The sequence below is a fragment of the Magnolia sinica genome, chromosome 18 (assembly GCF_029962835.1).
Source record: "Magnolia sinica isolate HGM2019 chromosome 18, MsV1, whole genome shotgun sequence".
NCBI lineage: Eukaryota > Viridiplantae > Streptophyta > Magnoliopsida > Magnoliales > Magnoliaceae > Magnolia > Magnolia sinica.
In genome coordinates, this window is record NC_080590.1 from 44,136,492 (window position 1) to 44,280,670 (window position 144,179).

At 39.3% G+C, this 144,179-nt stretch overlaps 2 protein-coding genes across 4 annotated transcripts; both read right to left on the reverse strand.

Moving 5' to 3' along the window:
• Positions 1–6,753: 6,753 nt before the first annotated feature.
• Positions 6,754–88,698, reverse strand: LOC131233550 (aminopeptidase M1-like). Of its 3 annotated transcripts, XR_009165276.1 has the most exons (20): positions 88,364–88,698; positions 88,108–88,256; positions 84,566–84,668; positions 83,225–83,411; positions 83,051–83,144; positions 82,651–82,804; positions 81,791–81,895; positions 81,585–81,701; positions 58,443–58,556; positions 50,553–50,735; positions 45,196–45,523; positions 44,974–45,095; positions 44,793–44,890; positions 33,819–33,996; positions 33,617–33,731; positions 33,456–33,523; positions 33,286–33,363; positions 14,524–14,601; positions 13,346–13,583; positions 6,754–6,932 (listed from the first exon to the last, which is right to left on the reverse strand). XR_009165276.1 is itself a non-coding variant. In XM_058230306.1 (19 exons), exons 1-19 carry the CDS (start codon positions 88,667–88,669, stop codon positions 6,921–6,923), a joined length of 2,589 nt encoding a protein of 862 aa, XP_058086289.1. In that variant the 5' UTR covers positions 88,670–88,698; the 3' UTR covers positions 6,754–6,920. The 3 variants fall into 3 exon arrangements, 2 of the variants coding, with proteins under 2 accessions (XP_058086289.1, XP_058086288.1); XM_058230306.1 differs by lacking the exon at positions 13,346–13,583; XM_058230305.1 differs by lacking the exon at positions 6,754–6,932 and having other exon boundaries at positions 13,103–13,583.
• Positions 88,699–118,704: 30,006 nt separating this feature from the next.
• LOC131233577 ((S)-coclaurine N-methyltransferase-like) lies at positions 118,705–132,290 on the reverse strand. The gene is made up of 8 exons (XM_058230345.1): positions 132,055–132,290; positions 126,025–126,133; positions 121,440–121,664; positions 120,824–120,923; positions 120,623–120,733; positions 120,312–120,401; positions 119,135–119,193; positions 118,705–119,036 (listed from the first exon to the last, which is right to left on the reverse strand). Exons 1-8 carry the CDS (start codon positions 132,239–132,241, stop codon positions 118,841–118,843), a joined length of 1,077 nt encoding a protein of 358 aa, XP_058086328.1. The 5' UTR covers positions 132,242–132,290; the 3' UTR covers positions 118,705–118,840.
• Positions 132,291–144,179: the final 11,889 nt, after the last annotated feature.

The window sequence follows — 144,179 nt, forward strand, 5'->3', positions numbered from 1 at the left end:
GAATTGCTTATTCAACTGTCACCCAGATTATTCAACTCAGTAATACTACCTATTCAACTACAGTCTCAAAATCATTTCTTCCTAAAGACGACATGAGAACCAATCCATTTTCCGCCATTCAACTCAGTAATACTACCTATTCAACTACAGTCTCAAAATCATTTCTTCCTAAAGACAACATGTAACGCCCTGAAAATCGGGAGTCGAGCAAAAGCTCAACTCCCGAGTTCTAACGCATCACTTATACAACATAGATAATGATGTTTGAATGTTGTCCGTATTAGTGTATTAAACATGAGTGAGATCATACTAAAACAGCATATCATACTCCAGAGATAATTAAGTTAAGCAAGCGGAAGACTGAGATAAGTATATAATGTATAGGAGTGTTTCTCAATCCCCAGAGTATGAATATGTTACCAGGCTGAATATATACATATATGGTTCTAAAATTTACAAATTATCAAAGTGTAAATGTCCAACTAATCCATAAGTCCCTGTAATCTCGTCGAATCAGCACTGGGTCTACATAGACCCGTCTGAGAGCTGAACATAGAAAAATCCTTTCTCCCCGCCTACGAAGTCCAATTCCGCTGTATAGGGTTTGCCATCACCTGCATCTAAACCAGAATCTGGGTGGTGTTTTAAAATACCGTCCTAGGTGGAAATGAGTAAGCTAATTTAGTGGAACTACAAAGCAAAGGTTAACATGTTATCAATTCAGTCAAGCAGTAATGATAAAGCAATACAACAAGTATTCCTAGGTACTTTAATTAATGCAAGGATGATATGTGTTAATGATGCATGCCCTTGTCTACACTCCCTTTGCGACACCATCTCACGATCGCGGCATGCATCCCTTCCACTGTACTCAACTCCTACGCCAAAGGCACATGCAATGCGGTGCATGTATGTGATTAACCAAGTTCTTAATTAGATTTACTCATACAGCAGGTTTGGGAAGCTAAGCTACTTCCCTTTATATCATTTACCTAAACAATGATCCATATAGAGTCGTCAATCCTAGTTAATTACATACGATAGGCAAGTTCACGAGTTTATACTGTAGGTTGCTATGAGAGGCTCGTCACCTCAGCGTAGGCTTAATTTACGCTCAAGGTCACACCACCAACGCCCTACCAACTGGCAGTCTATTTTCGAAGGCTCGTCACCAACCCGACTGGAGACCACAGCCAGGTTGCGCCGGGGTAGGCTTATTTTATACTCGAGGTAGCTACGGAAAGGCTCGTCACCTTAGCGTAGTCTTAGGGTATGCTCGAGATCACTACGAGAGGCTTGTCACTTAATCGTAGGCCGATAGCTCGAATATAGTGTCTCATACCACCGTATTCGGCTCACGAATCTAGTTTGCTCACTGCACACTACGAGGAGGTTCGTCACCCAAGCGTAGGCCGATAGCTCGACCATGGTGTCCCATACGACCAAGCCCAGCTCATGAGTCTTAGCGGATTGTGGTACCAAGGTTAAATGGGCTTTTCACTGGTAAGTTGGTACCTTAGATTCAAGTAATAACGTCCATACATAGTGAACATACATTAGGCCAATCGGATTACTTGACAAGCTCGACTGGTACGAGCGTACATGGAATTGATCGACATAGAGTGCGTAAGCATTCCGCGTGACCTAACTACTGTCGACAAGCAACGCACGACTCGAATTCATCGAACGTGTCTTATGTGCCGTAATGACCTTAACCACTAATTCGAGAATCATTACTGATTGCCTGGACTACATTGTAGCCCCAATCACACTCCAAACAATAGCATCACATGTGATAGTCAAAGACGACATGTGACAACCAATCTAAATACAAATCTCATGTGAGCATTTCAACAAGCAAATAGTACATATGTTATTATACATAGGCATTTCATTCATAAATCACATAGTAGTAAGATAAGTTACATAAAGAAAACTGTAACTATAGATAGGGGAATCAAGAATCCTATCTCAACACCCTCATTAAATACATTATAACAAGCATTTTCTCATTCAGGCATTTTATCAAACACTTAGACTACACATATCACATATATGTAATAAATTAGTTAAAACACATATTATAGTAAATCCTTCCACATAGGAGTTGCCACACGTACAACAATCATGTATTCCAAAACAACAATCATGGCAAGCACAAATCATAATTCCATGTTCATACAAACATTTAAACAAACACATGGAATGCATTATTTTCAACATAGTTCATATATATGTGTAATACACAGAAACATCGTATCTAAGCATATGTGATAGCAATTAAGTCAGTCATAAATCATTAACTGATATTGAAACCCTTAAAAACCATAACCTAAACGTTTATAGTCCGCACCTTTCGCTGGTAAACCCGTACCGAGCTCAGTTTGAATACTACGTCTTTGTTTATGGCACAATGGCTACCTGAATCACCAAATAGGTTAGCTATTTCGTCGATTCATCTACTTGGATACCCAAAACAGATTAGGGTTAGGATTTCTTACCCATAAATGGATTCGAACTCGTCGGTGTAGCGACACCGGAGAAGGGATTCAGCCCGTGGAGTGGCAGGAACGAATCCCGACATCAAACCACAACTCTGTCACTTCTCTTCACTTTCTCCTTCTCTTTTCTCTCTTCTCTCTCCTAAGGTTAGGAAATTCGTATGGAATGAGAGAGGGGTGGGTTAAGGTCCTTATATAGGCCCAGAACTGACGCAAATGGCCCTAGGGCCATGGTATACTTAGATTATAGCCAAAAGTCGACTATTTCGGGCCAACGGAGCTCATCTAAAGGTCCATTATCTGCACACGGTCAGGGGCAAATTCCTTGACAATGGATCTAAGCTAGGTTAAGATTTCGGTTCGATTGGATTTGTGGATCGACTGTGGGAGACCAGTTTCAGTTCAACGGCTATCGTCGCTCGATCAGGGCCACAAGTACACTGACCTGTGTAGGAAAATTTTCCTGATCCAAGTTTGTAGTTGGGTCAGAATCTGACGGTTTGAAACCTTAAATTTAGCCTGCAAGCGAACAGCTCAAATCACTTAAGTTTAAGTTCATTTCCTAAAGATATTCGCGTTTCTCACACACTTCGCTCAGGGCCCAAGTTGTGCGTTTCGGGATACTATTTGGACTTGATTTCCGAGATGGTCGTCAAGCCCAGTAAGGCGGTCATAACCGTATAGTTTTGTGTTACTCAGATTTTTGAAGCGCGGTCCAGGTCCGATACAGAGTTTCACTGTGCTCCTGAGAGCAACTGGGTTTTGAGATTGATCATAGGTTTTTAGGTAATGTAGAGTTAGCGATTCTACTGGTTCTGGGTCTTGTAGTTCGTATAGAAAGTGGTTCAAGCCAAATCCATCGATTGTTTAGTTTAGTACTTAATTAAATTCCGCCTTAATTACGACAGAATAAGGTCCTAGGGTAGTTCTATGCTCATTTTTGGAACTTTTAGTTAGTATATTATTTTAATTATCTTTCTAGTAGTTCGTCATCAAGTCTACTTCATCTCTACCAAATTTCATTCGATTTCATGTTGTAAAAAAATTCTAAAAATTCTAAAAGCAGCAGCTGTCCAAACTAATAATTTTTGGATAGTTGTCACAACAACCTATATTTAACTATATTAAAAATTTTATTATATTTTTTACTTATTTTTATATGAAACTAGACTTATCAAGCTTCAATCTGTCTTTTGAATCACCTAAATCGGAGTTATATCGAGGGAGATATGACTTTTCCAAGTCGGACGAAAAACTGTAGAAAACGGGCCGCCTAGCCCGCTGGACGGCGAGGCCTCGCTGTTGCGGTGATGCCATCACCGCTCGCTGTCTTGTCTGGTGGTGGTTTCGCCACTCGATATTTGAAACAAGTCTATCTTTCAATTCGGAATGAGTTACGCGATGTGCAATATATGATTTTGGGGTAGGAGAAGCTGTTCTATCCAAATAACCTATTCATTTCGTGAGATTCCAAAAGATTAATGGCCAAAAACCCATTTTATTTATTTATTTACTATTTATAGTAAATTTTAGTTTAAGTATTGTTCTTCATCACTTAAACTTTAGGATTCATGTCTAATATGAAAGTACTTTGAAAAATTTGAAGAATATGGTAGTGAAAGGTGAGATTTTGAAGGAAATAGGTTAAAAAAGGGATTTTAAACTTTGGAATTGAGTTCTGAGAAGTTAATAAGGTGTTATGATCGACCCAGTGCCTAAGGATGTCTATCGCCAAGTTGGGAAAAATCCGGGACATTACACAACATGAGAACCAATCCATTTTCCCCCATCACTATACATGAATAGCTTGCTTCCGACCATGCAAGAATTTCACCAATGGATTATTATTTTCATTGCCTCTACCTCATTGCCAGTGGAAGACTACATATTTTCTTTATCTCATTCATATTGGAGTCCATGTTCTTCAATCATTCTTCCCTGCAAGAAATGAAATGGGAAGTTCCACTCTTAGTAGAGCTGGACAAAATCATGTCAATGCTAAAACAAGAATGCTTATTTTTTAAGTTTGTGCATACTGGCGTGTCGAAAATCCTTCCCGTTGAAAATCCAATGGTCAACAACCAACATGTCATCCTGAAAATGATACAAGCAGTTACAAAATATTAGACACAATCCCTTAATATTTGATCTCACAGAGAAGAAGATCATGTTTTGAAACTTGGATGAATTGATTGGAGAGTAATGCTATGGGGATGTGCCCTACTATTCGGATATGCGTCCTCTGCTCCACATGTATTTACCAAGGCAACGGCCGTGACATAAATACCTATGGGGCCTATGGTGATGTTTTTTGTGAAATCCACTCCGTTCATCGTCTGCAACAGATCATTGTAAGACATGATCCCAGAAATCAGGCCCATCTAAAACTTAAGTGCCACACCACAGGGAACAATGGGATGGGATGCACACCATTGAAATCTTTCTAGGATCCACCAAAGTCTTGGATAATGAAAATATTTGGTTTTTTACTTCATCCTCCATGTACTCACCTTATGAATGGGTTGGATGTCTTATAAACATCACAGTGGGTCCCTGGAAGATTTCAACTGTGGACGTCTCTATTCCTACATTTGTCTATGGTGTGGCCCACGTGAGTTTTGGCTCCGCATGATTTTTGGGCTTACCTCCAAAAATGTTCTTGGGTGGTGCACAGATTGGATGTCAAATACTCATCATGGTGGGCCCCATAGAGATTTATATTGTCTGCACTCAGAGGAGAGGACTTGTTGCTGCCGTACATTGAATCTCCTCCAAGAGCTCTTGATTTAAATTTTAGAGATCCTACAAAGTAGAAGTCATAAATTTGGAAAGTTTGACTTAGTCTTGGAAAACATTTTCCATATCCAGATTCTATGAAAAAAAATGCAACATCAAAAGGTGTTCAATTAATTTTCAAGAACTCCAAAGGGAAATAAGGTGACTGTTTGACTGATAATTTTTTTACACGTTCAGGTAAATCCATGGAAACTGTGCTGCAAACCAAACAACAGTTTTCTATATAGAATCCACTTTTCTTTTTTAATTTTGCATGTATTCCATGTTTGTTTTCCATATCCATATTTTACATTCAACAAAAGCAAACATGCCAAGGAATAGGAATGCAGAACAAAATTATTATGCCATTCAAGGAAGGTGTAAACTACTTGTAATAGAGCTATGTGGTCTAACCTGGAAATATTTAAGTGAGGCTGATTGCATGATGAATGTCCCAGCAGGGAACATGTAGTCCGTATACCAATCATTGTCATCAATAAGCTATAAGAGATACGTGCGAAGGAGGGCAATGAGATTAACATGTGGTATATCTTATCATAATAAGTTCGAATTGAGGGCAAGAACATGAAACATAGTAATTTCGTAAAAGAAAATGGGAATGAATGATGAAAAAATAATAATAATTTCAAATTCAAGATAAAAACTAAAATTCGGCAACATGGTGAAGTTCAAGCCTAGAGCTTGATCAATGACTTGAGAGCATACCTCATACTCGTAAGCCATGGTTTTATGGCATACATGTTCCACAGAAAGAAGGTTGTCATGGTTAATCCACTTGGATACCTTCTTTAGAAATAACTCTATCATCATGTGCTGTGAAAACAAACGTAGTACTCCTGGTTCAATCCACACGATTCAAACATTAAGCTTTGGTTTTAAGATGAGAGAAGATCATTTACATCTTGTACTATAATCTCAACATTTGATAGGTGAAGATTCCTAAGGGATGAATGTAGAAAGTTATTCAATATGACTTCTTCAATAGGATTCCCTAAATGTATTTAACATGCTTAGAGAATTTTCTCAACAATCATATCTTTTTGCACGAGTTCACAATAGAAGGTCCAGTCTGGGTGCCACCCTGAAATCGACCAAACTTACTTTTTGCAGGATCGCTCATATAAGGTCCTACAAGGGGCCCCTTGGATGGTTGATAGTGCACAGCTGGTTGTGGTCAGCCTAAGTGTACATGGACTTGATTTTATAGGGATGTATTGTCCGACTAAGAGAGTTGATTTTATGGAGACTGTATTGTCCAAATAAGATATTTGTAATACTATCAGCACGTGCAATTGCTACTATTATCATTCAAGAACAATTGTATGATGCAAACCATGCATAACAATATGACATACATATATAATACAAGCACATTTACAAACCGATCCATTTTAATACCACTTAAAGTCTTACTTGCACTGCTCCTCTATGAAGTCTTTCTGAGAGATCGAGTTGGTAACAGATCTAATACGGCAATTTTTATACTTCTGAGCAAAATGTAAAGTAAATGGTCTTTGTCCACAGCCAAGATCAAGGATAGCTTGACTATCTTGTATTTGTGCCCTTCCACAGAATAGATCGAGCATTGCAATCTCAGCCTCATCAAGTGTCAACGATTCATCCTTAAAGCAACAACTGCAAAAGTTTGCATGTAAAATCTGGTTTAGTTTAAGCGAAGGTTAGACAAAAAATAATAATAATAATAATAATAACAGAGCTTTTCTAAGCCCCCCATTCACACCATGCATGTGCCAACATGGCACATATTACAAGATTCAATTCATCCATCAAAATTACCACCATGTAGATGTCCTATCCCAGGAATCAGGTCAATCCAGAAATTAGGCGGGCCATGGTATAAAACTTGGCTGACAAGCCCACCTATTTCTAATACCATGACCAACCTGCAAAGTCGACGGGCTTTATTTCTGGTAGAGAACATCCAAGCGTTTGAACCCATATGGATGGCCTTTTATGTGAGCGCAATTAGTGAAGCTCCAAACTAATGAACATTATGGATTGAAATCAACCAAATTCATTGTTACTTTCTGCTTCCTGACTACAATGAGAACAGCTAGAAGCAAGTTTATCAATGACATTTCATGAAGTTTGAAATGAAATACAGATTTTAAGCAATAATATATGCTCATATTATTGCCGATTAATAGTAAACTTTATTACACAAATAATACAAATTCAAGTCCCATGAGTTTAAGCCAAAAATAAAATGTTCATTGACAAAGAAGAACCATCCTACTAAACAAAACAAATTTACCTAAAATTAGGCTTGATAATGGACTCGTTCGGTTAATTACTTTTTCTTTCTTTGAAGAGCAACAAATTTATTTTATTAAGAAACTGCTTGACAAAAGTCAAAGCAGCAAAGAATACACAAAAGGAAAACCCAATAAATTACATCCCAAGCATAGAATGAACATCAAGGATAATGACATGATTGACCCCGGATTTTCAATCTATAACATCCCTCTTTGATTTCCATGCTAGCTCTTCCCGAGGGCCATGCTTGTTGAGGAAACACCACCTGTTGTGCTCTCCCCATATGTTCCAAGGACTGCGAGCGAGATCAACCGCCACACCACTAACCTCCCCTTAGACATCAAAACACCATGCCACATCCAAAACAATTCTACTATTGAATGAGGCATCACCCAATTGACCTCAACAATCTTCAAAAAAGCGATCCTCACATGACACTCAAAGGAGCAATGGATGAATAAATGATCAATCGACTCTGCGTCACTCATGCATCAAAGACAAGTATTGGGAGGAATCATATATCTTTTCTGGAGGTTGTCTATGGACAGAATATGGTTCCCCTCGACCAACCAGGTGAAAGTTGCGACCTTGGGGGGAGCACTGTAGAACTAGAAAGCGTGGAAAAACTCGTTCCTCCTTGAATTCGCTGATTCCAGAATCATCATGTAGAAGGATTTAACTGTGAATATACCAGAGGGAGAGGCATGCCATATCATGTAGTCCTTATGAGCCAAAGATGGATGATAATATTGGAGCCGCTCTAAAAGGTTAGCATAGTCTTCCTCCTCCTTGTGAGAAAGGTTCCTTTGACAGTGGGACACCACACCCCTTTTTCCTCCACTGAGAGAGACAACTAGCCACAGGAACACTTTTAAGAGGAGAGAGAATTGCCAAAGAAGGAAAATCCAAAGTCAAAGGTCTCCCACCACACCACGAATCCTCCCAAAAACAATTCTACTTCCATCGCCAAGAGAAAAAGCCAAAGCTGGTTTGAACAAAGGAACTACCAATATGATAGTCTTCCAAATCCCTGAAACTCGATAATACAAAGACTGCTTAATCTCCCAACGTCCTATTGGACACCATACTAGGATGCAATAACTTTCCTCCAAAGCTTACCTTCTTTGGACTCAATCCTCCGTTGCCATTTTTTGAGAAGGGCCACATTCCACCATTGGTTAAGGATTTACATAGATCATCCCACTTGAGCAAATGGAATTTATGCTTACCTTCAGCCCCTTGCCACAAGAAATCTCTTGGCAACTTCTCTAACCTTATCCAAGACTGACTTCGAGCATTTGTACAAGAACATGAAGTATAGTGGGAGATTGGAAAGGGCTGACTTGGTGAGGGTAACTCAACCTGCCATCGATAGATGTGTGCTCTTCCATTTAGATAGCTTCCTCTCGAACCTTTCGATCACTCTGCTCCACAGATGTTTGGGGAGTTTACCTAGGCACAACGGGAGGCCTAAATAAGTAAGATGGGAAAGATCCAACACCACACTCAAGGGTGCAACTACCACTACAAATAAAAAAGGTGATAGTGATCGCCATGCCTTAAACCCCGCAATGATTGAAAGTAGCCTTTAGGAGAGCCATCAACCAAAACTGAAAAAGAAGCCAATGATACACACTCACATATTCAACAAAACCGCTTTTGCAACCCAATCTTCCCAACATATACTCAAGGAAACCCCAATCCACATGGTCGTACACCTTTTCAATGTCCACCTTGGATACCACTCCTTCCTTACTTTATTGTCTCGAGTCAATACATTCATGGGTGGGTAAAGCGCTATCCAGAATCTGTCTGTCCGCTACAAAGGTTCCTTGATTCTCGGACATGACCATAGAACTAATCTGAATCTAGATGCCAAAACCTTTAATAAAGTTTTATAGGGACTTTTGATTAGGCTAATGGGGCGAAAGTCTAACAATGATTCTTCTCCATTCTTGGGAATGATAGTTATAAAAGAGGCCCCCATACCTTTGGGCAGCCTACCTTTAACACAAAATTCTTGAACAAAATTAACTACATCATTTTTTAGTATATCCCAAAACACTTGATAAAAAGCCGACGGGAAACCATCGGACGCGTGGCCTTATCCCTACCCAAGCCATCAATGGCACATTTGATCTCTTTTCTAGCACCAACTTTTCAAGGGCCTCCATATCTGAAACCAATAGGCTTTGAAAAGGCAAATTGTCCAGTGAGGGCCTCCTCCATCCATCACTAGATAGGATGTTGGAGTAGAAATTCACATAGGCGAGCAAACTTGATCCTTCTCTTCTAGTCTTTGGCCTCCAACCACAATGCTGCTTATCCGGTTATTCCTTGCGATGCCATAAAAATAATAATAATAAAAATAATAATAATAATAATAATAAAAGAAGAAGAAGAACAAGAAGAAAATAGTGTTCTTGTTGCCTTCTTTTAAGTAGATAGCCCTTGACCTCTATCGCCACATGATCTCTTCTTCCTTGAGGAACTCAGAATCCTCGGTCAATAAGAGTACGCAGCCATTCCACTCTTCTTTAGAGAGGACACCCCCCTCCTTTTGTATATCTCGTGAATCTCATTATCAACGGATTCAACCTTTTCAGCCCTTTTGAAAAGGAACTCCTTTTTCCATATGTTGAGTTTTCCCTTGAGTAATTTGAGCTTTGAGATAGCCAAAACTCAGTTAAACTTGAGACATTAAAGGATTGCCACCAAGCTTGAATTGTGTCAGTAAAGCCTTTCAGTTCTAGCCACACAAGTTCAAAAAGGCATGGTGTAGGCCCTCAACTATCCTCTACCACTTCCAATAAGACAGGTTGATGGTCTAAAATGGATTTCGGAAGGCCTCGCAAAGATACCATTGGAAACTTGTCAACCCAGTCAGCAGATAACACGAAACTGTCTAGCCATTACTGGAAAACACGGGCCATAAGTAGTTGTCAATAGCCACCTAACTTAAGAGGATATTTCCCTGCACACAATCGACACCGAAAAACACCCAACATGTGCCTTCATAGCACCATATATCCTTATTCCAGGCTATAAGTACGCCCCTTGCTGAGCCTTCTGCATTCAAAGAAGCCCACCCCTTGTTTTTTATTCCCCACATGGAGTCGACTTTGTCGTCAAAAACCTCCAATTTAGTCTCTTGAACAAAGAGGATCTGAACCTTGTAACATTTACATAACTCTTTGATGTGGATTCTTTTTTCTCAGCTTCCTGGCTCCCTCACATTCCAACTGAGTATATTCATTGGATACCAGTTCTGAAGCCCCTCCCCCTCTTGCTGCCACTTAGTTTGCTTGAAGAATCATAATTAACAAATCTCTCCAAACTAAGTAACTCTCTCCAACCCCTTGGATATTTTGGCTTGGTCTTCTGCACTTCAACTTCTACAAAGTTTATAAAGGCATGGACATCCTCATCTTCTGTTCCAAAGGACGGACCTGTTGATTTGCCAACACATGCTAGCATGTCCCTGTACCAACTTAGCTCCTCCTTCATCATCAATTAAGAAGCATGGCATGACTGAGAGTTGATGTTTGTGAGGAAGGGGGCATCGCTACACCCTACCAGAAGCTTCCTCGTAGCTTGTAAAGGAGTGACGTCCAGGGCGTCATCACAGTAGCCTTCGCTAGTGACCTCGTCTGATGGGAAGGACTTACTAACTTTAAAGAACTTCTCTTAGACAATTGTGAACCCTTTCATCGGATTTGTCATCAACATGAGTTGATCTTCCCCACCTTTGGAGCTCAGGTTGGTAGACTCCTTTACCTCCAGAATAACTTGGCCAACATTTGACTTCCTAGGAAAGAAGCACAAGTCGGGAACATAAAAGTTAGGCCGGGGGGTGAGTAGTTGCAGTCAACCCATTGAAGAGATTGAGGGGATGATAATGATCAAGCTGAAGATCCACCATTAGATGTTGATGAAGTATTAGTACACACAGATGATGAAGAAGTGTATATGGAAGAAGGAGATGACTTGGATGATGATGGTGATGATGACGATGGTGGTGGTGATAAAATGCCACAATGGGAAATAAATCAATGTATATAGTAGCATAGCCATTTACCATTTACTATTATTTTGTTATAAATTATAATAGATCAATAATAAATAAATAGCTTCTTTATTTTGTTTACTTACTAAGTGTGCTAATGTTGATTGTTGATTGTACCGTTAATTGATATTTGTTAACTATATTGTCAAATGTTGATGACTTAATATTTAATTCATTGTTTAATTAGTTTTATTTTACTCAAATGTATTGGAAGGGCATATAAAATTATTTATCTATTAACTTACTTTCTTATATATATTTTTTTCATTTTTTTCTTATTTTCCCCCTATTTTTCTGAATTTTTAAATTTTTTTACTAATATATATATATATATATATATATATATGCGATCGCATATGCGTGTGCGCATATGCGATATGACAACATTGAGTGAGAGAGCTCTGACATGGAGGGAATCATGAGAACAAAGTTGGAGAACATGGACGCGTTGGGAAAGGTCCTAACCAATAATGGACGACCTCGGTTTGTGAAAATACCAATGATTGAATTCTTCGATTATTGGAATGTGACAAAAAGCCCAAAATTGAGGTAGAAATTTTGAAATTCCATAGTCGGTTGGATGTTTGATGACTTCATCGATTGGCTAAGCATGGTAGAAAATGTATTCGAGAACAAGAAAAATCGTAGACAATCGAAAGATTAAACTAGTAGCTATGAGGTTTTCCGGTCATGTGCTTGAATTTTCCACATCTTATTGGTGATGCCTGAATCACTCGAGGAGCTATTCTTCTTACGGCATGGGGGTGGGCTAGGAAGAAATGTAACAACTATGTAGAGATTAGTTCTCCTAGCTTCCTTATAGGCTATTTGGGGGGAAAAAATGGGAGACACTTCCGCAATGAATTCCTTAAGGTGGAGGAGGTATTCTTAAAGGCTCATCTTCTTGTGGTGGGGTGGGCCTCTTTCTTTTTGTCTTTGGTTGTAGCCTTTGCACCATCTAGGCGCTTCTTTAATAAAATCATTGTTAGTATCCAAAAACCAAAAAGTTTTATGCGCATTAGCATGGTGGGACGATCTCCAAGATGAATGAATCTGTGAAGGTAAGGAGAAAATAAATTATTAAGATAAGATGAAAAAATGTTTAAAGAAAAAAGTTCCTACCCGCAACTTATGCCTGTGACCTGACCTGTATCAAAGATGTCATAATCAACGTCAAGGGAACAAATCGGTAAATTAATACACCGACGAGTTCCATACATTGACATCACGGGCAGGGTATCGAGCGTATGAAGACCAAAAGATTTCAAGATATCTATGGTCTTAACACAGGCATCCAAAATGAACTGGCTTTCAAAGATATATTTAAGATTCCAATGCAAACATGCTTGCATTAAAAGCTGAATGGATAATTATTTGGAGACTTGGGAGATGATTTAGTGCCCCACAAGAATTATCATCATTGATGGGGCAGCATGCTTGGGCACTAAACATGCACAACAACTGTATAATAATGTTCTTTTATTATATTAGGAAAAGATTGTGCACACTCAGTATGCATAGAGGGTCACATACCCCTTAGGTTCTCACCATCTATAAATGGTGGGTGGGAATCTTAACATACAGTCCAAAATGTTTGATAATTCGAATTTTGAAATGTTAATAGATGCAGGCAAAGCATCTTTAGATGGTGGGAAATAAGATGCATGCCAATTCTTAGTGCATCTTGTACATATTTAAGTCGTACTTGCCATTCTAGTGAAGACCGCTGAAATGGAAAACAAAAGGCAACCCTCCTTCTAGTACTTCCGGTGTGCCAGCTCCTTAGCGACCTCTCCTAGGCATTTCTCACTCTTTATGCTCTGAACCCACTTGGCATTGATCCAGACCCGTTCGATGCTCTGCTTCAGAGTCCGAGCAATTGAGGGCTTCATTCGACTTGCAAAAAATTCCTCGACTTCCTCTGCCTTCTTGTTTGAACAGAACTGAGAACATTGGAAAGTAGGAAACCAATGAGGCTAATTTCTTATAAAGTTTTATGGGGGCCTAAAATGTGCATCTTTTTCAATATACATCGAAGAGAAATGCTCCAGTGCTCCCAGATGCATCGGTTCACTTGGACAGTCCAATCGATTAATTTGAATTGTCCATGAAGTCTAGAACATTTTTCATGGGCTACTAGGCAAAAATAGCACTGATTGGATGATCTGGTCCATCGCTGATATAGCCTTATTTTCTATACCCATCCTTTTTCCAAGTCATGTATGGGATGATTGTGATTGCCTAACAAAAGTGATTCTTTAGAATCATAAGCAATCCAAGATGGACCCTAACAAATGGATGGATCAGATTGTTGATTGGGCCTATTTTGTGAAAATGATCTTGACTGTCCACACTAAAGGCATTGATCTAATGGTTAGTATTGGTCAAATTGTGTGATGATTGCATGGTAGCCCATAAAAGGTTGTCAGACCTAATGAACAGTCTGAATCAACTAATCAGACTATGCAAGTGTCCTGATGCAATTAGGAGCAATGTAACTTATAGTGCTAGGAGAGCATTAGAGCATCTTTGTATATCAAACATGCCACATGATAGTTGGGAGTGCATCATCAGCCTGTTAATTGAGCTGGTAGAGGCACTGTAGTGTGTGTGAGTGATCCATGCTACGGTCCCTGGTTGTCTTACCTTGTAAACCTTCTAGTACTGAAAAAAAAGTTGGTACTGCATTCCCTTCCCCAACAACTTTTTCAAGTGAGATATAATATTCACCAAATATTATCTCATTCAAATAAATCATTGGGGATGCAACGACAAGGTTGGCATGTATCACCATGCCAGCTACAAAATGATATCCTCGCATGCTCTTCAATAAATACTGAATAGACAGAATAAGGAAGAAAGGAAATGAGTATGGTAACAAACCGGTGACACAATGGCACTGATGAAACGGGCTATCAGAAATCCAGAACCCCAAGTCTTGAGGATGTGATCCCAATTATCCTGCATCAAACCATGAATAGTAACCATTAGACCAATCAAAATATGATGGATGCATTTTGGAGGCCCCCTAGAATATGTAAAGAGAAAGAAGCAGCTGATTCATTTCCCCCTTTTCCCCTGTACTGTTGCATTAGTTCGAAGATTTAAAAAGTGAGTTTTGCTATCCGAATTTCCCTAGAAGTTGCTACATATCTAGGAAAGAAATATTGTCAAGTGCTTTCTAACATTGAGGGTGCATTTGGACGCACGACAAAATTGAGTTGCAATTAGTCTAATAAAATGGAAGCAACCAAATCATGATTTCCTTAGCATTCATTTTAAGGTTAACACAGCAAACTCCCATATCTTTGCTTTGAAGCTGGTTTTGGAAGAACAAAACTGTGATTAGAGGGCTACTTACTCTTTCATAATACAGGGAACCATCACTGTGTTTTGTTATTTCCTCTTCGTTAAACTAAATGTTTGAATTCAATTTGTATGTGCATACAAACTCAGTCTTATGTTACATTCAATGAAATCAAAACCATAATATAGTTAATTCAACGTAGGTTTCAGTTTTGTTCTCACCAATTGTGAAATGATATGAAAAGAAAAATCTTTAAAAAAAAAGCAGAAGAAAAGAGATGATGTGAAAAGAAAGAGATGGGTAAGAAAACAAATTGACTGTTCTTTTTTTTTTTTTTTTTTTGAATGACAACAATTTTTTATTTATTTATTTATTTTTTTATTTTTTTTAATCATTGATAAAAAGAAAAAGATACACCACCAAACAGCAAATGTATGATGAGAAATCATCTCTCTCAAACAAGCAACATACAGAAACTACACCCTAGACGTCGAAAACTGTGCTGAATTGGCCATCGAATTAAAGTGCATCCTGAATAGTAGAATTTAATACCATAGAAGATTGGAGAGAGATCCCTCTAAATTCAGAAAGGCATGGCCCAGATAACTATGTGTGTGTGATGGAGGGAGGGAGGGAGGGAGAGCCCGTGACGAGAGTGAAGGAAACAAGAAATGTTCTACATATTGTCACGACTCAAGACCATGTGATCAACGATAGAAGCATCTATTACGGCTCCACCAAAATTAACCACAAGCCCATGAGGAGAGTGAGATTCAATCACTTCCTATCGCATGCCATGTCAAGAAGAACCTAATCAACTTAGGCATCACCTAGAAGCAATGGAATAAGTAGGAGAGACTCCTACAAACAGCCTTGCAAAAAGGGCAATGTATGAGTAAATGATCCACCGATCAGCATCTAAAAGGCATAGAATGCAAATATTTGTGATCATTATTTGTTTCTCTAGAGGTTGTCGATACTCGATAGTACGCACTTCCCCTTTGCTCACTAACTAACCTGGGGCAATGGTATGACCAAATGAAATCTGTTGGCTCAAAAGATTTCCTAGGCCTAGGAGAGTGAATAGCTAAATAGAAAGATCTAACCACGTACCTACCTCACCTTTCTAGTCTCCAGATCGAACCATCCCTGTTGGATGTAGAGGGGGGTTAGTGCTGCAAAAGGTCCAACAAACTGTAACGTCCCGGAAAAATCCGTACAAAGACCCGAGTACCACCTCAGGTAGAAATCACTCGAGACCAAATCCTTTAGAAATTAGACGAGAATTAACTAAGTGCTAAACTAGATTACCTGTGAAATTAGCACTAATCACTTTAAATACGATCCGTAAGACCCAAAACAAGTAGAATCATTAACACTACTTTACCCTGGAATCTAGGATCAATCTCTAAACCCAATTGATCTCGGGAGCATCATGAAACTCTGTATCGGACCTGTACCGTGCGTTGAAAGTCCGATTGCTCCAAAACTATACGGTTATGACCGCATTATTGGACTTGACAACCACCTCGGAAATTAAGTCCTAATAGTACCCAGAAACGCACAACTTGAGCCCGAAGCGAACTGTGTGAGAAACGCGAATATCTTTAAGAAATGAACTAAAACTTAAGTGAATTGAGTCGTTCACTTGCAGGCCAAATCTAAGGATTCAGACCGTCGGAATCTAACCCAATTACACCCTCGGATCAGGGAAAATTTCCAACAAATGTTAGTGTACTTGTGGCCTTGATCGAATACCGGTGACCGTTGAACTGAAACTGGTCCTTCGCGGTCGACCTGTAAATCCGATCGGACCGAAAACTTAGCCTGGCCTAGATCCAATGTCAGGAAGCTTAAGTCCGACCGCATGCAGAAAAGGGGCCTCCAAATGTGCCTCGTTGAGCCGAAACAGCCGACTTTTGGCTATAACCTAAGTATACCATGGCCCTGGGGCCATTTACCTCAGTCCTGGGCCTATATAAAGACTTAAACCCTATCTCTCCCTTCACATACGAATTTGCAATCCTAGGAGAGAGAAGGAAAGAGAGAGAAAGTGGTAGAGAGTTCCTGAGATTCGATCCCATCGCTCCACGTACTTAACCACCCTGTCTGTATCGCTATTCCGGTGATTCTGACTCCGTTCTTAGGTAAGAAATCCTAAATCTAATCTGTTTTAGGGATTCAAGTAGAGTAAATGGTGAAGTAGCTAACATATTTCATGCTATAGGTTGCCGTTGTGCCGTAAGCGAGGACTTAGTGTTTAAATTGAGTTCGTTACGAGTCTACTGGCGAAAGGTGCGGACTATAAACGTTTAGGTTATGGTTTTCAAGGCTTTCAATGTCAGTTAATGATTTATGATTGACTTGATTGCTATCACGTATGCTTAGATACGATGTTTTTCGTATATTACACATATGTGTAACTATGTTGATCTTAATGCATTCCAAGTGTTTGTTGAAATGTCTGAATGTATATGAAATTATGATTTGTGCTTGCCATAACTATTAACCTAGAATACATGATTGTTGTATGTATGACAACTCCCTTGTGAAAGGATCTGCCATAATCTACGTTATAACTAATATATTACATGTATGTGTATATGTGTAGTCTAAGTATTTGATAAAATGCCTGAATGAGAAAATGTTGGCTGAAATGTGTTTAAGGAGGGTATTGAGATAGGATTCTCAATTACCTTATCTTTAGTTACAGTTTCCTTCATATAACCTATCTTACTACTACGTGCTTTATGGATGAAATGCTATGTATGATAACATGTGTGCTATGTGTTTGTCAAAATGCTCAAATGAGATTTATATTTGAATTGTTCGTCACATGCTGTTTGGACTATCATATATGAATGCCTAAAGTGTTTAAGTATGATTGGGACTATTGCATAGTCCAGGCAATCGGTAACAATTCCAGTTTAGTGGCCGAATTAGTTTCGCCACATAAGACACGTTCGATGAATCCGAGTCGTACGATGATTGTCGACAGTGGTACCTTGTCGATTAATTTAGCGTACGCTCGTACCAATCGAACTTGTCAAGTAACCCGATTGGCCTACTGTGTGTTTACCATGTATGGACACTACTGCTTGAACCTAAGGTACCTCTTTCCAATGTAAAGACCCGTCTCAACCATGGTACCACGATCCGCCAAGACTCATGAGACGGGCATAGTGGTATGGGACACCGTGGTCGAGCTGTCGGCCTACGCTGGGGCAACAAGCCTCCCCGTAGTGACCAATGAGCAACCCAAACTCGTGAGCCGAATACGGTGGTATGGGACACTGTATTCTAGCTGTCGGCCTCCATTGGCGCAGCCTGACTGTGGTCCCCAGTCGGGTCGGTGACGAGCCTTCAAAAATAGACTGCCAGTTGGTAGGGCGTTGGTGGAGTGACCTCGAGTATGAAATAGGCCTACCTCGACGTAGCCTGGCTGTGGTCCCTAGTCGGGTTGGTGACGAGCCTTTGAAAATAGACTGCCAGTTGGTAGGGCGTTGGTGGTAGTGAACTGAACTTGCCTATCGTATGTGACTGCTAGGATTGACAACCTTAGATGGATCAATGTTTGAGTATATGATATAAAGGGAGGTGCTTTAGCTTCCCAATCCTGCTGTATGAAAAGGCCTAAGTAAGAACTCGGTAATCACGATCATACATGCATTGCATGTGCTTTGGCGAGGAAGTGCACTGAGGAAGGGGTGCATGCCACGATCATAAGATGTTGTCGCAAGAGGGAGTGTAGGCAAGGGCATGCATCATTATCACATACCATCCTTGCATTAATAAGAGTACTTAGGACCTGATTGTTGTGTTGCTTTATCATTACTGCTTGACTAAATTGATAACATGTTAACTTTTGCTTTATAGCTCCACCGAGTTGATCACTCACTCCCACGTTACGGGACGGTGTTTTAAATACCAACCAGACCTTGTTTTAGTTTCAGATGATGGTGTTGTTTATGAAGTGGAGCTGGACTTTTATGATGATGAGGAGGGTTTCTCCTATATGCAGCTATCAGGTGAGTCTATGTAGACCATGTTCTGATCGACGGGGTTACAAGGATGATTAGACGCCATTACACTTGTTCTTTTGCACTTTTGGAACACCCATGTATATTCGTTTTGTTCATTTTTGGAGTATACATGTATATATTTAACCTGGTAACATGTCACACTGGAGACTTACAACAGTTTATATATTTTATATATGTATCACAGTTTTCTGCTTGCGTAATTTAACAGTCTCTGGAGTATGATATGCTGATTTGGTATAATCCCATTCATGTTTAATGCACTAATATAGACAACATTCAATCATCATTACCTATGTTGCATAAGTGATGCGTTGGAACTCGGGAGCTGAGCTTTTGCTCGACCCCCAATTTTCAGGGCGTTACACAAACCCAACTGATTTTCAACCATGGTTTTAAACACTTTAAAGTACATCAATACTAAATATGTCTGCTTAAGGAAGTAGATACACGTGGATCTAGAGTGATCATCAATAAAGAGCAACTGGTATCCAGATACGTCAAGTGTCAAGTTGGGCTGGTCCCCACCATCTCCTTGATATCAATGTTTTCCAAATTCCTGCAACTAGCGGGATCCCAGACCACGTGGTTGAATCAATGACCCTCTTCAAACATCGACTTTGTATATGAAAAGGGACAGATATATGGTGTCTCGGACGTTGGTGCCCGGAAAAGGCAAGTGACAACTAATGTTGGGAAAGACAAATATCTATGACATCAAGGGTCTCCAGGACATGTGATGGGGACATCTCATGCATACGCGCGTGCACGCGCGCCGCCTCACCTACGCACGTACGCACGGAGTAGGAGGGCCCCACCATCGATCTGTTTTGATGACGACGTCTAGGGAGGGTCTCCTACCTAGAAGACGAAGTTTGGTTCAAAAGATTGGGCCTGATAATCAAGAAAAGCCCATCATGGGATCTCATGATCGTGGCCCACTCGTCGGATTGATTTCATATTTTAGGTTTTGCTTATTGTTATTATTTAGAACATTGTGAACGCTTTAGATTTCTCTGTTTGGTTTTTATTTTAGTTTACTTCATCGCCAAGTAATAGGTTGCGCATATGGTGCGAGTTTTGGGGTACAGGATTTTCCCTATAAATAAGCACCCCTTATAGTTCTTTTGATTCATTGAAGTTAATAAAAAAATTCCTGCTTTATTTTTCTGTTCTCTTCGTGAGTTGTGGAAGACTTCAAAAGTGGGTGCGAAGCCTCCCTTTTCGAAGGGCTAACTACCGTGGTGCGAAGCCACATCAATCCCGATTCACCCCCATCCTCCATCATCTTTTTTTCCATCTTCCCCCACCGTCCGTACTTCAAATTCGTCCCTTTTGTTGCATCAGATTTCTTCATTACAGCAGGTTTCCAGATTTCGGCTCGCAGGCGAGCTGAAACTTCGGCGGAGCACCACACTCAGACCAGAGCTCGAATCGACGTCAGATTTGGGGGTTTTGCAGCCCAAGCCTGGCCGACCAAGGCCTAGGAATCCGTTTCTGGATTCCGTCCCCCACCACACGTGTGGCCAGCCTCAGGCGCACGTGCGCCCGCACCTGGCTCGCTGTCCACACGCAAGGATTGTCTCGGGTTCAGGTTTCCTCCTATTTTCCTCTCTTTTATACATGATTTCATAAATCCTGACCTAGATTACATTATCCCTAATTGATTTGCCCATTTTCTCATTCTAGGGTTCCTTGAATTGAGATTAGGGAATCCCTTGGATTAGGGACTGATTCTTATGCATGTATGGTTGATTTCTATTTCCCTTTGAGTATTGTTTAGTTTATAATTTTTATTGATCCAGCCCTAACGTGTGTAGGCCTGGATCCGTATAGATTCCCCTTTAATTGAATGTTTCGATTTTCATGTGGGATGTGGAATTTGTGTGATTGTTTCTGAATTGGTGTGATCTAAGCCTGAAATCTTGCATATCATATTTAAATTCACGTCCTGCATCAACATGGGCCTCTGGGATGGTTGATAACAATGAGCACCAAAGGTGAGGAGATTGTCAAGGATGTTTGAGATCAATGGTCTTAATAGATGGTCTCAAGAACAGTCGATCACTGCGAATGCATAGTCAAGAGGCAAGTTGGAGGTCTACAAGGCAAGAAGGGTGACCCAGGATGGGGGGCTCCACATTGGAATTAGGTCCCTTACAATGAAAGGAGTCCAACTCAGCGAAAAGGGAGCAATAGTGGCATCCTTTCGATCATTATAAATTCATATATGTTCCATCAATTTTACTTTTATATAAACATCAATTTTTCTCATGCACATGTAGCCCATTTGATGAGCAAACATGCCTAACTTTTAACCACAACAGACTCATGGTGGTCCCACATGAGAAGCGGTCAGAGAAATGACGAGCACTTGAATGGTATTCTACTTTTTTCCCTCCATGAAAGAGAAGCATGGATCTAGATGGTTACCTTCAAGAGAGACCGGGGGTTGCTACGAGGGGACAAATGTCCGTGTTTTAAAATAGGGAGAAGATTAAAATAGAAACAAAAGAAGGATTGGCTCATGAGAGTAGCCATCCAAAATTTTGTCCCAATGTATGCAAATGTTGCTGTAAGTGCTTATACTTAAAGCACATTTTAGTTTGTCAAATTTCGTAGTCCGGTTATGATCACAAGCTCGAATTGAAGACAAGCTATCAACTTGATCAAGCATTTGGAAAGAAGGCTCAACATCTCAAAGCAAGACTATTCATGATTTGAGGTTCAGAACACTTCGTATGAGTCAACCTATAGGTGGTATAAACCTAGTTTGACCATATGTTAAGTGTATTTCACTCATGCATATTTAGAATCATATTTTATGTTAAATACACTCAAGTTAGGCCAGCCCGAAGTCCGGTTCAGCCAACCTAACCATTTGGGCCAACCCTACAATATTTGGTCAAAAAGTCAGATCTGAAAAGAACCTTTTGCGGTAGGTTCGGCCAGCCCAAAGTGGTTTCGGTCAAGTTTCCAACAATGGAACGAAATCGGATTTTGGACCAGTTAGGCCAGCCGAATCTAGCGTTCGGCCAGCCAAACTTGGACTTAGGCCAACTGAAGTTTTGAAAGATTTTATACCGTGATATTCGAGTTCTAATTGGAACGTAATTTTTGAAGTTCAGTCAGCCGAACCGAATCTCGGGCCGGCCGAACTACTCAAATCCTTGGCTATAAATAGAGGCTTTCTCTTACTCTAAAAATAACGAAAATTCATAGTTTCATATTGTGTTGTAAAGAGAAATTCTTCAAGCCTCCTTAAGCTATTTGTGTTGTAATTCTTATTATTATTAGCTTATTCCATTCTCCTTCTCAATGTTTGCTTAAACTGTTTTGATAGAGTAATCCTTACTTTACCTTCAGAAAAAGGAGAATTGAATCTGCAGCAATAGGGTTTCATTTATTTCATTAAAAATCTATTAAATCCCTTTATATCTTTTTGGGTTGAACTCATACAACGACTTCATCAATATCCCAAGAAGAAGATCGCTGCATTCATGCTATAACTACGACTTTGACTCGCCAAATCGAAGATAAGTATTGTCTTTTAAATTATTTCAGTTTGGGTTTTTCTGAGATAGCCTGGAAATCTCAGTGAGTTTGTTTGTGGTGATCCCGTAAAATCACAAAGTGGGTTTGATTGTGATAGCCCGTGAAAATCGCAATAACTGTATAAGGTTGTTAAGGTGAACCTGGAAAACCTTGAAATAGTGAAAGCCAAAATTGCAAGAGTAGTAATTTTGGGAGTGAAGTAGGTTGCATTGAGGCACCGAAACACTATAACTCTTTTGTGCATTGTGGTGATTGAATATTATTATTTATGATATTATTGTGATTTACTTATTCTTTGCATTAGATTGATATTTTGATTTCAAAGACATCGTGACATAAGGTTGTCCTACCTAAATCTTTTAGGTGTAAGGTTATCCTACGAACTATTTGATATCAAGAATTCAATACTTTGCAAAATTGTATTCCATTGATTTATTATTTCGCATTATATTGAAATATTTGGCATTGTCCTATTCACCCAACTTTAGGACATCAATAGCTCATCCTTTCAAGTGGTATCAGAGTGAGGTTGCTCTTTTTGGGATTAACTTCCTAGAGCTAGATCCAAAGCTATTGGAATGTCAAATTTCGATAGTCTATCCATTTCCAGGCCACCACCCTATGATGGCTCGAACTATTCCTACTGGAAAGCTAGAATGAGGATTTTCCTCAAATCTATTGATGAAAGTGTGGCAAGCCACAATGACCCAATGGGTCCCTCCAATGTTGGAAGTAGTGGGTGAAAATGGAACCAAGTCCATGAAAGTACAAGTTTATAATCTATGGACTCCAGGTCAGAAAAGCGAAAGTAGTGCTAATACAAAAGCACTTAATGCTATTACTTGTACTTTATCACCAGACGAGTTCAAAAGAATCATCTCGTGTGATACAACAAAATAAGCTTGGGATATACTTGAAATGACACATGAAGGAACTAACATTGTTAAGAAATCTAAGATTCAAATCCGTACGATTTGAAAAAATCCATATGAAAGAAAACGAATCATTCATAGATTTCTTCACTAAACTAAATGACATTGTTAATTTTATGTAGGGTCTTCAAGAAAAATTCCCTGAAAGCAAGGTGTGCAAAAATCCTACGATCGCTTCCTGATAGGTTCAATTCTAAAGTCACTGTTATACAAGAATTGAGGGACACTGATACAATAAAGGTAGAAGAATTAGTGGGATCTCTACAAACCTATGAGCTAAATTTCAAAGCTCCCAAAAGTAAATCCATAGCCCTAAAATCCTCAAAATCCAAATCAAAAGACTCAGATAATGAAGAGAATGAGGATGACATGGCTGTGCTTGCTAAAAAGTTTTATAGAATTTTAAAAATAAAAATAGATTTGATTTTCAAAAACCAACTAACAAAAGAAAAGGAAATTGGAAATCTAAAACTAAAGACTCAATGTTTCAACTGTTCTGAATATGGGCATCTAGTTGCAAAATGTCCTAAGAAGGATAAATCTAAAAGAAAAGGCATGATCGCCACATGTGATGAATCGTCTGAATCTGAATCCGATTAAGAAACCTATGAATTAGATTAAGAAACTGAAAATGATCTAAAGGTGTTTATGACCTTAGCAAGACTTACTTCCTCAAATGAAGATGAAACTTCTGATTATGAAATGTTGGGAAGTGATGTTGAAAATGAAGAAGATCTTCAAGTAGGCTATGATGCCTTATATAAGAAAGTAGTAAGATTGCAACAAAATTAAAAATTCAAAAGGATAAATTTGCGGATTTAAAATTAGAATTTGAAGAATCTGTTTTGGAGAAATCACATTTTTCTGATTGTTTTGAGAAAACCAAACTTGAACTCAATCTAAAAAATTATGAAATTGAAGATCTCAAAACTGAAAATAAAAATTTACTATTAGAAATTACTTCTCTAAAAAATTCTAAAGAGACTTGGATATATACCAAAGGTGACCTGAGACTTGAAAAGCTACCATCTGCGTCTCGTCGAAGTAACAACAAATCCGGTTTGGGATATACCAAGAATTGTTCAGAAAAATCTAAAGATACAGCTCCTATATTTGTTAAAGGTAAATCTTATCAAACTCTAAAGAAGAAACTACTAAGGAAATAAAGAAAATGAAAAAATCTCATCAAAAACCTTTTTATCCAAAAACTAAGTCCAACTATCAAAGAAAAAATTATAATCCATCTGTAACAGATAAGATAGTGGACTTACTTAAAGAGCTTTGGAAGTTCAACTCTAGAACTATGAGAGTAAGTGAGAATAAGAAAAAAAATATTGCTCTCAAACTAATCATGCCATTAGAGATCCTCCTAAACCCAAAACCGGTTCCAAAAAATAAGTGTCTTGTTAGCCACACAGCTTTCAAAGCTAATAGCCATTCAAGATGGTATCTGGACAGTGAATGCTCTACACATATGACAAGTGATAAGGCGATACTTTCAGACATCAATCACATTGATGGAGGTTCAGTAACATTTGGAGATAGCAGTAACTGCAAAATCAGCGGAAGAGGTAATGTAAAACTTCCCAATCCTCCTGTTTTTAAAGATGTTTTATATGTTGAAGGTTTGAAACACAATTTGTTAAGCATATCTCAAATCTGTGATAATAATCAGTGTCGAATTTTCTGATCACGGATGTGAAATACTTAATAATCAAGGTCATATAATATTAAATGGTCGAAGAACCTCTGAAAATTGCTATATCATTGATGAATCATGTTCCTCGAGTCACTCTTGCTATATGGTCCAAACAGACGAAACTAAATTATGGCATCAACGTCTTGGACATGTAAACTTTGAAGATCTATACAAACTTAGCAAGAGAGATCATCTTCGAGGCTTACCCAAGTTAAAAAAATTGGAAAAGAAAGTATGTGGTGCCTGTCAAATAGGCAAACAAATCAGGAGTAGGCACAGGAAGGTAAACTCCTTAACCACATCTAGACCCCACGAATTACTCCATATGGACCTTGTTGGACCAACCCAAACAGAGTAGAGGAGGTAAAAAATACTTTCTAGTTGTAGTTGATGACTATACTAGATATTCATGGGTTGCCTTCTTAAGAGAAAAGTCAAATGCTTTTGACGAAGTCAAAAAGTTATTTAAATGCATCTAGATGGAAAAAGAACTGCCTGTGAAAAAGATAAGTGATCATGGAACAAAATTTCAAAATAACAATTTTGAGAAGTTTTGTGATGACCATGGAATATTACATGAATTTTCTGCTCCTAAAACTCCTCACCAAAATGGTATAGCTGAAAGGAAAAACAGGGTTCTACAAGAAATGGGGACTATTATGCTTAATAATAAAAAATTAGCAAAACATTTATGGGCTGAAGCTATCAACACTGCTTGTTATATTATTAATTGATTATATGTAAGAGCAGGTTTAAATAAAACGGCTTATGAACTCTGGTTTAATAAAAATCCATCAATAAAATATTTTCATACTTTCGGAAGCAAATTCTTCATTTTACGAGATAGGGAACATCTGGGAAAATTTGAAGCAAAAAGTGATGAAGGTATTTTTCTAGGGTACGCTCTAAACAGTAGAGCATATCATGTCCTAAATAAAAGGACCGGAGTAATACAAGAATCCATAAATGTCGTAATTGATGATCAAACTATCACTCCAGCTAATAAACACGATGATGAGGTTATTATATTTAATCAATCAACACCTTCATCAAAATCAGATACAATTGATAATAGACTAGTCAAAAACCATCCGACTAATCAAATTCTTAGTAACCCTCACACTGGTGTTCAAACCAAAAGACAACTTGAAAACATTTGTAATCATGTATGCTTCACTTCACAGATAGAATCGTCAAATGTGAATGAAGCCTTAGCTGATGAAAATTGAATTTTAGCTATGCAAGACGAACTAAATCAATTTGTCAGAAATGATGTTCGGTATCTAGTTCCTAGACCATCTGAAAAACATGTGATTGGAACTAAATGGATATTTAAAAATAAATATGATGAATTTGGGAATATCTTAAGAAACAAAGCAAGATTAGTTGTACAAGGGTACACCCAAATTGAAGGAGTTGACTATGATGAAACTTTTGCTCCAGTCGCTCGTCTTGAATCCATCAGACTATTTATCTCCATTGCATGTCATAAAAACTTTAAAGTTTATCAAATGGATGTTAAAAGTGCCTTCTTAAATAGTGATTTAAATGAAGAGGTTTATGTAAAACACCCTAAAGGTTTCGAAGATCCTAAACTTCCTAACAATGTATACTGCCTTAAAAAGGCCCTGTATGGATTAAAACAAGCTCCTAGAGCCTGGTATGAAAAATTAACAAAATTTCTTCTTAGTCAAAATTTTAAAATGGGTAGTGTTGATAAAACTCTATTCATCAAGAGAATTAATGAAGAGCTGTTGATTGTTCAAATATATGTAGATGATATTATCTATGGATCAACAAATGCTAACCTTTCTTCTAAGTTTGCAGAGTCTATGAAATCAGAATTTGAGATGAGCATGGTGGGAGAACTGAACTATTTTCTTGGACTTCAAGTGAAACAACTTGAAGATGGAATTTTCATATCTCAAACCAAGTATACGATAAACTTAGTTAAGAAATTTGGGTTTGAGAATGGTAAAAACTTTGCTACTCCCATGGCTACAACACTCGAATTATCTAAAGATGACACAAGTAAAAGCATTGATCCTCATCTCTACCGTAGCATGATTGGTAGTCTCTTATATTTAAGAGCTAGCAGGCTTAATATCTCTTTCAGCGTAGGCGTATGTGCCAGATATCAATCTAACCCTAGGGAATCTCATCTGGCTGTAGTAAAAAGAATAATTAGATATGTTGCCAGTACTATTAATTTGGGTTTATGGTATCTTTATAATACGTCCTTACAAATTGCTGGATATACTGATGCTGATTGGGCAGGTAATGTGGATGATAGAAAATTCACAAGTGGTGGATGTTTTTACATCGGAAATTGTCTTGTCTCTTAGATGAGCAAGAAGCAAAACTCAGTATCATTATCCATTGCTGAAGCTGAATATATTGCAGCGGGAAATGCATGCACGCAATTTATGTGAATGAAAAGGATGTTAGCGGACTATGGTATTGATCAAGAAATAATGCATTTATACTGCGATAATACCAGTGCAATAAATATATCCAAAAATCCTATTCAACATTCTCTCACTAAACACATTGATATTCGATATCACCATATCAGAGAGTTGGTTGAAAGCAAGTTTGTTATACTTGAATATATTAATACCGAAAAACAACTTGCAAACATTCTGACAAAACCTCTTGATAGTGTCAGATTTTAATTTAAAAAACGATGTTGGTTTATGCAGTGTTTCTTAAATAATTATTCTATATTGCAATTTGTTGTTTTATATCTTTGCTTTAATAGAATAATATTTTTTTTCATGTCAATATTTTAAATTTATAAAAAAAAAATTCAGCCAACCCTGTGCTGATCGCCCGATTCGACCAGCCGAGAATGTACTCGGGCTAGTTGAACCGTCCGCAATTGAGATTTATTGGGGATTTTTTTTTTTCAAAACCCTCATTTCATTCTCATCTTTTTCGGTCAACCGGTGGTTCCTTCGGCCAACCCATCACTCTAGTATTCTTGTAAGTGAATATTTTTTTTAGTTTCCTTCTGTATTTAAGTTCCTTGTCATGCATCATTGTAGATTCCAACATCTTTCTTGAATTTAGAACTTTATTTTGTTGGTTTTTTTGGTAGAAATCTGATCTAGATCTTTTCCTTCCATTTGTTGGTATTTCTTTTGCAAAATCTAGTCATTTTCTATCATGGCATCTCGCTCTAAGCGTATTGTGCGAGGCCCTCAAGCCGGTTCTTCCTCTCAATCTGCTAATCGGGTTGTGCGCTCTATCCGTTTGCCGGAAAATGATCCAAAAAATGTGCAGGATTTTCGTACTCGTAATATTGTAATTGAGCGCACCGTTAATACAAATCATATTGCCCGATTTGGTCTTGTATAAATTCTATCCATAGTAGGATAGGATAAGATTTTTGCGTTGGGTGGTGCATCATATCGGTCTATCGTAAGAGGGATGTATGCATCCATACATACCGTGTCTTCAGAACAATTAACATTTTCCATTCAGTTTGTGGAAGACAGTTACTATTAACCCCTCCATCATATCATCAATTTTAGATATTGATAAGGTGGATGAGGGAATCTCTATTCCACCAATCTTTAAAGATATGTACCCAACGGAAAGAGATTCTCTCACTAGGGAGTTATGCGGTTTTAATGCAACCTGGCGTAACCATAACTTACTCCCCACCAGGGTATCCCAAATCGGTTACGTATCGGCCGTAACGGCCGATACATAACGGTAACAGTGGGACCCGTTACGCGATACGGGGTCGAAATGGCCGTTATGGACCCGTAACGGCTGTTACGGGCCTTGAAAAAAGAAAAAAAAAAAAAACCTTACCTTTTTTCCTTTCTTTTCTTCTTCTTCTTCTTCTTCTCTTTCTTCTTCTTCTTCTTCGGCAGATGCGGCTGCGGCCTCGGCCTGCTTCCTATTGTTGTTGTTCTTCTTCTTCTTCTTCTTCTCTCTCTCTCTCTCTCTCTCTCTCTCTCTCTCTCTCTCTTCTTTACCTCTTTTTTCTTTTCGGTTTACGAGCGCTGACACTCCTCGAGCTTCGAGTTGTATGAACAGTTCAAAGGAGATCAAAGTTATATGGGCTCCACAGTGATGTATTTATTACATCTACACCGTTCATCTATTTTCAGAGATCATTTTAGAGCACTACCCAAAAAATGAATTATATCCAGAGATCATCTGGATCACACCAAAAATAGCAGCGGAGATAATAATTTTCACCGTTAAACAATTTGTAGGGCCCACGGTAATGTTTATTTTCCATCCAATCTGATCAGACCCGAGTGGGCCCCACCATGATGTATATATTTCATCCATGTCATCCATCCATTTTGCCACATCATTTTAGGTCAGGATCCAAAAAATTAGTCATATCTAAATCTCAGGTGGACCACACCATAGGAAATAGTGGTTATAGAATGCTCACCATTAAAAATTTCTTAAGGTCCACTATAATGTTTATTTTCAATATAACCTATTAATTGGGTCACACTGACGTGAATGAAGGGAAAACATACATGTCAGCTTGATCTAAAACTTTTGTAGCCCCCAATAAATTTTTAATGGTGAACATTTAATTATTGTTGTTTCTTATGGTGCAGTCCACCTGAGATTTGGATGTGCCTCATTTTTGGGCTCATGCCCTAAAATTATTTGGCAAAATGGATGGACGGTATGGATATAACACATTCATCACGGGTGGGGGAAAAATTTCTTCAAGCCTCCTTAAGCTATTTGTGCTGTAATTCTTATTATTATTAGCTTATTCCATTCTCCTTCTCAGGGTTTGATTAAACTGTTTTGATAGAGTAATCCTTACTTTACCTTGAGAAAAGGGAGAATCGAATCTGTAGCAATAGAGTTTCATTTATTCATTGAAAATCTATTAGATTCTTTCATATTTTTTTTGGGTTGAACTCATACAACGGCTTCATCAATATCCTAAGAAGAAGATCGTTGCATTCATACTACAGCTACAACTTCGACTCACCTCGAAGATAAGTACTATCTTTTAAATTATTTCAATTTGAGTTTTTTTAAGATAGGTCGGAAATCTCAGCGGGTTTGTTTGTGGTGATTCCGTAAAATCACAAAGTGGGTTTGATTGTGATAGCCCGTGAAAATCACAATAACCATATAAAGTTGCTAACGTGAACCTGGAAACAAGGAGTCCCATATCGGTATCGGTTGGCGTAATGGTGCCCTCCGAAACCGATACGGATATGGGGGCGTAACGGCGATACGGGGGCGTAACGGCCCGTAACGGCACAAAATTTTTTTTTTGCCAAAAAAATATAGATTAAATCCGGAATATTCTAAGCATTCCAAATATGCATTCATTTATAAATTGGAACATGTTTATGGTGGTGTAACGGTCCACTCTTTGGTGAGAAGTTGTATCGGACTGTCTGATTAATTTTTTAACCAGGTAACTTGAATTTGACTACAAAATTCATATATTTAATTTTCTAAATATATAACTTATATACTTAACAACTTGATATCGTTTCTCCCAATAGTTCTTTAAAAAAATGAAATTAAATTCAGGTAGATGGCGTTGCCAATTTGGGGCTGACTTGGAGGACCAATCTATTCTCCAAATCAGCCTCAAATTCATGCCATTTATTGTCATTATCCCACTTATAAATTGGTGGACATTTATTGGATAGTGAATCATTAAAAAAAATAAAATCAAAAGGCGCTATTTAAAAAAATAAAAGTCCACAAATTAACAATTAAAACTATTCAAACAATTTGATTTTGGCATTGTGAGTTAGCAATTGCAGTCCATAATTTAATTGCCAAATTTTAAGTTAATATATGTCTCGTGTACAATTTTTTAAGGCTTGAATTAGGAGGGACTCAGATTGTAAAGTGCAGCACACGTGTCAAAGTTTTTTGGGCCCCACCCGTGATGAATGTGTTATATCCATCCCGTCCATCCATTTTGCCAAATAATTTTAGGGCATGAGCCCAAAAATGAGGCACATCCAAAGCTCAGGTGGATTGCACCATAAGAAACAACAATAATTAAACGTTCACCATTAAAAATTTATTGGGGGCTACAAAAGTTTTAGATCAAGCTGACATGTGTGTTTTCCCTTCATCCACATCAATGTGACCTAATTAATAGGTTAGATTGAAAATAAACATTACAGTGGACCTTAAGAAAATTTTAATGGTGAGCATTCTATAACCACTATTTCCTATGGTGTGGTCCACCTGAGATTTGGATATTACTAATTTTTTGGATCCTGACCTAAAATGATGTGGCAAAATGGATGGATGATATGGAAAAAATATATACATCATGGTGGGGCCCACTCGGGTCTGATCAGATTGGATGGAAAATAAACGTTACCATGCGCCCTACGAATTGTTTAACCGTGAAAATCATTATCTTCTCTGCTATTTTTGGTGTGGTCCAGATGATCTCTGGATATAATTCATTTTTTGGGTGGTGCTCTAAAATGATCTCTGAGAGTAGATGAACGATGTAAATGTAATAAATACATCACTGTGGAGCCCATATAACTTTGATCTCCTTTGAACCGTTCGTACAACTCGGAGCTCGAGGAGTGTCAACGCTCGTCTTTGTGTGACACGTACCTACAGCAGCTAGCTGCTACAAATTTAAAAAAAAAGGAGAGAGAAACCGAAAAGAAAAAAAGAGGGAAAGAAGAGAAGGAAAAAGAGGGAAAGGGCGAAAGAAGAGATTGAGAGAGAGAGAGAGAGAGAGAGAGAGAGAGAGAGAGAAGAAGAAGAAGAAGAAGAAGAAGAAGAAGAGGAAGAAGCCGCAGCCGCCCGAGAAGAAGAAGAATAACGGCCCCGTAATGGCCGTTACGGTCACAGAATTCCGTAACGGCCGTTTCGACCCCGTATCGCGTAACGGGTCCCACCGTTACGGTTACGTATCGGCCGTAACGGCCGATACGTAACCGATTTGGGATACCTTGCTTGGAAAACCTTGAAATAGTGAAAGCCAAAATTGCGAGGGTAGTAATTTTAGTAGTGAAGTAGGTTGCATTGAGGCACCGAACCACTATAGCTCTTTTGTGCATTGTTGTGATTGAATATTATTATGTGTTATTATTGTGATTTACTTGTTCTTTGCATTAGTTTGATATTTTGATTTCAAAGACTTCATGACATAATGTTGTCTTACCTAAATCTTTTAGGTGTAAGAGGTTGTCCTACAAACTATTTGATATCAAGAATTCAATACTTTGCAAAATTATATTCTATTGATTTATTATTCCGCATTATATCGAAATATTTGGCATTGTCCTATTCACCACCCCCCCTCCTAGGACATCTATATCTCATCCTTTCAGTTGCACTGCATGCTAATGCAGGAATTCATTTGATACGATGTCTCCTGGACTGTAAATCAAGCCAGGCTGGTTATCCAGCCGCCTCGTATATGACAACTAGAGGGTCCTTAAAAATTGGCCAATATCCACATCCAACGTACATGCATGGCCATCTTATGACCGGATTAGAATGATTTCTAGGTGACATAATACAATACATAATAGGAACCACCTATTGGAACATAAACCAGATTGGCATGCATGGGAGAGTAGGATTCAGATGGTTTCTCTGGCCAATAACAATAGTTCTTTTCCAAAAAGAAGAAATTTGGCACAGTCCATTATAGCAAGCTTTAGGTCACATTGTTCATAAAGAGGAGACGATGCTAAAACTTTAACTTTTGCCATATGTTGAACCAATTCTAGGTATCAATGAGGCATCAGCCGATATTATTCACATCACAGGTCAGCAATACGATATATTAAAGGAATACAAAAAATACATTGTATGGATGATATCATCGTTTAAGCATGCTGATATAGAGCGATGCTCAATTCATTGTGAATATCGCGAAGGCAAGGCGGGAAGCTCCAATAGCCATTGAGAATTTGAGATAGTTTCTAGAGTAAATAAACACAAAAGCACTTTGAAATAGAGTAGTCCATGATAACATGGATGCACTTTGAAATAGACAATAGTCCATGATGGGGAAACAAAGACAACACAATAGCATGTTTCCATAAATGCCTTTTCACAGTAATGGCATCCACATTAAAGTAAGTTAATAACTGGGGAAATGAGTACCTTCAGCCATCTCCATGCACTTTCACGGCCCTCCCTACTTATTCCTGCAAGTCCATGAACTACATCTTGACTTCGGACCTGAAATCATTTACAAGTACCTTCACTAAGGAAATTCACGGGAGATTACTGGGAGCATGCTTATGGCTTGATAGGGAAACAAACTGACATACCTCAGAGGACAACAAAAAGTTCAGAGCTTCGAGGACAATATCTGGATCGGGACAAGATGCCAGTGAACCTAGAAAGCATGGTATGAGAGATTATCCCAAAGAAGTAAAATGGACCCAAGCAATTTCCTTAAAATTCATAGAGGTCTTGAGTCTTGACATACTTAGAATGCGCACTTTCTCTTGGCTTAGATCAGTCTCTCTATAAACTTTTAGAAGAGATTCATATCCAGATCTGTTCGATGTTGTGACGGTCTGCATTACAGCAACATATGCCGCCTACAAATACATTGGACAATGACATCAACAGGCACATGCAAATGGAATGATATAAAGATTGAATCTATGTATTTCAATTTAACCAACCTTTCTTGTGTCAGGAGGGAGCTGTGATGTATTTCTGTCATCTACAAATGTGTAAAACCGTCTCACTGCTTCAGTTAGTGTTATGTCATGCCCAAACAGGGCAAGTGCAGTTAAGAGCTCCCCTCTCAACAATGCATCCAAGTGGCTCTCACCAGAATTGGGTTGCCAACCTAACTTCCTGCACAGAAAGTCCATCAAGAAACATTTCTAGGATGGAAACTATACAGCATAAACAAAGGGATTTAATGCTGCAAAATTCACAGCAATTACTAATAGGAACCAAGTTAAAACAATGCACCCTTGTTCTAAAATACATTAGGAGGTATTATCAGTAAAAAATAATACTTTAGGAGGTACTGATTGGATAAAAAGGAAACAGTCAAGTATGCGAATATGCTATCATACATTTATAAGATACCTCATTCAGGCTTCTTCCAGGTTTGGTATCATTTGGATAAAGAAATCATTATAAAGTGAATAACAACACCTTTTTATTACTTGTTTTTGACGGAACTACTGCAGACCCATCTTTCTAGAGTGTAGCAGAAATAGTTAAGGTAATCTCTGACAAGGATTTGTTGCTCAGTTCACCTTCCATTTTTCTCCATCAGTTAGATGAGCTGGTAGAAGGGTTTCCTTTTCCATTTTCCCCCATTTTGTTTGCTCTATTTTTCAGTGGTCAGAAGAACCTGAGGAAGAAGATTTTTGAGGTGGAGGAAGTTTTTCTAGTTTTTGATCTTAAACTTGTCACTCAGCATCTTGATTCAACCATAGTGTTAACTGTTACCAGCAGAAAATCATGTTTAAGGATGCCCATATTGAAGCACAATGCAGATGGGTGACCAATATTTCTCAACAGTGTTAATATTCCTCTGGGATTACAAAAAGAGTAGCGAATGTGTTCAATTTGTTCATATCCCTGAAGTTGGCATCATTTGTTGTTTAACTGAGATAGTTGTTGTCAATGTGTTTTCTACAACGACAAGCAAGATCATTGCCAATATCTTTCTGAGATTGTCCCTCGTTTCCTGGAAGTTCACATGATTAAGGCTTTAGTTGCATGAACCGTGAAGAGAAGCAGCAACAGATTCAGGTGTGGGAGCGAGAAAGTGCCTGTTTCAATGTGTAAGCAAGCAAATACAACCAGGAAGCAGAAGAAGGATCACGAAAAGAAGTCCGGAGAAGAAGCAACACTAGTTAGAAGGATTCCACAACTAATTCAGGCTTCAGGTTTCAGATTCTGCATTTGGTGTTCAGTTTGGTGCTTACTGTTTTGGAATAGGGATTTCGGGTAATCCAAGAGGAATTGGGAGATTGTTAAGGCTATGATGAGAATTTTATTAGAAAAAGAAGTCTGATTACAACTGGGGAAGAAAATCTCCAATCAAAAGGGCTTGGGGGCTAGCACCAATTGACCGTACATGTAGCATGGGAATGTTTTAAATATCAACAATATCAGCCGATATATCCCATGATATATCTTGTATCCCACCTGTGCGATACGAAATGCACAGGTAGTGTCGATATATCCCAAATGTTCGACCAGTGAGCATTTTCAAATTTCGATCCTTTTTTTTTGTTGAAATTATGTTAAATCAGTGTCAAATGGTTATAAATCCATTGGTTGAGGTTCTTCATGTTTTGCATGAAAAATCATGGAGTTGGAGCTTTGATTTCAATATCCATTGGTTCTTCATGTTCTCAATTTTTATTTTTTATTTTTTTTTTATTTTTTTTTATAATATTAAATTTCCTTCAATTAGCTGTCAATTGAGAGTCCGAGACTAAGTTTGAAGTATGTAGGAGTATTTGATGAAATGATCATCACATACACTTTAATTTCAAATTTTGAGTGTAGGTGGTCCAATTTGGAAAAAATTGGAGAATTTTCGAATTTTCCCCAATTTCCCCAAATTGCTTGCAATGTTGCACTCCAAACATGAAATCAAGTATGCATGAGGGCTGATCTACTGATTTGTTAAGTCCTTGTCAATTTTCGGAAAATAAAAATCATTTTAATTAAATATTAATAAAAAATATTATTTTTTTTTCAAAATTTCCCGTCAGCCAACTGTCAATTTGAGACTAATTTCGAAGTATTTAGGAGTGTTTGATGAAATGATCATCACATACACTCTAAATGTTATGCATTCAATTTGACTATAATTGTATTAGTTCAGTCAAACAGTGCGTAGCTTAGGACCCTATACAAAGGAAACCTATTATGTGCACTTCTTTTTTGAGATGTTATGATTCAAAAGTGTGTATTAAAGTCTTTTTTTAACAATCCTTGAAGTTTCATCGAAAAATTCAACCATGTTCCAATGTTTTCCCCATGTTTCCCAACAAGTGCGATAAAGTACCCGATACAAACAATATATCCCGTGCAATAACCGATACGTATCTGTATCCCAAGGATGTGATACGTAACACGATACCAATATTTTGAACATTGGGCATGGCATTCCCTTTGAGTCTATTGTGGGTAACGGCTCACTCCCCTAGGCTCCTTTCTTCTTCCACATTCAACATCTAAGGTATCAGAGTGATCTCATCCAAGAACTCTCTCTCTCTCTCTCTCTCTCTCTCTCTCTCTCTCTCTCTCTTTTCTTTTATGTTTTCGTTGTTGAAACCAGATCTTCCAAAGCTGGTTTCCTTTTAGGAGATCTCAGTGTTTCCTTGGGTATGCAGAAATCATGTTGGTTGTCATCATTGGAAGAAGTATTACTGTCGCGAGCATGGTCCAGTTGATTCAAAGTGCTCTGCTAGAATTACTGGTGCAGGAGCAGGTGTGTCGTATAGCTAAAGTGTGATGACCACACGATTGCAGTTGGTCAGCCTATTCACAGCTTGTTTCAATAGTCAAGTAATTAGAGCTGTCACCAGCAGCCCCATTTTCGATTGAGGTATTTCTGTTAGCTTGTTAACAGCAGCCCATTTTTTGATTGAGGTGTCTGTGGCAGCTCGTTGACAGCATGTTATCAACTGGAAGTATATCTGGCTACTTAGCCTGCTTTTTATTGGAAGTGTTTCTTGCAGCCATTGACGGCCTGTTTTCAATTGGAGGTATTTTTTTAGCAGCCCGTTGGCAGCACTTTTTGATTTGAGCTGTTACTGGTCACTCATTTTCAACATAAGTTGCATGTTTTCATTATCGGATTGATTTATATGTTATTATAGAGGAAAAAGCCGACAGTAAGGTTATGGTGTTCAACCCATCAGATTTTCCTCGGGTCCAGATGACTTCAGTCAAATTAAATGGACGCAACCATCAACGATGGTCAATCTGTGCCACTTTGCCTAACTGCGAATGAGAAAGTAAAGCATTACTTCAGATAAACCGCAGGAAAGCTCTAGTAATTATGCTAAGGGGCTGTTGGGGTGAGGGATTTTGGGCAAGGATTTGTGAAATCTCACCTGATTTGTTTTTTTTGTGGGAAATTTGTTCAATCCTTGGATTTCAAATCTCTCTTGATTGTTTTTCGTTGCTGATTTGTTGAATCCATGGATTTCCCAAATCCTCACCCCCATAAATCCATGGATCAGGAGCAAGACCAAATCCCCAGAAAAACTAAGTACTCCACAAATCAACAATGAGAGACCTGCTTAAAAGAAATAAAAGTTATTCCATTTCAATACATGCTCTGATATTGCAATAAGTGCTCTCAAATACATGGATTTTGTAGCTTGATTCTCAAACAGTGGACCTTAGGATTTGCCAAACCCAAATCAATGCAAATCCATGAAGTTGACAAGTTTGTGGATTTATCAAATCCATCGTCTCAGTTCCCCAATCCCAAACATGGCCTGAGTAAATTCTGGAAAGTGCACAGATTATGACCTGATTGTTGAATGGTATGGAACTTTTTTTTTGAAAGGTAACTCTACAAGGGATTGAACCCTGGATCACTCACACACTACTCTTTCTCTACCAGCTCATCTAGCAAGCAGGAGACCATCTAACTAGCAGGAGTGTGTGTGTGGGACCTTAGCAACTAATTTTGTGTTTTTGGACACCACAAGGAGATTCAGGTTGGAGTGAAATCTATTCTTCATATACGAATATCTCATGTACTTACAAGTCGTTTCAGGAGATAACTGCATTACATGAGGATATGAATCTTGGAAAATATTATGCTGGAGAGAGAAGTATGTGTGTTGAGTTAAATGTTTATCAACGCCTAATTATTGAATTGGAGAAACAGGGCAGCAATACGAAGAGTTTCGGGCTCCTAAATTTTTAAGTGGTCTTAATTTCGACTATGAACCCATTGGAGCTCAGATCTTGGGGGGGGGGGGGGATCAAGTGCACACGCACCCACAACAGGTGGCCCTTGGGGCTGTCTCTACTATTGGTGGAGGTGACTGACAGGTCTTCTCTTGTTACCTCTGTTGGCAAAGGTGATAACAATCATGGAGGATGCTGTGTCATGCTGGTGGCCATGAGTCAGAGGGAGGCCGTGGACACTGGAAGTGCATGCGTTGTGGTTTCGATAATCAGTGTTTAAACTAGGGATATAATCGGTAAAACATCATGGGCTAACCAGCCACATGTCTCTGCAAGAAGTAATGATGTTCGATCTGTTGGATCTATCTCCTCTCAACTTCCGCAAAGTACTAATTGTGATTGGGTTGCTCTCATCCATAATGAATACTTTTAAGTTATTGAAGGACAAACAGACTTCCTACAATGATCCTTCCCCTCCCTTTGCCGCCTCATTTGTGAACACCGGTACAATTTGTCTTCCTTCCAAACAGTCAGCTCCATGGATCATTAACTCAAGAGCATCTAATCATATAACTAGACATTCCTGTCCATGTTATGTTCTTAACAAATCAATTTAGAATGCAGTTGCCCAAGTTCATGGTACCATATAAAAATACATGGACTGGGTACTACTCGTCCCAGCTCCTCTATATCATTGTCATCGGTTTTGTATGTTCTTCAGCTTCCACTTAGCCTAATGTTTATCTATTAGTAAAGCACAACCACTGAGTTATTATATTACATTTTAATTTTATCCCTCCTATTGTGTGCTTTAGGGTCGAAATCCAGAGAAGTAAATTGGTTGCGGACGTGTTCGGTGGACTACATTATCCAAATCGAGGACCAAGTAAGAGTTGCCTCACATGCAAGTCGTTAATGGTTATGGGAATGGGCCTACGACCCACTTGTTGCTTAGTGTTTTTAGTCTTGGGATATGTTGGACATAATGTTCATTGTATCGGGCGCATTTTCGTCATATTTGCTTTTTATTACTTAAATATAAGAGAAAGGGGGTGGGAACATGATACCCTAACCCATATTTTCTTCTTTCTTCTTTCTTTCTTCTCTTTTTGATCTATAGAAGGTTCCATAGATCTTCTAGGGTGATGCAAATCTTACTTCATGTCATTTGATCAATAGGATGCCTTCATCAATTTTAGATGCAAACACCATTCTCTATATTGTTTCATGATCTACCAGCTTTTCTTATTCCTCTCAAAGTATTTAGTTGTACTTGCTTTGCTAATATATTTGGTTCAAGTTGAGATAAACTCTTGCCTTGTTCTACTAAGTATATATATATTTTTTACATTCTCATACTCAAAAGGGTTATCGGTGCTATTCCCTCACTCTTAAGAAGCATTTCAAGACTGTTGATGTAACCTTCTTTGAATGTGTTCCATTCTACATTAAGGATGGGCATATTGTTGAAACCACATCTATGAAAGCTCTCTTGCCAAAGGTATTTCCTTGATAATTTAATGTTGAGATGCCACCATTACCTCAGAAGTATTTCACACCGAGTAATTACAAAAAAAAGGTAAAAATTGTAAACCCAAGAATTTGGAGAACTTTCCTTGAGTATTTTCTATATTGCTTCAACCCAAAAGTGGGTTTAAATAACCATTCTACAAGACTATACAAGGAAGCTTATTTAGAGCTTCTCCATACATAGTATATTACAACTAATGATAACCCATGACAACTCATATACACAATATTCTCACAAAAAGACCAGGCATTACATATTATTCCTATTGCTCACATAGTCGGCTACTGCACCTACTGAGGTTCTTAGTTCTTTTTAAGTCTACTATGGTTGTTGATGATATTCCTATCGTGGTGTAGAAAGGTAAACGTTCTTGCATTACTCATCGTATTTCCAACTTTGTCACCTTTTACCCGTTTGTTCACAAGTTATCACAAGTTTGCCCTCACCTTGTCTACTGTATCCATTCCTAAGTCAATCCAGGAGGCATTGTCAACATAGTCGGCTATTGCACCTACTGAGGTTCTTAGTTCTTTTGAGTCTACTAAGGTTGTTGATGATATTCCTATCGTGGTGTAGAAAGGTAAAAGTTCTTGCATTACTCATCGTATTTCCAACTTTGTCACCTTTTACCCATTTGTTCACAAGTTATCACAAGTTTGCCCTCACCTTGTCTACTGTATCCATTCCTAAGTCAATCTAGGAGGCATTGTCAAATAAAAATTGAAAACGAGCTATGGATGAAGAGGTGGAAACCATGTACTCCCATGATACTTGGAAGTTGACTGATCTCTCTTCAGGTAAGACTCCAGTCAGGTTTATATGGGTCTACACAATTAACTTACCATCTGATGGGTGAATTGATTGTTACAAAGCCAGGTTGTCACTAAGGGATACACTAAGGTTTATAGAGTAGATTATCTGGATACATTTTCCCTAGTGGCAAATCATAATTCGGTTCAAGCTATTATATCACTATTTGCAAATAATGATTGGCCTCTCTTTTAACTGGATGTGAAGAACGCGTTCCTGCATGGAGACTTAAATGAACAAGTCTACATGGAGCAACCTACTAGGCATGTTGCTCAGGAGGAGTTATTTAAACTATGCAGGTTAAACAAGTCTACATATGGATTGAAGCAATCACCAAGGGCTTGGTTTGAAAAGTTCAACAGTGCGGTTGTATCTTTTGGATTAAAAAGAAGTAAAGTAGATCACTCAATATTCTCAAAGCACTCAACCTCTGGCTATATACTATTAGTTGTATTTGTCAATAACATTATAATGACTAATGATGACTTGGAGGGTGTTGAAAAGCTGAAGGCATATCTTCAAACTTAGTTTCAAATCAAAGATCTTAGTCTTCTTTAATATTTTTAAGCATTGAGGTGGCAAGATCGAAAGTTTGAATAAATCTATGTCAGAGAAAATATACTTGTAACCTGTTAAGAGAGACATGTTGGGTGTCAAACTGGTTAATACACTAATAGATCCTTATCTCAAACTAGAAGTTGATGGAGAATTATTAGAAGTCCCTAGTATGTACAAGAAACTTGTTGGCATGTGGATGGAGGGCAGGCTTCGCTCGAGTGCAACTACTATCAGCGGGGTAGATTTATGGGTGAAAATGACTCTTTCGGATGGGAGGAACTCCCCTAAACTCCCCACATTCCAGGATGGATCAGGCCGTTAGTGGGGTGGTCCAAACTAAATGTTGACGGGTCTGCACGCGGCAAACCAGGGCCGTCTGGCGGGGGTGGGTTATGCACGGACGTAGATGGCAATTTGTGTTTTGCGTTCACAGCTGGTTTTGGTGTGGGCTCGAGCAACAAAGCAGAGCTAAGGGTGATCTGGCAAGGCCTGTTCTTTTTCCTGGCCCAGGGCCTGTATAGAGTGGAGGTTGAATCTGACTTCAGGTTTGTGATTAGTCTCCTCAATGGGGACTCGACCCTGAGTTGGGCTTGGAAATATTGGCTTAGAAGGATTGATGCCCTTAGGAGCTAGGGGGCGTTCAAGTTTCGGCATATCCCAAGGGAGGAAAATGGCCCTGCTGACGTGCTGGCCCGCCTGGGCAGCTCCTCCCAGGAATCATTGTTCTTTAGGAATTCAGCTGACCTTCCACACCTGATTAGAGGCCTGGTCATGTTAGATAAAACTGGTCTGGGGTCAATTAAAAAATCGTGTAAAGGGCCTCCTATGTAGAGGGCTTCCATAGGATTGGCGCCCATCCGTGTCTTTTTGTTGGATGGTTGCCCGAATGTCGGTTCGGTCCATGTATAGCTATCTTTCTTGAATGAATGGATTGTTTGGGTTTAAAAAAAAAAAAACTTGTTGGCAAACTCATCTATTTGACCATCACTAGGCTTGATACTGCCTTTTCAGTCAATGTGGTGAGTCAGTTCCTGCAAAGTCCGAATACACCACGCCTAGCAATATTTATGAGAATCCTCAAGTATTGAAATGTTTCCTTGGGAAGGGTATCCTATATAGAGTTCATAGTCATCTTCATATAGCCAATTATTCAGATGCGGAGTATGCAGGGTCGAGACATGACAGAAGGTCAACTACGGTTATTGCACCTTCCTAGGCAGTAGTAATGTGTCACTTGGAAAAGTAAGAAACGGCATGTGGTTGCCAAGTCAAGTGTTGAAGTTGAATATAGGTCAATGGCACATATGACTTGCAAACTTATATGGTTGAAATCTCTTCTCGAAGAATTGGGATACGAAGTTCAGATTCCAACGTTCTTACATTACGACAATCAAGCCGCGATACATATTACCAATAACCCCATGTTTCATGAGATAACGAAGCATATAAAAGTTGATTGCCACTTCATTCGAGACAAGATATTTCAAGGACGGATCCACATACTTTATATTTCACCTCATGATCAAATCGCAGATTTATTCACCAAGGCTCTTGGAAAATATCAGTTCGACAAACTTGTTTCCAAGCTGGGCTTGTATGACATCTACATTCCAACTTGAGGGGGAGTGTTAATGGTTATGTGTAAGGCCTACGGCCCACGTGTTGCTTAGTGTTTCTAGTTTGGGGATATGCTAGACATAATGTTTATTGTATCAAGGGCATTTTCATCCTATTTTCTTTTTATTACTTAAATATAAGAAAAGGAGGTGGGAACATGAAACCCTAACCAATCCTTCTTCTCTCATATGTTGTTCTCTCTTTCTTTCTTCTCTTTTTGATCTCTATGCAAATATACACAAGTATTTGCCCCTATCAGTAGCATGGTTGGCTAGGTAGCTTGTCATTAAATAATCTGAAGAGATCTTCCATTGTTGTCCCATCCTTGAATGAAGCCTATGCAAGAATTCAAAGGGGGTCTCTTGGGCCATCTCTACCAGTGGTGACAAGAATCATGGAGTATGTTGTGGTTGTGCTTGTGGCTTTGAGACAAGGTGAGGCGGTGGACTGTGGAAGTGCCCACATTGAGGTTTCAAACTTTCAATAATCATATTGTTTAAACTTGTCGTGATAAACCATCATGGGCCAACCATGCATATATCTCTAAAGAAGCAATGAACAATGTTTGATTGTGGTCCTATTATCAAACAACCATTTACTCCAAAAGCTTAAGCTGTCAGAGTGTGGTGTATCAATGTATATTAAGGGACCTTATCACTTCAACACCCCCCGGCACGTGCGGGGTGGGAACTCCGCATGGGAACATACTGACAAGGGTGGAGGGACAATCACACCATAAATAGGCCGGGCTTGATTTCCCGGTCCTTGGGCCGGACCTGATTTTCCAGACCCCCCGTGGGAGAATAATATATTAGTGAGGCATATTTGCTACTCTCGAGATTCGAACATAGGACCTTCCGCTTTGATACCATATCAAACAACCATTTACTCCAAAAGCTTAAGCTGTTAGAGTGTGGAGTATCATTGTATATCAAGGGACTGTATCACTTCAACACCTATCTCCTCTCAATAGTCACAAAGTACTAATGGTGACTCGGTTACTCTCACTTGTAATGGATACTTTTTAAGTTATTAAAAGGCAAGTAGACTTCCAAAGAATGCTCCTTCCTCTTCCTCTGCTGCCACATCCGTGAACACAGGTTTATAGTTCGTCCTGCTTTCCAATAGCTAGCACTGTGGATAATTGACTAGGGAGCATTTACTCATGTGGCTCAAGGTTCTCGTGTTTCCTGTTCTTAACAAATCAATTTTGAATGCTTCTATTACCATAGTCGATGCATAATTCTTGTGAATCAGGATGGATGGAGTTCTTGAAGAATTAGAATCTTCGCATTCAAATCTTATAGACATATACTTCCACAATCTTAGTGCCATTGGCACAATTTCAAGTGTGTAGTACCAAGAGAAGAACCAAACACATAAACAGTGATTAGCACTTCTCTTGTAAGGTTGATATGAAGCGTGTCTAAGTTTTTACTCAAAGTGAATAGAAGTGCACGTCTATTAACTTAATATCTATTGAGAGGTACAACAGTACAAATTCCTCTAGTGCTCAACTCAGCTTGCAACCCAGGAAAAGAGGGTTTCCTAACAAAAAACTAGGAACAGTCAACTTTCTTAGAGTGCATATTTAACCTAGAAGGTGAAGAAAGGCATTGATGGCATTTTTATGCACTGGCATTTCTACATCCTTGTTCAGTTTCGGAGTTTACAGTATACATAACTATGTTTATGTTGCTTTTAATCGACATTTTTTCATGGGTCATCTATTAATGAGTTTACTTGGCAATGATAATGTCACAGCCAGTCACATTTTTTCACAGGTCACCTATCCATTTATTAACATCATACAGCTGGTTTTTAGCCTTCTAAAAGATTCATATTTCCTTAAAATTCTACAAGGTGATGGCATTAGGTCTCAACCTTTCTAGCATTAGATCACAAAAATATATAATTATCTTATATTGGATCCACAAAGCTAATCTCCATCCATTTCGAATCACCGATTTGATTCTTCATGTTCACATGTATGCGATCCAACAGACACTACTTTCAAACCTAGAAAAGGCTATGGTAGCAAGCATGCATAGCTTCCCAATAATGAGAAGAAACCATAGAATTCAATTCAATAAGGCCAGCGCTCAAATGGCAGAACAATATGAAAATAGAGCAACTCTACATTTCATGTTAGTGATTGAAAAGAGTGTCATATGGTCATCAATTGAATCAAAATTACGCTGAATCATTGAGAATAATCTCAAACACTTACCCTGCAGGAAACTGGAGAAGATTGATGAAAAACTGTTTGATGTCACCTGATGATTCAGGAGTGGCATCGGCTGCAATATTTGCAATTTCGCTACATATCTGTGGAGCAGGTAAATCAGAAACACGACACTCAAAAGGAAAGACTCAAAGAACACAAAAAACTATATGGGTTGAAACATTACAGTAATCAAGCATGACAGAACGGTATAATCCAGCTCCTCTCTATAAGCATCCATCAAAGAAAGCAAAGAAGAGAATGTCTGCTTACAAGCCATGCACAGGGCATACGAATCATCCAAAATGCCTGAAATTGGGAACATTATGAATGCAAGTTAACCTGACCAGTAAAAGAAAAAAGCGAAAAAATAAAAAATAAAAAATGATGGTGAACACAGGCATATTACCAAATTTATCTGTTGCAGACAAACATCTGGCCTCGATCGCATATCTAAGTCCGGCTGTAAGCTGATCATCATATTTCACCCGATAGAAACCTGTCTGGTCAACATTAATTTTATACCAAAAACATTCTGGAATTTTCTCATCCCCTTCCCCTTGGTTCCATTCTTCTGTCAAAATTTCATTGGAAGAACCCACAAGCTCCGATATCTCTAACCTGTCAGATTTAGTTTGCAAAAGGAAATTCTTGCGGGTAACATATGAACCACCACATAGTGTAATGGGAACAATCCACTGTCCATCCCCAAGGAGTCCACTTGACAGGAATTGTGACTGCAATCAATAAAACTAATTTAGAAGGAAAAAAAATGCAAAGAAAAAGGAGATGCAATAAAATTGCCTGAAACCACACAAAGAATCATTATGCATATTGAACAAGACACTTCCATGTTTATGCAGGCTAAACAACTGCTGAAAAATGCAGAGGAAAACATTGTGCTAGAATAATCACATAAACATGCTGTCAGCAACATCATCTTTCAAAAAGTTTCTTTTTTAAGAAAGAAATAATGAAAAATGTTTTCGGCATCATAGTATTATTTATGGGAGGCATTATAAGCACAATTAATGAGGTATCATCCAATCGAAACAATAAGGTGATGGACGGTGGATAAATGCTTTCCATCTTTTTGTTTCTCTTGTTATGTTTATTGATCTTTCTGTTAGCCTGGGTGTTTTCTGAAGAAAATGAAGACCACTTTGATGTACTTTACAGTAGGACCTGTTTAGACGCACTTGTTTGAAAAGGGGTCTCACACCTACTTTTTAGGCAAGTTGACGAGAACCAATCTCCTTCATCGAGTCAGCGTTTTAATGCCTAATTTGTCGAGCAGGATAGTGAAATGGGGTTTGCAAAGTGCATCCAAGCAAACATCAAAAACCACGGTTTGGCTCAAAAGGGGGTTTATGCCTCAAAAGCCCCTTTGGAGGGCACATCTAAAAGGGTCCCAAATATGTTATCAGTGTCTCTATGATACCCGATGATAGTATATGCTAACATATCATGTCAAGACACTATAACATGATACCGGTACTGGATACCGTAGGATACTTGTCAGAAATGTTTTACCAAAACCCTATCATATTAGGCAAAAGACACCTCCTTTGTTGGTAAATCAAAGCGACCTTTACATCTCCAGCTTGTTTGCTGAATTTAAAATGTTGTTTGGCAAGATAGACCCGGCCCATTGGTCCTCACCATTAAAGGTTCAAAACAAGCCACAGCTTGAGTCTGTACTCCAATCAAACCATCATATGAAGTTAGTCCCATCATGGACTTCTTAAATTATCACCACTAGTAATGTCGTTTGTTCATATTTATCAACATTTGTAATCCTTCCTAGATCTCCTCAGCACTCAAGTGTGTCATTCCATGATTTCCCATGAAGTGTCATCTCTCCATCATCTTTGTAAACACTTATTACAGCATTCCCTCCACTATGACCATAGAGTGCTTTTGTGCCTCTGTTTTCTTTTTGTGAAGAATGAAGAAAACAAGGGAAGAGCTTCTCCTTCAGTTCCGATTTCTGACGTATGTGGTGTGTCAAATATATCAAAATCTAATAAGGAGAGACCCTAAATATGCATCAGACAAAATTAGGCCTATGAAAGAGCTCAGCTATCAAATTATTAGATCCTTCTACTTTGCAATTAATCCAAAAGATCATAATCGAGAAATACATCTGGAAGATACATATTTATAAAATTGGAAGCTTACATGGGATCCAATCCTGTGAGACCGCCAAAGGTGATGCAGTCTAATACAAAAGCTGAACACGGGAAGTGCTTCAAAAAGAAGCCGCAAAGGAATAGAGATGATGTCAAGATGATCCATAAGAAAGGCCCAAAGATGATCAATTGCTCATGTAACTTTTCACAATTGAAGAGATTGCTGCATCTAAGTTAGCTATTACATCAGCAAACTAAGAGATTGCTGCATCTGAGTGAGCTATTACGTCTGCAAACTTTGTTATCAAGTTTTAAAAATCTCTTTTCTGATCTCGTAGAGTTGCCTCCACATAGATCCCATGATCACCAAATCTTACCCAACAAGTAGTCCCATTAGAGATAAACTGATGGAGAGCCAATTGAGATAGTCTGGGTATATGCTAGGAAGAATGGAATGGTTCCAGTAAGTACAGGGAACTTCACTAGAACGGAAGCACATGAAAGGAGAAAGAGAGGAAAGCTGATGAGGACATTATGTCACGTACACCCTTACATACGTATCAAAGGAAGTGGCGAGCCAGACCGATTTCCCCATGGCTAGGCGAGTACCCGTGATCGAGCTGAAGACCCCATGTGCATGTGCAAGCATCTAGAAGACCCCACACTGGGAAGATGCACATGGGCTGCTTTATGGAGTGATCCAGACCGTTGGATTGGAGGGATGTAACGATCGGGCCATTGGATCGCATGAATCACATGATCGGGCCGTTGATCATCCACATCAGTTTCAGACTTTATCATATTTTAGGATTTATTTTTATTCATTTATATTTGGACACATTATGAATGTTTTGGTTGATTTTATTTAGACTAGGGTTATTTTCGTTAAGATCCACAAGACAGAGGGGTTATTGTAATTTTTGAAACTTCTTGGATCTATAAAAAAAGAGGGGCGTGTGACCTCTCTCCCATTGGATTTTATGATTAAAAAAAGAAAAGAGAAAAGCTCTTCCTTTCTTCTTCCATCTTCATGCGATTTACTTCCATGCGATTTGGAAGGAAGATTGGAGCGAGGCTAATCTTCATCAACGAAGGTGCGATGTCTCCATCTATCCCAACACCATCTTCTCTTTTATAACTCATCCAGGTATTTTCTTCAAGTTCTTCATTCTTCCCATCCCAAATCTTCATCTTCTCCCAAACCCAACTTTCCCATACCCATCAACAATCTAAACCCTAACCGGCCTAAACTCATCCTCCTGTGCCACACGTGTGACCGTACGACCACACGTATGAATTCCACCTGCCCCTTTTGGTTTCCCACCATCATTATATCAAAACTCCTTTCTTCCATCCCCGAAACCCTAACCCTAAACCTAAAATTCCTAATTTTCCTACTTTCCCAAATTACTCAAACCTTAATTTTCACCCTATGTTGTATTATGTTTTCTATTTTGAAATAGACTATACCCTATGCTAATTGGATGTCCCTACATCCATTAGATGCTAGTTTCTTTTTATTTAATGATCTTGTGTTATGATGTTGGTAGCTTAGGTCAGGACTATGCATGATTTTCTTTTGATTTTCATAATACTTGTGATGATTATAGCGATATTTGTGTTTTTTTGTTAAATATCTTAATTCGGCTATTTGATCTCACATATTACTTAGTTCATGCATCGGTCCTGCATCAAAAGCCTAAGAGGATTTGGATGGAAGTCATAAGAAGGGATATGACAGCTTTCTCACTTACAGAAGACAAAACCTTAGTATGGAACTTTTGGAAATTTTGAATTTGTAAAGCTAACCCAAAATAGCTAGAACAATGCTATGCTAATAATGATGACAGAAGAGATCAAAAATAGAAGACACTAGTTGGAGTTCGTGATTGCTTAAGTGCTGTTTCAACAAACCACCTACTCCATTTTATCCCATTCTCACCTGTGTCATTGTCTCTGTCCAGCTCCAAGGAGGAAACCCTCACGAAACAAATGAACAGATCGAAGCATCTGACCATACAGGGATTATCAACCAATCCAAATGCCAACAACTGCAGCACAATAAAAGGTGCCCCCAATCCACAAATTCAGTCTACTTGCACCTGTTTGGCAAGGGTATCGGCCTCAATGTTAGCATCTCTAGGAATGGAGGCAAAAGAGATCAGAAGGAAGATCACTAACCTCTTCAATCATGTTTGCCGATCTCTAGGGATATGAAAATACAATCCTCCTCTCCCACAAAATTGCATTCAAGGAAACTCCTTCGATGGACATTGGGAAAAGATTATTCTGAGTAATCAGCTTTAGCATCTGCAGCAGAGCTGCTGCCCCTGCCCAATTTGACTCTGAAATCCCAACTGGCCCCGAAAACTAAATCACCATTCATCTGATATTATCTTGAACCAGTTCGCCCATCCAGGCCAGTCCATGGTTCCCAAATGAGTAGCTGTCGAAGTTAGCTTTATTAGCCATGCTATGGGGGTATCCAAGATGCGACCATCTTTCTATTGTGCAGGCCATAGCAGAGAATTTCCTCCTAATTTCCAAACGATGGAACAGAGGAGGAGAACCCACTAAACTTAGGGTCAACGTCGGCCCAGTTAAGCACCTGCCTAATAAACTTGTTCAGCACTTGATTCCCATTGCAAGCCTTATCTTCACATATACTTGTATTTCTTTCCAAATTCCAACCATATGAGCCACATCACAGCAGGGGCAGACATGCTCCACAACAACTGACCAAGGGGGTCCCTTGATGATGCAACCCAGCTGCCCATAAAGTCATGCACAGAGTGAGGGAAAACCCAATTAATGTTAAATTTGGTGAGGATAGAGCTCTTTACTCCTGCCACAAAGGGGCAGTGCACTAGCAGATGATCACAAATTCTTCACAGGAACAACATTGTAGGAAGTGGTTTGGCAAGGCTCACCCCCTATTCTTAAGATGGTCCATGGTTAGTAACTCATCCTAGCACACTGACTAGGCCCACCTCCTAGCATCTCTAAATTCTTCCATTTGGTTACTGACAAATGTATCTTGTACGCCGTTCAGATAAAAAAGAAAAAGAAAAAAAGGCGTGTCTTGAACTTGGGCATTTCATATGCATACACACAAGGAGTGGCTCAGACACTTCATAAAGGGGATCATTCTATGTCCATTTACAAAACTAGTTTATTAATCAAATGCAGATGACCATGACCTCATCTATTGGAGCTACTAGGTTACTAGAATGCACCTAAAATCATGTATGAATCATCAAAACTTACAAGATAGCCAACCAGCATAGGACGATCTGAATATGCCAACAAGCACAAGAGGATGTGAATATTTAAGCAGGGTTTTGAAACTTAACTAGAAATAGTACAACACTCATCATATTGTAGGGAGACAACAACATTTTAGTAAAGCTACTGTCATTATGAATCATCAAAACTTACATGATAGCCAACAAGCATAGGACGATCTGAATATGCCAACGAGTATAGGAGGATAAGAATATTTAAGCAGGGTTTTGAAATTTAACTAGAAATACTATAACACTCATCATATTGTAGGGAGACGACAACATTTTAGTATAGTATTGTCATTTTATAAATTGACCAAATACAAGAAACAAGAAATCAAAGAACAAACCTGCTCAAATTCCAAGTTGTTGTCATTGATTTTTACAGTAACAACTGGATATCCTTTTTGCTTTGTCCATGAATTCATTAGCATGGTCACTGGTTCACCAGATTCCTCCTCAAGAACAGTCCATAGGTCTTCTGTCTTTGCATTCGAGAAAGCATATCTTTCTATATATGACGCCAATGATCTCTAGTTAAAGGTAAACACAATATATGTGAAGCATCATGAGAGCAGGTCCCACACATGAGATACCATTTCAAATATAACAGCGCCAAAAAAAATATTTAAATGATGTAATTAGCAAAACAAAAGAAGTTAAATACATCATGCATATGAACATTTTTTGTATTGTCAACATCGTTACAATTAGTCAACTAACAAATTCAGTCATTCGACCTTCTGAGATCATCATTACAGTGATCTAGGATTCCCACTCAAGTAGGTGCACCGTGCACGAAAATATGTGAAACCCAACTTGCGCATTCAAACATAATTTCACAATCATGTTGGTGAAGAAATCTGCTAAATAATAATCTATCTCTACATATAGAATCCAGTTATAGATCCCCCCCAACCCCCAAAAAAAAAAAAAAAAAAAAGGCATCACTGCTGTATCATAACCTCTACCTGAAACAATGCTTCTTGTTTAGCTAGATGTACAAACCATGGTTGATTTTCTCTGAGTGGATGTTCATACCCAGTCTAAAAATGAAATGAGAGCATAAATTGGACTTTCCATCTTGTAAGATCAGGATGCTCTTGCCAAAAGGATAGTGACTTCCCCTGCTTAAAATATGCAATTGTAATTTTTTCAAGGGACTATCAGTTCAGTTTCCTTCTCGGGAAAAAGGTTTTGAATAGAGGACCAGTTTATCCAATGAATAAGATATTTATACCAGAGAAGTATTGGCCTCCAACCCACCCCAAAACAAATAGATATTCAAAATGATACATATTAAGCGACACAATAGGAATTTTTTGCCAAGAAAACAGAAACACACAGTCATACTCTTATAATTATTATCACGGCCTTTTCTGAGCTCTGGGGTTGCTTTAAGAATCGTGTTTTTGTTTTTGTTTTGTTTTGCTTCTTTTTTTTTTGAAAGTTTTTAAGAAATCATGTTTCAACAAACAAAATTTGAAATAATTCTTATGATTTACTTGCAAAGTTATGACTGGTTGCCCACCTGACTTCAACCCGCTACCAAGCAGAGCTTCCCCATATCTGTGATGAGGCTGTGATGATGATGAAGAAGCGTGCAGGCGGGCGGCCAACATGCCATGTTCTTCCATAAGGAAGACACTATATTTTTTGTATCCAACAAAAATTCTCATGTTTTCCAAGAAATTCATGAATTATTCCTAATTATTCAGAAAAGAACACCCAAATAGTTGGTCAAATATTAATATTTATCAATGAAAAAAAAAAAAAAAAAGACGAAACCCCAAATTAATTATTCCAAAATCTTTTTCTATTCACATTTAAAAAAAAAAAAAAAAAGAAGCTATGATGGTTTATAGCTTTTTCCACACCCCACCCAATATTGCACAACTTCATTCATTTTTTTTTCCTTTTTAGGGAAATTTTCCTTATTCTCAATTTCTACATCAACTAATTTTCCCAAAATACAAACTTTTCAACCATGGAATCTCCACAAAAATAATAATAATGATAATAATAATTCTAGCATGTTCTTTTGTTTTGTAATTAACAGTATGGTAACCATGAGTTTAATTTGATGACTAAATGCCCCAAACTATGTTTAATGGAAGGCCTCCAAACAGAAAGAACTGGAAAGTAAATGGTGAATTGGTAGAGTATCGATCCATGAATACCACCAAATTGTAAATTGTTGAACTTTTAACGTTCTTATCCAAATAAAAGTATCAGACAATGTGGGAATTGTTTTCCATAGAAATCTTGCAACATTCTAGAAGAGCAATTCAAGCGGACAAAAAAGAAGTTGATTGCAAAATATTATTCCCTGATGGTTCATCAGATACTCCATGAGCACCTGCAAAGGATCTATTTGCCAGATTTAAACAACGATGTACATGGAAATGGAAGGAGATTCTTTCTTTTATGTTACATCTGATATGGACTGAAGGAGATTCCTTCTTCTATGTCACATTTGATATGAACTAAGGATTAAAGTATGAAAAGGTTTATCTTCAAAAAAAAAAAAAAGTATGAGAACGTTTAATCCCTACTTCCCTAGCAAGCAATTTAGACTGTACAATAATCAAAAATCATCCACCACATTTCGAAGACAGTAGGCAAAATGTTACCGCCTCACCAATGAAATTACTCATGGTTGATGCATCAAGCTGCCTTTCTTCCCAAACCCGAAGAAAGGTAGAATTGATAGTGATCTAGACAAACACAAAAGGTTTCAGGGTGTCATAAACTGTCCTCTTCTGCTTTTCTCAAAGAAGATACTATTGATGTATTTTGAAGTCTTTAGTGTGGAGATTCTGCCCCTCTACTGATGTAGCAAACAAATCAAGCATCCTATGGTCCTATAAAGCCCAGTGGAACTAAAAACGTACCCAAAAGAGCATAAATTGTATGATCCCCAAAGTTTTGAAAATCATTCATATTTCACATCAAGAAATGACCAAACTTTACATCCTCGGAATGGGTGATAGGTTGTAAAATTGCAAAATAGGTTCTTTTAGCCAATTGTTGAAGACATTAATGTTTTGGGAATACTTTTGTTGAGATCAGTCTTTCAGTGTCTAGTTTGAGATAATTTGGTGGCTATTAACCGTTAACCAACAGAATTAATGAACAACATCGTTCCCTCCTATTACGTTCTAAGACAGTTGGAAGGGAAGGACCATGACACTGTACGGCTGAATAGGGTTCCTCTTATACTTGGTTCTGGTTTCTATTAAATAGGTTACGGATTATATGCATCAGAGACAATAAGAAATATGAGAGCCTAGGCATTTGTTTTACATAACAAGTCATGCATTTCATGGGTTTAGATGATAAAACTAAAAAGATTGTTGTCCATTGTTGGAAGTAATTCATTTTTCTTGAAAGAGGGAGGAGGGATTTCTCAGGATATGAGTCTTCGAATTCTAACCATGGAATCCATGTTCCATCACCAAATCTTGTTTTGCATGTATCCCAAGAGAGAAGTTTGGTGGAACGGAAGTTTTGTCATTCAATGTTATCTGTGACTTTGTTAGACAGGAAACATGCCTTGTATAGCTAATTTCCATGTATAGATAGATGATTCTATTTTTATCATTTACCTTGTATAGATGAATGTAGATCTCTATATATTCAACCCTTTAGGGTTGTCTCATATACAAGAAAACCAAAGGAGGATTGTCTTCTCTTTGTTTACATGGTATCAGAGCCATACCGATCTCCAACAATCCAACCCTGCTCCACCATCTTCAGCTGCACATCCTGATCCGGCACCTCCTTCGTCACCAACACCACCTCCTGACAGATCCAACCTCTCCTGCATCAGCAAACCCTGTTCCGACACCACCTCCTACGCCCCTGCTGCGTCAACCAACCCCGTCCGCCCAACCTCAGCTTCGTCCGCACACACCAGCCCCGTTAGACCACACTCCAGCTTCGATTCGGATGCTTCCAATCATATGACTGGTGACGTATCACATCTTCGCGACATTCGTCCCTACACTGGCAATCAGACTATTTCTACTGCAGATGGCACTAGAATACTCATTCAGTCCGTTGGTTCCTTGACTTTCTCTCTTTCTGCCCATCACCAGTTCACCTTTCGTAATGTGTTTCATGTCCCTAAACTCTCCTCAAATTTAATTTCTGTTGGTCAACTTACATCCGATAACTGCTTAGTCATATTTCATCCAAATTGTTGTTTTGTGCAGGATCTGGCAACGGGGAAGGTACTTGGGAGGGGTAAGCGGCATGGACGTCTGTACGTGCTGGACTTTGACCCATCCGTCACTCTAGCTTATTGTTTCTTTTCTTCATATTCCTCAGATATTTGTTCGGCAAATAAAATGTGGAAACTCTAGCACTTTCGCCTGGGTCATCCACATTCTGATCGGTTGATTCAGTTATTTTCTTCTGGCATGTTAGGGAATATTTCTCTTAATAAAAGTAATTTGGATTATTCTTGTTCTTCCTGTTGTCTTTCAAAAAGTAAGTGTATTTCCTTTCCTCTAAGTACTACAAAATCATCATCTATGTTTGAGCTAGTGCATACATATGTCTGGGGTCCTTCACTAATTATGTCACTCTCTGGACTACAATACTAATGTATATTTATTGATGATTTCACACGTCACACCTGGATTTACTTTCTTCACTCTAAGTTACAGGTTTTTGAAAAATTCAAGCTATTTCACTCTATGGTGGACACTCAATTTCAGGTAAAAAATTCAAACTCTCCGCTCTGACTCAGGGGGAGAGTGTCTCTCTACAAATTTTCGTACATATCTTCAGGGTCATGGGATTATTCATCAGATCACCTGTTCTGATACTCCACAACAGAACAAGGTGGCTGAACGAAAAAAATCGTCATATTGTTGAAACTGCCAACACCCTGATGACAACTATGAGTGTTCCTCGTTCCTTCTGGGCGGAAGCTATGATGGATTCAGTCTACTTGATTAACTGAATGTCAACCAAAGTTCTGAACAGTAAATCTCCCTACTTTGTTTGCACCAGTTTACTTCCTACATATTCCACATTTCGTGTTTTTGGTTGTGTATGTTATGTTCACCTGGCATCACATGAACGTAACAAACTCTCCCCAAAATCAGTCAAATGTGTGTACTTAGGATTTGGAGAAACTCAGAAGAGTTTTCGATGCTATGATCCGGTCTCTCGTCGTGTTCGGGTGTCACGACATGTTGTTTTTCTTAAGCATATTGCCTTTCATTCATCTGTTCCTCTTCCGCCCGCACCAAACTCTCCTGGTCTTATCGCTTTTCTTGACATTCCTTTTGCCTCAAGTACATTCCCTTATCTGTTGCAGGTTTACTCACGACGACCACGTATGGATCCACCACTTATTACTCTCCCTATTGTACCTATTACCGATCTAGAACCCACCTTGATACGTCATTCCGCTCGTGTACATCGACAACCTGATCGCTTGATATACTCTATGTCTGCCATGAATGCTACTCTAGATACTGTATCTATTCCTGCTTCATACCCTCAGGCAGCCACTCATGATTGTTGGAAGAAAGCTATGGCAGAAGAACTTGAAGCATTAGATGATAACCACACGTGGGACATTGTCACTCGACCCACTGACCAACAATTAATTGGTAGTAAATACATTTATTCTCTAAAAGCTCAAGTCTGACGGATCATTAGATTGATACGAGGCTCGGCTTGTCGTTCAAGGATACAAACAGGAACAAGGAATTGATTATGATAAGACATTCGCTCCTGTGGCCAAGATGAAAACTGTTCACACTCTTCTGGCAATATCATCCGTTTGTTCTTGGCCACTCGCTCAGATGGATGTGAAAAATGCTTTTTTTCATGGAGACCTCCAAGAAACAGTATATTTGAAACCTCCTCCTGGCTCTTTAATCCTTGCCAATAAGGTAAGTCGCCTAAAGAAAGCTCTGTACGGCCTCAAATAGGCACCTTGGGCATGGTTTCAACGCTTTCACGATGTTGTTACGGGTGCTGGCTTTACTCAAATTAGTCATGATCCATCCTTATTTTTGTGCACTGATCACGGAATTGTCATTGTTCTCATATATGTTGACGACCTACTTCTGATTGGTAGCGATGCTACTGGCATCTCGACATTAAAGGAAGTTCTGAATTCATCCTTCAAGATGAAGGACCTCTGACATCTGACATACTTTCTTGGACTTGAATTTTCACGTTCTAAATGTGGGATCCTGGTCAGCCAGCGTAAATATACCAAGGATCTTCTCGCCTTGGCCTCATTGACGGATCAGAAGACAGTTCAGACTCCTTTAGAACTTACCGTTCAATATGGTCGTGACGATGGTGATCTCCTTGCGCAGCCCACATTATACCGTCGTTTGGTTTGGAGTCTGGTTTACTTAACAATGACTCGCTCTGATATTGCCTACGCTGTCCAAGTAGTCAGCCAGTTTGTATCTGCTCCTCAGACTCTTCATATGACTGCGGTGTTGTGCATCCTACGATACCTATGTGGAACTCTGGATCGATCACTTTTCTTCTCCTCCATGGCAATCTGGACCTTCGTGCTTATTCGGATGCTTACTGGGCCGGTTGCACTCTCACACGAAGATCTACCACTGGCTATTGTGTTTTTCTCGGCACTTCTCTCATCTCATGGAAGTGTAAGAAGCAGATCACTGTTTCCAAATCAAGCACGAAAGCAGAGTATCGAGCGATGTCAGCTGCTTGTAGTGAGCTTATCTGATTACATGGACTTCTTTCCGACTTGGGCGTTCATCTACAGAATCCTACTCCACTCCATGTAGATAATCTCAGTGCCATTCAGATTGCCTCTAACCCTGTTTTTCATGAACGGACAAAGCATATTGAGGTTGACTGTCACTTCATCCGAGAGAAGTTTCAGTCTGGGCTCATTTCTCTTCCACATGTCGCATCCCATGATCAGATTGCAGACATTCTCATGAAGTCCCTCACTTCTGCACGTAACTCATTTCTAGTTGGCAAACTATTACTTGTCGATAACTAGCATCAGTTTGAGGGGGGATGTTAGACAGGAAACATGCCTTGTATAGCTAATTTCCATGTTAGACAGGCCACATGCCTTGTATAGCTAATTTCCATGTATAGATAGATGATTCTGTTTTTATCATTTACCTTGTATAGATGATTGTAGATCTCTATATATTCAACCCTTTAGGTTGTCTCATATACAAGAAAACCAAAGGAGGATTGTCTTCTCTTTGTTTACAGACTTATTTGTTGAAAAGAATATGAATTTAAAAAAGAAAAATGTCAATCTCCTCTAGCTGCTAACACTTTGATAAGAAGAAGGTTTTCCTCAAAATTTTAAGAGAATTAACTAATGTTTTAGAAAGGCTTCATCGTATGACGCCTTTAGAGACCTAGCGTGAATGTTAATGATAGAAATTCATACCAATCATCCATGCTTAGGTTCTTATGGGGTCATCCATACCAAAAGGCTTAAAGAGGCTAGGGTCTATGAGCAGAAATTATATAGTTTAAGTGAAGTTGAATTAGCCAAGCACCTACCTACAAATTCTTCCATGATACATCAAAATTAATAGCAGATCTTGCCTCCAAGCATCTGCCTAGGAACTACTCTATGGAACATCAAATTTTAAAATAGATCTTACCTCCAAGCATCAAGGAAGAACTCTATCATAAATCAAATTTTAAAACAGATCTTGCCTCCTAAAGGACAATTCCTCTAGTACAGATTATGAGGAACTAGATCTGGTTCTACTAATGCACCTTCTCCACTGTACTCATCAACAAAATACTCAATCATGTGGAGCCACTCGCTCCCATTCTCCCTATACTGATGATCGTAGTTAAAAACCATCAAATTATCTAAGTGTAAGCATAGGTTCTTGTTTATGACATCTCAAGGTCCAAAAGAGGTGGGCATTTTTTATTATCCAACAAGATCTTACTCCCTTTCTTTGCCTCCTAATGGACAAGAATTGTATTACGCACATAACTAGTACAAAACATGGTTTTTAACACGATCTCATTCAAGAATTATCTTATCTTATGATGCCTAGTAATTAGTAACAGAGCATGGTAACATGATCTCCCTCTATCCCTCTTACCTTATAAATCAGATAAATCAGATAGAGGGCCTAATACATTTACCCTCGACACATGATTCACCCTAAGGAAATAGAGTCAACAGACCTATTAAATAATTTGGAAAAATGGAAACACAAAAAACCAATTGTCTTAACCTGAAAGCATTCGGCACCAAGATAACTCTGCAACATCCGAATCACCGAGGCTCCTTTCTTGTAGCTTATTGCATCGAAAATTTCATCAATTTCATGAGCATGGTTTATCTCCACCTGAAAAATAAACTCTATAGTTAGAGACAAGACCAAACAATAGCAACCTCAAAATGAATTGCAAACCCTAGAGTCAACTAAACAGGTAGGCACTCAGTAGAAGACAAGGAAAGCCCAAGGAGAGTACTTACATAAGATTGTCAAAATGTGAAACATATCAAGAATGAAGTAGAAACGAGAAAAGTTAAGAAGCAGGAGCCGCATCCAACAACATGAACCCCCACGGTCTATCTATGTTGTAGATAGAGGGGTGTGAGTCATGTGACAAAGTGTGCCCTACCCATCTGTGTTCAAATGCCCACCTCAAAAGCCCTAGATTTTGAACTCCACAAATGGTATGATATGGCATCACTCAAAGTATTATGGTTCAAACCAGTGTTTTAAATATCGACGATATCGTCCATTATATCCCACGATATATCTTGTATCCCACCTGTGCAATACGAAACACACAAGTAGTGCGATATATCCCACATGTTCGATCCAATGAGCATTTTCGATTTTCGATCCTTTTTTTTTCTGTAAATCATGTTAAATCGGTGTCAAATTGTTACAAATTCATGATTTTTCATGTTTTGCATGAAAAATCATGAATTGGGAGCTTTGATTTCAAGATTTAGAGGAGATGGGCCGAGGTGCGAAAAATTTTAAAAAATAAAATAAAATAAAATCAAAACTTTCTAATATCTTGCAAATTGGTTGCATTCTGTGTCCGACCATAAAATCAAACATGTATGTAACCTGATCTAGTGATTCTTCTTTTTCTTTTGAAAGTATTACTTGTGTTTCCACATGTCTTCGTACATCTATAAATTATATGAATAAACTTTGAATATACTTGCATCAATTCAATTAGACAATGCATAGATTAGGACCTCATACAAAGAAAACCTATTATGTGCACTTATTTTTTGTAATGTTTTGATTTATAAGTGTGTATTGATGTCTTTTTTAACAATCACTGAAGTTTCATTAAAAAATTCAACCAATTTCCCAATGTTTCCCTATGTTTCCAACAACATCGATACATTACGCGATACAACCGATATATCCTATGCGATAACCAATATGTATCTGTATCCCAAGAATGCGATACATAATGTGATACCGATATTTCGAACACTGGTTAAAAAGATCCTACCAGTCCTCGCCCTTTCTCCTACTTGTGTTACAATGGTAACCCATCATGCTTTGCAACCATCATATTGACCCAACCGCCAGCTTGACAAAATGCACGTTATTTTGATCTCCATTTTTAGCCAACCCCAACTAGTTGTGATAAGGATTAGATGATGTTGTTGTTGTTGATAACTCTTCCCAATTATGATACATATAAAAATATATATACATGTGTGTAATTGTTCTGTTTTTCAAGGAATTCACCCTTCAATAATAATGTGGGCCCCAAAATTTTGGCAATGGAAATTGTGGGTTTCACTCTTTGAGATGGTCTTTACGTAGGACCTATTGTTAATCTCAAATCTCATAGACCCATTAAGTGTTGATTTTGTAGGCTAGGGGACCCACTTCATGGAAATGGAATTGAGGACCCACTTGGCATGTACCGGTCCTTGTGGGGCTCATGTATGAGCCATCCACGTGGACACCAAATATAAGCATATGCTTTGTAACTCTATAAAACAAGTGAGAAGAAGGAACGGTAGGATCCTTTAATCCTGATACTACAATAGATGAACGTGATTGAACAGTTTCTCAGGTAGTGGACCACCCATAATTGGAATGGACCCTCATTCACACCCCTAGCTCCAACAATGTAACTAGGTTGTCAAGGGTAGGCCACTCATAATGAACAAACAAGCCTCATAGTTGGAAATTCTATTTCCTCTAGTTTCTTTCCTCTCTTTAGTTTTCTTTATAGGGCATGTGTCCATGAAAGGAGAGGTGAAGCTCCCCTCATGTAGAAGGCGCCTCCTCTCTTAAGTTCTCTATTTGGAGATGGCCAGTATGACTCATCTACCAACACAGGCCATAATCTCGATCAAATATTACCAATGAAATTCATGTTGTTGTTCTTGCTAAATGCAATCGGCAGTCATTATAGAGAATGCTAGTGTATTGTGTATGTGGTTAGTGGCCCCTAGTGTAAGTGCATGTGCACACTTCCCTCTTCTCCTGCAGTGTACTATATGCTTTATTATAATAAAATATTATGTGTTAAGGCAAGTCAGCCCAACACACATCATCTCTCCCAAACTCTCCTTCTTCTTCTTCTCTCTCAATATTCTCATCTCTTCTTCACATTATCATCATCAAATCATTCTCTACTTGGTATCAGAGTTTAGATCCAGGCATTCCGCATCCAACAGATTGAGAGGCGACACGTCACCTTGCTGACGTCAGCGTTGTATGGACACATGGACTCCGTTTGAGCTAAAAGTTTAGGGGTTTGATAGATCTTGATTTTAGAAGATTTGTCATGATTTTTTCAGAATTTATTGGACCTCCTTTCATGGTATTTTGGGCGAAATAGAGAAATTTGAAAATCGGGCCCATCTTTCGTTTTTCTTCGATCTACCTCAAATCGGTAAGCTTTTTTTTGGTTTCTTTCCTCAAGGTGGACCGAAATCTTCCTCCCAAGCTACCCATGGTGGATTTTTTTACTTAAGATCAATGTTTAAGAGGTTTTTAACCTCAAGGGGACGTGCGGCTGGGCCGTTTTTCACTCGGTTAGGGCTTTTTTTTACTGTGTTTCATGGTATTTTGGATGATTGATATTTGTTTGAGGTTTATCTCTTATTATCTTGAAGGATTGAGTGAGATAGAGTTTTTTGAATCAATCTTTCTTGGCGTAAGGGATCTCTTGGCATAGGTTTATCTCTCTTGGACTCTTCTATGGCTGACAAAGGGCCCTCATCTCTTGGCATAGGGTCTCTTGAATCCAACCCCTTGCAGATTACCTCCACCAAGTTGAATGGTGACAACTATCTTCAATGGGCACAATTTGTAAAAGTATTTTTAGGAGCCCGTGACAAGTTGTCGTTTATTTTGGATGATCCCCCAAACTCTACAGGTGTTACCTACAAGTCTTGGACAAAGTAGAATTATCAAGTTATTGCATGGTTGTTAAATAGTATGGATTCCTCGATTAGCCACTCAGTGATGTTTTTATCCTCGGCTAAAGGTATTTGAGATACGCTTCATGATATGTTCTCGGAATCTCAGAATTTTTCACGAGTATTCCAGCTTATTCAAGAAATTGGTCGGTTCCAACAAAACTCCAGATCCTTAAAAGATTACTATTCGACGCTTCGGGTTATGTGGGATGAGTTGGATATATATCAGCCGCTTCCTTCCAAATGTAAAGAAGATCATGAACATGCTCATAAGCAGCGGGATGATACTCTGGGCTGAGTTCTGATTACCTCCATGTTCGAGATCGGGTTGTTTTGCAAGATCCTCTTCCCCCATTGATGACAGTCTATGCCATGTGTCAGCGTGTTACTGCCTCTACTCTTCCTTCTCATTCATTTGTGCCACCCAAGCGTTCGGCACATCTTGCTGGCGATCAGTCCTCTCTTGGTCTTCGGGCACCATCCTTGAGTTCGAGGCGCATTTCTGGCTTTAGTGGTCGTGGTAGAGGCCGCGAGGGAGATCTCAGTTGTGGCGGCCGTAGTCTTCGTGATCGTGGTGGACGTGGACGAGGACGTGATGGTTCCCGCATTTGTTCACATTGCAGTGAAACTAATCACACGATTGATTATTGCTAGCAGCTACATGGTCGTCCTACATATGCCGTTGCTTCTGTTGCATCCACAGTTGCTTCTGAGATAGTCTTCCACCCCGACAACTGAGCAGTCTACTTCAAGGGAGTCTCTTATCATTTCTCGGGCTGCATATGATGCCCTTATGTGGCTTCACATTCGTGATATTCCTGAGTCTTCTCACGCAGCTTCGGCCCAGTCAGGTACTGCCCTTTTTGCGTCATCCTCTCCTACCTCCTAGGTCATCGACTCTGGAGCTTCCTCCCATATGACTGGTAAGTGTCAATTCTTTTCTTCTTATTTTCCTTCTCCTCACACTCAGTATGTCACAGTCGCAGATGGAACCCAATCTCCCATCTTTGGGATTGGTTCCATCCCTCTTCTTCCTTGTCTTTGTCCTCAGTCTTGCACGTGCCTCGTTTTCCATTAAACTTATTGTCTGTTAGCTCTCTTACTAAATCATTCAATTGTTCCATTACCTTCTTCCCTTCTTATTGTTTGTTTCAGGACCGACAGACGAAGAGAGTGATTGGTGGGGCGCATGAGCAAGGAGGCATTTATCTTCTCGATGATACACCCATTGCCGCTTCTAGTACCTTTTCTCTAGATCGAGAGTCCATGACTCGGTGGCATTGCCGCTTAGGCCACCCATCCATTGCTAGATTGAGACTTTTGTTTCCCTCCTTACCTGTCACTAAAACTGTGATATTTGTGAATTGTCTAAGCATCATCGTGCTACATTTCCTCCTAGCTCTTCTGGGAGGAAATCTCAACCTTTTCTTCCGGTTCACTCGGATGTCTGGGGACCTCTCCAGTTACCTCGACTTTTGGATTTAGATATTTTGTTACCTTTATTGATGATTATTCCCACATGACTTGGATTTATCTTTTGAAATCTAAATTTGAAGTGTTTGATGCATTTAAAGTGTTTTATCATGAAGTGTGCAGTCAATTTCATTGTTCCATCAAATCCCTCCATTCTGATAATGGGGGGAATACATGTCTACTGCCTTTCTGTCCTTCTTGCAGGAACGTGGTATTTTGTCTAGGACGTCATGTGCTCGCACACCTCAACAAAATGGTATTGCAGAACGAAAGAATCGTTATCTTCTTGAAGTTGCTCGCACCCTTCTGCTTGGTATGCATCTACCTAAACATTTTTGGAGTGATGCTCTTCTCACTTCTACTTTTCTTATTAATCGTATACCCTCACGCATTTTGTCTTACAAATCTTCATTTACTACATTATATCCTGATGATAATCCATTTCCTCTCCCACCTAAAGTTTTTGGTTGTACATGCTTTGTTCAAATTTTGAATGGGAGTAATGATAAACTTAGCCCCAGGGCAATTAAATGTGTCTTTCTAGGGTATACTTGGGGTCAGAAAGGGTATAAATGCTTTGACCCATTGACTCGCAAGAAATGTCTCCGCCGATGTAACCTTCTGTGAGGATATTTCTTTTTTCTCCGCTCCAGGCCAATCCCTCTGTGATCCTCTTGCGAGTCAGGAGGAGTATAACTTTTCTCCTCTTTCCACTAGTGATCAGGGGAAAACTCCTCTCCCCTCTATTCAACATCCTGTTGGTGATATGGGTGAGCCTAAGCCTCTGCGAGTGTATCATCGTCGAGATAAATCTTCACACGCTCAGCCATCCACCCTTCTGCTCACTTTGGATGTTAGCTCAGGTGACTCTCCTACCTCGAGTTTAGATCTTCTCATTGCCTTGCGCAAAGGGTCACGATCTTGTACTCAACACCCCATTAGTAATTTCGTTTCATATGATCATCTTTCACCGTCTTTTCAGTCGTTTGCAGCTTCCCTTTCATCACAGACTATTCCTAGATCTCTCTCACATGCTCTTCAGAGTCCCGATTGGACAAAGGCGATGATAGAAGAAATGTCTACTCTTAAGAAAAATCATACTTGGGACCTTGTGCCACTTCCTTTAGGCCATAAACCTGTCGGCTATCAATGGGTTTATACGATCAAGTTTCTTCCACGGCTCAATTGATCGCTATAAAGCCCGTCTTGTTACTAAAGGTTACACACAGACTCATGGTGTGAATTACTTCAAGACATTCTCTCCAGTGGCTAAGCTTAATTCGATTCACGTTGTGCTCTCCTTGGCGGTTAATTTATCATGGCCCTTGTTTCAGCTTGATGTTAAGAATGCATTTCTCCATGGGGATCTTACAGAGGAAGTTTACATGCATCAACCTCCTGGCTTTGTTGCTTCTCACAACCCTGCACTTGTATGTCGGTTGAAGAAGGCTCTCTATGGACTCAAACAATCCCCACGTGCATGGTTCGAAAAATTTAATCAGGCTCTTGGAGTTTGGCTTTGTTCGTAGTCATGCCGATCATTCTCTCTTTATATGTCGTCGATCGACGGGCATCATGGTTCTCATTGTCTATGTGGATGATATTGTTCTGTCCGGTAGTGATTCTGCTAGAATGAGGGAGTTCAAAGATTTTTTGAAGACCATGTTTGAGATCAAGGATCTTGGTCTTCTTCACTACTTCCTCGGAATTGAAGTTGCTCGCTCATCACCCAGATTGCTCTTGTCACAACGAAAATATGCACTTGATCTTCTCATGGAGACCGGCATGTTAGGGTGCAAGCCTGCTACCACTCCCATGGATACTTCACAGAAGCTTCGACCAGATGATGGTGCTCTCCTTACTAATCCCGAGATGTATTGACAACTTGTAGGCTGGCTTATTTACCTGACTATTACTCGCCCAGATCTCTCATTTGCGGTGGGGGTTGTTAGCCAATTCATGCAAGCTCCCCGTACTTCCCATCTCATGGTCGTCTACCGCATACTTCGGTATTTAAAATCAACCCCGGGTCTTGGCCTCCGCTTTCAGTTGCATGGTCATCTTCATCTTTCTGGCTATTCCGATGTTGATTGTGCAAGTAGTACTTTTGATCGCCACTCTACATCCGGCTTCTGTACCTTCCTAGGTGGCAATCTTATAACCTGGAAGAGCAAAAAGCAGCCAGTTGTTGCCCGATCCTCCGCTGAAGCAGAATATCGTGCTATGGCTCATGCGACGTGTGAACTCGTGTGGCTTCGCAACCTTCTTGAAGAACTTGACTATCCTCCTTCGGATCCTGTTCCTCTTCACTGTGACAACCAAGCGGCCATCCATATTGCTCGTAACATAGTTTTCCACGAGCGAACCAAGCATATTGAGGTCAACTGTCACTTTATTCAGGAGAAAGTCGCTTCTAAGGAAATCGCCACTCCTTTTATTCGATCTAGGGATCAACTTGTTGATGTTCTTACAAAGTCTTTGAGTCAAGATGCTCTTCATCGTGTTTGTGACAAGTTGGGCATGATCAACATCTATGCTCCAACTTGAGGGAGAGTATAAGGAATGCTAGTGTATTGTGTATGTGTTTAGTGGCCCCTAGTGTAAGTGCATGTGCACACTTTCCTCCTCCTGCAGTGTACTATACGCTTTATTATAATAAAATATTATGTATTAGGGCAAGTCAGCCCAACACACATCATCTCTCCCAAACTCTCCTTCTTCTTCTCTCTCTTAATATTCTCATTTCTTCACATTATCATCATCAAATCATTCTCTACTATCATTGCATTATTTACTAAATCCAGTGCACTATTTCTTCTCATCCTTCTCTGGTCTTTAGTTGTGGACCTATTCTCTTGTAGATTTGGTTGTAGTTGTTATTAATATTCAAACTACTATTATCTCTATATTTCTTCCCCGATAATTACTTTGTGACAAAATTACCCTACACTCTCTATGTAGAGTTGCTGATAGACTCATCAACATCATCATCATCTAAGCCTTATCCCAACTAATTGGGATCAGCTACATGAATCCTTTTCCACCCTTTTGTTCTATCAATTACCTTAACTTCAATTTGACTATCGGTCATCAAATCTTTTCTTGCTACCTTCACGGCTCCACCCATGTCCTTTTGGGCCTTCCCCTTGCTCTTTTAGAGACTTCAACTAGCATGTATACACTGCTTCTAATTGGCACAATTCTTGGTCTCCGTTGCACATGACCAAACCATCTAAGTCTAAATACCCTTGATTGCATTTATTTCTAATTCTATCCTTCTCTTGCCACTCATTCCTCTCAACATCATTAGTTCAACTACAGTCATCCCATGGACATGTTGTTCAATAACTGTCCAACATTCTATCCCATGAAGCATGGCTGGTCTTGTAGCCATCCTATAAAATTTCCCTTTCAATTTGAGTGGTACATGACAATCACATAAAACTCCAAAGGCACATCTCCATTTCTTCCGCCTCGCTTGAATTCTATGGGCAACATCCTTCTCAATCTCTCCACTCTAATAGGTTACTGACCCAAGATATTGCAAGAGGTCATTTTGGAAAACTTCTTCATCACCAATCTTTACTAATTCCTTGTTCCCACTCCTATTGTTACCAATCTTGCACTCCATATACTCTGTTTTAGTCCAACTAATCTTAAATCATTAGATTCTAAACACCACTACATAAATCTAACAATGTTTACGCCCTCCCTCATCTTGTCAATCAAAATTATGTCATCTACAAACAACATACATCATGGGGTCTCTTCTTATAGTAATTAGGCACTCACTTGTCTCTCCACTAGTGGTGCTCACATTTGTTATTGCTCCCTCATACATTTGTTTATTCATGTTAATATATCCTCTTGAAACTCCTATCTCCCAACACTGACCAGATTAACTCTCTAGTAGGGACCAAGGTATCCCGCATCGGTATCAGTTGGCGTAACGATGCCCTCCGAAACCGATACGGATACGGGGGTGTAACGACGATATGGGGGCGTAACAGCCCGTAACGGTGCAATTTTTAATTTTTAATTTTTGTCAAAAAAATATGGATTAAATCCGGAATATTCTAAGCATTCCAAATATGCATTCATTTATAAATTGGAACATGTTTATGGTGGTGTAACGGTCCACTCTTTGGTGAGAAGTTGTATCAGACTGTCTGATTAATTTTTGAACCAGGTAACCTGAATTTGACTACAAAATTCATATATTTAATTTTCTAAATATCTAATTTATATACTTAACAATTTGATATCATTTCTCCCAATAGTTCTTTTAAAAAACATGAAATTAAATTCAAGTAGATGGCGTTGCCAATTTGGGGCTGACTTGGAGGACCAATCTATGCCCCAAATTAGCCTCAAATTCATGCAATTTATTGCCATTATCCCACTTATGAATTGGTGGACATTTATTGGATAGTGAATCATGAAAAAAATAAAAAGGCCCTATTTTTAAAAATAAAAGTCCACAAATTAACAATTAAAACTATTCAAACAATTTGATTTTGGCATTGTGAGTTAGCAATTGCAGTCCATAATTTAATTGGTAAATTTTAAGTTAATATATGTCTCATGTACAATTTTTTAAGGGCCCGAATTAGGCGGGACTCGGATTGTGAAGTGTAGCACACGTGTCAAAGTTTTTGGGGCCCCACCCGTGATGAATGTGTTATATCCACACTGTCCATCCATTTTGCCAAATAATTTTAGGGCATGAGCCCAAAAATGAGGCATATCCAAAGCTCAGGTGGACTGCACTATAAGAAACAACAATAATTAAAAGTTCACCATTAAAAATTTATTGGGGGCTACAAAAGTTTTAGATCAAGCTGACATGTGTTATATCTAAACCGTCCATTCATTTGACGAGCTCATCTTAAGGCTTGAACTGATTGGATGGAAAATAAACGTTACGGTGGGCCCTACGAATTGTTTAATGGTGAAAATCATTATCTCCGCCGCTATTTTTGATATGGTCCAGACGATCTTTGGATATAATTCATTTTTTTGGTGGTGCTCTAAAATGATCTCTGAAAATAGATGAACGGTGTAGATATAATAAATACAGCACTGTGGAGCCCACGTAACTTTGATCTCCTTTGAACCGTTCGTACAACTCGGAGCTCGAGGACTGTCAGCGCTCATCTTAGCATGACATGTACCTCCAGCTGGTGCGCGATACACCTCCGGAAAAAAAAAAAAAAAAAAAAGGGACAGAGGGAAACCGAAAAGAAAAGAGGGAAAGAAGAGAAAAGAAAAAAGAGGGAAAGAAGAGAGAGAGAGAGAGAGAGAGAGAGAGAGAGAGAGAGAGAGGAAGAAGAAGAAGAAGCAGCAGCAGGAGAACACCGCGGCCGCAGCCGCAGCAGAGCCGCAAGCCACAGACACAGCTTCCTAAGAAGAAGAAGAAGAAGAAGAAAAGAAAGAAAGAAAAAAAAAAGGTTAAGTATTTTTTTTCTTTTTTTTTTCCTATTTTTTAAGGCCCGTAACAGCCGTTATGGGTCACTAACGGCCGTTACGATAGCAAAATCGGGGCATCGCCCATTACGCCCCCGTATCGTGTAACGAACCCCACCGTTACCGTTACGTATCGACCGTTATGGCCGGATACGTAACCGATATGGGACACCCTGGTAGGGACCCTATCATAAGCATTTTATAAGTCAATAAAGACCATGTGGAGATCATTCCTCTCCCTATAATCTCCATCAATGGTCTAAGTAGGAAAATAGCTTCAATTAGATTTTCCAATACATTCATCTCATGCCTTGGTCTTTGCTCAATCATTCTTTCCCAAAGTTACATAGTATGGCTCATGAGTTTAATCCCACGATAGTTACTCCAACTCAACATGTCTCCTTTATTCTTATAAATAGGTACAACAGTACTTTTCTCTATCTAGTATTTTCTTTGTCAACAAAAATAACCAAGTATCTCCCATACACCTCCAAACCTCTATTGTTATACCATCTGTTCCAAAAACCTTTCCTACTCTTAAGTCTTAAAGCATCTCTCTCTCTCTCTCTCTCTCTCTCTCTCTCTCTCTCTCTCTCTCTCTCTCTCTCATTTTTGAAAGTTTGAAGACATCTTACTCACCTTCTCTTGTCCCCAATCTATGATAAATATCATCATAAGCCCTAAGTTTAACCTCACCACTTTCTTGCAATCATTTTGGCATTTCTATATTGTTTAAATGGAAAAAGCCAATGTCATATCGCTTTTCGCATTTCCAAGATAATTTTATGCATGCATTGGTCTACTCATATGGACTTACATTCCCCCAAAATGAAAAACTTGAATTTTTTTTTTCATAACCAAGTCAACTTGATTATTGGGTAGAAAAAGGGGCATGGTTTTGGTAAACGTGTGTCTGTTGTGCATGGAGCAAGAAGAAACAGTGGATCATTTGCTCATTCATTGTCCTTTTATAAATCTCATATGGTCTGAATTTCTCTCCCGGTTCGGTATAGATTGGTGCTTCTCAGTTTCAGTGGATCTTCTGTTAAAAGCTAGGCATGGGATCAGACTGGAAAAGCAGAAAAAGTGGATATGGAGAATAGCTATAATCGCTATTTGGTGGTGTGTTTGGGTAGAAAGGAATGAAAGATGTTTTCAGGATAGGGCGCACTCAGCCGAGAGTATAGCTAGTAAGGCCAAGCGTATGATTATTGAATGGGCCACAGTAGTAGACAGTCTTAAGGTTTGTAATTTTGTTTCTTAGAGCTTAGATGGGCTTGCTTTCTCAGCTTCCCCTCTCCTCCTTTTTGTCTTTTGCTGTTTCTTAATACAGATCAGTGATCTTTCAAAAAAAAAAAAAACTTGATTATTGATCCGAGGAGAAAAGAAAGAAGAGGAGAAGAAAGAGAGAGAGAGAGAGAGAGAGAGAGAGAGAGAGCAAAAGAAGAGATTACTCTAATGAGACTAACCTCATATTATTAATAATAACAAAGGAGTATAGTACTTCACATGAAAAATAAACACACACACGTCTTTCTACAGGAATACAGGATGCACTGCAAGGGGCAGGTCCTTGAGTGCATTCCTTAGAATCCCATCATAAAACTCCAAAATACTCCCTGCTCACTTTTAATAGGAAAACCTAACGATATTAAAGCCCGAGATATAATAGGGAACTATTCCGTCTAGCAAAGAGATGCAGATTTGGAGAGACGATAGGAAATTTTTCCTATTCAATCCAGTGTTCTGTCATACATAGTTGACTAATTGTGTATCGCCGAAAAAGGCATACTTGGTACTCCGGTCGCATATGACACTTTATGCATAGGAACTTAGAAATTGTACACTTAATACACAGTCATACATTAACTCACATTGAACCGACTAAATTGTGGGATAGTATCGCAAAGCTACAAGCCCAAAACCAGATTGTTACAACAATCCAAACCTCTGATTTGCAGAGACTTGTTTGCTGAAACAAGACTTGGATATTTTCATTTTTAACCATCCAATAAATGTCAACTGTTTGGATAGTCTGCTAATCAAAGAAGGCTAATTTTTGGTTCAGTGATACGGTTAGATAGGGGCCCACAATTTGGACGATTTAATTTGAAAAGTTCACATCCCGACCATGCAATTTATACGTATTTTTTCAAGTGCTGTGTATCATCCATCACACTCTACCAAAGTGTGAATGAGAGCTTTTCTACTAGACTGGTGTTAATAAAAGAGAGCTGGTCTCGTGGACTAAGTGTATGGAAATGTTTCCATGCACCTGGCTGCACTTTGGACTCGTTAGCATCCACATCACCTATCTCGACCGTCCGTTAGGTCCCACCTGCACTTGGATGATTTAAACCATCCAATCAGTGGCTAGAAAATTGGATGGAAAGATCCTTCACAAGAGATAGGTTGACTCCAAAGTCCAAACTATTCGAATGATGTAATTTTTGCATAGTAGTCAAAGAAGAGTTGACTGGACATAATGGACTGTCCAGATAGATCATATGTTATATTTGTTGAGAAATAAACATAATTTTTGTAAATTTGCAATAGTGTGGAAAACTGACGTTGTAAAGGTAGAAGTTTCAAGAGAGTCGCCTAGAAGGTTAATAGTTTTAAATTCATATGGAAAATGGCATGGGTAGTTGGGGTAGGTGGAATCTCATTAAATGAAAAGACAAGTGTAGAAAGGACCCCAAGGGCCTATATATACATGTAGGGGGCTTCATTGTAATGCAACAAGTAAGAAATATTTAATACAAGTGAGGTTTTCTCCATTTCCATTCTTCAAGTCCCTCTTCCTCTTGTCCCATTTCCAGCTTGTGTAAAAATCTAAGAGGCCTCTTCACATACAAAATGGTGTTATCAGAGCTAAAGGTCCATAAATGGAGAATGGGATGATGCCGTTTCAAGTTCCTTGGCTCACCAAAGACAACTACGAGAATTGGTGTATCCAAATGAAGGTGTTGCTTGGCTCTCAAGATGTACGGGAGATCGTTGAGAAGGGGTACGTCGAGCCACAAGATGAAGCCGCGTTGCCCCAGAATCAAAGAGAGACTCTACAAGATGCAAGGAAGAGAGACAAGAAGGCTCTCTTTCTCATCTATCAAGGAATGAATGAGGTCGTTTTTTTAGAAGATCGCATGCGCCACCACCTCAAAGTAAGCATGGAACATCTTACAAAACTCATTTAAAGGAATCGATAAACTGAAGAAGGTGCATCTCCAAACTCTTAGAGGTGAGTTTGAAGCTTTGCATATGAAGGAGTTAGAATTAGTCTCAGATTATTTTTCAAGAGTATTGGCTATTGCAAATCAATTATGAAGAAATGGTGAAACTTTAGTGAAATTTGCGTGGTGGAGAAAATCGTATGGTCTTCAGATCCAAAGTTTGACTATGTTGTTGTAGCCATTGAATAATCAAAAGATTTGGATTCCATGACCGTTGATCAACTCATGGGATCTTTACAAGCTCATGAAGAAAGAATTAATAAGATGAAGCAAAAGCCATTTGAGAAATTACTTCAAACAAAGCTCACATTGAAGGATGACCAAGAAGATTCTAAAGGTCAAAGAGGTTGAGGACGAGACCGTGGTCGAGGAAGTGAAGAGGAGGATGCATCTACAACTTCAAAGAAAGAAGTCAAAATTCTCATCCCACATGAGGATTCGGAAGAGGAAATTTCAAAAGGCCATGGTATGAAAGATCTCAAGACATATCGCAAGTTCAATGTTTTGGTTGTAAAAAGTATGGCCGCTATGATTGGGAATGGAGAAGTCTTACTAACCATGTTAAAGAGAAAGCTAATTATGTTGAAAGGAATGAAAATGAAGAGTCAACCGTATTGTTGGCTTCTAAAGGTGATGAAAGTGGAAAGAAAAACAAGGGGCATCTTGATACCAGGGCAAGCAACCACATAAGCAAGATAAGGAGCATGCTCGTCGAGATAGATGAATCGGCAAGAAGCCACGTCACATTTGGAGACTCGTATAAAATTCCAGTAGAAGGGATAGGTAAAATCCTAATCTGTTTGAGAAATGGAAATCGTCAATTTATTTCTAATGTTTATTATATGCCCGATATGAAAAACAATATATTGAGCTTGGGGCAACTCATAGAGAAAGGCTATGATATTCATATGAAAAGGTATTTTAATAAAAGACCGAAGAAGTAATTTGATTGCTAATGTGGCAATGTCAAAAAATAAGATGTTCTTGTTGAATATTCAAAGTGATGTCGCAAGATGTTTGTATAATTGTTTGAAAGATCCGTCATGGCTTTGGCACTTGAGATTTGGGCATCTAATTTTGGATGGAAAAAATTATTATCCAAGCAAAAGTTGGTGAAGGTATTGTCATTGGTTGATCATCCGGATCAACTTTGTGAAGGTTGCTTACTTGGCAAACATTTTAGAAGAAGCTTTCAAAAAGAAGCATCAAGAAGAACCACAAAGCCACTACAACTCATTCATACGGACGTGTGTGGGCGCCTATCACTCCTTCACTTGAAAAGAACGACTATTTTCTCATTTTTGTTAATGATTTCAGTGGAAAAAATTGGGTTTATTTCCTAAAAGAAAAGTCTTAAGTTTTTTGTGCTTTCAAGAAATTCAAGGCTTTTATTAAAAAGGAAAGTGGATTACATATTTAAGCCATGAGATCCGATAGAGGTGAATTCATATCAAAAATAAAAAAATTGAAGCATATTGTGAATAGCATGGGATTCGCTATCATTTAACAGTCTTATACACGCCTCAACAAAAATGGGGTGGTCGAAAGAAAGAATAGGACAATTATTAACATTGCCCGAAGCGTGTTAAAGAGCGAAAAGATGCCTAAAGAATTTTGGGCAGTAGTAGACTGTGTGGTTTATTTGATGAATTGTTCCCCCACAAGAAGTGTTGTGGAACAAAACACCACAGGAAGTATGGAGTGGAAGGTGTTTCACATTTGCAGATTTTTAGAAGCATCACTTATGCACATGTGCCTAATCAAAAGAGATCCAAGCTAGATGACAAGAGTGCAAACTACACCTTCCTTGGCTATGATGTTTGCTCGAAAGGCTACAAATTGTATAACCTAACTAATGAAAAAATGATTGCAAGTAGAGATGTTGAGTTTGATGAAGAAAGCATGTGGGATTGGACTACAAAAGAAGAAGATTGTGACATGTTTCCTCTATAAGAAGAAGATGATCAAGTAACACGAATGCCTGCTACTCCGGCTTCATCTCCAACTTCATCTGCTCGTGGTGAGCTATCATCGTCATCTTCATCTGAAAGAAGTTCAAGTGAAAGGCCAAAACGCATGAGGAGCCTACGGGAGATTTATGAGGCAACGGAAAATCAAAATAATTTTACATTATTTTATCTCTTTGCTTATTGTGAACCAGTAAGCTTTGAAGATGCCATACAAGATAAAAGGTGGAAAGAAGCCATGGATGAAGAAATCAACGCGATTGAGAGAAAAAACACATGGGAGTTAGCCACTCTACCAAAAGGGCAACAAGCAATTGGAGTCAAGTGGATATACAAGGCAAAGAAGAATGTGAAAGGAGAAGATGAAAGATACAAAGCAATATTGGTAGTAAAAGGGTATAATAAACGACTTGGAATTGACTATAATGAGGTACTCGCTCCTGTTGCTAGCCTAGAAACTGTAAGATTGATCATTTCTTTACCTGCACAGAATAAATGGAAAATATTTTAAATTGATGTGAAATCCGCCTTTTTGAATAGCTATCTTGAAGAAGATGTTTATGTGGAGCAACCATTGGGCTATGTTAGGAAAGGGCATGAAAATAAAGTTTTAAAATTGAAAAAGGCCTTAAATGGCTTGAAGCAAGCACCAAGGGCATGGAATAGTATAATTGATCAATAATTTTCAAGAAAATAATTTTATCAAATGCCTATATGAACATGCCCTTTATACTAAGGTGAATGAAAATGGAGATATGTTGCTTGTTTGCTTATATGTGGATGACTTGATTTTCACATGAGATAATCCAAGTATGTTTAAGGAGTTCAAGGAATCGATGGTGATGGGGGCATCACGCACGCACGCACGCCGCCACTTCTACGCACGTACGCATGAAGGAGGGCCCCTACCGTCAATCTGGATCGATGACGACGTCCAGGGAGGGCCCCCTAGCTAGAAGACGGAGTTTTGGTTCCTTGGAGTGGGCCCGATTATCAAGTAAAGCCCATCATGGGATTTCATGATCGGGGCCCACTAGTCGGATTAAGTTCATATTAGGTTTTAATTATTTATGTTATTTAGAATATCATGAACGCTTTAGATTTCTTTAGTTAGTTTTTATTTTGATTTACTTCATCGCCAAGTAATAGGTTGCACCCCTTGTAGTTCTTTTGATTCATTGAAGTTTAATAAAAATTCCTGCAAGTTTTTTTTCTACGCTCTGAATTTCTGAGTTGTAGAAAATTTTAAGTGGATGCGAAGCCCTCCCTTTTCGAAGGGCTAACTACTGTAGTGTGAAGCCACATCTATCCCCATCCGCCCCTACCCTCTTCCATCCATATATCTCACCTTCTATAGCCATCCTTGCCTCGAATCCATCAGTTTTGCAGCGGATCTTCTCCCTACAGCCAGTTTTCAAAATCTGACCCTGTAGGAAGGCTGAAACTTCGACGGAGCACCGTGCACAGCCCGTAGCTCGGATCTCTCTGAAACTTTGGGGGTTTGGAGCCCACCCCTGGCCGACCAAGGCTAAGGAATCAGTTTCCGGGTGTGGGACCCGCTTGCACGTGTGGCCAGGCTAGTGCGCACGTGCGCCAGGCCCTGGCCCGCTGTCTGCTCGTGGGATTTGTCTCCCGGTTCAGGTTTTCTCTTATTTTTTCATTTTCATACCTATTTTCATAAACGCTAACCCTAAATTGCATTACCCTTAATTTATTTACCCTTTTTTTCACCCTAGGGTTTCTTGAGTTGAAATTAGTAAATCCCTTGGATTAGGGACTGATTACTGTGCATGTGTGGATGATCATTTCTTATCTTTGAGTATCATTTGGTTCATAATTTTTATTTCCGGCCCTAACATGTGTAGGCCTGGACCCGCATAGATTCCCCTTAATTGAATGTTTGGACTTTCATGTGAGATATGGAATTTGTGTAATTGTTTCTGAACTAATGTGATCTTAAGCCTAAAATCTCGCACATCATATTTGAATTTCATGTCCTGCATCAAATTTGGTATCAGAGCTTAGGGTTCTTATAGGGGAATACATTACATGTTAGGATTAGTTTGTTTGAGTCCTTCATGCATCCAGTTCATCACATATAGCTGTTAGAAGACCAGAGTCCCTGATATTAGTTGCTGAAATTTCTGTTAGCAGGAAGTTAGCAATTCACATTGATGTAACTTTCTGTTATTCCCTTATTTTGACAACTATGTTGCTGGATTTTAGTAGCACTGCGTAGTTTCCCTCATATAGAGTCTTATAGGATCATTTAGTCCTATTTAGTTGCATATAATCATCATATAAAGTCCTTAGGAGGAGTTAGCAAGTGTATGCCCACACGTACGGGTCATGGTTTTGGCTTGCACCCTACACTAAACATGGAGCAACTGCTAGAGTCATTAAACAAATTGTTCCAGCAGCTTGAGTCTTTGGGTAAGCACTGGGAACAACATATAGACCAACGCTTTGATCAATTTGATGTGCGCATTACCCAACTAAAGGCCTCCGCCGGGACAAACCCCACCATTGGGGTGGATGTCCAATCTTAGGCAGGTGGCGAGGAGGATAGACGAATGAATGGAGTTGGCTAAGGAATCAGTTATGGGCGTGCACCCATGCACCCACTCCATGAGGGACATCAAGACCACTATTTTGAGAGGTACAACATGTGCAGCCTTGTGGCTAGAGAAAGTGCACCAGAGGCTAGTATAGAGTTACCCACTGAAGTCATTCCGGTAGTGGATGAGTTTCGTGATATCTATCCTGATGATCTACCAGACGAGTCTCCCCCTAGAAGGGATATAGAGCACACCAGAACATGGGACACCGTAATACCTACAGCCGAGTTTGCGTTTAATAGTTTTGTCGATACATCCACAAGTCTCAGTCCTTATGAAGTCATTACTGGTTATAAACCTGAGAAACCTATTGATCTTGTCCCTATGTCACTGTCCCATAGGCCGTCAGAGCCTGCAGAGTCTTTTGTACATCACATTCATTTATGGCATCAAGAAATCAGGCAGAAGATCACTACTCGTAATGAACATTACAAATTTTCTGCAGACCAGCATAAATGTTTCAAGGAATTCAATGTAAGAGACTCTGTAATGGTCCGCATCAGGCCCGAGCAGTATCCTCCGGGGGCCGTTCGTAAGTTACACGCATGTAGCGCTGGACCCTTCAAAATTATAAAACAAAAGTCTTAATGTGTATGTGGCAAATCTTCCACCCTCCATGGGAATTAGTTCCACATTCAATGTGGATGATCTAGTTGCATTTAAAGGGGTCACTGACGCATTGTCCAGCCTTTTGCCTAACCATCCTAATTCCCCAGACCTTTCCCTTTATCCATGGCCCCCTCTCGACCCATCTTCCCAGCCTCTACGTCCCATACCTACCCATCCCGACCTATTTTCCCAGCCTCTACCTCCCATATCTACCATTCCCGACCCATTTTTCCAGCCTCCACATCCCATTCCTACCCGTCCCAGCCCATTTTCCCAGCCTCTACCTCCCATACCTACTCTTCCCGACCTTTCTTCCCAGCCTCTACCTCCCATACATAGCCTTCACACACCCAGAGAGGAAATAGAGGATATCCTGGACCATCAGATAGTTTCCACGTCGGATGGCGGTTTTCAGAAGTTCCTGGTTAAATGGAAGCCACGCCCAGCCTTAGACAGCACGTGGCTCACGGATGAGGAGCTTTAGAGACTCGATCATAACATCTTAGAGAGGTTCAGGAGTTTTGTTTCGTCAGTGGTGAAATCTTTGTCGCCGGGGAGAGTTGATGGGGGCATCACGCACGCACCCCCCCCCCCCCCCCATACGCACGAAGGAGGGCCCCACCGTTGATCTGGATTGATAACGACGTCCAAGGAGGGCCCCCTAGCTAGAAGACGGAGCTTTGGTTCCTTGGAGTGGGCCCGATAATCAAGTAAAGCCCATCATGGGATCTTATGATCGGGGCCCACTAATCGGATTAAGTTCATATTTTAGGTTTTAATTATTTATGTTATTTAGAATATCATGAACGCTTTAGATTTGTTTAGTTAGTTTTTCTTTTGGTTTACTTCATCGCCAAGTAATAGATTGCACACATGGCGCGCGTTTTGGGGTATAGGGTTTTTCCTATAAATAGGCACCCCTTATAGTTCTTTTGATTCATTGAAGTTTAATAAAAATTCCTGTAAGTTTTTTTCTACTCTCTAAGTTTCCGTGTTATAGAAAAATTTAAGTGGATGTGAAGCCCTCCCTTTTCGAAGGGCTAACTATCGTGGTACGAAGCCACATCTATCCCCATCTGCCCCTACCCTCTTCTATCCATATATCTCACCTTCTACAGCCATCCTCACCTCGAATCCATCAGTTTTGCAGCAGATCTTCTCCCTACAGCCAGTTTCCAGAATCTGGTCCTGCAGAAAAGCTAAAACTTCGGCGGAGCACCGCGCACAGCCCGTAGCTCGAATCGCCCTGAAACTTTGGGGGTTTGGAGCCCACCCCTGGCCGACCAGGGCCAAGGAATCGGTTTCCGGGTGTGGGACCCGCTCACACGTGCAGCCAAGCTAGTGCGCACGTGCGCTAACCCTTGGCCCGCTGTCCGCCCGCGGGATTTGTCTCCCAATTCAGGTTCTCTTATTTTTCCATTTTCATACCTATTTTCATAAACTCTAACCCTAGATTGCATTACCTTTAATTTATTTGCCCTTTTTTTCACCCTAGGATTCCTTGAGTTGAAATTAGTGAATCCCTTGGATTAGGGACGTTTTACTATGCATGTGTGGATGATTATTTCTTATCTTTGAGTATCGTTTGGTTCATAATTTTTATTGATCCAGCCCGACCATGTGTAGGCCTGGACCTGCATAGATTCCCCTTAATTGAATGTTTGGACTTTCATGTGGGATATGGAATTTGTGTAATTGTTTCTGAACTAAAGTGATCTTAAGCCTAAAATCTCGCACATCATATTTGAATTTCATGTCTTGCATCAGATGGTTTGAGAATTTGAAATGATGGACACCGGCCTCCTATCATACTTTCTTGGCCTAGAAGTGAAGCAAATGGATGATGGAATCTTTATCTCTCAAGAGGACTATGCAAGAGAAGTTCTCAAGAAATTCAATATGTACAATTTCAAGCCGGCAAGCACACCCATGGAATATGGTCTCAAGTTGACAAAGTATGATGACAAAGAAAAAGTGGATTCTACATTTTTCGAGAGTTTAGTCGGAAGTCTTCGATACTTGACATGCACAAGGCCGGACATTCTCCACGGAGTTGGGCTAGTGAGCTTGTACATGGAAGAACCAAATTCTCTCACATTAAGGCAGTTAAGAGGATTCTTCGGTACATAAACGGTACAAGGAGTTATAGTTTGCTTTATTCATCATCTCAAGACTTTCAACTTATAGGCTATTCAGACAGTGATTAGAGATGAGACTTGGATGATAGAAAAAACATCTCTGATTTTGTATTTTACATTGAAGAAACTGCTTTTACATGGGAATCAAAGAAGCAACCGATTGTTACTCTTTCAACATGTGAAGCCGAATATGTAGCCGCGTCATCGGGGATATGTAATGTGATTTAGCTAAGGAATCTTCTCAAAGAGATTAAGATGCATTACGAGAAGCCTACAAAGATCTACGTCGACAATAAGGAATCCATTGTCTTAGCAAAGAATCCTGTATTTCATGGGAGAAGCAGGCATATCGACACTCGCTTCCACTTCATTCTAGAGCAAGTGAGGAACAAGGAGATCGAGCTCATTTTCGTCAAGTCACAAGATCAAGTTGCTGACATTTTCACAAAACCCCTCAAAGCCAACATCTTCAATAAGTTAATAAATATGATTGAAATGGTTGATGGAAAAAAATTATGTTTAAGGAGTGTTGTTGAAAAATAAACATAATTTTTGTAAAGTTGTAAAAGTGTGGAAAACTAACATTGTAAGGATAGAAGTTTCAAGAGAGTCACCAAGAAAGTTCATACTTTTAAATTCGTATGGGAAATGGCATGGGTATTTGGGGTAGGTGGAATCTCATTAAATGAAAAAAAAAAAAAAAGTAGAAAGGACCCCAATGACCTATATACACATGTGGAGGGCTTCATTATAATGCAATAAGTAAGAAATATTCAATACAAGTGAGTTTTTTATCATTTCCATTCTTCGAGTCCCTCTTCCTCGTCCCATTTCTAGCTTGTGTAAAAATCTAAGAGTGTCAAAGGCCTCTTCACATACAACAATTGTTCATGCCTACAAGTCCATATGCAACTAGGTGCATGGGAAGGGATCCATGCACATAAGCCACTAGATAATCTCTTGATCCATTATTAGTAAATACTAATTATATCCAATCATAGGATGTTAACCAGGAAATTAGCTAATCCCACTAATCAAGGGATTTTGGCTCCACATTTCAGAATTTAAAATCTCGAATATCCAAAAAAAAAACTAATATAGACATTAATATATTATTAGTAACCACTAATTGTGCATTATTAATATAGAATCAAGATTGGGTTTAGTTTGGGTCTCATTGCCCGAGCCCAACCTGGTCTCGGCCCAGCCCAACCAAAATTTCAGGTTGGGCTAGTTGGGTTCAGGTTAAGCCCGACCCAAGTTGCACACCTATACCACACACGCCCAAAAGAAGGGGGGGAAAGGAAAAGAAAAGGGGAAAAACGAAGGTAGGTTCCACTTTCTTTCCACCACATCCAAGTCCACCAACACTCCTCTCTTCGGTTCAGATTATTTGTGCCATAAACTGATGTTAATGCTCAACATGAATTTGAACCATATTGACTTTACTTTCACATGTCTAATATTTTTTGAGGTTTGCAAGCTTTGTAGTGCAAAGAATTGTGTGTGAAACACGTACTGCAAGTCTACAATAAACCATCATGATATCAGATTACGAATATATGAGAGAGCCTGTGGTCGAGATACACTGTCATGAAATTTGTACTACAAGCCTACAAACCTTCTCCAGCATTCCAACATTAAACTACTCCTATCTCAAACTTGAAACATAAGTCACTTTGAAACTCAACAAATGCACACGCGCGCGCACATATATTCCTTATATATTTACACAAGACATTGAGTTTGACAAAAAGGGAGCGTAAGTGGACCCAAATCATGTAAACTGCCAAAGAGAATGAAATGCATGATATGGTAGTCTGTGCCAATTTTTGGTGGAAATGCAGCAAATAAAGCAAAGAAAAGGAGAAGTGCCATTAGTAACTGCCAATCTACGCTTCCATTAGTGTTCGTGATGCACAAATTTTGCTACGTAGGCTCAAAATGTTTTTTTTCCCACCTTCCTCAGAGAAAAGGCTCAAAATGTGGTAAAAAATTGAAGTCGCAGTCCATGATACAGCTGATCCATATGGATCGTCAGTCATACTAGCAAATAAATTAGTCACATGGGCTGATATTTGTTGAATCTTAAGGGGGAAAATTCACATCTAGCTATCATACCATTTTTCTAAAGAACTGATGCATGTCGACATATATCTTGCATCATGACCTATTCTTCATTAGTAAGCTCAATGATTTCCATTAGCTAGTTAGTATGAGTAGTGAAAGTTGCATACTGTTAAGGGTATGTAGTCCTGCATTTACAAATAGCTCTCTGCCCAATTATGTACAACAACACAAGCAAAATTAAGTTTCTAGAACAAGCATGATCATACAAAAATCCAGAACCTATACCAAAGTATCTTATTCAAAAGAAAATGAGAGGTTATGGTTCCTTAAGAACACAACATCAAATAAATGAAATAATGACCGTGTTTAATGCTTCTTAACTCAATAGCGTGTGATTCTGCAAGCCCGTCAAGCCTAAGGCCCTGAGTAGTTTGGTCAAGAAATTGCGTCCAAATTTTCCATTCAGGAAACAAGCAATCAGTTGCTAAATAGCTCACCTGCAACACAGCAATTCACTTAATCATTCGCGAGATTATGCTGTCAACCCAGCACTAATGTCAAAGATGAAGGAACCCATGAGCAATACCCATGTTGCAAACCCCTCATTAAGCCACAAATGTGTCCACCATTCCATTGTTACAAGATTTCCAAACCATTGATGTGCAAGTTCATGTGCTACAACAATTGCAACCTGTAGAGAAAGATAGCCATGATGAAACAGTTTATGTAAACTTCGAGTCAATCTACCAGTGCAAATCAAATTGTGGCAGTGTTTTAAATAGTGAATAGCATGTAGTGTAGCGTTCATCCCAGTGACGTGTGACACATAAGCTACACGCCACTTTTAGATATGCTATCAAGGTTGCCCTTGGTTGAACCAAATATCATGAAGTTTCATTGCACCAAACTAGATTGATTATTAATGCAATTTAATGAAACGTGATATTTGATGCAACCAAACACAGCATTAAATAATAGGAAAAATAGGCCAAAGATTAAGCATAAAGATAAAGGAATAACTTGTAGTGTAACTTGCAATATATATATAGTGCAAGCTACATAGCATGTAACATAGGCTACATAGTGTGTAGCATGTGCAAATTAACATGTAGCATAAGCTACATGTGACTTAAAACTACTTTCATGAGCTACGTAGCATGAAGGCTAAGCTACACACTGCATAGCGTAAACTTTTTAAAACACTGCTTTGTGGCTATCGAATGCTCAAGGAGATATCATCTGTCCCAAAGAAGTCAAGCAAAAAAGATCAATCAACATAGTCAAGCAGCATGGAGTCCAAAGAACAACAGAAAGTTTTATAGAAATTAGTAAATACTGCAAGGAAACCAATCTTCAGTTTCATAAAATAATAGCTGAAGGATCAACATAACGTGGTCAGGAACAGAATCCTGAACTATCAAATATCATTAAATATATGCACATTACCCTTTGCTTGTTTGCAGCCGCAGAATGTTGATCATCATAGAGCAGTGCTGTTTCACGATATGTGACCAAACCATAGTTCTCCATAGCCCCAAAAGCAAAATCAGGTATTGCAATCATGTCCAGCTTGGGTAATGAATATGGCATGGAAAAATAACTGATAAAATCCAATAAAATGTTAGATGATGGAAATCAAGTACATCCACCCCAGCACTAGAAAACACTCAAGAAAATTATACTAGAACTCCAAAAAGAGAACAAGACCATTATTAGATTCCGTTGAGTCCAGTTGGTTCCAGAAATCAATCAAGTTTGTAGGGAAATGATTGTAATGATCAATTAACAGTAACTCAATGATCTCAACATATGAAGAAGAATTTAGCATAATAAAGACAAAACCTACTTTTCGTAGAGATCAAGCGTCCTGACAGCAACATCCAAAGCAAATTTCCCTTGATTTGTCTTACCAATCTGACAGTATACACGAACCTTAGTCCCTGAACATGCAAGATAACATTAATCAGGAAAATGGGTTGCCAAATCGTAAGAAACAAAAATGTTCAGTACAAGAGCATACCATTGAGCGTCAAGTCTTCTATGTAATCAAACAAACCGACAACAACAGCCACCAAATAAGTTGACATAATTGGTGACTCCTGGAAAGAAACCATCTTCAGTTGCCCATCAAGCTTTTCTTGAATGACTGGCATATTGGACAACGCTATCAGCTCTGAGGGAACTTCCAATGCTATCTTGAACGTAGCCTGAACACAATATGTTAGCAAAATGAAGGGACAAAAAATAATAATAATAATAATAATAAAAATACTACATTCATTACAGATTTTCATTGATTACATATACACCATAAGACATCCCCATGAACAGATGGGAGTTTTTCAGAAAAGAGGAAACTGCAATCAAGGTATAAAGAGGCAGCAGAGGATTCTAGATTCAAATAGAACTGCCCCTTCAGCTTTTTTACTTTCATTTCCCTTTTGTTAACTTAGGGACTACATTGTAGAAGTCTATATATTTCTTGTTCATTGAATAGGAACCATATTTATAAATAGAGGATATAGTTGTGCACACAGATCTCAAAGATAATATCCATCTCATGAATAGGATAGCAACATGTATACCAGATACTAATCTCTCCCCTCTCCCCCCCCCCCCCCCAAGCATGAGGCGAGATGATTTGAAAAGCTGCATGAGAGGCTGACTGCATGTTTGATGACTTCTGGGATGTAAACCATTGGCACTTTTGGTGACTTCTGAAGGACCTAGTGGCACTTACAATGTCTGGGATTTAAATCTTTGGCTCTTCCGGTGGCAGCAACACTTCCAAAAGGCCATGAGGCAAACAGGGTTGCTTATGACAGTGGGTTTATGTGGCTTACAGGGACGATGAAGCTCACAATATAGTGATTTGGGTACAGAAGACTCCGACAACAGATCAGACGAACAAGGCCTTGCCAGACAGAGAAGGGTTTGGGCGCTGGAACTGGTAGGATTCCAGATATGGGATCTCCTCAATGGTTGCCAACAGAGATAGAAGGGAAGGGAGACTCACCGGCTAAGATTAGCACCAAAGCTTGTCATGGCTCTTACAGCATGTTAAATTAGAGCCTACATCATGGAAAATGTTGTATATTTTGTATTCTTTGAATGAGAATTGTATTTATACATGGGGGATACAACTACACACGCAGCTGTATGCATATCTCAAAGATAATATCTTATCTATAAGATAGTAACGTATCTACAAAATACTATTCATAATCCATAGATAACACTAATATACTCTTAACAACTTTGAAAGTTTGTGACTTAATGTTAAAATTATGAAAACCAGAGAAGGTAAATGGCAAACAGATAAGCATTAATTCATTCAAAGAAATAGCAAGTCAACAATTACCTTAATAGCAGGTTCATCCCAACATGGAAAACATCGGCGTGCATCTGCAGGCTCAAATTGTGTAACTGCCATGTTTTTCTTCTCCCCATTATGCTCATAAGTACTGGAGAAAAAATAAAACAATCCTGAATAATAACAAGATAACTAGTGTTCAAAATATCGGTATCGCATTACGTATCGCACTATTGGGATACGGATACATATCGGTTATCACATGGGATATATTGGTTGTATCGCGTAATGTATCGTTGTTGTTGGAAACATGGGCGAACGTTGGAAATTGGTCGAATTTTTCAATGAAATTTCAGTGATTGTTAAAAAAGACATCAATACATACTTACAAATCAAAAATTACAAAAAACAAGTGCACATAATAGGCTTCTTTGTATGGGGTCCTAATCTATGCACAGTCTAACTGAATTGATGCAAGTATATTCAAAGTTTATTCATATAATTTCTAAATGTAAGAAAAAGTGTGGAAACAAAAGCAATATATTCAAAAGCAAAAGAAGAATCACTAGATTAGGCTACATATATGTTTGATTTTATGTTTGGACACAGATTGTAACTGATTTGCGAGAATTAGGAAAATTTTGTTTTTTTTTTTTTTTTAAATTTTCAACTTGGTCCTCCAAATCTCAAAATTGAAGCTCATAATCCATGATTTTTCATGTAACAATTTGACACTGATTTAACATGATTTACAAAAAATGATCAAAATAAAAAAATGCTCACCAGATCGAACATGCAGGATATATCCCACTACTTGTGCGTTTCGTATGGCACATGTGGGATACAAGACATATCATGAGATGTATCGGCCGATATCGTCGATATTTAAAACACTTTATATAACAATTTCAGCTTAGTATTCTACACGACCACTTCAAAGTGCAGTTTTCAGTATCTCTCCAATGCACGAGGCACCTCTGTGGGAACCATTCTTGATTGAGAGATAATTCTAAATGCCTCCCCTCTAGTTTCTAACAAACCGCGCCAACCCCCCCCCCCCCCCCCAGTGGTCTACTAGAAATGTTTATCTTTGAGAAATTAACCGTTTTACCCCTATCTCAAGGTACTAGTTGTACGCAAATGGGCCTACCTTGGTGAGGGCATATCATCCTACCCATTCAGCATAGTCAATCTACCATGAAAATGTGAAACCCCAAAAATCAAGCTAATCCAACCATCCGATAGTACGTAAATTTGGAGGTTTTTCGGTGGGTGTGGCCCACACGATGATTTGATTACCCTGATTGTTTTATTTTTATTTTTTTGCATTGAATATCTATGGTATAGGGACCCTACTAGACGGGTTGAATCTCCACAATCAAACACCTTGCATGCGATGCTCTATTGAGGTAACTAAGGTGATGGGAGTTGGGTTGAATCCTATAACGAAATATTATAGTTGGTTCTTAGTATAGATTCACCTAGATGAGTGTTCTAGAAGATTTAGACAATGATATGCCTATAGATTTGTGTCTAATCTCTAAAACAAGGTGGATATCAAGTTCATCTTCTTAATGGAGGTTGGAATCCTCATTAGACTGGTAAAGCTCGAGAAGACGACTTGAATATCATAGGTTTAGAGGCATGGGATGAGGGATATGAGTGGGGTGAGCTCTAATGGCACCCATCAAAATGCCCAATGCTCGAAAGCCCTTTATATAGAAAATAGTTTGCAACAACTATAAAACAGACAGAAAAACAGCATCCTCAATCGATCAACCGAGGCCTTTAATCAATCGAACTTCATTGATTTAGGCTAGCGAACTCGCTGGATAGTTTTGGCCATATTCGATCGATCTACCTTTAATCGAGCTTTCCGAAGAGTCTGTTGTTTTGGGCAATTTGGTTTACAGCAACTCAGGACCTCTATAGCCTATTTTAGCATGTTCATATGGAGCTCATAAGGTTAAAGGATGATCAAATGAAAGTTTAAGCGAATGGTCTTCACCATACGTTTGCTCCCTATAGGTGAAGGTTCGATTCCCCTCCTTGGCTTTACCCGATACACGTGGTTTTGGGTGATTGTGTGTATCCGTAGGGATTAGTCTCACTTCGAAAAAAAAGGTGGAGACACCCTGCGTCTTCAACATAATAATAATAATAATAATAATAATAATAATAAATGAAGGTTTAACTATTAAGGTTAGGATCATCTAGAGATTAGGTTGTTTTGGGTATAAGGTTAGGGTTACCAAGCCACCTCATGATTTACATGTTCTTCACTCCTTGATGCTTCAGGTCCTATTGTATCTTCGGTTTTCAGCTTCCAAGGGTTCAACCGACTTACTAACACATGGACCCACGTAATTAACAAATAAGTGTACAAATAAGTGCACTAACATTTTCCAATTGTTTCCTTTCGTAAGTCCCACTTGAATCACGAATGGCGCTAATTTTTAGGCCCCACAACTAAAATGGGGTAATACATCTACTGATTGAGTTGATTTCACTTAAAAATCATGGTGGGGCCCACTAATTCTCGAAGTGGATTTCAAAGGATTTTCATGCAGAGGTTGACTAACATCAACCACATCCAGAGCTAAAATACTCATACGTGGCCCACTATGATGTTTATGTGAAATCCACCCCAATCACTAGGTGCATCACCCCATTTTAGCCGTAGGCCGAAAAATCAACTAAGTCCGTGATTCAACAGCCAGGTCCGTGATTCAGGCGGACCACATGAGTGGAAATAGTATATAGGGCAACGCTCACCCACCAAACTATTTCCCTTCATGTGGCCCACCTGAATCACGAATATTGGACCTGATTTTTATCCTAATGTCTAAATTTCAGCTTGGCATCTAAAGGTTGGAGTGGATTTCATATAATCATCACGGTGGGCCCTGAAAAATGAAGGGTAGGCATCCCTCTCCCAATGGTTTCCCTTCGTATGGCCCACCTGAATCACGGACTGGTCTTATTTTGGGGCCCTATGGCTAAAATGGGGTAATGCACCTAGTGATTGGGGTGGATTTCACTAAAACATCATGGTGGGGCCCACTAATTCTTGAAGTGAAATCACCATGCAAAAGCTGACTCACTTCACCACATGGAATCCATGGTAATCAGTGTTGGATCCACGGCTTCCCTCAGTGATTTCAAAACGGCTGAACTGGCAATATAAGCTGCCAAACACAGATCCTTACTCTTGCTCCGGTGGTAGACTCTCAGGAGTTTCAACACCTGGTCAAGGGTTGAGTATCCATACGTGGTGAAATCCCACAACAGTGTGAGTGTGTGGGTGTGTGCGAAAAAAAAAAAAAGGAAAGCCGCCAAACACAACTTTTTTTGTGATTCACACTGATTACCACCTGATCTATGCTGCCAAATGACACCTTATATAAAAAGACTAAGTGGCTCATCCTACAAGCTATTTATTTTGCTTCCCAAGTGTATCGTGCAAGCCCAATTCCTAAGCTCCCCTGCTGTGCTGGGCAGGTCACGGACTCAGTTCCTTGGCTCATGGGCTGGAATTGGACATTCTCCATCCCATTCCAATTGCAACCATCAGCGGAAAAGAAGATTACCTTCTGTAGAATCCTTTCATCTGGTCATTCAAGGTTCCCGAGAATCCAATCCCCAGAATCCCTTCCCCGATGGGAAGAAATCCATCGAATGCAAGCACCAAGATTTCATCCTCTTCAACCAAGATGACTTCCGAAGGATGATAAACTTCCTGAACAATCAGTAGAAAACACATCAATCTCTTCTCTCCACAGTAAATGAATGAAGGGAAGAACGAAAAAGAAAAAGAAAAGAGAGAGCTTTCTCTTCAGTTCTTGCCTTGTCAGATTGTCGAGTCTTGAAACAGACCGATCCATCGTCGATGGAGAGATCAGCAGCGTTGAGGACGATGAACCTGGTCTCCGCAGTAACGTCGATGTCGATATCGACGGTGCCGGTGAATTTGCAGGCGAAGAGATCAGGTCTGAGCTTGAGGTCGTAACGTTTCGGGGCTATAAATTTCGGCAGCCGAGGCTGGCCTTTGAACTGCTGCAGCTCGGGTTTCTGAGTCTCCGCCATCACTTGCTTCGCTTGCTTTACTTTGCTCCGCTTCCGCTCTTTATAAAATGCTCCACATGAAGTCATGCTTCAGGAGTGCACTCGTCAGAGTGCTTACGTGTAAGGAAGGGCTCATCTCGAGCTGGAAACGGATTGGGTACTTCCCCGCCACCAGCCTGGTGGCTATCGGTGCTCTGTATGCCCCAAAATGATGTATGTGTTTCATCCATTCCGTTCATCCATTTTTACCGATCATTTTAGGGCCAAAAATAAGAGGAATATAAATCTCAGGTGGACCACACCACAGGAAAACATAGTGATTGGATTTCCACCATTAAAATCCTCCTAAGCCCACCGTAGTGTTTATTTGCCATGCAATCTGTTGATTAGATCGTACAAATCCAGATGAAGGGAAAAAACAAAGATCGGCTTGATCAAAAACTTTTATGGCCCCCAAAAGTTTTTAACGGTTGATGTTCATTCAACATTTTTTTTTCCTGTAATGTGGTCCAATTGAGATTAGAATATAACTCATTTTTGGTCTCATACCATAAAATGATATAGAAATATAGATGGACGACATGGATGAAACACATACACCATGGTTGGCCCACAGACCGACCACCAGCCATTGGCTGATGGCAGGGGGAGTAGCCAATCCGTTTCCTTTTTAAATGCTCCACGTGGAGTTATGCTTCCAGAGTGCACCCGTCAGGGTGCTTACGTACAAGGAAGGGCTCCTCGGAACTTATATTTGAAATAAATTGAAATCCAAATCACGTGAACTTGATGGCCTTAAAACCCTTAAGTGTGTACGATGGCTTGCAACTGAAATGCATTGGAGTTCAATTTGTGTTTGGATGCGTGGAACTGGAATGCATCGGAATTCTTTAATATTTTTACTTAATTACAGGAGCTATAACATATTAAATTAGCGCACATGAGTAATATCTGAAAAAATGGTTGTAATAAGTTCATTGAAATATATATCTTAACTAAAAATGAGGAAATTTCAAACAGAAATGAGCCACAAATGTAGAATTTAAGTGACTTGAAAACACTTTTTATCTGTCAATTTAGATGGTCAACATTTGGATAATTCAAATTATTTTATTAGTGTGATTTTAATATAATTGAATTATTTTAAAGCATATTAGTGTGCCACTATTGTTACTGGCATAACTATCTTGCAAGGGAGTTAAAATAAAATTAAAAAAAAAAGGCATTTTAGGCTAGTAACACTATAGGCCTCTTTCTTTCACCATTTGCTAGGGCAAGTAGTGGTAAATGGTTAATTATTACTTACCATGGTACATTTATGTATCCTAGCCATTATGGTGACAACTCTAAAATTAATTAAGATAGAGAAAAGAGATGCATAAAATCCACAAGGGCCATTGTGATGTATGTGTTTGATCCATGTTGTCCATTATCAACTCATTTTAGGGCATGAGCCCAAGAATGAAACAAATCCAAAGGGCATGTGGACCACACCACAAGCTATAGCGTGAATTGAAAGCTTATTGTTACAAAATTCTCGGGGGCCACCAAAGCTTGGGTCAAGCTGAGTTTTGGGTTCATCAATGACTTTCTTACTTTATGAACAGGTTAGACGTCAAAAACCCTCAGACCGTATACAAATTTTCATTTTTTATGATAAATGTCATCATCCTCTTGTTTCTCATGGTGTGATCAACCTAAACTTATAATTTGCCTCATTTTGAGCTCATGGTCAAAAATAGAGCCAACAAAATGGATAGATGATGTGGATCAGACATAATACATCATGATGGGACCCACAAATTTTAGGTATCCAATTTTATTAAAAGCAATCTCATTTCTCAAGACATATTTACTTGATTTCCCTCTCCTAACAACTATTAAAAGTAATCATTACTCATTTACCATCATTTACTGTTGTAAATGGTAAATCAATCAGCCCCTAAGTCACAACAAATAAAGAGATTTTCGAGATACACCAAAAGATATTTTTTCCTTACTAATGATTCCATTTACACATACACATATGAAAAAAAAAAAAAAAAAGAGTATTTATACCCAATTACTTCAATGGGAATCACTTACAACACCTCTTTAACACAAAGCAGCTCATTGGGGTCCATTATATTGTATATTTAAAACCCACTCGGTGTGGTGTGCATGAGCATTGTATCAAGTTGGTTTTTGTATGTTCTCTTCTTCTTCAGAGTTACACCTGATTAATGGGTTGGATGATTGTATACAGATGGTACACTTATCAAGGAAGTTTTTATAAGCTATGCATTTGATTCATTGACTAGTAACCCAACTAATTAGCTTATCAACATTCCTTGGCCAATCCAACAATAGTAAGTATTTTATGTTTTGCTTTGTTTTATTTTTTCATATATGTTCCTTAAAGTGTGTGTGCCTGTGTGGATGGAAATGGTACCATGAGGATGACCTCATGGGAACTTCCCATGAGATCGAGTTGTGTGGGCCCCCCTAATGTGTGTCAAACATCAACGCTATCAGTTAGATGCACCATTCCATGGTGGCTCACGTGCTTAATAATTAAGTCAATTCATGACTCAGGTGGGCCACACCACATATAGTAGTTGAGAGGGGTTATCCTTCCATTAAAATCTTCATAATCATTTCTTAGGCTCACTGAGATGTAGTCACAAATCCAGCCCATCCATTATGTGTGTCCCAGTAGGATGAGGGGTCATACCAAGTTTCAACCACATCCAAAACTCAGGTAGGCCCCACTAAGTATTTTTATATGTTTTAGGCATGTCTTCACATAGTTTTAGATGGCATAACCACCTAAGTTCCATATACGTCTGATTTTTGGGATATCTCATAACTGAAGGGGACCTATCAAATGCACTTTCAACGCATATCATGGTGGGGCCCACACAGCTCAACCTCATGGGAAGTTCCCATGAGGTCGACTTTATATATATATATAAGTCAGCTGTTAGATCCTTGGATTTTGCTTTGAGCATAGATTTTGAAGCGTTCAACCTCGTTTTCGAATTTGGCCTGGTATGAGTCTAGGCTGAGTACGAAACTCTTTTTCCTGCAACGTGTTGGACATGGGCATTATAATTCTGGTCAATGCTGGATATGTATTGAATACGGGAGAAATCCTGGTAAATGGGCCCATTTACCACCGTTCGTCCACTTTTTATGAATACGCATGACCTATCTGATCATCAGATTGTGGGATAGATGGACAAAAATGCCTTTGCTTTTTCTTCTCATTCTTCTTCCTCTAAAAGAGACAAATAAATCAGAAAAATATACTTTCAATATCTTCTTATTTTTCTTTAGAAAATATAAAGAGAATAAAAATAAAGATATCAAATAAATGAAATAATTCATTTTCTTCTTTGGTTCTTCTTCTTCTTCTTCTTCTTTTTCTTTTTGTTTTTTATAAAAAAAATAATGAATAAATCAAACAATTAACTAATAAATAGAAAAATATTCTTAATTTTCTTAAATACAAAAGAGAAAATGAAAATAAAATTATTAAATAAATAAAACAATGCACCTTCAACTTCTCTGTTTTTTTTTTTTTTTCATTTTTCCTCCCTTTTCTAAAAAAAAAAAAGGATAAATAAATCTAAAAGTTAATTAATTAACAAATACACATTCTTAAATAAAAAAATTAGAATGAAATTTAAGAAAAATTGTACCAAGCGTGACCCCCACAATAAAGTGTACCAACGGCAAATCACGGCGGCAATGCAATGTACCAACGGTGAACAACAACCCTCATAGTATACTGTACCAACAACCAATGTTCAAAGTATCTATGATATTACCATAATATACCTAATATCATCTGTACCGATAACACCGGTTGTATAAGAAATTTCAAGTTTCAGTATATATATTGCTGAGTATCATTGATGTATGAATATTGCCAATATTTTTAATTTACTGTAAATTTCAAGCATCACTTGTATTGCTATTGTATTAATATTGCGAATGTATTGCTATTATTTTCAACTATGTAAATTCTAAGTATAGCTTGCATCTCTAATATATCGATAATATCACTAATGTATTGATATTGTCAAAAATTTGTTTATTAAAAAATGTTTTATAGGATAGATGGATGGGATGGTTAGATGGATAGATGTCAGGAATGGAAAGATATGGGATGATGGGTGTTTGGATAATTGGATGGGATAGATGGTTGGATACATGTGATGAATGGATGGTTGAATGAGAATGATTGATTAATGGTTGGTTGGATCATCATGCATGTGTATTTATTGCATCAGGAATGGATTGATTGATGAATGGATAGTTTATAAATGTATTATGCATGTTTGTTTGCTTATTAATTAGTTTAATGAGATTTAAGTGATTATTGTATTACTGTTAGAATAATTTCTTAAAGTAACACAGACTTTTAGCTTTATTAAATGAAAATTTTATTATGTATGCATTCTGGTTTTAAAAAATTATTCTTAAATATGTAAATATATATATATTTTAGCATATCTTAAAGTTTCACCGAAAAAATTCATTACTTTCCCATATATTCTTGCATTTACGAAAATTGGCAATATTATCAACGATATCAATATTGTTTCCGTATCCTAGGTAATCATAACGCATAGTGATATCAATATCTCCATACTTCGAAAATAGCAAACAGTTACCCCCTGCGGTGTACCAACAGTGAACTGTAACCCTCCAAGTGCAGTGTACCAACAACAAATAGCAGCCCTTGCAACATAGTCAAATTTTTTTATTTGTCTTTTTTTTAGAGAAAAAAAAAAAAGAGACAAAAAAATGAAAAGGAGAAGCTAAGTTATTTTATTTATTTGATATTTTTATTTTCATTCTATTTTTATTTTTGTCTTTTTGGAGATAGCCTGTGGCGTGGTCCACATGGTGAGTAGATCTGCTTTGTTTTTTGGATAATGCCCTAAAATGATATGGAAAAATGGACGGACACGTGAATACATACTACATACATCAAGGTGGGCGCCACAATGAGGGTTGCATCGACTTGGGTGAGTCTGGGGTCATACCAAATCCGCTCCCATGCTAAAATCAGACCGAACGATTAGGTGCAGCCCTGGCCTCATCCAGATCGTGCAACATTTAATGTGGGGCCAACTTGATATATGTATTTTATATCCACGCCAGTAGGGCTCAGCTTGATGTGTGTATTTTATATCCATGCCGTCAATCCATTTTGCGAAATCATTTTAGGGCATGCATTGGGCCCAAAAATGAAGTAGATCAAAATCTTGGGTGGATTATAAAGGAAATAATAGTAATTGACCATTAAAAAAATTTTGTGGGCCACAAAAGTTCCTATTCATGCTGATATTTGGCTTTTTCCTTCATTAAGGTTGGTGTGACCTTATCAACATGTTGGATTGCAAATAAACATTACAATAAGCCTTAGGAATTTTTAATGGCAGAGAATTCATTCACTAATGTTTCCTATAGTATGGTCCACCTGAGATTTGGATCTGCTTCATTTTTGGGCTAATTGCCCAAAATGATCCGGTAAAACAGATGGAGTGCGCGTATAGCATACATATATCAAGGTGGGGCCCACGGCAAGGGCACCATCGTCTTGGGTGAGGTTGGGCCGCACCTAGTCCTCTCTTGGGTGAGGCGGAATCCCACCTAATATGCTCCCACATCAAACTGTGCACGTGGTGGACATGTAATGGCAGAATAAACTATCTAAACTGTGTGCCCCAGTTTAGATGGGCCACGGACCAGATATTGAATTCGAAAGCATCGAAGCAAGAAATGTCCATGAATTGAAGGTTAGGATCATTTGATCAATTTGATTTTTGGGACCACGACGGTTCAAAAGTGAGCCTCATCATTTGGACATGTTAATTTGATGCATGTATATTTGATATGAATGCTTATCAGCTATTACAGTTGTTGGGATTCGAATAACTGTACATTAGAATAAGGTGCATCTGATTCTTAAGGGCCTGTTTGGGAGCTTGGATTTGGAAAGCATTGAAATCCAAATCGCAATTACATTTGCATTAAGGTGATCCTGGATCCACATATGTTTTCGAGGCTTGTATTTAGAGGGAATTGAAATTCTTCAACTTAAATTTGATTAACTAATTAAATCAGCTTTTATATCTCAAATTAGCATATGTGTGTGTGTGTGTGTCTGTGTTTGTGGGAAATGGTATTATGAGGTCTGACCTCATGAGAGCTTCTCATAAGGTTGAGCTGTGTGGGCCCCACCATGATGTGCGTCGAACATGTACACCATGTATTTGATGGGTCACCTTTAGGTTATGAGTTATCCTAAAAATCAGCCTTATATGAACAGGTGGGCCATAGCATCTAAAACCATGTGAAGACATGCCAAAAACATATAAAAGCACTTGGTTAGGCCCATTTGGGTTTTGGATGTGGTCAAAACTTGGTTTAACCCCTCATCTAAGTGGGACACATACAATGAATGGGCTGGATTTGTGAACCACATCTCGGTGGGCCCAATAAATGATTATGAATGTTTTAATGGGGGGTAACCCATCTCAACTGTTGTATGTGGTGTGGCCCACCTAAGTCATGAATGGACTTGATTTTTAAGCCCATTTAGTGCATCTAATTGATGGGATAGATATTCGATACACATCACGGTGGGGCCCACATAGCTCGACCTCATAGTACCACTTCCCCGTGTGTGTGTGTGTGGGGGGGGGGGGCACGATCACAAACAAGCAACTCACTGATATTTTCTAATCATTCATTTAGATGTCCACATTTGGATGGTTTAGATTATTCTATTGACGTGATTTTAGTATTGCAGCAAAAATTAAATTGTTTTAGGTATGCCATGTAACCACTATATTATTAGCCTAAAGACAACTTTATTATATGTGTAACTCTCTTATCTTAGTGAAAAAAAGAAAAGAAAGAGAGAGTCAAAAAAATTATTTCAAAATACACTAAAATATAATTTTAAATACCTCTGATTTCATTTACTTTTAAATCCAAAAATGGCAACACAGAAAGCAGCCATTTAATTTGAAATACACTCATTTACCACTCAATCTAAAATGCCAATAGGGTTTAAGGGAGCCTACTAAGTTAAATCAATTCACTGATGGCCTGTGTAATGAGCGGGAAGGCATGTCAAAGATCCAAGTGAATGGCACTTGTTTAACATCCGGATCATTCATCACCTAGAATATATTGTCAACATGCCATGGACTAAAAATAATGTTGGTTCATTAATGAGCCAATCCAAACTTGTATGGAAAGTAAGTGGTTAGGAAAAAGTCTAACAATCCAAATTCAATGGACATGTGTGCACCAGTTTATATGGGCCACAAATCAAATATTGAATTTCAATGAGTCAAACAATACAATGTCCAAACCGTTAAATTGAATGTGGATTGCATACTGACACTGTGAGTAGCACTTTATTGGATGGTGTTCTATAAGCTCCACAATGATGCATGTGTTTTATTTACACCATCCATCCATTTTGGATTATTATTTTAGGGGATGTGCCCCAAAATAAAGCATATCAAAATCTCAATGGACCACACCACATAAAATAGTGGTGATTGAATGCCCATCATTAAAAACCCTACAAGGGCCACAGAAGTTTTGGATCAAGCTGATATTATAGTTTTCCCTTCATCCAAGTCATTGCGACTAATCAGCAAGTTGGATGATAAATAAACATTATAGTAGTGTTGGGAAATTTTTAATGGTTGAAGTTGAATCACCACTCGTTACTTGTGGTGTGATCCACAGGAGCTCCTTGAGGGCCGCAAAAGTTTTGATTCAAGTTCATGTTATGGTTTTCCCATCATCTAGGTCATTGTGACTAATCGGCTGGTTAGATGATGAATAACATATCCATCGCTCGCCATAAAATAGAAATTTTGTATTTGTGGCAACGTGATTGAGCCACATCATTATAAACTGCATTTAATGCAGTAACAACATCAGTTATACCATGGACCAATCACAATGGAGGATCCGCATTCATAAACATTACAGTGGGTCCTACGGAATTTTTAATGGTGGAAGTTGAGTCACCACTTTTTTCCTATAGTATAGTCCACTGGAACTCCTTGGGCCTATAAAAGTTTTGATTGAAGCTGATATCATGGTTTTCCCTTTATCCATGTAATTGTGACTAATCAACATGTTAGATGGTAAATAAACATTACAGTGCGCCCTAGGAAAGTTTTAATGGTGGAAGTTGAATCACCACTCTTTTCCCATGGTGTGGCCCACCAGAGAATTGGATCCGCCTCATTTTTTTGACTCATTCCCTAAAATAATGATCCAAAATGGATGGATGGCATGGATAAAATACATACATCATTGTGGGGTCCACTTGCAATGCCACTATGCAGTCCCTGGCACGTTAAATCAATCTGATTTGGGGATCACCACCTATCAAAAGTGGGTCCCATCATTTGGACAGGTTAGTTTGATTTACAGATTCCTCGTACATGAAGAATTGAAATGAATGCTTATCATCTATTAAAGTTGATGGGATTCGATCATTTCTTTAGTAAAGTAAAGGGCATCTGATTCTACGCCTACCAAGTTAAATAAATTCATTGGGGCCCTGAATAAGGGGCAGGAATGCATGTTACAGATCCACGTTAACGGCACATGTCAGAGATCTGGGCCATTCACAAGATGAAATACACTACTAACACGTCATAAATCAAAAATAATATTAAATTTTTTTATAGCCATAATAATATTATATATCCAGAACATGATGAGTGGCCCACTGGTATGTGTGACATTTGCTATGATCTCACACAGATTCCACATCATGACCCTGAAATACATTGAGAAAGAACAAAGGGAAAAGCTTTGATGCCTCCGAATGTGATTCATGTGTTTAGAAATTATAAATATTGGCATATATACGTGAATTCAAAGTGAACTGTCAAAATCACAGGTCACTTCAAATGGCCCATAAAATTATTGGCTAATTAGTCAACATTAGGATTAACTAAAATAAAATTGGAGTTTTATGGCAAAATTCTTTGAAAAATCTGATTTTATCAAATAATGCCTTAGATGACCAAATTTATTGGGTAGTGATTTTTTTGGGAATGAAATTACTTACTTGTGTTAACCTTTTTTTTCTTTTAAAAACTGATACATTTGAGAACTGTGGGATGTACCTGGTATGTGTGTAACATCCAACTTATCCAACATATGCACCCATCATGATTATCACTTTGATAAAATTGAAAAAGAAGGGAAAAAAACCTAGAATATTAAATAATTTGCTTTTGTTTCCTGGACCGTGGGGTCTCGAATTTATACATGGGGAATGACCCTGATATGGAATAATGCAATAAATATGAAACTTCGTGAAAGAAGAAAATATACAAAGGAATGAACTAATTTCCTAATACACAAATGAAAAATGAAGTCGTTCCTAATATTTTCTCTCAAGTTGGTCCGTGAACGTTTGGAACGCCTAACTTGCCTAAAAAATCAAATTTTTCTTGACTAAGAGATTTTGTGAAGACGTCTGCACATTGTTGCCGTTGGACACAAATGGAGTACAAAGAACGTCGGATACACACACATACAACACACGGTCGAGTGCATGTAACTCTAACATATGGTCTAAGTCAAAAGAAAACCAGCGAAACCGGTGGAGCATTTTACTCTTGTGCAGAAACAGAAATAAAAGAAGAACAAGCATCCGATTGTGTGGTGTGATTTTAGTGGTGTGTTGCTGTTAGTCCCACCATGATGTATACATTATATCCAAACTGTTCATCCATTTGGCGAGTTTATTTTAGGGCACCACCTTAAAATTGAGATAGACTCAAAGCTCAAGCAGATCACATCACAAAAGGCATTGGGGATTGAATGCTTACCATTGAAAACTTCATGGGCCCATAGAAGTTTTGGATCAAGTTGATATTTATTTTTTTTCTCTTCATCCACGTTTGGATAACCTTATCAGAATGTCAGATTACAAATAACATCATGGTAGGCCTTAGGAAGGTTTCAAAGGTGGGCATCACTGTCCCCACATCTTTCTGTGGTGAGATCCACTTGAGCTTTGGATCTTCATAATTTTTAGACTTCTGATTTAAAATGATCTCGCCAAGTGAATGGACGATGTGGATATAGCAAATACATTATGGTGGAGCCCACATAATTGGTGACCTCAACGCACCAACTAAGTCGGTAGCGCGTGTCACACCGCACAAGCCGCTAACAGAAAGCAGGGAGCGGATTAGGTGTCGTCGGGTGACACCTTTGTTACCCTTACCGTGTGGGCCTACTTTGATGATGTTCTGTATATCCGTGCCCTCCATCATTTTTTTATATATTATCTTAGGACGTGATCCCAAAACTTAAGTAGATCCAAATGTCATCCAGGTAAATGACCATTACAACCTTTTCATGGGCCACAAAAGTTTTGTATTAAGCTAATCTTTACATTTTCCCTTCATCCAGGTCCAGCTGACCTTATCAACAGGTTTGATGAAAACTAAACATTATAAATAACATTAATGCAGGCCTAAGGAAGTTTTAATGGTAGGTTAATATGGTCCACTTGAGATTTGAGTCTTCTTCATTTTTGGAATCATGCCACAAAATGATCTTGAAAAACAGATGGACGATGTGGATATAAAATAAATGGAAGTTGGGCCCCACAATGAGGGTCGCACTGTCACTGGTGAGGCCGGGGGTCGCATCTAATATGCTCCCACCGCGTCGGAAGCAGAATGCCTTGCCAGTAGGGGTGCACACGGGTCGGTTCGGTCCGTTTCTGGGGTGAAACCGGAACCGAACCGTTCCCTACGATTCTACAAATTTTGGAACTGGAACTGGACCATTAGCAGCCTAGAACCGAACCGAAACCGGACCATGAGAAACGGTTTTGGTTCCGGATCGGTTCCACAGTTTTGGGTTTTTAAAAATCCAGCCCAGTTACTTGATTTTGGAAAAAAAAAAAGATAAAGAAAGAGAAGAAAAAGATGACCAGTGATCTGTATTCATTGTACCCATGCCACCTACTTGTTGACTTTTGGGTAGCTCATATTCATGGTGGACACCCATCTGATGAGTGGCTTGGATTGCACACACGTACTATGTTTGCACTGTGCTGCAGATTACCAGATGAAGATATTTCTAGCCCATTCCCCCATTCACCCACAGGTTGATACTTCTTTCCATATAAGCACATGAAATTTGTTTTTCTCACTCATCCCATTCCACAAAAGTCTCTTTGAAGCTTCTCAATGCACCGAATAATAATCACAAAGCGTTGGAATAGGTTCATAAAATGAACCAAAAGATTAGCAAGAGCAGCTTTATTTAGGGTGATGCGACCCCCAAAAGAGAGAGATTTGCTTTTCCACATAAAAAAATTTCCTTCTAACTCTGTATATGACCGTGTCCCAAAGATGGGGTTACAGCTTTAGATAATCTTAAACTTTTGAAAGAAATTTTGAATAAAAAGATGAAACCATGATTTTATGGACCGGTTCCCATGCAGAACACCATTTGATAGAAAGCAATATGAAATACAACAGGCAATGTTGATTGAACAATTATGATGGAAGCAGGACTAATCACCATTAGAACTGACAGCAATGGGATCTTCCGTCAAAAGGAAGTTTAATACAACATGCACAAGACCCATTTGATATCATCTATTACCTTACCTGGCATATGAAGCTGGAGAAAAGCAAAACACCTAAAAAGCGGAGAGAGAGAGAGAGAGAGAGAGAGAGAGAGAGAGAGAGAGAGAGAGAGAGAGAGATACGGTTCGAATCAACGGTTCAGGTCATGTTTGGATCAACGGTTCGGATCAATAGTTCGGTTCGGTTCTACAGGGCCTTATACCGGAACTGATCCATAACCAACGGTTCTAGAAAATTTAGAACCGGAACCAGACCATCAGCACCCTAGAACCGGACCAAATCAGACTGATCCAACAGTTCCGGTCTAGTTACACGGTTCCACCGGTTCGATGTGCACCCCTACTTGCTAGGGCGTGAATTTCCCATAAAGTCGTTCATAGGAGGTTCTTGGGAACTTAGGTGGGGCCCATTGTGATTCTTGTGAGAAATCCACCCGTTCATCCCTTTTACGAGCTCATTTTAAGACATGAGAACAAAAATGAGCCTAATCCAACACTCAAGTGGACCACACAAGAGGGGAAAACTAGGGGAAAAAATGCCTACCATTGAAACCTTCCTGGATTCCAACTTGATGTTTACACGACATCCAAACCGTTTGTAAGGTCATTTCCATTGGGATTAACTAAAAACACCAAAAACTTAGCCTGATACAAATTTTTTGTGGACATGCAAATGTTTCAATTGTGGTTGTTCAATCCGGATGTTTCCTCTTGTATGGCCCACTTGAGTCTTGGATCCAGCTCATTTTTTGTCAAATAAACTAAAATAAGGTTGCAAAAAGGATGGACATGATGGATTTATCACAAACATCAAGGTCATCCCACCTAATTCCTAATATTAAAGGCTTTTCAGGAAATCTGCATCCTTCTAACCTATGCAATAGACCTCGGTGTTGTTATATTGCTGTTGTGGGCCCCGCCATGATGTAAGTGTTATATTCACACCATCCATCCATTTGGCAAGATTATTTTATGGCATTAGCCCAAACATAAGGCAGATCCAAAGCTTAAGTGGACCACAACACAGAAAGCACTGGGGATTGAGTGTCTACCATTGAAAACATTGAAATCTTCCTAGGGGCCACACAAGTTTTAGATCAAGATGATATTTGTTTTGTCCTTTCATCCAGGTTTGTGTGACAAATAAACATCATGGTGGGCCCTAGGAAGTTTTCAAAGGTGGGCATCATTATCCCCATTGCCCTATGTGGTGTGATTCATGCTTCAGATTTGCCTCATTTTTGGGCTCATAACCTAAAATGATATCTCTAAAAGGAGAGACAGTGTGGATATCACATGGAATCGAGAACTTGACAAGTAGCAAATGGGTAATGCCGGTTCCACCAGTTTTGCATTTGTTTACATCACCCGGTTCCACTAGTTTTGCCTTTGTTTACATCGCCTGCATATATACAGTGTACTTTTCAAAATTTATTATCGAAGGTGGAAGATAGGACATGACTGGACTGTATGTTAGGGTTGTATGTGCTCAATTACATGGTACCATTTCCAAACGCACTATATGTTAGGGTTGTATGTGCTCAACTGCATGGTACCATTTCCACACGCGCGTGGGCACACACACACACACACATATATATGTTGTTGGATGTCTTAAATTAATTCAACAACAGAGTGTGTTGATGCCATCGATAGACTAGTCGATGCCATTGAGCACTGTTCGATGCTATCGAACAATTGCTCGATCCCATCAAAGAAATTGAAAATTTTCCAATTGGTTGCCGGACTATTTGGGTACATGTTTGATGCCATCAAAACTTATGTTTGATGCCATTGAGACCTATCAAAGTGCAATCGAGAAAATCTGAATTTTCATGTTTTATCTGTGGATTGTTTTGGTGCTTGTTCGATGCCATCGAAGTGGGGTTTGATGCCATTAACGGTTTGTTGATTCCATCAAGACCCATCGAAGGTCACATCAAGCATATCACATAGAGTTACGCAGAGTTGTGTATCTGCAGGATTTGTTTTCGATTTTGTTTGTGATTCTCCTAGAGGCTATATATAGGGGTGTAATTGGGATCAAAGGGTATCTCATAGCTTTTCCAATTCATTCCTCAGGTTTCAAGGGTGTATCTTGGGGTGATTCGAGGCTTGTTCGAATCAGGTATTCTCTAAACTCTTGTAATTTATTCTTTCACAGTGATTATTTGTCGCTTTGTGCTGTGGTTTTTCCCAAAAGGGTTTTTTCACGTTAAAATCGGTGTGTTTGCATTATGCTTGATTGGTGCGATTGGATTACTTCACTTGATTCATCTTTTTGTGCTTCTGTCCCCCAACAAGTGGTATCAGAGCTAGACGTTGGGGCACAGACTTGAATCTGAAAGTGAGTATCAATGGTTGTCAATCCTAAGCATGATGTTGAGAGTACTTCGGGAAAATAATTTTGAATTATGGAAGGTCAAGATGATTGACCTATTAGTTCAACAAGGATTGGACAAGGTCCTTGAGAAGCGACTGAAATCTATGGATGACGATGAATGGAACAAACTGGATAAGAAAACGAGAACCTCCATTCAATTGTGCCTAACTGATGAGGTTCTTTACAGGGCCATGAGAGAGAAAATTGCGACGAGTCTATGGGTGAAGTTAGAGGATATCTATGCGAAGAAATCCCTTGAAAATTGCCTATACTTGAAACTGTAGTTGTTCAATTTTAAGATGACAGAGGGAGGAGATGTTGAAGCCCACATCAACAATTTTAATAAGATGATTTACAAATTACTGGATGTGGAGGAAACAGTTGGGGATGAAGATCAATCATATATTTTGTTAAATTCTCCCCCAACTTCGTATGAGTCTTTTAAAGACACCTTGTGCGCCGGTAAAACGTCTTTTAGTGTTGATACCATGATCTCAGCCTTTCAAGGAAAGGCGATGAGAAAGAAAAATGGTAATATGGGGGGCCTCTACCAATGGATTGTTTACAAGGGGGCAGAATTCTGAGCGAGACACTGGATCTTCTTGATCAGGATCCAAAGGGTAATGACAAAGGTAAATTGAAGTGCTGAAAAGGTGGGATGTCAGGGCACATGAAGAAAGATTGCACAAATCCTAAAGCAAGTAAAGTGAGCTCAGAGGCTTCTTCTAGGGAGGCCAACACTGCCACATCTGATGAAGGTACAAACGGAAGTGATGTGTTATCAGTGTCTATGATCGGACACTTATACGATGATCGTAGGGACGAGTGAATTTTGGACACTAGGGCTTCATATCACATAACTCCTCATCGGAGTTGGTTCACCAGTTACAGAGAGTGCGATGGTGGCCAGATATTTATGGACAATGATAATGCATGTAATGTTGTAGGTGTTGGTACGGTGCACATCAAGATGTTTGATGGGATTAAGTGTACCTCGATTGGGGTGGGGCTGTTGAGTGTCAAATATTGCATATTTCCCCCTTGTTATTCATTGGTTTTGGGAACATAAATACGCTTAATGGATCTATTTTCATATGTTTTCTCTTACAAGGTGATTTTAAGAGCCAAGGAGAAAAGAATGCTTAAAGAGAAGATTTATGCTCAAAAGATTACCAAATAAATATTTAGAGATTTAGAGGTATTTAATGAAGAATTTAAATGGCAAAGATCCAAGAAGTGCAAGGATGAAGAAAAGACTAACGAAATCATAAGTACTACAAGAGAAAATACAGACTGTTCGGTCCGACCTAAATTTGATAGATTTTCTGCATGGAATTTTTAGATTCGACTTCGGTTCGACAGAAGGTGACTTCGGTGCGATTGAAGCAAAGCTTTTTGTGAAAATTTAAGGCATTTCAAAGTCGATGCGAGCAAAGCTTATAAATATGAATCTCTTATTTGTTTCTAAGCATGAGTTAGGGTTGGAAAAGTGGAGCAAGGTGTTGGAGAACTTCAAGGAGTCCTTCCTTCTTTTCCAATCTTCTTCTTTTAGTTAGTTTTTATGTTTTGTTTAAGATTTTTAATTTCAATCATGTCTTTGGTTGGCTAATCTCTAAGAGGTGAAGCTTGTAGCTTATTTTAATACTTTTGTTTCTCTTATTTATGTTCATGATCTTTATGTTGAATATTTTATAGTTTATGGTTTAAATTTTAAAAGTATTTTGATTATTACTTTGTTCTATCGTCGACTCCGGGCACGATGGATGCTTAGGAACTTCATGAATGCTTTCTTTTCTATTTAGTAATTATTTAATTTGTAAAATTCTTTAATCTACCATTGACTACATGCATGGTAGATGCTTAGAACTCTCTATAGTCAATTCAATAAGCATTTTATACATGGATCATTACTATGGATGTTTAGAATTTGTTTTGAAACAGTTTATGATGTTTTAACCACTCTATTATCCAATTGGATAGATTAGGACTTCGATTCTAGTTGAAGCATTGATTGAATTAAGTGAGGATGTATTGGAATAACTACAAGTGGATCCTTGGCACTCTAATTCCCATAATCGGATAGTTCCAATTCACAATATCCTTTCAATTGCAGTTTAAGTTTAGTTCTAGTTCTAATTCTTAATTAGTTCAGAAGATTACACATACTTCAGTCCCTGTGGGTATGACCTCGGTCTCACCGAGATTATTAATAGATCTCAACCCTACGCTTGGGGTATAAGTGAACAGATGCATGTTCCTGATATGAAGAAGAGTTCGATATCTCTTGATGCACTTGAGGCAATTGGGTGTAGATTCACCGGTTTCAATGGTGTCCTTAAGATTTCAAAAGGGGCACTCATAATTATGAAAGCACAGAGGCACGAAAATCTTTATAGGTTAATCGGGAGCATTTTAATAGGTGGAGCCATAGCAGCTGTAACGAATTCCATATCTGCACATATGTGGAATGCACGTCTAAGCCAAATGAGGGAGCGGGGCATGAAGGTACTTTCTGATCATTGTTTGATTCTAAGTTTTAAAAGTTTTAATTTGAATATATACGGACATTGGATATGGTAAACAATCTAGGTTATCTTTTAAATCTGAAAAATATTTATGTAAGGGTGTGCTTAATTATGTGCATTCTGATGTATGGGGGCCATCACCTGTGGTTTCTACTGGAGGGTCCTAATGGTTTGTCACATTCATTGACGACTACTCTAAGAAAGTATGGGTTTATTTCTTAAAAAATATATCCGATGTTTTCACCAATTTCAAGCAATGGAAAGCGATAGTAAAAAAGCAGTTAGGGCGAAATGTGAAAGTTCTAAGGATAGATAATGGTGGTGAATTTACTTTAACCGAATTTAACCAATTCTGCAAGGATAAAGAGATTATAAGGCACAACAAAATGCGCCACATGCCTGAGCAAAATGGTGTTACTAAGTGGATGAATTGGACTCTCTTGGAGAGGGTTCGATGTATGATTAGTAATGCTAGGTTGAGCAAGGACCTATGGATAAGGCCGTTAACACGGCTTGTTATTTGGTGAATCGGTCCCCTTCTACAGCGATTGATAGTAAAATTCTAGAGGAAGTATAAAGTGGTCAGCAGGTAGACTACTTGGGGTTGCGTGCATTTAGTTGTGAAGTTTACTCTCATGTATCGTCAGTTGAGACAGATAAGTTAGACCAAAGAGCTAAAAAGTACATCTTTGTTGGCTATGATGGTGGTGTGAAAGAGTATAAGCTATATGACCGGGTCACACGAAAAATCATCATTAGCTGTGATGTCAAATTTGACGAATGATCCTTATTCTGTAAGGATGAGCAAGAGGAATCAGAAAGGTTGATTGTGGCCGTTTAGGTTAATATGGGTGATACTCAGGCTGATACAGATATGCAAATAGAGGTACATGAGCAGGTAGAGTAGTCACATATGAGAAGGAATTCGCTAGGGGATCACAAATTATCGATGAGATACATGGATGACTTTAATATTACATACGCCCTCATTACGGATGAGAGGGATCCTACTACTCTTCAAGAGGCTTTTGATGAGCCAGATGCAGAAAAGTGGAAAGCGGCTATGGATGATGAGATGGACTCCTTATATAAGAACATGATGTGGGACCTGGTAGAGCTTCCCATGGGCCGAAAAGGGATCAGGTGCAAGTGGATCTTCAAGAAAAAAACATGATATGTATAAGGCAAGGTTGGTGCGAAGGAATATGATAAGAGAGAAAGTGCCTATTTCATTGAGATATTTACGTAGGTTGTGAAGCAAGTGTCTATCAAATTCGTATTGGGGCTAGTTGCCCAATACGATCTCAAGTCAGAGTAAATGGACATGAAGACTGCATTCCTGCATGAGGAATTGGAAGAGCCAATTTACATGAAGTAACTAAAATGCTTCGAAGTAAAATGGACAGAGAATAAGGTTTGTAAGTTAAAAAGATCGTTGTACGGCTTGAAACAGTTGCCCAAATAAAAAGAACTAAACAACAGCCATCTTCATGTGTGGACTGTTCATTACCTCATGGAGCCTTCCAACTCTTAGACCACCATCCCATGTAGGGAAGTAAATTCTCCTCAAAACTACCCAATGGTTCTTGAGCTTTCTGTCCTTCCCTCCCCAGAAAAATCTAAAAAGCACCCTTCAATTCTTTTTAATCGGGATGCTTGAGAGGACATGTTTTATAAGCACCAATTTGCCAGCCTTGGGTAGTTACACTACCAGAAGCAGAGAAAGCTAACCAAGTTGACTAAGAATCAGCCGTTTACCTCGACTTTGAACCTTGATATTATTCCTGTCTACCCCTATGAGGTAGAGCCAAGAGTCATGATATCCTCATTCCACCTAGCTAGCATATGCTTTATTTTTGAGGTGATAGCTGTAAATGATCGAGAGTGGGTTCGGTCTCGAGAGGCCCTGACAGTGCGAGATTTGATTGGTCCAGCTACGCGTGATGTTGGCCAAATACAGGCTGTCAGTGGGCCAGGCTGGCCCAATGGGTAGAATTCTAGGCCTGGCCCACCTCAGGTAAGGTTCGGGTTAGAGTATCAACATTGAGGGCCCAGTTCATTCTTAAAAGTCAAACCCGTTTCTCAAGTGGGTTGGGCTTGGACTCAGCTGTCTTAAACCCATTAGTCCTGCTTAGCCGTTAGTTTTAAAAACAAAAAATTCCCTTCCATCCCTATTAGGTAGTAATGTAATGGAATACTACCATCATTCCTCCAAAACATCATTTGATAAATGACTGAAATCTGCTGGATTCATATGCCTCTCAAACTGTGAAGTCTTTTTGAATGTAAATAGCCTCTGTTGCCTGAATCCAGAGACGATTGCAGTGAGGATTTGTGATCGTAAGCTAATAACCTGTATCACCCTATACTTTTAATACTTGGGTGTTACCATTGAAAATCTAGAAAGTTTTTAGGCACGTGAGAAACACATAGTATAGATATCTTTGAATCAAGTCTAAGGTCATTCTATGAGTCCATTGACATATAAGAAGGTCCTACTCACCAATCACTTTATAAAATAAAAAATATATAACAACCCAATAATCCCTTATGTACATCATAAGGTACACATCCAGCTAGCAAGATCGCAATCAAATCATATATTTTGGGCCTCTAACCCTTATCTTAGAATGAAAACAAATCCAAACCACCCAAATTAGATTAGTAAGTTGGGGGCATCTTGTAAGGACCCAAACTGTCCACCTAGTGGACCATTAGACCTTAAAACATCTTAAATTTGGGACCAAATCATTATATCCACCGTTCATTAGACATAGATCCCTTAACCTAACAATCCACAACTTGATCTCTCACTTAAAATGGAGCCTGGGACATTCAGAGTATTGATGTTCAGATTCGAAATGATTCGACTAGTAAATTGTTGATAAATGTTAGCTAGATGCCTTCCAATAGTCATAAGACTATGAACCAGAAATTTAAGCAGATCCAACCATTAGATTGTCTGGTATCAATGATTAATTATCAAAAGGTACATCGGGTAGCCTTTTCAAACATCCAAACCACAAATTATCGGGCCATTATACTCAATTTAATGATCCATCACTCGATCATTGTGATTGGACCCTAAGATCATCAAATCTACTAAGGATTTCCATATAGGTAGGGCTAAAAACCCCAAGAATCACTAATGAACAGATTAGGAAAAGATTTGACTGCCAAATCTCCAATGATTATCGGATATTGTCATTTAGACGCAAAAACCCAATATTATGGCCCACCTAAGCTTTAGATCTGTCTGATCTTGAGTTAGAGGTCCCTATTGAGTCCTCTAAAGTGAATGGATGGTGTGGATTCGAAAAATACATCATAGTGGACCCCCACACAAGTGTTGTGTGCACCAGGGATGGTTCTCCTGTAACACACTGAACTCGTCAATACGGTTTGACCATGTTGACTCGATGAAAATCTGAAAAGAGGATTTTCCTCTCCTTTTCTTTCGTTTCCTGCCGCTCGTGGTTTGAACGGATAGCACCTTTTGGGTTCGATTGTGGCCCACCATCACGGGCCGCTACTCTAATCCGAACCGTCCATATGTTTTAGTTAGTGGGCCTGACCAAAACCCAAGATCTTTCATGGGAATTCGTGCCCATGCATGGACGTAAATCCAGACATAGAAAGCCGGTGTATGCGGTGAGATCTTCCTAAAAATGGAAACCCATTTTTCGCTGCCAACTTGGCAATCCAAATGAGTCATCCTTGTGCGATCTTAGCCGTTTATCAGGGTCACTCTCTGTCATCTAGAATCCCGTGGATTAGGTTTTCTTACCTAAAGAGATTGCCTCAAGGAACCTTTCAGTTTCTGTTTGTTGACGCAATCTCGACCGTTAGTCAGCTTCTAGAAGCCTCTTTGATGAATCCTAGACATCCAAACTAGGGCATTAGGAAACCTGTACAGATATGATAAGGAGATCTCGGGAGAAAACTCGTCAGCCTGAGAAGATAGCGTGCAGCATGAGAAAATCTCGCGTAATATCAAGGTGTCCATATGTTCATCCAAAATGTGGGTCCCACAGTTTTTTAGGATCAAATCCATACCATCCACATGAAAGAAATCCAAAGAACAATCATCCGTTGATGATCCACCATTAACAGCTGGATCATCTCCTTTGTCTAACCAGAAAACCCACCACTTGGTTGGGGGTCACTTATGATGATCTGAAGCATACATTTAGTGGGCTGTAGTGCCAAAAGTTCATTTATAATCTCATATTACAGCTATGCAAGCTAAATCTAGTTCAATCCTCATAAAAACTTACTGGTTAAACAACTACAATTGTAACTAATCCTATGATTAGTTAGCGTCTGATGCGGATTTCCTGCGAAAGCCTTTCGTAGGAGGTTCCTGCGATGAAAACCTAGGTGGGGACCTCTGTGATGTTTGTGAGAAATCCACCCCGTCCATTAGTTTTGTGACATTATTTTGGGCCATGGGACCAAAAACGATCAGGATCCAATACTCAAGTGAGCTGAAAATGTGAGGATTAAACGTCCACAGTTGAAATATTCATGGAGCCACGGAAGTTTTGAATCAGTCTAATATTTATGTTTTTAGTTCATCCCAGCAGGAATGACATTATGAACGGTATGGATGACATGTAAACATCACCGTTGACCCCAGGGAGTTTTCAACAATAGGAATTTCCTTACCCACCTTTTCCTTTAGTGAGGCCCACTTAAGTCTTGGATCCCTCTAATTTTTGGTTTCAAGTCCTAAAATGAGCTCACAAAATGGATAGACGATGTAGATTTCTCACGAACATTACGATGGGTCCCCACCTAGATTTCCAGCATAGGAACTTCCTGCGAAAGGCTTTCGTAGGAAATTCGTGTTTGCGTCTGAATCTTCCAAAAAGGAATTAATAGAGCCTTTAAAAGGCTACCTCTTATGGCAACATTTTCCAAAAGAGGAAAGTGAGAAAGAGAGAGATAGAGAGAGAGAGAGAGAGAGAGAGCGATTGCGCCGTTTCGATTACCGTATCGAGTTGAGTCGACTCGATGCGAGTCACTGCAGGTTCGGGCTGAGTCCAGAGCTCCATCCAGTCTCCCTAAACGATTCGAATGAAGAAGAAGAAGAAAGGCAAAGGAAGAAATGAGAAGTAGAAGGGAGAAATCAGAGAGAGGGAGAATCAAGTTCGGCGCTAAGTTCGTGCCACAACAACTTGTCCGAGTTGTAGCTCTAGTCGGGGTGAAAACAAGCTCCACCCAGTCATGGAAAGCTGAGCAAGAGGCTAAAAGAGGAAGTGAGAGAGGGTGTGGGTGACAGGGACGCAGTCCGAGTCCTGACCAAGTTGATGTTACGAGTCTGCTGTCGAGTCTAGATTTTCTTTGGTTGAGTAGAGAGAGAGAGAGAGAGAGAGAGAGAGAGAGAGAGAGAGAGAGAGAGAAGAAGAAGAAGAAGAAGAAGAAGAAGAAGAAGGAAAGAAAAAAGGAGAAGAAGATAGAGGAAAGGAGAGGGGGTTACTGTTGGTTCAAATCCACCACTCGCAGGCCACTTGCCGAGTTGAATCAACCACCCCCTACTAAGGATGGGTCGAGTGATACCGTCCAAGACCCCTCTCCACTCTGGAATCCATCATTGTGGCTGGAATTCCTTTCCCTCATTGTTGTCCAAGTTGGGTTCAAACGTTAGTCGGGTTCGAGTTGTGCAACTCGTCCCTGAGTTGGTTCAGTTCAATCCACCGAGTCAGCCCACATTAGTCACCTGTTTTGACCGAATGATGGGTGAACTCACTTGCTGCAGGCATGGTAGAAGATGAGTTAGAAGAAGGAGAGATGTCGAACTCAAAGTGCGAACATCCAATTCTAACAACACAGAAATAATCCAACCCTAAGGTGAGGATCACCCTACAAGCTTTGCTACATCATGATAATTAGCCTTATTCATTTATCTTCGTTCATTATATTAATTGATTGCTTAATGTAGTGTTAAGTAGAGATGATGATAAATGTAGTCTCTAAATGGGTAATTATTTATAAATAAATGATGATTGGACTTAAATTCAAATGTCTGAACATGCTATGGATCTCAAATACCTCTGTTTTAGGTTAAGATTTACATTTTATATGTGTAAGTGTTATTGAGATGTTATGTGACTTGTTTTACTATTTGTGATGACTTGATGGTATTTCTGGAGGTCTTCGAACTAGTGGCCATTTTGTCTATCAGATTGAATGAAAATTCTTTATTGTGGCCATCTTGTGGAACCTCTGTGCCTATGTGACTTTTAGGGAAAATCCCTTTCTATCACATCCTTGAATTGAATATTGCCCATTATGGCTTTTATGGAATTATTGCCCATTGTGGCTTTAATGGATTTTATTCGTATAACCTTGTTATGGTAAGTTTCACTTATTGAACAACGATTGACCACAAGTTGAAGAGATCACCTTTAAAACATCATATTTGTTAGATTCTGTTGAGTTGAAAATAGTGATATGGGATATTATGCCGAGTTGTTGGCCTATATTGGGTGACGAACCCTTATAGTGGCCTTTAAATTTTCATAAATTGACTGTATGCAATTGGAATAATAATGGTTGGGGCTAATCATGCATCTCATGGCATGCAGACTTTACCGGGTAGTCGACACAAGACGTGGGGTTTTCTTGAGTCACTACGGGCTGTACCGTAAAGTATTTTACCTGGTGATCCTAAGTTTTTGGCGCGTGCATTCGACTACCATGGGTCGTCCTTTTCGCATGGACTTTTCCGAGTGTCTAGTTTTCTTTGTACGTATCATATAATACTCTTCCAGGAAGCTTGGTCACCCTGGGTGGCATAGTCTTTTTCGGGTGACTAGTATCCCTTGGACGTACCTTAAGTACTTTTTCGTGTGGCTAGTTCTCCTTGGACGACCTTTTTGCTAGCTGGATGTGCATCCCCACGTCTATGAGCATGTGCATGCATTCATGCATTTAAACAAGAATGTCTTTGTGGAATTTATTCAATGTATGCATATCTGATAAACTCTGTCTTATTACTATGATGGTCATTATGAAATATTCATTATAAATTGTTCCTGACAATTATGCTTAATTATTGGGATGTTTTGATAAATCTTGGGGGTTATACCTTACTAGGATAACCATTGACGCTATCAAACCATATTCAGTGTACAGGAGACATAACTGATGCACATGTTGGTGCTCATGTGGCGTATGAGGAGTTAAATGACCTTGCAGCTCTAGTTTATAGATTTCATTCCTGTTTAATTTGTATTTTTAAAGACTTAAGGCATTGGTTTATATAAGCTTTCGGGCAGCCACTCGAATATTTTGTTATGTATCTTTGAACTCCTTTTATACTTGATTTGTTTATATTTCGCTAAACTGTTAGCTCTGATATAGAAAAGAAAAAAAATATATGAAATTTGGGCTATCTTTAAAGGATAACACTTGGGTTTTTGGAAACCGATTAGTGTACTCGGGTTTTAGGAATCAGGGTGTTACATAACCATTGAGAGTAGTGGTGGTTTGAGGTGTATTTAGCCATCGTACACTTGGAATTACTCCTCTTTATAGCTACTATCTAATGGCGTTCCCTCTTCGATTGCTTCTATCTCCTCTCAATCTCTTGAAAGGAATTTTTTCTGTCCAAACAGGTAAAGCGTAGCTCAAAGGAGGGGTGGGGTTGCATCCATCCTCTCACTGCTCGATTTCACACCAACCAAGAACAACTTTCATCGTTAGGGATCATTTGGCTCCCTCACTCGGGATTCATCACACCCAATCCTCATTTGAAACCTAGAAATCTCTAGCCACTTTCTCTCTCTCAGAGATCTTCCATGGAAACTCTCATCTGAAAAACCCTAGGCGATCCAACCGGAGAGACCTCAAACTCCCCAATCTCTATCTCCACCTCCCATTCCTCCTTTGAATTCTGCCACAACTGGTAAGGTTCCTCAAGTAGTCAAAATCTTGAATCTTAAGGGTCGACGTTTGATGTGGGTTGTCCATCATGTGGGGCCACCTTGATATGGACCATCCATAGTGTAGGGCCCAATTAACTTCAATGTCCATTGTCGAGCTCACCTTTTGACACAAGCAAGAGCGTGAAATAACAATGAAGAAGATTCTTTGAGTAGTTGAAACCTTTAATCTAGAAAGTAGTTTTTGAATTTCTAAGAAATAATAAAAGAGAAAAGTCAAATATTTTATTAAATAAGGTTTAATGAGTATGATTTTTCAATTTCACTACTAATAAAGAAAAAAATAAAATCGTAATTCGAAATTATCTAACAAAATTCTAACCCTAATTGAAACCAGAGTTGTACACGAGTTGAATCGAGTTGAGCTTGGAACAGCTCGGCCAATGGCTAACTCCACCTCGAACTTGGCATGGCTCGGTCCTCGTACTTGACTGGCCAGCTTAGCTCAGTTTGGTTAGCAACTCAGGCCAGCTTGAGCCGAGTTCAAGACTTTGTGACATTTTCTCAAACATATAGAATGCATCTTCAATTTATCATAGAATGCAAAACAGTAACGGACTTTATAAGTATTTCATCAAAAACTCGGCGAGCAACAATAAAATCAAGATATGAGGGTAGTCTTATAATGTAAAATTTTCTTTATATAGTTATTTGATTCATATCCATTCCTTCCTCACTATCAGCAAATCCTGCGGAGAATGTACGCATGCGAAACAACACTTTGTTGAGTCATTTCATCAAACACTTGGCAAACAACATCAATGTTAAAAAATCGAGTCATCAAGCCAATTCGATCTGAGTTGATTCAAGTTGAGGTTCAATCCGAGTTGAATTGAGCTCGAACTCAGCTTAGAATTTTTTCAAGCTCCAAAAACTAGCTCGACTTGGTTCAAATCCAATTTCAAGCTGAGGCGAGTCGAGCTTTTTCGAGTCGAGTCGAGCAAGCTGACTGAGCTAACTCGACTTGTGTACATCTCTAATTGAAAGTTATCCAAAATAGTAAAGCTCATCTAAAGTTTAATTTGCCAAAAATAGAAAGTATAGATAAACATTGATGGAAGAGTCCTGACATGATTATAAGTAATTTCTAAAAAACAAAAATTCTAAAACTCTAAAAATAAGGAGATACGACAAGAAGCATGTGTTTTCCTACGAAACGGAAGTATGCGACTGACTATGTGGGTTGGTTGACCTTGGATGGCCCGCTGCACAAAGATTAATTGCTTGTGCATCACGTAACTATACCCAAATAAAAAGTTATGGCAAATTTATGGTTCACACTTTGAATGGCAATATATCCCTATCCTTAATGAATTTCTTCAAACTGGACAACGCACTTGGGGCTAGTTACGTCATACCCTACATAGGACTAGGCTTGAATTTGACGAACTACTTCCGTTTTCGTTTGACCCTCTTTTGGTTCAGCCATGCTAATAATGCATCCATGCTAGGTCCTACATTAGCTTCGATATGGGTCGTCCATCATGTGCAGATGCACCGTTCTCATTATAGCAAATCTAAAACCATTAAGGGGCATTAACAAATGCAATGTAGGCCTCAAAACACTGAATGGTGCAAATCCAAGATACTGTCCAAGTACTGGAAAAGAAATGATTGCCAGATCTGAGGGATGGTGCTTTAGAAACACCATTAATACAGGGGCATTTTCATATCGGGCTCGAGTGGGGTAGCTTATGGGATGCAAGGACACACTCATGATGGGTGGCCCCTATGAGTCGGGCCCCACCCTTGTGAGGTAGGTGACTCATGTGAGGCGGTACCCATGTGATTTGGGGCCCACGAGGGGGGCTCGGCTAAGGTCCTAACCCATGAGATGTGGGGCTTGGGCTATGAGATAAAGGGATTGATTCGCCATGCTCTATTAGTTCGAGCTTTTAAAGAAGGTGGTTAATTGTCTTGCATGAAATTGGTATCAGAGCGGGAGGTCTCGTGTTTGCGACTCCTCGCCAGAGGTGATTAATGCAGGGATTGTGATTTTAGGCCCACAAGGGGGGTTTGGCCGAGGTCCTAACGGATGAGATGTGGGGCTTGGGCTATGAGATAAATGGATTGATTCACCATGCTCTATCAGTTCGAGATTTAGAGAAAGTGGTTAATTGTCCTGCATCAAATTGGTATCAGAGTGGGAGGTCTCGTGTACGAGACTTTGCACTGGGGCAGCCCCACTTATACCATTGCTAAAATTTCAGCATAGTAATTTCAGGTTGTTACATTACTGATTTTTTAGCTTGTAATTTTCGGATTACACTCAGTCCTTGTGTATGCCCACATTATTAGCCGCGCCTTAAGGCAAATTATAGAAAGTGATGATTGGCGCATGAATTCAAGTTTCCACACTTATACCAAGTGTGGTGGCAAAAATTACAAGGTGATCATTGATAGTGGCAGTTGCATCAATGTGGCGTTTGCTCGTATCGTGGACCACTTTGGTATGCTAGTCGTTCCTCACCCCAAGCCCTATTGAGTCTCATGGGTTGATGCATCTTCACTTCCGGTTTCTGATGTTTTGCCTATAGATATAGGCCACATCATTTTGGGCAGCCTTGGTTATATGACAGGGACGTAACACTCCTTGGTCACTCGAAAATGTATTCGTTTCTATATGAAAGTAAAAGGATTGTCTTGAAGCTTCTCCTGTCCAAAAGCACCTCAGAAAAGGAGGACATCAAAAAATGTGTTCCTGAAGGTATGACAAAGCTTTAGCTTAGGTATCTTCCTATAGTTAATGCCAAAGAGTCTGAAAGAGAAGTTAAAACTGATTAGACGTTGTATGTCGGTGTGGCAAGTGAGGTCACACCTAAGGTTATTATGGACATGCAACCTGAGGTTACAATCGGGGATAGTGTAGAGTTACCATATGAGGTGAGTCCGATATTGGAGGATTCTAGTGTTGTTATTCTAGAGGACATACCGGATGAGCTTACACCCGTGTCGGACATTCACGCATTAACTCTACCAAACCTTCATCATGATCAAATGAGTCCTAGGGAGGAAGTGAATTTGGAAAGACAAGTAGATGAGTCTAGGACCCCTATAGATTGCATACCCATGTCTATGTTCCATAGGTCTTCAAAGTTTGCACATGCATCTATGCAACATATGCATGACTTGCATGTGAAGATTAGAAAAATAATCAATACAAGTAATGAAACATACAAAATGATTGCTGACTCACACTATATGTTTAAAGAGTTTGTTATGGATGATGAAGTCATGATTAAAATACGCCAAAAAATGTTTCCACAAAGAACCACAAAAAAATTAAAGGCTCATAACTCTGGACCATATAAAATATCGAAAAGACTGGGTTCGAATGCTTACTTAACAGATCTTCCACCTAACATGGGTATCAGTTCCTCATTTAATGTATAATACAAGGCCCGTTTCATGGACATTCCTTTAACTCTCATATGAACTTTGATGATGTTGCCTCTGACCTGTCCCATAACTCATGGCCATTACCTGATCCCTCTTCTCAACATTTACCATCCATACCTACGAGAAGAGAGGATATAGAGGATATCTTAGATGAAGAAGCAGTTTTCACATGACATGGATGTTACCAGGAGTACCTTGTCAAGTGGAAGGATAGACCAAAGTCAGACAGTACATGGATCACAGAGGCAAAACTTTAACGACGAGACCCAAATCTCCTCGAGCATCATTGCAGCTTTATTTCGCTAGAGGCGAAATCTCCTCAGCCGAGGGGAATTGATGAGGACATCCGAGCACCATACTAGAGGAGGAGGGCTGAGCCAGTCTCCTTATGATTAGACGGCTATTACATGGGGCTCACTTGGCCGAATTCACATTCCTAGCTACGTTGAAGACCCTATGTGCATGTTCATGCATCTTTGAAGACTCTACATTGAGAAGATGCACGTGGACTGCATATAGCAACTTGATAGCCACATTGGACCCATTGGATTGGGTAGACATGATGATCGGACCGTTGGATCATCATCATCGGACATCTTGATCGTGGACCTTCATAGGCCACCAAATAGTTTAGTTGTTTAGATTGTTTACATGCTTCATTATTTTTAGTATACCTTATATTTGTGTTGAGATTAAGGAATTAGGAACAACTTTTAATTTATTAAACGTCTTTATGTTGAGAATCTTATATGAGAGCGTGTTTTTGTAAAAGGTCTTTTATGAGACTATAAAAGAGAAAGATGGGTATGTGAAACCCTAATGCCATTATTTTGAAAAAAAAAGCTCCGTGTTTTCTTTTCTTCGTGTGATTTAAAGAATAATCCACGTGATTTGGAGCTTGAATGTGGTGTAATTCCATTCCCCATTTAACGGAGTTGCGAGGTCTGCATCTATCATTTTTCTTCTCTCTTCTTGTCTATCCAAAAGAGGTATTTGTTCAAACTTCATCTCTTTTCTTCCCTTCATATCCAAGACCATCCAAATCATATTTTTCTTTAACTTCTCATCATCTAACTTTAACCCCAACTGAAATTAACCATTGATGACCCAAAAAGCCTAGCCAACGACCCACACGTATGAGCCCCAAGGCTAACCACATGGACGAACGCTCAATCCATTGATTTTCCCATGCTTCCCCCATAAAAACCCATTGATTTCCCATCAATAACCCTACCCTAAACCCTAGATCCCCAATTTTCTATTTTTCCCAATTTCTAAAAATCCTAATTCTAAAATTTTCAATTCCCATTAACTTTAATTTTCCAAATTTCAGATTTTTCTCTTTTTAACCCTAAGCATAAACTCTACGAATCTGTCTCTTGAGTGTGGAATGTGCCTATAGTAAATTAGAAGTTCTATCCTTCCATCGAGCCCCAATTTTAAATGATTTATGTGATTCCTTAGCATGCATGCATGTGATTTAGGTTAAATCAGATTTTATTACATATTGTTTACTCTTAATTACTTGGTGGATTAGCATATTTTGTTAATTGAATTACTTTATGGACTCTTTCATAATCTCCACGTTGCATGCTAGTATTAAATTATGTGTCTTGCATCAAATTAATGCAGGGGCATTTTCACACTGGGCTCGAGTGGGGTAGCCTGTGGGATGCGGGGACACAATCGAGGTGGAAGGCTCGTTTATGGTGGGCCCCACCCGTGTGAAGCGGGTGGCTCGTGTGAGGCGGTACCTATGTGATTTGGGGCACACAAGGAGAGTTCCACTGAGGTTCTAACCCATGAGATGTGGGGCCTGAGCTATGAGATAAAGGGATTGATTCGCCATGCTTTATCAGTTCGAGCTTTTAGAGCAACTAATTAATTGTCCTACATCAAATTGGTATCAGAGCGGGATGTCTCATGTTCGAGACTCCTCATCGGGGGTAATTAATGCAGGTACATTTTCACACCGGGCTCAAGTGGGGTAGCTTGTAAGATGCGGGGGGACACACTCGGGGTGGGCGACCCAAGTGAAGCTGGTGGCTCATGTGGGCCCTGGGCTATAAGATAAAAGGATTGATTCGCCATGCTATATCAGTTTGCGCTGCTCATGTGAGGCTGTACTCATGTGATTTGGGGCCGACGGGGGCGGTGAGCGTCGTGTTGAATTACTGCAACCCTAATACAAAAATATTATTTATCAAAGATTATAGTGTCTACAATACGTGTGGACTCTAATGAGGCCAATATGGGCTGGCTCTAATACAATAAATTGCTTATTCAACTGCACTGCCCAGATTATTTAACCAAGTAATACTACCTATTCAACTACTCTCAAATTCATTTCTTCTTAAAGACAACATGAGAACCCATCCATTCTTCCCCATCATTATACAAGAATAACTCGCTTCCGGCCATGCAAGAATTTCGCCAATGGATTATCATTTTCATTGCCTCTTCCTCACTGCCAGTGGAAGACTCCAATATTTTCTTTATCTCATCCATATTAGAGTCCAAGTTCTTCAACCATTCTTCCCTGCAAGAAATGAAATGGAAGTTCAACTGTTAGTAGAGTTGGACAAAATCAAGTCAATGATAAAGCAAGTACGCTTTATTTTCTAAGATTGCGCATACAGGGCGAGTCCAAAATTCTTCCCGTTGAAAATCCAATGGTCGACAACTGACACATCTTCCTGAAAATGATGCAAGCAGTTAAAAAATCTTAGACACAATCCCTTAATATTTGATCCTACAAAGAGAAGTTCATGTTTTGAAAGTTTGACGAATTGATTCAAGAATAATGCTATGGGGATGTGCACTATTATTCGGACATGCGTCCTCTGCTCCACATGTAATTGTATGAAGGCAGTGGGTGAGATATAAATACCTATGGGGCCCATCATGATTTATTATTATTATTATTATTATTATTATTATTATTATTATTATTATTTTGTGAAATCCACTCCATTCATCGTCTGCAACAGATAATTACCCCAGAAATCAGCCCCATAAAAAATTTAAGTGGGCCACACCACAAGGAACAATGGGATGGGATGCACACCATTGAATCTTCCTAGGATCCATTGAAGTCTTGGATAAAGAAAATATTTGGTTTTTCACTTCATGTACTCTCCTTATAAACAGGTTGGATGTCATATATAAACATCACAGTGGGCCCCTGGAAGATTTCAATGGTGGACAGTCTCCATTCCCATGTTTGTCTATGGCGTCACCCACCCAAGTTTTGGATCAACATGATTTTTGGGATTACCTCCTAAAATGTTGTCTAGAGTGATGCACAGATTGGATGTCACATATACACATCATGGTGGGCCCCGTGGAGATTTATATTGTCTGTGCTTAGAGGAGAGGATGTGTTGTAGTTCAGCGAATCACCTCCAAGCGAATTGCAGTAACATTGCTCTTGATTTAAATTTTTTACAAAGTTTGACTTAAAAGATCTTGGAAAACGTTTTCCATCTCCAAATTCTATGAAAAAAATGCAACATAGAAAGGTGTCAAATTAATTTTCAAGGCCTCCAAAGGGAAATGGGTGACCGTTTGGCGGCCGATAAAATTTTTACACATTCAGGTAAATCCATGGAAACTGCACTGCAAACTGAACAACAGTTTTCGTTATAGAATCCACTTTTCCCTTTCCATTTTGAATAGATTTCATTTTTGTTTTCCATATCCATATTTTAGATTCAACAAAAGCAAAGAGGGCAAAGAATAGAAATTCAGACCAAACTAATGGCGCAATTCAAAAAAGGTATAAACTACTTGTAATAGAGTTATGTGGTCTAACCTGGAAATATAGAAGAAGTGAGGCTGATGGCATGATGAATGTCCCGGAAGGGAACATATGGTCCGTGTACCAATCATCTTCATCAATAACCTATAAGAGATGCATGCAAAGGAGGCCAATGAGAATAACATGTGCTGTATCTTATTGCAATAAGCTCAAATTGAGGGCACGAACATGAAGCATGGTAATTTGCTAACAGAAAATGGAAATGAACGACGAAAAAAAATTAAATCAAATTCAAGATAAAAACTAAAATTTGGCAACATGGTGACATTTAAGCCTAGAGCTTGATCGATGACTTGAGAGCATACCTCGTACTCATAAGCTAAGGTTTTATGGCATACATGTTCCACAAAAAGAAGGCTGTCATGGTTCATCCACTCGGCTACTCTTCTTAGAAATACCTCAAAGTTCTTCATGTGCTGTGAAAACAAACGAAGTTTTAAGTACTAGTTCAATCCACATGATTCAAACAATAAGTTTTGATTTTAAGATGAGAGTAGATCACTTACCTCGAGTAATCCAACAACTATTATCCTATCAAATGTAGCCTCCGTTTCGAGCTTTGTTACATCTTCTAATATAACCTCAACATTTGATAGCTGAAGGTTCCTAAGGGATGAAAGTGGAAAGTTATTTGGTGTAACTTCTTCAACAGGATTCTCATTGTATTTAACATGCTTAGAGATTTTTCTCAACAACCATATACTTTTGTATAAGTTGACAATATAAGGTCCTGTCAGGGTGCCACCCTGAAATTGACCAAACTTACTTTTTGCATGATTACTCATATAAAGTCCTCCAAGAGGGCCTTGGATGGATGGTTGTGGTCAACCTAAGTGTATATGGAGTTGATTTTATAGGGATGTATTGTCCGAATAAGAAAGTTGATTTTTTTATTTATTATTATTATTATTATTTTTAAAAAAAAAAAAAAATTATTTTAAAGGTAAGAGTTGATTTTAGAGAGACTGTATTATCTGACTAAGATATTCGTAATGCTACCAGTAGGTCCAATTGCTACTAGTATCATTCAAGAACAATTGTAAGATTCAAACCATGCATAACAATATGAGATTTACATATATAATACAAGGAATCCACTTTAATACCACTTAAAAGTCTTACTTGCATTGCTCCTCTATGTAGTCTTTCTGAGAGATAGAGTTGGTAACAGCTGTAACATGGCAATTTTTATACTTCCGAGCAACATGTAAAGTAAATGGTCCTTGTCCACAACCAAGATCAAGGATGGTTTGACCATCTTGTATTTGTGCCCTTTCACAGCATAGATCAAGCATTGCGATCTCAGCCTCATCCAGTGTCACCGATTCACCCTTAAAGTAACAGGAACTGCATAAGTTTGAATATAAAATCTGGTTTAGTTTAAGCGAAGGTTAGACAAAACAAAATAACAGAGCTTTTCTAATAAGCCCATTCACACCATGCATGTATAGGTATGAGATTCAATTCATCCATCAAAAGGGTACCAAAATGTAGATGTCCTATGCCGAGATTCAAGGCGATCCATTAATTTGGTGGGCCACAGAAACTTGGCCGACTATTTTCTAACTCACCCACCTATTTCTAACACTAAACGACCTACTGAGTGGACTGACTTTATTTCTGGTAGAGAATGTCCAAGCGCTCAAACCTATATAGATGGCCTTTTACAGGCGTGGGATTAGCAAAGCTCCAAACTAATAAATATTATGGATTGAAATCAACCAAATTTATTGTTACTTCCGGCTTCTAGACTAAAATGAGAACATCTAGGAGCAATTTATCAATAGCATTTCATGAAGTTCGGATGGAAATGAAGATTTTAAGCAATAATACATGCTCATATTATTGCCAATTAATAATAACATTTATTATACAAAATATACAAGTTCAAGTCCCATGGTTAAGCCAAAAATAAAATGTACATTGCAAAAGAAGAACCGTCCTTCTACTAAACAATACCAATTTACCTAAAACCAGTCTTGATAATGAACGTGTTCTATTAATTTCAGAATTCAACCCAGAGAAATGATCACCCAGCCAACTTTTTTGGTGATTATCATGGTGTGACCCAACCTTTTTCAAAGATCGGATATTCTAGATATGTGACATGTTGGCCGAAAAGAAATGGTCATGTGTAAAAGTTCACATGAGCATTCATATACAACTGCTGTATGCGATCGTTTCTCTATGATCAATAATTGAATTCCATACTTGTTTGGCAAACCAAATTCTATACTTGGCAAAAAAAAAATAAAAAATGAAGCTTGAGCTAGGAAGTACACTTCAATGCCACATTTCCTCCATTAACCATGATGAAACTTACAATTATACATAGACTTCAAAGCCTAGACGAAGGCTATCATCCTCCCTATTTCTTGTTTCCTCTAATGAGAGTTCAATACGGTAACTGTGGCCATAACGGCCACTGTCTTTTTCTTTTTTTAAATGGCTACTGCCATTACCATTATGATGCTTGAAAAAAAAAAGGTCTCAGACCCATAACTGGCCATTATGGCCCCATAATGCATAACTGTTCTCACCATTACTGTTACATAATGGCTGTCACATAACTGTTTTTGAAGACCTTGAATGTGAACATGATTAAGCACGTTCCTATGAAACATACAAGAAGTGACTAAAATGTAAGTGATTTTCTTGAGAATAAAATTAATTTATTTCACAAGTCACTATGAATTTTCCTGAAGCTGGAGGATAACTCTAATAAGGGAGTGTTTGGGTGCCACTTGATAATAATTTTTCCCCTTTTTTTTTTTTTCTTTGAAAGCACTTGGTTACTAGGATTTACACTCTAATATATATGGTTGGTTAAATTCATGTAGAACATTATGATTGGTTGGTTTTCTCTATTAAAAAAAGCTCTCTAAGTAAAGAGAGTGAAAGTTGGATTTTTTTTTTTTTTCCTGAAATTTTCTAGCACTTTATGTGTGATTGTGAGACTGAGATCCTTCTACTCCAGCCACTCGCAGAAGTCCCAGTTTCCAGGTTTTTGTACGCCCTTTTGCTGAGCTGCTCTCAATGTGTCGAAATCCAGTCCAAACACTTCTGATTCATCACCTAGTTACTTGCAAATCACGAAGTTCATTTATCATCGATGATTACCACCATTGATGTTTGTCATCATCGCAAAAAGCCCATGTGTGTCTCATCAACAATATAAGGCAGCCATCATCATCAAGCGCTCGTTGGGAAGTCGCAAAATAATTCACACCATCTCTCACTTCTATTACCAACTTCAAGAACTAAATGTCACAATACTTCATGGGAGCATGGACATGTCATGGCACTTCGACATGAAGGTATGAATCATACACACATGCCAAACATTAACACCTGTGTGGGAGGTGGTAAATCACTTCCACCCAAATTCATTTAACATTGCAAGAGGGCTGTTTTGGCAGGTCTTTGGCAGATTTCAAATTACTAATTTTAAGGTGGCACCCAAACATTCCATCAGATTTTGACAAACAATTCCACTTTAGAAGTAACCATGATCATTGTAAACTCAGAAGTAGGGAAGCAGGTAGGTATCACTAGGAATTGGGCAGCAGGGGTGATGAAGACCAGGTGTTTTGGAACCTAGCCAAATGCCTCGTGAAATCAGAGGTAAGGCGTGTTGTTGATGTCTTAAATCTGTAAACAACAGTGTCAGTCTATGCCATCAAAGTGCCATCGAAGTCCCATTGGAAAAATTCGGAAAATCCATGTTTTGTTGCTGGAATGTTCTGGTGTTTCCACTCGATGTCATTGAAGGTGTTCGATGCCATCGACAGATCGTCGATGCCATCAAAGGTCCCATCGAGCGTGCATGCAGAATTGTGTAAGTGCGGGATTTGTTTCTGCGTGCTTCTGTTGTTCCCCAATAAGGCGGTGATGGAAAGGGCATGTATTTGAAATCTAACTTTCCTTCTGGCCCTGGATGTATGTTTGTGTAATCTAAGGGTACGTTGTCTTTTTTTTTTTTTTTTTTTTTTGTGCAAGCAAGTGCAACTTTTTTTTCTTCTTTTCTTCTCTTTTTTTTGCCTATTGGTATTGTAGCTGTGGAAATGTATAGGAGTTCGTTGTTCCTTGTTGCAAGAGGTTAGGTTGTTGTGCCCCTTCCATGGATGTTTTACATAATCAATTCACTATTGGAAAAAAAAAGAAGAAAAATATGAGAAGAAATCATGATCAATTGAGCGTAATGCTTTCTTAAGGGAGGAATCTTTATCTTTTCATTCCTATTTTTAAATTTAACTCGTTTAGGATGACAACCAAACAACTCCTCCCAATTTTGACAAAGAATTCCACTGGTAGAAGAAAGCATGATCAATCAAGGGTCAATCTCCTTTTAGGACACAAGGAATCCATAGGTGACGATTGGATGAAAAAAATCTCCTAAGCAACCGGATTGGAGGAAAAAAATCATTGTTCTCGGTAGGTAGACCATAGGTGAGTGGATTGGAGGAAAGAGAGAATTCGAATCTTGATAATGTAAAATACTAACATTCATGACTGATTAATCCTATCCCTCGAACTTCATGTTGTAATTTCAAAATCCTTCAAAGAACAATTTGAACACAAGTCCATTCTTCTTCTTTCTTTTTTTTTTTCTTTTTTTAAATTTTTTTTTTTTAATTTAATTTAATTTTTTTAAAAAAAATCTTGGTCGTTCATGAAATCCTATTGTTGTCTCTTCTAACATAATGACAGTGTTTTGGGCTATTTGGGGGGGCGAGAAATGGGTGTTTCTTTAGAAATGTTCGGGTGGGGGCTGAGGAGGTGATTAGAAAAGTAAATCTTTTTATGGAGTGTTGGGCTATTAATGTAAAGGTTATTTCAGTCACTCTTCCTGCTTGATTTACTCTGTTTGGCAGTGTATTCTTTGCTTGTTTCTCGCCAGCATCTCTAATAAAGTCATTGTTATCTCTCAAAAAGAAAAAAGAAAAAAAAAACTTCCTAAATTGATTCATTTTTTTACAAAAAACTGATCACATTTTAGTTTAGAATCATTTCTTGACATCTCTTTCCCATAAAATTGCATAAAATAATCAAATTTGCCATTTTTGTAGGCACAACACTAGATTGATGTTTGTGTGTGTGTGTGTGTGTCCATATGAAATGGGGAACCTATGTGTCATGTCCATTGGCCTTACCAATTCCAAGTTCTTCAAACAATTATTCTGCTCCCACAGAAACAGACACCAGTCACCCTTTTTCCTGATTTAGTCTGCTGTTAAAGGTATATGGGGTCGATCATCCAACATTGCTGGTTGAAGATCGATGAAAGAGGTTTGAGCTTCATTCTATCCTCGGACAAGACACGCCAAAAAACTCTCCCAAGTTGGAAGATCCTAACCATCAAATCTTTTCTTCGTCGAACATGGACTGTTGGTGCATTTCTTCCTAACCATGTATTTTCATGCCAACAATGGAAACTCTAGAGTCTACCAAAATGAAGAGACTTTTTGGACATAGTTCATCCTCTATGGGGACTATCAGATTAATGGCTTGGACAAACCAACCATTGGCCCCACATATTCAGATTAAGTATAAACAGGTAAGTTCCCCATTTATTTATTGAACAAGCTTTTGACATGAACAAGCTTTCTACAATGCTTGTACTAGTTAACAAATTAACAATAAGTGAATGGCGCAAATAAATATAAAATAAAATGATAGTATGGATGGAGAAAAGCCAAAAATATACCTCTCCTTGAGGGCCTTTCCGAAGACTAACTTGAGGAAAGCCATGGGTATCTCATACAACTTGGCGTCTAGTGCTTCAATCTCCTTTGCCATTTTCATTGTTTTTAGAGCTGGCAATGAGAAGTCCTAAAGAGTTAAATTCCAATTAATAAGAAAAACAACTATTCTACTCTGCCAAATCTTGGTTTATAATGTTTGATAGATCAGGAAATTCATTAGGTGTGCTACTTGGCAAGTATTTAGCTTAAAACACAAACTGGTCTACAGGTCAGGTGGGCCACATATGTTACAGATATATTAATTTCCTGATTTAATAAGGTAAGAATATTGTATGTTGAACGTGGAGCATCAGCTATCCATTTCTATGGTTTCACTCGAGGTGCTCCGTATCCGTTACAATACGGCTATAAAGGCTGGTACGTATGGGTAACGACCATGACCATTACGCGATACATGGGTGAAATGGGTTAGTTGGTTTTTTGGGACCATATCAGCGTTTATGGGGCATAACAACCTTACCCCCGTAGTGCTAAAAAAACAGCCACTTGTTTTTCTATTTAAATCTATTTTTCCCCTCATTTTCTACTTTTCTCATTCAAAAAACCTTTCCTAAATCATCTATAGCAGATTTTGACTACTCTTACTATAGTTTTTAGGATTAAAACTATAGATTGAAACAATTTAGACAAATAAAGGCTCAAAGGCCATTTAAAAAAAAAAATAATAAAAAAAAATAAAAAGTTGATATTTATTCCTTTTTTCTCCGATTTCTAGTTCTAATACTTATTATAATGTGTAAACATTAAAGACATGTAACAATGTTCATAAATTCACCGGACAACATAATACAACACTCTCACTAGATAGTGGACCATTATGCCCAGGGGAAATTCGCTCCATCATTCGGTTTCTCAATATCACAATAGGACATGAATCCAAAAACCAGGCAAATCCAAAACTCAGGTGGGCCACATGACGGGAAAGAATGATAACAAAAACGTCCACCGTTGAAACCTTCTTAGAAATGACCATGTACTTACATGCCATCCAATCTGTTCATAAGGTTACTAACACTGAGAGAAATTGTAATCACAAATATAATTGTATCTAAAACTTCTATGGCCCCAACAAAGTTTCTAATGGTGAGAGTTCAATTCCCACTATTTCCTGCCGTGTGGCCCACCTGAGTTTTGGATCTGTATTATTATTATTATTTTTTAATCCTGTCCTATCGTGAGCTTGAGAAACTAATGCACGGAGTGGATTTCTCACGGGCATCTCTGTGGGCCCCACGTAACTTCCGACCACGGGAATTTTCTATGGCTAGGGACCTCCAACTCCACTTGGCACAAGTCAACATTTATTTATATATTACTTTCACTTATTAAATATAAGAGGGAAATTGACCGTACTCGCCTCGAAATTTGGGCAAATTACCTAGAATGCTACAACACTCCATATATTCCCAGAAGGGCCTTCTGACATGCTTCCGAAAATTACTTGGACCAAAATGCCCTTGTCCTTGTTTCAGTAGTTGTACAGTTTTCTAGGAAAGAAGAAGTCATATTTAATACCAAAAAAGTGATGTGTACAGAACCCTTTTTTGTGTGCGGGCAAGGACCAAGCTTGTGGGGTCCACATTAATGTATGCGTATAATCCATGCCGCCCATCCTTTTTGCTGTGTCATTTTAGGGCTAGGGCCCAGATATTAGCCTGATCCAGAGCCTGTGTGGGTCACATAATAGAAAATAATGGTGACAATGGAACCCACTGTTGAAACTTTTCAGGCTCATTATGATGTTTGTTAGAAGTGGACACTGCCCAAGTGAGGACTTTTTTAGGCCCAAGCGGAGCAGGCCGACAAGGTGGATGGAATGGATCACCCCATTGTGGGCCTTAAGATATGGTACCAATGGTTTGGTAGAAAAGGACGTGAACACGTTCAAAACCACGACCTATACAACATGACAACCATGACCCATATAACATGGCAACTACGACCCATGCAAACCATGACCCAAATGGGCCCACACTGATGTATGTGTATAATCCATTCCGCCCATCCTTTTTGTCGTGTCATTTTAGAGTTAGGGCCCAAATATCAGCCCAATCCAGTGCTTTTATGGCCCACAAAATAGAAAATAATGGTGACTGTTGAAAGTTTCCAGGCTCACTGTGATATTTGTTAGAAGTGGACATTGCCTAAGTTAGGACTTTTTGGGCCCACGCCGAGCTGGCCGATAAGGTGGATGGATCGGATCACCCCTTCGTGGGCCTTAAGCTATGGTACCAATGGTTTGTTAGAAAAGGAATTGAATACGTTGAAAACCACGATCCATACAACATGACAACCACGACCCATATAACATGGCAACTACGACCCAAATGGGCCGCAGTTGTATGGATCGTAGTTGTCATGTTATATGGGTCTTAATTGTCCTGTTATATGAGTCTCAGTTGTATGGATCGCAGTTGTCCTGTTATATGGGTCGCAGTTATCCTGTTATATGGGTCGCGGTCGCAGTTGTCCTATTATATGGGTCTCAGTTGTATGGATCGCAGTTATCCTGTTATATGGGTCGTAATTATCCTGTTATATGGGTCGCGGTCGCAGTTGTCCTGTTATATGGGTCTTAGTTGTCTTGTTATATGGGTTTCCTTCGTATGGATCGCAGTTATCTTGTTATATGGGTCGTAGTTATCCTGTTATATGGGTCGCGGTCACAATTGTTCTGTTATTTAGGTCTTAGTTGTCCTGTTATATGGGTCTCAGTTGCATGGATCGCAGTTGTCTTGTTATATGGGTCGCAGTTATCCTGTTATATGGGTCGTGGTCTTAGTTGTCCTGTTATTTGGGTCTTAGTTGTCCTGTTATATAGGTCTCAGTTGCATGGATCGCAGTTGTCCTATTATATGGGTCGCAGTTATCCTGTTATATGGGTCACAGTCGCAGTTGTCCTATTATTTGGGTCTTAGTTGTCCTGTTATATGGGTCTCAGTTGTATGGATCGCAGTTGTCCTGTTATATGGGTCGCGGTCGCAGTTGTCCTGTTATATGAGTCTCAGTTGTATGGATTGCAGTTGTCCTGTTATATGGGTCGCAATTATCCTGTTATATGGGTCGCGGTCGCAGTTGTCCTGTTATATGGGTCGTGGTTATCATGTTATATATGGCCCCATAATGGGGTGATCTGATCCATCCACCTTGTTGGTTAGCTTGCCGTGGGCTAAAAAAGTCCAGACTTGGTCCCACATTGATGTATGTGTATAATCCATGCTGCCCATCGTTCTTGCCATGTCATTTTAGGGCTAGGGGCCAAATATCAGCTTGATCCAGTGCTTGTGTGGCCCGCATAATAGAAAATAATGGTGACTATTGAAACATCAATGGATTAGATGTGGGCCCAAGTCAGGGCTTTTAGAAAATAATGGTGACTGTTGAAACATCAATAATGGTGACTTAGGCATTGTCCACTTATAACAAGCATCAATGTGGGCCCAAGTTAGGACTTTTTGGGCCCACGACAAGCTGACCAACAAAGTGGATGGATCAGATCACCCCATTGTGGGCCATATATAACATGGTAACAACGACCCATGACAACCATGACCCATATAACAGGACAACTGCGACCACGATACATATAACAGGAGAACTGCGTTCCATACAATTGAGACCCATATAATAGGACAACTAAGACCCAAATAATAGGACAACTGCGACCGTGACCCATATAACAGGACAACTGCGATCCATGCAACTGAGACCTATATAACAGGACAACTAAGACCCAAATAACAGGACAACTGCGACCGCGACCCATATAATAGGACAATTGCGATCCATGCAGCTGAGACCCATATAACAGGACAACTAAGACCTAAATAATAGGACAACTGTGACCGCGACCCACACAACAGGATAACTACAACCCATATAATAGGATAACTGCAATTTATACAACTGAGACCCATATAATAGGACAACTGTGACCGCAACCCATATAACAGGATAACTGCGACCCATATAACAGGACAACTGCGATCCATACAACTGAGACCCATATAACAGGAAAACTAAGACCCATATAACAGGACAACTGCAACCGCGACCCATATAACCGGAGAACTGCGATCCATACAACTGAGACCCATATAACAGGAAAACTAAGACTCATATAACAGGACAACTGCAACCGCAACCCATATAACAGGATAACTATGATCCATATAACAGGACAACTGCGATCCATACAACTGAGACCCATATAACAGGATAACTAAGACCCATATAACATGACAACTATGATCCATACAACTGCGGCCCATTTGGTTCGTAGTTGCCATGTTATATGGGTCGTGGTTTTCATGTTATATGGATCATAGTTTTCAACGTGTTCAATTCCTTTTCTACCGAACCATTGGTACCATAGGTTAAGGCCCACAAAGGGGTGATCCGATCCATCCACCTTATCGGCCAGCTCGGCGTGGGCCCAAAAAGTCCTAACTTGGGCAATGTCCACTTCTAACAAACATCACAGTGAGCCTGGAAACTTTCAATAGTCACCATTATTTTCTATTTTGTGGGTCATAAAAGCACTGGATCGGGCTGGACCCTAGCCCTAAAATGACACGACAAAAAGAATGGGTGGAATGGATTATACACATACATTAGTGTGGGCCCATTTGGGTCGTGGTTTGCATGGGTTGTAGTTACCATGTTATATGGGTTGTGGTTGTCATGTTGTATGGATCATGGTTTTGAACGTGTTCATGTCCTTTTCTACCAAACCATTGGTACCATAGCTTAAGACCCACAATGGGGTGATCCATTCCGTCCACCTTGTCGGCCTGCTCCGTTTGGGCCTAAAAAAGTCCTCACTTGGGCAGTGTCCACTTCTAACAAACATCACAGTAAGTCTGAAAAGTTTCAACAGTGGCTTCCATTGTCACCATTATTTTCTATTATGTGACTCACACAAGCTTTGGATCAGGCTGATATCTGGGCCATAGCCCTAAAATGACACGTCAAAAAGGATGGGTGGTATGGATTATACACATACATCAATGTGGGCCCCACGAGCTTGGTCCTTGCTTGCACACAAAAAAGAATTATGTACATATCACTTTTTTGGCATTAAATACGACGTAACTTTTTCTTCCCTGGAAAACGTACAGGTCCTGAACCAAGGTCATGGGCATTTTCGTCCGAAACAAACTCCAAAAGCTGTCAAAAAGCCCTTATGGGAATATATGGAGTGTTGTAGCGTTCTAGGTAATTTGCCCAAACTTCGAGGCCAGCACGGTCAATTTCCCAATATAAGACCATACTGAAAAAGCACAGGAAAACGGACACGGATTTCCTGCAAAGCCTTTATCAAGAAGTCAATGAGCTGCAATGCTAGGTGGGGCCTACCGTGATGTTTATGAGAAATCGACACCGTCCATCCGTTTTGAGAGCTCATTTTAGCTCATGCAACAAAAAATTGAGGTGGATCCAAAATTCAAGTGGGCCATAGGAGAGGGAAAACCGTGGAAAGAGTTTCCATCGTTGAAAACTCCCTGGCATATATCTTGATGTTTATATGCCATCCAAACCGTTTACAAGGCCATTACCACATGGATGAATTAAAAAACCCAAAATTTTGCCTAATATGAAACTTTGTGGCCATACTTATGTTTCAAACGGTGGTCACTGAATCCCCATTGTTTCCTCCCATGCGGCCCGCTTGAGTTTTGGATCCACCTCATTTTTGGTTGCATGGCCTAAAATGATCTCTCAAAACGGATTCACGGTGTGGATTTCTCATAAACATCAAGGTGGGCCCCATTTAGCATCCCAGCGCAGGAACTGAAATCCGTGTCCCGGGAAAACTAGTACGAGTTATTGGGAAACTCCCCCGAGTGACTGAGTCGACTCATCATGGCTGGGTTTCGAGTTGATACCAGTTTTCATGTTTTAAACTATGGGGCCCACCATAATGAAAATGGCTATACACGAAAAGAATGGACGGTCCAGATGAAACTCACACTTAACCAAATCAAGAACTTGGGCTAGCTGCTCCTCATAAGTACGTTTGTAACCCCATTTGAGACGTCTTGCTACTTCGACTCTGACCAGCCTCCTGACCTCCTCATCTGGTACAAGCCCTTTCCCCAGCCGCTTCAGCAGCTCTTCAGCGGCTGCCGATTTGGGTTGCTTACCCTCTCCACCCATTGAACGGTTGAGATATGTTGAGAGAGAGAGAGAGAGTGCGCGCGCAACCGGCTGCTACTTTAAGATCATCTATATAGAGTTCGTTCCTTTTGGGAGATGGTGACAACTGAAGCAGATTTCGTCCAGCCCCGCTGGATGTAAATCGGTGCATGCAAGGGTATGTGGGACCCACAGAGACGTATTGGATTTATCCACTCTGTTCATCCACTTTTTCAGATCATTTGAGGGAATCATGCCAAAAATTAGGCATATTCAAAGCTCAAGTAGACCACACCACAGGAAGAAGAGTAATAATGATGATCACCGTAGAAATCTTCCTATAACCCAACATGATTTTTATTTTCCATCCAACATGTTTCATAAGGTCACATAGACCTGGATTAAGGGAAAAAAAAAATTCATCCTATCCAAAATTTCAGTGGCCCTCAAGAATTTTGTAACGGTAGGCGTTCAATTCCCACCGTCATGTCCACTTGAGCCTCAGATCTGCTTCAGTTTTGGGCTCCTACCTTTAAATGATATGAAATAATGGATGAACGGCGTGGATAAATCCCGTACACTGCGGTGGACCCCAAAAAACCTTCCCTGGACCGGAAGCGGATTGGTTGGTGTACCACACACCAGCCAATCTACCAGCCAATCCGCTTCCCGTGAACCAATTCCGTCCTGTCCCCGTGAAAAGCAGTGAAAAATAAAAAACTGCCGAGATGTTGAAAATATGGGAATCTTATCACGATCGTATTTTTTAATTCAGAATTTCACATTAATATAATGAATCTCGCTCATCTTTGTACAATGATTGTTGTCTCCATCTGACCACGGGATATGCTCCTCCAGTCACGAGGAATTTGATTGATAACAGGAATGGGGTGTCATGATTGAGGCTAAGAGAGAATTAAGCTACAATGTTGTCCTTACTAATGATTAAATCAATTTGCAAGAGGATTACAACAAATCCGCTTCCAAGATATAATAAGTCTATTCTCCAAGATTGAAAAAATATGGGTTTCGGCCTGTAAAACTAAAAAACCGCACTCCGAACGCACTTTTACAGCATATACTCCTGACTTCTATATTATTATAATTTACCCCCTGAAAACTGATTGTAATTTACTGTCCGAAAAACTGTTTGCAGTTTAGCGCCTAAAAATTGTAACTTTCCAAAAACCATCTAAAAACAAAAATGGGGAAGAAGAAGAAGATGGAGAAGAGATTGTTGGAATTGTGATTTTGAATTGATCCAAAGATGGTTTATATAAAATCACAAGAGATGCTTAAAACCATTTCATGAAAAGTCATCTTCTTCCATGGTGTTTTTTTTAACAATGGTGGTTCCTTTTCAACAATGGCATTCCTCCGTTGCAAATCTAAATGATGTTCCCTTTACTAAGAGATACCACCATTTACAAATGAATGGTCACCGATAATCACCAAAAGTTACAATCTTTTTCCCAATTTCTTTTATAAATTAAAATTTATTTTCTTTTTATTTTGAAAAAACCCAACAATCCTCTGTTATTTTTAAAATACAGAGGTAAGGGTATGTAAGGAAAATATATGCATAGAAAAATATATTTTATGAACTTGAACCCTCACTTAGTGTAAACAAATCAAAGTTTAATCAGAATCCTTAATGACTATGGCCTTGAACTAAGTATTCTATATGACGGAACTGGACATGTTACACACACATATATTTCAATTGCCATATATTCTAAAATTATAACACATTTACAACCTTGTGCTCTGTTCTGGATTCATGAGTTCATGAGAGTAACCAAAACTCTTGAATATCAGGAAGCAGCCCCACTTTAAATACTTATATAGGTGAGTCCTTATAAATGGCCATGTAATTAGAGCTTCCTTGAAAGGACTTATTAAGAGCAAACTCATCCTCCTTTTTATCATTATAGGTACCCAGCATTATACATATATCCAGGAATGAGACATAAAAAACGTACAGTACTGCTTTATACATTTCCTGTGAGATACTTTGCCCATTGAACTTATTAACTTAGGTTAGGTTTCCCTCATCTGATGTCTATGAAATTGACTTAAGTTCCATTCCTTTTGATGTTCTACTGACAACATCCCTTGCAGTCCCTTGGTGAACGGGTCCGCTAGATTCTAGATAGATTATACATACCGTATTGTTATAACACCGTCACCAAGTAGTTGCAGCATAAAATTATGCCTTAGACTGATATGTCTGGATTTTCCATTATAAGTCTTGTTATATGCCTGTGATAGTGTCGCTTCACTATCACAGTATATATAGACTGGTGGTAAAGGCCTTACTAATAATGGTATTTCTAATAACAGGTTACTTAACCATTCTGTCTCTTTACTACTAGTTGTTAAAGATATGAATTCAGATTCTATGGTAAAGTGAGATATGCAAGTTTGCTTCTTGGATCCCCAAGAAATAACAACTCCTCCAAGTGTAAAAATCTATCCACTGGTAGACTTGAATTCATTAGAATCAGTGACCCAACTTGCATCATTATACCCTTCAAGTACACTAAGGTAACCAGAAAAATGTCAACTATAATTAATTGTTTTTCTCAAGCATTTGAGTACACTAAAGACAACATTTCAATGATCTAAACTTGGATTACTTGTAAATGTACTCAATTTACCTACTACAAAAGCAATATCAGGTCGAGTAGAAATCATATTATATAAAAGACTGCCAATCACATTGGAATACTTTAACTGAGATACACTACGACCTTCATTTTTAATTAACTTGATATTAGAATCAAAAGGCGCAGAAACTGGGTTCTTATCATAATGATCAAACTTTTTAAGTATCTTTTCAACATAATGTGATTGAGATAGAATTATACCATCGTTGTTTCTTAATTACTTGATACCTAAAATTACATTAGTTTCACCCATATCCTTCATGTCAAAACTAAATGATAAGAATTTTTTAGTGTTATTTAAAACTTCTAAATATGCACCAAAGATGAACATATCATTTACATAAAGACATATAATTACTTATTTATTATCAGAAAATTTTGAATATACACATTTATCAGATTCATTAATCTTAAAGCCATATGAGGTGATTACTTTATCGAATTTTTCATGTCATTGCTTAGGTGCTTATTTAAGTCCATATAGTGACCTGATCAATTTACACACTTTGTTTTCCTGTCCTGGAAATATAAATCTTTCTGATTGCTCCATATAAATCTCTTCATCGAGGTCACCATTAAAAAAAGTTATCTTTATATCCATCTGATGGATTTCTAACTTGTGGATGGATGCTAGAACAACTAAAACTCGGATGGTTGATATCCTTGTTACTGGAGTATAGGTATCGAAAAAATCAATATCTTCTTTTTGTGTAAATTCTTTAGCCACTAATCTGGCTTTAAACCTTTTTATAGTTCTATCTGGTCTTAGTTTTCTTTTGAAAATTAATTTACAGCTTATTGGTTTTGATCATGGGGGTAGATCCATAAGTTTCCATGTTCCATTTTGCAATATAGAATCTATCTAATCGTTTATAGCTTCTTTCCAAAAAGAAGCATCTTGAGATATAAGGGCATTATCTATTCTTATTGGATCATTTTCTATGTAACATACCAACATGGTTTCTTTTGTTATGTTATCTTTATCTCCTTTTATTAGCAGAACGTAAAAATCGGGTCTAAAAGATGTACCTGTTCTGATCCTCTTCGTCCTTTAGGTTCTATGTCAACTTTATCGAGACTGTTGATATTTAGAGGTATTTGATAACTACTGCTGTCACGCTCCAAACCCGGGAATCAGATTCACAGGAATTCCGATCACCGAATCCGATGCCGATAGCCTCTGTAGTATCCCATTCTCGGCTCCCAGCACTCATATGCCAGATTCCGATCCTGGGATCGTATAAGGAGGGTTTTCAACATGAATTTGTCTCATAAGAAACATAACCACAAGTATACCCAAATCATAAGAATAACATCATCACCACATATCCACTAATATAATCATTTGAGTACAATACTGAAAATGAAATACATGTGTCAAAATCAAAGCTCCAGAAGTCAGTTACATACTTCAAGCTCCACGCTGTTACAACCTAACATCACCTGCACGCATCTATCGTGCATAAGCTCATAGAAAGCTTAGAAGGTGGTGTAAGTGTGTGCACAAGGTAAGTGCCAAGTATTCAATATAATGCCATAATCCTACAATATCAAAAATACTGGTAAGATCATGAAACATACGATATCAGAGTAATGCAGAAACATACTGATAGGCCCATAAATACCATCAGCCTTATACAGGCTATGCGATGTAGAAATATAATAAAAACAATATCATATACTGATGAAACAATATGGATTAGCAACCCAAATATCAGATGCCGATGATGCAATGCAATATGTAAATCCTAATGAGTCCACGAATATCGTCAGCCATATAAATGCAGAAACGTAGCAACCCAAAATGCTAAATGCCTCGGATGCTATGCAATATACGGTGTGAATGAAATGACCAAGCTGGGGTGAAGTCGGGATGATAGTACGTAGTATCGTAGGCTATGGGGTCCATCACAAAGGACTTCTATCCAAACCAGTCCCATACCTAAATTTAGATAGCCAGACTCAATGTAGTAGACTCCTGATCTCAAGTTAGTCGCGCGCCCAACCGAAATCCTTGCCATTACAAAGGTACACGACAATTAGTTGCGCACCACTAACCCGAGTGGATAGTGAATGAATGAATGAATATGCAACTTCTACTCGATAAGTCCACATATCAGTACGGTTTCTCTTTGGGATCATCACCGGGGCCTAGTACACTCCAAATGGCACTGCCTCTCTCCCAGTCGCACAGTCCAAGTGAGCGTAAGAAACCTCACTATCCGCCTGACCAACAGTCTGCCAATACCTATGTGGCATGTCGATAGCGAACCGATTCACGAGCTGGTCAAACTCAGCTTAGCCATGCCCCCTACCCTCGGGTGGGTAAGGTGGCACCCCCTCCTAATCGACCACGACACAGTGGGAGATGCGGCCTCCTGGTATTCGGCACTCGGGCGCTCATGTATCCACTCGGTCTCGACGTTGGGGCGTCCTCTAGTACCACAAGGGTTTAGGGATTTTCACCCAGGGCCATCTATGGTATCCCGATGGTCGATCCAAACATTTTCGGTGTCCCATTTGGCTATCCATGATATGCCTGTGGAGGCTACGACCCTGATATCGTTAGGGCGTACAGTAATCACAACACACAATGCAAGATGCATGAGTCATACGATCCAGTTATGCATCAATCCTGCGCATACAATGCGCTCATGTGAGATAACCTCCACCTATCAGGGAGTCTCATAATAACCTACCCAATGACATATGCAACAGTTAACTACATCTTACAATAAACATGCAGATAATTTGTATGGGCATGTATCATGATGTTATGCTGTCACATACTCATAATCGGTATCAATAACTGGCATCAACAATCGGCCTTGACAATGTGGACATTTACCAACATTACCCCCAAGGAGTGGCCCACATAGAGTCTAACATATAGTGGACCTATGGCCTCACAAAGGGCCTGATATACAACACCATGGGCCTCACTCAAGAGCTTAATATACATTACGATGGGCCTAACATACATCACAATGGGCTTCATCGCCTAGCCCTCAAATGCATCACAATGGGCCTCATCACATAGGCCTCGATAATTGACCTCGGCAATTAAAATCGGCTTCGATAAACAAAATCGGCCTCAACAATCGGAATTGACACTCGGAATCGGCCTCGACACTTAGAATCGGCCTCGAAAATCAGCATAGGCCTCGATTATCGAAATCAATCGATAATCAGAATCGGCAAATTGGTCACGTCAATCAAAATCGGTAATCGGTCATGACAATCAGAATTAATCGATAATCAGAATCGACAAATCGCTCAAGTCAATCGGAATCGGCAATCGGTCATGACAATTGGAATCAATCGATAATCAGAATCGGCAAATCAGTCACGTCAATCGGAATCGACAATTGGTCATGACAATCAAAATCGATCAATAATCAGAATCGGTAAATCGGTCAAGTCAAACGGAATCAGCAATCGGTTATTATAATCGGAATCGATCGATAACCAGAATCGGTAAATCGATCATGTTAATCGGAATCGGCAATCGGTCATGTCAATCGGCCTCGATTGTTAATTGGCAATCGGTTACGACAATCGAAATCAATCGATAATTAGAATCGATAAATTGATCACATCAATCAGAATCGGCAATTGTTCATGATAATCAGAATCGATCGATAATCAGAATCGGCAAATCAGTCAAGTCAATCGAAATCGACAATCGGTCATGACAATCGGAATCGATCGATAATCAGAATCGGCAAATCGGTCACGTCAATCAAAATCGACAATCGATCATGATAATCGGAATCGATCGATAATCAGAATCGGTAAATCGGTCAAGTCAATCGAAATCGGCAATTGGTCATGGCAATTGGAATCGATCGATAATCAGAATCGGCAAATCGGTCATGTCAATCGAAATCGACAATTGGTCATGATAATTGGAATCAATTGATAATCAAAATCGGCAATCGGTCATGACAATTGGAATCGATCGATAATCAGAATCGACAAATCGGTCACGTCAATTGGAATCGGCAATCGGTCATCATAATCGGAATCGATCGATAATCAGAATCAAGAAATCGGTCAAGTCAATCGGAATCGGCAATCGGTCATGACAATCGGAATCGATCGATAATCGGCCTCGACGCAAGTCAGGGTCCATAGATGGTCAACCGATGATGGACCAAGTAATATCAATGGGGCCCATTCATGTGGGTTAACCTGCTAGAGAGTGATGAGAATGAGTCTAACCTGGCCTAAGGGAAGGTCACAATGTGGACATTAAACCATCATTGCCCATCAATGTGGCCATTTAACCAACATTGCTCCCAAGGAGTGGCCCACATAGAGCCAAACGTATAATGGGCTCATAACCTTACACAAGGGCCTAATATACATCATCATCGGCCTCACTCAAGGCCCCCAAATACATCAAATGGGCCTAATCACATGAGTCAAAAACACATTACAATGGGTTGCGTCCATGGGCCTCATATACAATAAGCGGGCCGCACATCTTAGGCCTCATATGCATCAAATGGGCCACGAATGTACATCACAGGTGGGTCCTACACCTGGGCCATAAATACATCAATGTGGGGCTCACCGTCCACACAATGGATGGCGTGGATTAAAAACATGCATCAAGTGTGTCCAGCACCGCCCTAAATAACTGGATGGTGAGGACAAATCACATGCATCACGGTGGTCCCACGTGGGTAGGGGCCACATGTGTCATCAAGGTGGGCCCCTCATGTATAGCACGAACGGAATGGAAATACAACATATATATCAAAGGGGACCCATAGAGCTTGCTCTGGTCACAAACAACAACGTTATAAGAGGGTGGTCCCCACCGTCCAGATGGACAGTGGATGATGTGGATCATCAACGAGGGGTCCATGTCTAGGTGGTCTGAACGGCGTGGATATACAGCGTATGCATCACATGTGGGCTCCACATATAGACGATGTTGATAATGTACACGCATCACAGTGCATCCCACCGTCCAGCAATCTGGACGGTGGAGATAAAAACACATATATCTTGGTGAGCCATTGGTGGATGGCTGGTGGATAAAACACATATACAAACAAGGTGGGCTCCACCCCTCACACGTGCAACACATGTGGGTGGGCCCTCAACTGCCTAACAAATAGACAGCGTGGATATTAATACATCAACTGTGGGTTCCACCATCAAGCAGCTGTTGGACGGTGCATGATAAAGCTCATACATTAAGGTGGTCCCACACCTCCCGTCCAGATGGACGGTGTGGGATGAAACATACATCATGGTTCCCCTCATGGCACCATCCAGATGGATGGTGCAGATAACACATTGCATCATGGTGGCCTGCATAGCACCGCCTAGATGGATGGTGCAGATCAAACCCATACCACGTGATCAGACGCATAAAACTTATTGCGCTGAAACAGTAGCTGCCACGTATGGGTCCACAGATGAACGGCCTAGAGTAAAACACACCCATCTAGGTGGTGCCTGCAAAGGCTTCAATGGTGGACGTCATCATCTCCACTAGTTCCCGCTGTGTGGTCCACTTGAGGTCTGGATCTTCTCACCCAGGCCATAAAATGATCTTGAGAGATAGATGAGCGGTGTAGATATGATACATACCTCATGGTAGAGGCCCACAGACCCTGCTGACGTCTATCCCAGCAGGTGGAATTCTGACTGTCCAAATATCTGGATGGTGCAGATTTAAATATAAATCGTGGTGGGTCCACGTATGGACGACTGTCCACCTGAGGTTTGAATCTATTTTATAGTTTGGACGGGGTGGATATACTTCACACCACGAGGTGGGTCCCACGTGTAAGACCCGTGTCCTAGTCCGTACTGTTCCGTTGGCTTCCGCGGTCCTTCCGGTCAAATTTCGGCAACCTTCGCACCGTATCCGGCATTTGCGCACGATCCTAAGCCAGGTCCCGCACACCGATGTCGGCTCGATCCGAAACTTATGTCTTAGCGATCGCGTCGTTGCCGCGGTTCCAACGCCGTGACTTGCGCACCGAACCGATACCAAGGCAAGAAGATGCCGATCTGTGTTTATTCCGAAGAAACACCGCGCGTTACGAATTTTGAGGGAATCTCTACTATAAGTCCCATCAATCAATCATAAATGCAAGCCTTACCTCAAGTACATCAACCCATTCCCTCCTTTTTCAAAAGTCCACCCTCTTTCCACCTCACCACTCCTCTTTTTCCCATTTTCAACAACAACCATATACCTTTTACAATTTTTCAACCCAACCCATCACTCCATCACCTCACCTCACCCATCCATATCTTCTCTCTCTCCCTCATTTCTCCAAAAAGAAAATCTCTCCCAAGCAACTCAACCCCCACACGTCCAAGCTTTCTCTCCCTCCCAAGTGTGGTCCACCTTCCCATCTTCCATCTCAACCATCAAAAGTCCATCAACCTCCATCAAAGTTGAAGCTAAGGAGCATTGGAGTCTTAGGGACCAAGAAGAAGGAAGATAAGGTGGGTGATTTGCCATTATTTTAAATTTTAGGGCCCACTTGTTGGTGGGACCCATTTGGATGTATGTGATTTAATCAAGAGGGCCCATAATGGCGGGGTTCCTCTATCTCACCGTATATCCCTCTCTATCTCTCTCTCTCTTCCTTTGTAATGGTGTGGATCCCACCAATATGTGTTATATCTATCCGTCCATCTACATCAGACGGTGTAGCCCATCCTATTGTAGGTGATGATCCACACCATCCATTGTTTGGATGGGCCTAATGCATCTTTTTATATGTATATATATATGTTATATTTTATATAATATATGTATATAATATATAATATAATATGTATTTATATATATATATATAATATAAGATATATATTATATGTATATGTATATATATTGGTAGGCCACGTCCACGTGGGACCCACCACAATGTTGTGAATATGTAAGTCGTCTAGCATCCCTGGACGCTGGACGTTGCAAATAGTGAAGTAACTGGCATGTGTGTGTATTTTATAGAAAAAAAAAGAGAGAAAGAAGTGGTGGGCCTCTCATGCAAGCCCCACCTTGATGTATAAGTCAAATCCAAGCCGTCCATTTTGTTCCCCATCTCATTTTAGGCGTTGAGCCGAAAAATGAAGTTGATCCCTTTCCTTGGCGGGCCATACCATAGGAAACAGTATTCCTACCTTCAATTTACTCCCTGATGCTCCTGTATATCAAAAATAGCCCAATATTGGACTCTATGGGCTTGTATCAAGCCACAGGGACCCATGGCTGGAGTGGATGTTGCTGATGTGGGCCCTACCATAGAGAATCCGTAGAAAAACGGTTTTCTTAAAAAAAAAAAAACAAAGGCAAGGGATGCAGCAGCAGCGTCAGCGCTGGCCGCTGACGGACGGACGTGCTGGGGCTCACGGCCCCAGCTGTGGGCCCCACCTTGATGCCTTTCGACCATCAACACCGTGCATTTGATGGGTCCCCTCAGTCCACACGTCCACCCCAAAAATCAGCCTTATACGAAACTCAGGTGGGCCATACCATGTGAAATCGTGAGAAGACATGCTGAAATATATAAAATCAGTTGGTGGGGCCTACCTGAAATTTGGATGTGACTAAAACTTGGTCTGAATGTTCAGCCAAGTGGGACACGCATAATGGACGGGCTGGATCAGTGGACCACATCACAGTGGGCCCCCAAACCGTGACCCTATGAATGGTTTAGATGGCAAAAATAAAAAAAAAAAAAAAATTCCAGCGTAACCCTATCAACCGTCCGATGTAAGTGAACATTATGGTGGACCCTGGTCCACTTGGCTTCGTGAACAGATAGGAGGCAAATAAACATTACAATGGGCCTACCCCTTAGTCCATGTGACCCTTTGACAGGTTGGATGGCAACAAACATCATTGTAGGCCCTACCCTCCTATCCAGGCCCATGTGACCTTATGAAGAGATTGGATGATAAATAAAGATTATAGTGGGCCCTATCCTGGTCCACATGACCATATGAACAGTTGGTTGGAAAATAAACATTATGTTGGGCCCTAGATGGCTTGGAAAATAAACACTACTGTGGGCCCCGGTCTGAATGACCTTATCAATGGGTTGGATGGGAAATAAACATTATGGTAGGCCCCGCATGGGACCCACTTATGTATGTATTATAAACCATACCCTCCATTAGAGTGGGCTCCATCATGATGCATATGTTTCATCTAACTGTCCAACTATTTTGGAGATGATTTAAGGCCCATTGCCGAGGCCTACCTTGATTTGTATAGGGCCCATATTATGAGGCCCATTGTGAAGCATATAAGAATCGTGTGTTTAAGCCCAGCTTGATGTATTGTGGCCTGCCCACTAAGGCCCACTTGAGATATATGAGCCATGGTTTGAGGCCCATTTGGTGTATTTGGGCCTTGGGTCGAGGCTCCACAAGATTTATATAAAGTCTATTACAATGTGATTCTATCATGGTTCATGCCTTGGGAACAATGTTGGTTTGTCATCCACATTGCAAGTACAATGGTGGTTAAATGTCCGCATTGTCGCTCTCCCTAAGGCCCATTAATAGGTCCATACCTGTAGTATATAGGCCGTCTAGGCCCATCTTCATTTTGATCAGAGCCCATCACCACATAATATGCAGATCCATGATTCATGATCACACGCATCATATGTATACCTGATGTGAGGAGTGACCGATCATAGCATATGCCTTCGGGCGGACTGTTTATGGGCTCCCTAATAGGCGAAGTTGCCCCATATGAGTGCATGGTACACGCAGGACTGTTGCATGACTGATAGTGTGATTCATGCACTTGCATTTGTGTGATTGTAGTTACTGTATGCCCTAGCCACATCAGGGTCACAGCCTCCACAGACACATCGTGGATGGCAGGATCGGATACCGAAAATATTGTTACTAAGCATCGAGGCGCCATAGATGTCCCTGGGTGAAAATTCCTAAACCCGATGGTACCAGAGGATGACTCCAACGTCGAGACCGAGTGGATATATGAGCGCATGAGGGCCGAATACCAGGAGGCCGCGTCTCCCACTGTGTCGTGGTCGATTGGAAAGGAGTGTGGCCTTACTCGCCCGAGGGTAGGGGGCAATACTAGGCTGAGTTTGACCAGCTCGCGAATGGGTCCGCTATCGACGTGCCGGATAGGTATTGGTAGACTATTGGTCAGGCCCATAGTGAGGTTTCTTACGCTCACTTGGACTATGCGGCTAGGAGAGCGACAGTGCCATTTGGAGTGTATTGAACCCCGGTGATTATCCAGAATGAGAACTGTACTGATATATGAT

Excerpts from the sequence above, each read along its gene's own strand:
- LOC131233577 (XM_058230345.1), bottom strand. The coding sequence starts at position 132,241 with ATGGGTGGAGAGGGTAAGCAACCCAAATCGGCAGCCGCTGAAGAGCTG. Across the intron at positions 126,134-132,054 it reads AGTTCTTGATTTGGTTAAGT|CTCTAAAAACAATGAAAATG; the intron begins GTGAGTTTCATC and ends TCTCATTGCCAG. Across the intron at positions 119,037-119,134 it reads AAGAATTTTGGACTCGCCCT|GGAAGAATGGTTGAAGAACT; the intron begins GTATGCGCAATC and ends CATTTCTTGCAG.
- LOC131233550 (XM_058230305.1), bottom strand. The coding sequence starts at position 88,669 with ATGACTTCATGTGGAGCATTTTATAAAGAGCGGAAGCGGAGCAAAGTA. Across the intron at positions 84,669-88,107 it reads ATGAAAGGATTCTACAGAAG|TACTTATGAGCATAATGGGG; the intron begins GTAATCTTCTTT and ends TTTTTTCTCCAG. Across the intron at positions 44,891-44,973 it reads TTCTGTCATGCTTGATTACT|ATATGTAGCGAAATTGCAAA; the intron begins GTAATGTTTCAA and ends CCTGCTCCACAG.